General features: G+C 44.9%; 3 protein-coding genes and 1 non-coding gene across 7 annotated transcripts; 2 read left to right on the top strand and 2 right to left on the bottom strand.

Annotated features, from left to right (window-relative positions):
* Window positions 1–11,711: 11,711 nt before the first annotated feature.
* Window positions 11,712–16,592, top strand: LOC131261898 (ubiquitin-protein ligase E3B). The gene is made up of 7 exons (XM_058263749.1): window positions 11,712–12,260; window positions 12,330–13,654; window positions 13,723–13,894; window positions 13,979–14,980; window positions 15,036–15,165; window positions 15,229–15,393; window positions 15,449–16,592. The coding sequence occupies exons 1-7, from the start codon at window positions 12,088–12,090 to the stop codon at window positions 15,731–15,733; spliced, it is 3,252 nt and encodes a 1,083-aa protein (XP_058119732.1). The 5' UTR covers window positions 11,712–12,087; the 3' UTR covers window positions 15,734–16,592.
* Window positions 16,593–17,135: 543 nt separating this feature from the next.
* On the top strand, window positions 17,136–92,020 carry LOC131261932 (serine/threonine-protein kinase NLK). Of its 4 annotated transcripts, none has more exons than XM_058263799.1 (10): window positions 17,136–17,178; window positions 18,956–19,898; window positions 70,139–70,268; window positions 76,002–76,057; window positions 80,126–80,318; window positions 80,418–80,627; window positions 80,728–80,916; window positions 83,337–83,538; window positions 83,620–83,713; window positions 91,836–92,020. In XM_058263799.1, exons 2-10 carry the CDS (start codon window positions 19,699–19,701, stop codon window positions 91,948–91,950), a joined length of 1,389 nt encoding a protein of 462 aa, XP_058119782.1. In that variant the 5' UTR covers window positions 17,136–17,178; window positions 18,956–19,698; the 3' UTR covers window positions 91,951–92,020. The 4 variants fall into 4 exon arrangements, with proteins under 4 accessions (XP_058119782.1, XP_058119784.1, XP_058119786.1 ...); XM_058263801.1 differs by lacking the exon at window positions 91,836–92,020 and adding an exon at window positions 87,652–89,244; XM_058263803.1 differs by lacking the exon at window positions 91,836–92,020 and adding an exon at window positions 84,644–84,710.
* On the bottom strand, window positions 38,560–39,815 carry LOC131261933 (uncharacterized). Its single transcript, XM_058263804.1, has 3 exons — window positions 39,594–39,815; window positions 38,774–39,201; window positions 38,560–38,680 (listed from the first exon to the last, which is right to left on the bottom strand). The coding sequence occupies exons 1-3, from the start codon at window positions 39,813–39,815 to the stop codon at window positions 38,560–38,562; spliced, it is 771 nt and encodes a 256-aa protein (XP_058119787.1).
* A 2,884-nt stretch (window positions 92,021–94,904) lies between the features above and the next one.
* On the bottom strand, window positions 94,905–94,976 carry Trnae-uuc (transfer RNA glutamic acid (anticodon UUC)). The gene has a single exon. It is a non-coding gene; the product is annotated as a tRNA-Glu (tRNA).
* Window positions 94,977–113,025: the final 18,049 nt, after the last annotated feature.

Here is a 113,025-nt window from a genome sequence, read left to right as displayed (position 1 = left end):
CGGAGCCCTGTAGCATCCTTTTGAGGATTTGAAAGTTTTTGAGCTTGTCCAAAGCACCTTGTTTTTTCGGTATCATTAAAAACCTGTTAATGCGGTCGACTTAAGCCCCAGCCCGAGGTGGCTATAAACCCAATTCGGTTGCATCGCCCCGGCCGCCCCTGTAGTCGATCTGAAGTATCACTCGACGACATGCGTCACAACGTGGTGATCCCCAAAAACAAAAACCCTATACACTTCGCGAGAGAACATGGGTCCCCGGGGAAGGAGTGGGGGGGAGAGGGGCTCGATGGCGTGATGGTCATAAAACTTAACGAGCCTCGCTTCGGACATCTCCCAGGCCATCCCTGTTCGATAGGATTGTGAGCCAGCGAGGGCTGAGCGTTCCAAATGATGCGCTACCTTGGTGTCCTCGGACATCAATCGGTTCCCTTTGGCTGGAGTAGGGGACTGGGTGGGGAGGAATAAACGGAAAACCTGAGAACAGAGCTGATAAAGAGGTAAAATCGGTACGGTCGTAAAGTTCCCGAGAGAGTAAGGAAAGGCGAAGCTGAGTGTCGATGAAGAGGCTCCTTCCAAGTTCTCGGTTTCTTCCAAGTCCTCCGAATATCCGAAGCCAGGTCCACCAGAAGCTGCGGCCCGTTCCCGGACCATCGTTTTTTTAATCATTTACCTCGTGCTCCTTCATTCTCCACTCCACACCGTTGATAGCCACCGCCTGAGTTCCGAACGGGTCACCGGCGACAATAATGGAATCCTTATCTAAAGCTTCTTGGCTACTGTTTAAGGTTTTCTCGGCTTCCATTTCACTTTGGAGATAACCGCCTTTGCCGCCGGTTCTGATCCCGCTGGGATACGCTGGGATCTCGCGTTTTAGCCGCGAAACTCCCGCGCTTGCCTTCACAAATGGCGGCATCCTTTTGCTTCCGGAGCAAAACCGACCGAAAACCCTCCGAAGGAGGACACCTTTGAAGAGCAGTCCATACTCCATATGCAACCCCTAATGAACAGGCACTCCTCTCGTCGGCGGCAAACCCGCCTTTGGTCCTGTGGAGCGTAGACCACCAACCATCCGGCACCTTTCGGATCACGACGCAACCACCGACGGGGCGAAGGGATGAGATTCCACGGTGTCTACGCTAGACGCTTCCCGATGGCGCAGATCGTGCACCTTAATTGAAGCCGCTCGCGCGGTTCGCCGGTTGATTTACGTGGAATAAAAATGGAAGGCTTATCTAAGCGGACACCCGCTTGACGGTACCGCGGCTAAAGGCGTTGAAGAGGTCCGTTCCGGGTCAAGTCAACCTAGGACGATCGAGCGAGGGAGGAAGGGAGCAAGAGAGACACTGTTCCCGGGCATTGTCGCCCGCTGACTAATGGTGTCAATCGAGTTTCGTCGTTCACTTCATCATGTGTCGTTCGGTTGCTTTTACTTCTCCTGCACCGCGAGCCTCTCCTTTGTGGATCTCGTTGCGGCATACTAGAGGAGGTGATAATTGACCTAAAATCTTACCGGTTGTTTTTGTTGCCTTCTCCCTCAAATACTTTTCGATATCTAAGGGAAAAAACAGAATGTCTTCCAATTTCGGTTGGTTCCTGGAGTCGAGAGGTGTCTAGAGTACCGGAGATACAATTTCACCTACCGATGGTCAACCCGGTAGTAACCTTTGGGTTCTCCTTATCGTATTGACCCCGAATTAATGCTACTGCTTTCATTTGGATGGAGAAAATGATCCTTTTGCATTAAAAAGGGACGGGTTTTTCCTAGAAATAAGGACCTTTTGTTCATGCAACAAAATGTATTAAGATGCTTCCACTAGCCTGTTCAACTGTAGTGAAACATTACGTTGCCAAAGACGGCCAATTTGAAACATGAAATATCACTTCATGTGGAGTATCTTTCGACTAACCTTTGTAATGAGCTTCCTAGAAGTCTTTAATTTGTACCATTACGTGTAGTTAGACTACTTATATTCCTTGTTAGAAATGTTAACACAGAAACAATTAAAAATATCCAGAAGCAGAAAGTAATCCTTTTAAATGTTGACAGAAAAGACAAATAAATCATCCCATCACACGACGACAGTACTCTTCCCTGCCTACAACACCAAACAAAAACCCGCATCGTGCAAGAAGATGCGATAATTAAAGACTGTTAAATGTAACGTGTAATGTATTCCAATTCACCCCCGACTGGCGCGCATTTCTCATTTCAGGAACCTCCTCGCAGCAAAAGGTTAAGTGACAGTATTTTTCAGCAGGTTGTTGTCGCGTATGTGCCTTCGCACGACGCTGGCTTCCCGAAATTAATCACCAACTGCTGCCGTTTGACATGGCTGGATGAGATTTGGCTGTCGTTTCGTTTCCCGCTGTAGTTTTTGTTGCTTGTTCCCCAAACGACCATAAACAGGGGCTCATATTTTGGTGTTCGCGCAGTCACGCATCGATTGCGCGCCGTGCATTACACGTGTACGCATCGGTTACACGCCTCCATAGTGGGAGTCGGGGTCGGAGTCGTCGCCGTCGTCGTCGATGTCCTGGTTGTCGAGTCGTGACGCCAGTGGGAGACGCGGGAAAAAAACGGCCCAACTCAAAACATCATCCCCGAACACGATCCCGAGACCATGTGGCCAGAATCCTTTAAGACTTGTACGGTTCAGCCCTCAGAATGGAAGGCACAACCAAACCCACGTTCGTTCCCGCCGGTGTCGGTAGCCAGCGAAAAATGGAAACAAAACAAAACCGACCCAAAAACGATTCCCGATGTACGACCGCACGAAAAAAAAACCCTGGCGACGACGACGAGGACGACGTTCTGCGTCACGCCTCGAGCGCCTCCGCTGCAATTTATGCAAAGATGTTTTTACTGCCCTCCCGGGGACTCCCAGGCCATCCCATGTGTCCCTAGGGGTCGGGGATCGGACAGCAACGGGACACCGCGCCACCCAGAGGCCCGGGAGAGAGAGATCGGGTCCGGCTGGCCGGACGATTATTGGCTGGCGTCTGCTGGACCGACAAGTGCGTCTAGCCGGAAAGTGCGTCAAGCACTTGTCGCGCGGCTCGTAACACTTTCATTAGGCAGCGAAGAGGGGGAAGGGAAGGAGAGACGTTGGCCCGAAAGTGGTCCAGAAACGAGGGGTGACAAGGCAAGATGGTTAATGATGGGTCTCTTGTGAATCGGAAATGGATTTATTGCAAGGATCGTCGAGCATCGAGTTCCGAGTTGTAAAGGGGCCGTAAACGTTAGGCTAATGAATTGAGGGCAGTTCTCTTACATCTCCGTTCGCAAACCGTTTGGCATGTTTTCTTGTACGTTTTACATCCCACACCCTGTAAGGGTTCCGGTACGCAGCAACAATAAACATCTTACGTCTTGTTTCCATTTTTAAGCGATGTATATCTTAATGCAGACTACCATAATTCGTTTTAATGATCTTCTCCACTTTGGCGGGCTTAAAACCCCTTTTGCCTCGAAATTGGTACCCGCAATTAATTACCAAATAGATAGATTGGACCACCTCCACGCCGCTCACACCGTTCTTTATTGAGACATTTGTCATGTCCGCCAATCAAAACACACACGCAAGCCAACCATTACGCGAACGGATTCCCATCCCGCCGTCCGAAAATTCCCCAATTGATTTATTTTCCCGATCACCAACCCGAACACACAGCGCGCCCTCAAACGAGCCGCACCAACGGCAAAATCAAACGATTCGATAACGATTCGATTTTTCGTTCTTTTAGAAAAAAATCCCATATTACACCCGATCGTCCCACGGTTTAGTTTTTCCCTCGAGGGAAGGTTACATGCGTGTGTGTGTTTTCGTGAGCCATTCTAGACTCGCGGGACTTTGTCAACAAGCGATGCCGAAAGCGGAAGGAGTGCTTTTCTTCCCAAAGCGAACCAGCCGCCTTTTTGCCTTCGGGGCAATTAGCTAATCTCGTAACATTTCCCATCACGTAACGCAAAGACGCAGAGGGAATCTGCACGAAGACGCGCCCGAGACTCGCCTATTCCCCGCGCGGTCGAAGCGCTCCGAACCCGCGGTGGTTTGTTTTCCCGATGCCGATTTATCGTATGGCCACCCTCGGGCCACCCTCCAAGGTGGTCGTCGGTGGTTGATGGTTGGCGCAAAAAAGAAAAGCAAATAAATAACCATCACTCTTTCACACCGTCAAGGCGGGTACGATCGTATTGCAATAAAGAATGAAGAGAAAACAACAGTTCGTTAAAGAATTAATCCGATAGTGACACACGGGAAGCTTCTTCACCGACGCTCGAGGTCCGAGATTTCATTCCATTCCCTTCTTCGATGGATGATTATTTGTATAAATTGAAAATTAATTCAATTCGTTTATCAACAACTTTTTTACCCCTCAAAGCCCCACCACACCACGCGCAGCATCCTGCAAAGAGCAGCATAACACCCATCCGGTGGCTGTAGCCAGATGGATCTCTACTCGATCGCGACTCTCCCGGGCGCGCGCTATCTCCGGGAGTGAACATTTGCTTCCCGACTCCATAAAACGAAGCGGTCGTGGACGTAAAGTGCCGGGAAGGGGGTATGAGCTCCCCCGCAATAATGTGTGCGCCAGTATCTCGCACCGGGTACCGGCGAATCCAACAGAAGTCGTCGTTTGTCGTCATAAAATAACACTTAAAACGTTCCCTCCGTCCGAAAAGTCGCCTTTGATGCGGTGCCGCCCGGTGTCGGACACTTTTCGGGGGGGAAGTGGAAGCAATAGACACCGGCGAGATTAGGACCGGGTCAGCCGCAGGAGAAGGCTTTATCTAAAAAACTTTTCAAAAATAATATATTTGTTATACGCCGCGCTAGGGGAGGCCGCCGCCAGCGCTCGCCTGGACCAGAAGGAGCTAAAATAATGTATTACTTTGCTGATAAACTTCTGTTTCGGCTTCTCGGGATTCTTGGCTGAGGATCACTCGAAATGCCGGCCATGAGAGTGTTGGATGGATCCTCTGTTCCGGGAGCGATACCGGTGAATATTAGGGTGTTGGGAACCTGATTGGGAAATTAGGAAAAATGCGGAAAAAGTGAAGATCGTTTTGCATGAAGTATAAATAAATTAACAAGAAATTCTTTTTCTAAAACTTAGTGTGGGTTTTACATTTTCTAAGACAAACCCAAATTTAGACGAAAGCTGAAACAGATGATAATTTTTTTTATTAAAATTAACTTTAAATAAACATGAAAACTTTAAAAAAGTACTCAAGATTATTTCAAAAGGAGTTAATAAAAAATGTAATTAAACAAATATATAACCAAGGTATATCAATGTTAAAAAATATAATACCAACAAATTAATTTGAATAATAAGACAAAATAAAACTGCCTAAGTTCCAAATTAAAGAGGAGCTTGCTGTGAAAAGTATAACTTGTGTTAACTGAAAACAACAGATTCTTTTTATTTAAAATGAACATCGCTTTAATCAACAGATATCATTAAAGCTGCAAAGAAGGATACGAAAATACAATTACATTAAAATAAAACAGCGTAATTGTTATTCTTAGACCGTCACTATTGAAAAGTGATAAGGAAGATGTTAATACATATAACCGAAATAGTTAATTTCAGTAACAAAAATTAATAATGTGTCAGTTATTTATGAAGAACAAGTAAACAACCCCCTTCGGAACGTCTATTAGTACATCCCGGTAAAATGCCCCTCGCTGGCGGTTTACGGTAGCGCCGTGTCTTTGGTCACTCCTTTCATCTTTCCCCTTCGCTTCCGTTCGCTAATGACCCTCTCTAAGCGAGAGAGAAAAGGAAGGACTGTGAACGCGGCCGGGAGGGATCCCTCGCACGCAGGGTGGTTTAATTTTCATATTTATTTCCCTCACTTCCGATAGCGCCTAATCTCGAAAGCGTTAAAATACATTCTTTCTCAACGGCGGATTAATTTATCTTGGGCTCTTTGTAGTTGTTCCGCCGTCCGAGTACCCGGATCGACCCGGCAGGACCTCCGTCGAAGACACCCACTTCAAACCCCACTGGCACACCGAATCGGAGAGGGTGGCAGGTTGCAACAACCGGGAGCTGTTGCCCCCGGGGGTGGCACTGGCCAGTTTGGCCTGATTTTCTTTTTTATCCATCTTTCGGACCCCAGTTCGCAGTTCGTGAGGAAGTGGTTGTTTTCTGTTTGGTTCTTTACTTTGGTTGTTTGTTTGTTTTGTCTGTTGCTCTTTTAAGAATTAATGAGGTTAAGAACGTAAATTATAAGTTGAATTTGAATCCAAAAACTCTTTGTCTACTTTGTTGCCTTATGAGGTATAACTTTGTTAAATTTATTCAAATTAATTGCTTTCTCTTTCTTTTCGTTGCCTCCCACTTTTTTATATTCTTTCGTGCAAAAGCGGACCCAATGCTATCGATGTTTATGGCCTGTTAATTTTTCGCTAAATTTTACGCAAATAAAAAAGAAAACCAACTCCCATCTATCTCCTCCAGTACTCTACATCCGATCGGATCCTCGACTGACGCCACCATCCTTAACGCCGAACGGTATCTTCTGCTCCAAAAGGGCGAAAGGCGCATGAATGGAATGGACCCTCCGACTCTTTCCCTACCCTTGCCGTATGCATCGTTATGCATCCACGGTGCACCACAACTTGGTGATACACTTCACTGGCGCGCACACACCACACCACGGACGGTTCGGTTCGCGTTTTCGCGGCCGCTACTATAAACTTTTTTTTCTCTTCCTTTCTCGCGTGGGCCACACATCCTCGGCCAGCGGCATCATAAAATGGGAGACCACACCGAAGCTGAATTATACGAATGTGTTAACAAGACGTTTTGAAGTTTATAAATTGCGAAACCGAGAAGATCGCGGCCGGCCTTTTCCTCCCTCCCGTGGGAGGTGGGTTGAGGAAAGGGCGGACGGAGCAGAATGATTGTTCGATTTTGCAAGATTCTTTTCTTTTTGTGCTCTGCTCAGTTCACGTTTTGTGCCACGGCTTTGTTGGTTGAATGTTGGCACGGAGTTTTTAATACGTTTCCATCGATCTCCTCTCTTGTTTTCGTTCGGGCGGACATTTTCCTTTTTCGCTCTGGTGAAGGTTGGTTGGAAGGTGTAATCATTTTTCCATCAGCGAAATCCATCCTTTTTGATCTATGAATACAAACAGCGTACTTGTGCCAAAAGGAAAATATTTGTATTCTATGTTTTTCATATGGTTTCTTAAGGTTGGCGCCTATGACCTTGGAAACGAATTGTTTTATATTTAACTGATTTATCAGTATATATAAAATTTAGATATTTTTTATTTAAAATTAAATAATGACAACAGCCTTGGGTAAAATTTGGCGGAGTTATGTCATCTCCTACGGGCAGTTTAGACATAAGAGCATTTTATGTTCTCAAAATTTCTTGTCAATTAAATTTTAAATGAAGTCACGCTTATTACGACCGTTATGATTTAACAGATTAAAATTTGCGTTACTAAATTATAAAAAAAAAAAGTTTTTTTCACATCGACTCCCTCCTTCATCTTTAGTTATTATAAAGAAAGAATGCAAAACATTTGTTTGCGCAATTCTGAAATATATCTTTTTAATATTTTACAAAATAATAATATTAAACAATTCAATAATGCTGGAAGCTTGATAGAAGTGTGTAAGTTCATTATTTTTAGAATATATCACATATACCAGACATTTAGAGAACATTTTCACAATTTTCAACACCAAAATTGTAATTTTTTAAAAATAATGTTAGTTGTACAGATTCAAGTCCTTCTATTTGCAAGATGCCATTTTGTTCCCACTCCCGCCTGGGGTAACGTGACATTATTTAGCGTGGGGTAGAAAATGTCCCCATTTCGCATTCGTATGCGGTTTTTGTCAAGTTGCCATCCACCCAGCGCCTTCCAGCACCAGTACCGCTACTCTCTGCGGTCACGGCATCCTGTAGAAGTGGGCTGCCCGTTAGCTCCCGGTTCGTCGATCAGCAAAAATAAAAACAATATCAAAGCGCTCCCTGGAATGTCCGCCGAGTTAGAGAAAAGAAACAAAAAACCAGCGGCGTTAGTCCCGATACGCTTCATTTTCATATCAAACACATTTTTCTGCACGGTCTCTGAGGCCGAATTCCAACCGAAACCCATTCCTTGGCCCAACACGTGGTGGACGTCCTCAAACGGTGGACTACGATCCGGTGGGGTGGGTCATTCCGCCCCGGCAAAAATGGCGCAATCTTGTTTAATTACGCGACTGCTACTGGGTTTGCACAACGCAAGGGTCCTGTGGTCGGAGGATGACGGGGCTGTCACTCTTTATCTGACCTTTCAACGAGACCTAGAAAATAAAAAAGAAATGGTAAACCAAGCGTACGTAAAATATAGTCAAAGCGCTAACCGCTCCTCGGCAATGCGGCCAGAATTGAAACGCCAGCCCAAATCGCCAAACCAATTAGCACAGGTTAACAATAAAGTGTCGTTCTGCGAAAATTGATTCTCTGTGTCACCGCACATTGGGAAAATTAAATGTGAAAAGATTCTTGCAAACACAGAATGCCCGGTACAGATCTTCAAGAGGTTGTATTAAATGATAGTTAATCAGGATTCCTGCTCACTAGTTTGAAGCTATTAAACAAGTATTTAAAGTTATTGTCCATCATCTCACGCAACAAAATGCCACTGTTCTAGGAGCGGTAATTCGACAATTCGATGACGAATGGCGCACCGTCGCGTTCCTTTGCTTTACGCCGACAAGTTGCCACTCAAGCCCCGAACCACAAACACCGTGGAAAAGAAATCTATCCACACGGCAGCCGACAAAAACCTCAATTAAGATATCAGAAACGCTAGCCAATTAGAAAGATTACCGCCGATAGCGATCGGGCGTGCGGCAGTTTGGCTGTTCGAAGCGGCCTCCAGAGAGGCCTCCGAAAAATCTGTCCACCATCTGTCTTCTCGTGGGCCCCGCTCCGGGGGCTTCGTGGCAAACGGGGCCACGCACGGGTGCGATCTTTCTAACCCCTCGCTGGAAGAAAGTAGAATTGTGCTAGGCAATTCTTTTTTCTTTGTATACCGACTCGATTCAGGTCGGTTTCTAGCCTGGGGTCTTCTGGTGCACGAATTTCCCATGCCATCATGTTTGGGTCCCGCTCGAAATTGGTTGGCAAAAAGAATTAAGAATTGATCTATTTCTTTTGGTGATCGGGTTTGTTGCTTTTTTGTCTCATTTTCCAGTTGCTACCCGTCTTTAGGGGCTTAGGAAATCTTTGGCGGTTCTGTTTGCCGTTAGAATTGTCACCAAATTTTGCCAATTTTGCGCTCGAATGCAACCGCCCCGAAGCATTCCTTTCGATTGTATTAGGTAAGGATCGGTGACATATGGAATCTGCAAGCCGAACTGGAATTCTGTTGAAAGCTTCGAGCCAATTCCCCATACCGGAAAACAACCCGGGTGTTGTCGGTGTCCAGGGGGCATTCCGGGACAATACCGGATGCGGTTCATTGCGCGCAACAACAAAGAAAAAGAGGGACATGGAGTAGATCGTTTCGCGCAAGGCCGTCCTGCTACTGTTGGACAAACAGTTGACAAAAAAGGCGTCCTTCGGGAGGACGGTGAGGAAAGACAAGATTAGAGCTATTATTTTAATGCCCTCTGAAGTAGCGGCGCAACCGGTAGAAAGGACCAAATCTACTCAACACTGATACGCATGACCGACCCTTGATGTCCCTTGCACCCATTGGCATATCATTAAAAGTACACGATGGCAACGATCTGCAGCACTGCTTGTGGTGTTCGGAAGCAAACAAGCCCATTCCATGTTCTTATTAATCCCATATTAACGGACCCATCCTCTCGAAATGGGCATGTTTCAAACAGACTGCCAGCTCAGTGCCAGGGATGGTAATGAGCGATGGATTTGGTAATTAGAAAAGAAAACATGTTTCACTTGCTACGACCAGGTACCCGGCGTAGGTCGGTGTCTTCGGCGCGCACAATGACGGATCCATTCGAGCCAAACCGGCAAAAGGATCTCGGAACTCTAACAACGTAATCCTGGCTATACCGGCGTGGGTAAACCTGGCAGAGGTGATGGGCCTGGCAGTGAAAAGGTACGACACGGTACCAAATGTTCTAGAGGGGAAAGAAGAAGCATCGAAAGGTTTGGCCTTTGGGTGAAAAGGATTACACTTGAGTCGAAACAATGTGAACTGGTTCACTTTCGAGTGGGCTCGCTGAACCTTTGCAGAACTGTTGCTGAAGGCTCGATGGCAAATCTCTTTAGATGAAATCCAACAACCCGGAGAAGGCTTTGTTGGAAAGGAATGCATCCAAATAAGCCATACCAACAATGCCGATTCTGGTTGGAAAATGAACGATATAGAATTTAGAAAAAATATTGGTCTCATTTCTGATTGATCAATTCGAAGTTTAGTATGTTTTACTTTAGTTTAATTTAGTTGAAAAGAGCTTATTATAAAAACATACAGTTCTAGTATTGGGATCACGAACAAGTGAATCACGAAACATCCATCGAGTTATGGAATATTTGATGAACAATTTTATGAAAAATTATGTAAATCGCAAGTGTTTTCATTAAAAAAAAATTTATGAATTAGAATGACTTTCTGTTATTCCGGGCGAAAAAACTACAAGCGGTTGATAATAACTGCTTCACATCGGGCGTAAATTTGAATATAACCGATTCGCTTTCTGAAGAATCTTGCAAATACTGCAAGCTTGCACCTTGGAAATTGTGTTTGGACTCTAAATTATTAACCTTTTATCTAGATCATCTATAAATAAGCTATATTCTACAAAAAAACGCAAGAAATCGTTGTCTTGGAATGAGGAAATTTTTAAATATGTTCACAACGAAATCTCTTGCAAACTGGTGGTTGCGAATTCGTATTGCGTTGCTATCCTAAAAAAACTAGAAAAGACGCTCTCTACACTTGCACAAAGTTCTTTACGCAAATAATCCTTTCATGTGAGAGGACTATTGTCCAAATTGGCATAGGGATTAAAAAGACTGTTTATAAATTAGTCGTTCTAGTCGTTATTTCAAATTATATTCAAATTTGTTATAGCCATTATTTCAGATTTCAACCAAGGTTTTTTAAGATTGTTGATCGCAAGCGCAGCTGTCAGTTTCGTTCTGTCAGTGATGGGAAAATCGAAAAGTACGAAAACGACTCAAATCATTGTGAGTCGATTCAAACAGTTTAGGATCAAGTCAGAATCGAATCAAATCGAGTCCCAAACCAATCAAATCTGATTCGAATCCTAATCGAATCAAATCTTTAGAATCCGTCAAATGGGATCCAAATCTTTAAGCAAGCCGTAGACGTTACATATTAATCTGCACAGATGTTTGACGTCTACAGCCTTTCCTTAGCTATTTCCAACATCCCTCGAGATATTCGGGATATCTGGAGGGATGTTTGACAGACGATGGGTACGAGAGAACAAAGGAAATCTGTAGACGTCAAAGATCTGCACAGATTAATATGTGACGTCTACAGCCAGCTTTAGAGTCTGTCAGATGGGATTCGAATCTTTAGAATCCGTCAAATGGGATTTGAATCTTTAGAATTCGTCTAGGGATCGAATCTTCGAATCTTCCGAATCCCGATTCTGCCAACACTAGTACAAAACGAAAAGAAAAACACAACAGCTGAGGACGACAAATTTTCGTGTTTACCGTTCGCGAATTGTTCTGTCGCCATAGCTTGCGTTTGTTTGTTTGCCAACATTCCCGTATCGCCGACCATCTTGCCTCGCTCGAAAGAGTAGAACGAGAATGTGCGTATTGTGATTTCGTGGCTGCTGATAAGAAGCATCCATTCGCCGAGCGAAGACTGACGACATCCATCTCGATAAGGGTGTTGGCAAGAAAGAAATTTTTTCAGTCTTGCACTGAACATGTTTGGTTAGGCAGAACGCAATTTTCTGCATAAGATGGTCACCATAGGTGGAGTAATAGTTATGACGACGATAGCTACCCTGTTTGTAGCCAGTGCTAATTAGGAGTACCAATAGACTATTGCAAGTGTTCGTGTAGACAGGTTCGTCGTGAAGTCGTACACACTTTGATAGCGCTGTAAAATGTTTGGCCGCACCGAAACGAACAAGGACAGTTTTCTCGTCCAAACGAAGGCGGCTCGGGAAGAACGAGCCAACGAGCGGGCACAGGAAGAACGACGGGATCGTTCGATACTGCTGCTCCAGCGCACCATCCGAGGATGGTTAGCGAGAACCAAGTTCCGTCGGATGATTCTGTAAGTATGCCCTCGACAGCTTGTGGTTGGAGTTATCTCACAGCGTATTTTTTATTTGTTTATTTAAAGGAATGAATTTGATGAGTTCTTTCCGCCGACCCCGACCGCTGCGGGGAAACAGATTGATCTAAAGCCTAGTCAGGCGGTCTATCACGTCGCAACACATTTCCTGCTGCAATGGAAGGCGGACACGAGTGCCCCAGAATCGGCCCCTCATCGGGACCGGCTCGAGCGTCTCTGCCGATACCTGGTGGCAAGCCTGGAGTCTGACTCCCCGAAAACCAGCTACATCGGAGTTGCGTTTAACAAGGATTTCAGCCTGGCTTGGATTCGCCACATCAAGAAGCTTCTCTACCGATGCTGCACCGCGGTCGAGCTACTCAAGCCGGAGGTACACAGCGATAGCATATCATTGGCCTTATACTTGCACACCCTAGTGGCGTTCACATCCATCAACAGCTGGGCGCTGTTGCGCACGAAACCACTGACCGGGCTGAAACCCGGCATGACGCAGCTGTGCGCCAACGTAATGGGAGATCTGGTGCAGAAGGGATTCTACATGACGCTCCGTAACGTGCTCGTCAAGGGAACCTGCCGACCGGTGGTTAACCTAAAGCCCATCTCCCTGACGGCTCTCGTGACGCTGGCCCTGCGGCCACTGGTGTCGGCTAACTTTAGCGAAAACCTACTGAGCCAGTTCCTGGTACAGATCCTGTCCGTGCCCGGAATGATCGTGCACCTCGAACAGTTCACGCCGGACTGTCTGGCCAGCATTCAAACGCACGGTACGCTGGAGAAAACGCTCGACCTGCTCAGCGCGGACCAATCGATGAAGTTCGTACTAGCCAGCCTACAGAACAGCAACCTTCTAGCGCTGCTGTCCAACATCGTGCACCTGTACTATCTGGAGCCACCCGAAAACGCGGCCAAACTTGCCTACCCGTCGTTTACCTTCGTTGTGACGCAGCTTTTGAACGGGATCCTCAACAGCCTGAGTCAAGCAGGCGGAGCGTTTACTCAGTGGCACGAGCTGCTTGGATGGTTTTCGCCGGGCAAAGATCGACTGCAGCACGAAAATCTACCCTTGATTAAGAAACAGATCCATCTTCTGTGGAACCATCGGATCGTGAAGCTGCTGCTGGGCGACAATCTGAAGGAACTGGCCGTGGGATACGAAACGATCGACTATCCACTGCCGAGCACAAACAGCACAGGAAATCTTCTGAAGCGAGCTCTAACATTCGAGCGAAGCTCAATCAAAAGTCAACCGAGCAGGGCGAGCAAAATGTATCGGAAGCTCGGTTCGGCCGAGGTTTCCCGTGTTGCGCTGACCTGCTCGATGTATCACGCTGCGATGAGTGCACTCTCGCAGCTACGATTGGATATACTTTCTGGTGAGCACGAGTTGAAAGAATCTCCCAGAGCAGCGAATTTACTTTAAGCGTATTCTCTTTATCCCTAGGCCTTTGCTACAATGATACAGTGTTGCACGATCTGTGGCTTCTGCTAGGGTCGATCGGACCAAACTGTGGCCTGAAAGGGTTCATCGAGCTATTACAAGTCAGCCAGACGAACTATGCCCCTCCGTTGCTTCTTCTGTCGCTGTTTTGTGATTGTATGACACACTACGTAACGTAAGTAATTAGACTCGTCGTGAATACCGGGCGCCCGTGACAAGTTCCTTTTGTCATCTTGAAATGATTTCTTTTTTTTTACAGCATTTTGGACGATTTGGAAATGTACGAACAGCAGACACCGTTCACACTGAACGACTACATCGTCCTGTCGCACTTTCTGAACATTTTCCTGTACCGCACGATTCAGGATCAGATTCTGGACGCCAAAACGGCCACCAGTGCGCCACTGTTCGTTTCGATACATACGCTACTGTTGTGCTTGTATCGGCGCGACTGCCGGCGCCAGTTTGCCCCTCCGAACCACTGGCTTATTCGGGACATTCGACCATCGCACTTTCTGGCCGACCTGGAAAAGGGCAAGAAGCACACGCAGATCCTGCTGCAGAAAATGCCCCACATCATCCCGCACGAGGATCGGGTGCAGCTGTTCCGAAAGTTTGTGCAGAACGAAAAGGCGGTTCTCGGGCTGACCGAGTCGGCGTGTGCGTCCCCAAGTTCCGCCCTGGTGACGATCCACCGGGCCCAGATTGTGGAGGACGGCTATCGGACGCTGGCGACGTTGTCACCGCACGCGCTAAAGGGTGTCATTCGGGTGCGGTTTATCAATCAGCAGGGTTTGGATGAGGCCGGCATCGATCAGGACGGGGTGTTTAAGGAGTTTCTCGAGGAAACTATCAAGCGAGTGTTTGATCCGTCGCTGAACCTGTTTAAAACGACCACCGAGCAGCGGCTGTATCCTTCGCCGACGTCGCACATGCAGGAGAATCATCTGGCACTGTTCGAGTTCGTCGGGCGAATGTTAGGAAAAGCGGTGTACGAGGGTATCGTGGTGGATGTGCCGTTCGCATCGTTCTTCCTTTCGCAGGTGCTCGGACAAACGCAGCAGGCCCTGTACAGCTGCATGGATGAATTGCCTTCGCTCGATAAGGAGCTCTATCGAAGCTTGACGTTCATTAAGCATTACCAGGGCGATGTGGCCGACTTGGATCTAACGTTTAGCGTCGACGAGGATGTAATGGGGAAGATCGTGACCCACGAGCTTCATCCGGGAGGCAAAGCAAGAACCGTAAACAATGATAATAAGTGAGTAACGCAGGAAACTGTTCGAAATGCCTTTCTAATGCAACTTTTTCCTTAGGATTAACTACATCCACTATATGGCATATTTCCGGATGCATACACAAATCCGCGACCAAACTGCAGCATTCATTCGTGGCTTCCGTAGTATCGTCAATCCGGACTGGTTGGCGTTGTTTTCCACACCAGAAGTGAGAAATGAAGTAAAAAAAAACTATTTGTGATTGTGCTCATAAACATGTTTACTTTTTCAGTTGCAAAGACTTATCTCGGGCGATACGTCACCGTTGGATTTGAAAGATCTTCGGAAGCATACACAGTACTACGGCGGTTTCCATGATGGCCACCGGGTGGTTGGTTGGCTGTGGGACATTCTTGCCAAAGATTTCACCGAGGATGAAAAGAAACTGTTCTTAAAGGTACAATGCATAATACGCAATGAGATCAATATTGTTAACGGTTTCTTGTTTTCAGTTTGTAACGAGCTGTTCGAAACCTCCGCTGCTAGGATTCGCCCACCTAGAACCGCCGTTCTCGATCCGCTGCGTCGAGGTAGGAGACGACGAGGACATCGGCGATACGGTTGGTTCAGTCATTCGCGGATTTTTCACCATTCGCAAGAAAGACCCACTGAACCGGCTGCCCACGTCGTCCACCTGCTTCAACCTGCTGAAGCTACCAAACTATCAGAAGAAGAGTATGTTGCGGGACAAACTGCGCTATGCGATCTCCAGCAACACCGGTTTCGAGCTGTCGTAAACGGAACTTTCCGCGAAAGGTATGCCACTGGATTATCTTACGAATCGATGGAAGTATGAAATCTTTTAAAACTGTGATAGTAAGCATAGGATTTTCATTGTGGGGAGATGCAAATACCGTACTATTGCCAACGCATGGGTGTAGCTCCGTTTCGATGAAAATCGTTATGCTTAAATAGGGGAAAACCCAATTGGCAGCATAGAGGCATGCGATGGATGGAAACAATACTATCCCACTGCCCCATTCAATATCTTATCAGTGTGCAAACAGGTGTGCAATCAGATCAGTTACAGGCAGGCACGACGACGGAACCCAGTGTATTTGTGTATTTAAAAAATCGTGTATCACTAGTAGAATATTTATCGCATTATCGTCTACTTTGCAGAGTCAGGGAATGCAAGATGCAATATTTGATGCAATCGGGAGGGAAAGGTAGGATATCTGACACCGAATCGCGAAGCCTTGGGCTGCATATGTTTATTTTTTATGTATGGATCCGTAATTGCGTCGTGAAAGTAGAAATATTAAAAAATTGAGTATCTAATATTTATAAGACATCTATCAGATAACAATATTTTTGGAAAGTGTCTAAACGGATGGGGAAACGCGAATTATATATTATAGACCCAGTGAAAGTCGTTGAAAACGGCCCTACCTAAAGCACATCTCAAATACTCCCAGTAGTAGCGTACTTCTATTGATTTGTTTTGCGAACCAAGCGTGATGATTCGCAATAGTAAATTCCACATTCAACACACCAGAAGCTAATGTGGTACGCTACAACCATAGTAAACCTGTAATCCTTTGTATTTTAAGAACGTATATTGTCACGAATAAAATGAAACCCATGCCCTATCCACACCGTTTCTTTTGGATGATTAAGAACAGAATATATGTTCGAATTCAGTGACTAGATAAATTGATCCTTAATATGTTTAACAATTTAATTATCTAATATTGTAGTTTTAAACAGTTGCTTAATTAGTTGCATTTATGTTTTTCAATTTGTTCGTTGTTTGAAAAGTTAACCTTTCCTTGTTAAAGAACTAGGAAATGACATTCCGACTGAAGCATTCAACCCTGGGTCCTTCAACGTCCTAGTAAATGATGGGCAAAGTCGTCGAATGCGAGTCATCCAATTTAATCAGATTAATTATCTATTTTTTCTATCTACTTTTTAAAAAAATCATATAAGGGGTCTGCATTTCAAATCGGCCAAAAGGCCAAAAAGTTATTTTCAAATTGACATTTCAACAACTATTTCAAATTGTAACCAAGATGGCTAAGACTTGTTCAACTAACCTTGGTCATAAAGCGATGTTTTCCTTACATTGGCAACCCTGCTGTCAGTTTCGTTCTATCGATGTCAAAGGTTCATAATTCTTTGTTCGTCAGTCGTCGAGAAAATTTGTTCGAGTTTAGACGTGCGTCGTTCTGCTCGATCGGTACGGTAGCACGGTTTGAAACAGCGACGAGTGCTTTTAGCATAATACCCGCGCACATACACACAAACACACATGCACAAACCCTCGCGCACATAAACATCGTCCGTGGTGCGGCACGGAACAATAGTTTTGTTAGAAATAAACATAAGAAATCGCTTAAGGCTGACCACTACGGGACGCGTGACCCTCGCTGCAAACGTCAGTGTGTTGGTTGGACCGGCAGGAACGCAGTCCAAAGTGTGAGTTTTCTGTTGTAGCTTTGAGCATTGTGCTATTGTGCATCCTGGAACAGTGCATCTTCTAGCCTTTCGCGAATTTAGTTCGTTTGTGTGTGTGCGCCATTGCGTGTGATAGGTTCAAGAAGAAATATCCAAACTACTGCAACATCTTAGCGGTGTCGAGCCCTATCTTCCACACTGCTTCCCATCACCCCGAGCACATTGGTTGCTACGAAACGCTCGGAAGCAAAAAAGGGAATCGATTACGGACGAGCTCAGTGCGTGTGTGCAGTAGAAGTGGGTAAGAAGGAAAAGGGCCTACTTTGTAGGGGTGTGTTGCTTGGTTACGAAGGTTGGTGCGTGCGAGGCTGCCGCTACCTGCAGTTGGTGTGTTTTATGCTGCCCGTTCTTGGCACCCAGCGCGGACATCTTCGAACGCCGTTGGCATCGTTCGCTCCGCGTTGCTAGTCGCGGATCGTCGGAGCATAGGCGCTCCGAGTGTAAACAATACCGAGGCAGCTGTCAAAGCAACGTTAGTTTATGCATCTAGGTGCGCTGTGACTGTGGGACCAAGAAAAAAAAGAGGGCCTAAACTCGTGTTCTATTTGGAATCTACACTACTCGATCACGATCAGAGCAAGCCATTGATCTTGTTAAAGCTTAACCAACCTACTCGCATACAGAAGTGATTTGTCAGTCCACTCGTAAAGTGAATTTTGCACAACTCGTGTAGTGGTCGCGAAAAACGAATCCACATCGCCATACTGCCAGAAACGGGGTCCGCGACGACGAATACCAGCGCTTTTGGGGGCCAACCTTCATCCAAGGGCATTCCGGGACGCAAGAAAAGTAAAAGAAACTGAACCCGTCAGCCCTCCTCGCGATTAATAGTATGACACGAAAGTGGGGCTTTCCGCCAAACAGCTGACAGCTTGCTCTCTACGAAAAGCGAGGTTGTGTTTTTTGGTGTGTCGTGTATGTGCTCACTATTCCAACCACTTATCGTTTTGTGTTTTTTTTAAAAAAAAGAATTTATCGTTGCCCTTAGGACACGCACTGTTCTTTCGAGACGTAGGTTCTTTTTTTCTCCCACGATCAGACATCATCATATCGAAGCCCCCGAGGGAAAGCTTGAGGCATTACAAGAAGTGTAGTAAGCAGAGAGCACTGGCATCTGTGGCCCATAGAATTTGTCGTAGTGACGTAGAAAGGAAACATCGATAGAAGAACCGCATCCGGCTGCTATCACAAACCGTGTCAAAATCTAACAAAAAAAAAGCCAGTGAAACACGCTTTAATCTGTGACTCAGCTTGTTACGTAGTTAGTCTGGAAGCGTAGCTAAGGAGGAAGCGCTATTTCATCATCGTGTGTTTGGGATTCTTCGCCGTCGACTCCGGCACGGGGAGAGGGGACGTGCGTACGTGCGTGTAACTTTTGTTTTCCTTCAACCGCGGCCTTCCCCCCGAACGACTATTGTTTCACCCGACGACGGTGGTGAATTTTCCATCCATCCGGTATTTGTACTAACGTTTCACTTTCCTTTCATCTCCAAATCCAGCATCACCGCCGAATGGTAGTGTGGTTTTCTTTTGGCGCCTCTTTTCTCGGTGGCTCTTCTTCCGAGCGCTAAGGGCAAGTGCTCCACTGTTCTGTGCGTGCGCATGTGGGTGTGTGAAGTGTAAGTGATTGTGGTGTGCGGTGCGTGTCGTTGGTGGCCCGCGCGGCCGGTAGTTTTTGATTTTCCTTCGAGAGTTTTTATTTTTCTCCCACCACCACGACCGTTGAAGAAGTGTAACGTGCCCAAGTGAAGCAGAAAGAAAGCAAGAAGGTAAAAGAAGGAAAGAAAGAAAGGGCCCCAACTTGCGGAAGTTGGCAGCGAAATTGTTCCATTGTGCGTGCACACGCCGCGCATATACACACGTACACACACACGCACACGTGTACACATACACACATACACATATAGGGTAGTCGCAACCGAAACCATTGTGTTTTGATGTGTGTTTGTGTCGGTGGTGGCGCGAGTTTTCCGTTCCGCATTTTTCCCGCGGCCAGCGAAAAGCCGCAACCGGGCGCGCGCACGCTGGTCGATACATATTTCCGGGGGTTTTCCTCGAGACACGCTCAGCGTTCGCCGTAGTCCGAAGGGAGTCGCCGTCGGAGCCCTGCCAGCTGTCTATCCTGCCATCCAGCCATCCGTCTGAGCACACCGGGGACCGGAAGTGCGTGGGATACCGTGTCCAGCCGCAACAATCAGGCAATCTCATCCGACGTCCTCGCGGGTCGATGCGCAACGTCTGAATGGCGGCTGTTGGTGGCCCTGCCAGGCAATCACGGGGGGTCTCCATGAGTGTCTCGATGTCGCTGGTACAAGGAGGCGCCGCCGGTGCACCGCAAGGAGCCATCCTGGCCGCGGCCGCACCCTACTTCCAGCCACCGGCCGTCCCGCAGGACGTGCAGCCGGACCGCCCGATCGGCTATGGAGCGTTTGGTGTCGTATGGTAAGTTTGGACATTCCTTTCAAATATTTAATTTTATACTTTCAAGGACAAATAGTTTCCAACACTTTGGGCTCAGTTGAAAGGATGCAAAACCATTGACGTAGAGTTTGCGGGTACTTGGAGTTTGGGGGTATTTCTTCCAGTTTCTGAGAAGTCGACAGTATGTTCATGATGGATCTTAGTGAATGATAATTTTAAATGCTTCCATGGGAGCAGGTTTAAACAATTATTTTTTATTTTTGCGGTCACTTTTTGGTTTTTGTCTTATCAACATCTTGTTCAAAAGATATTGGTACTTTATAAAACATTAATCGAACCAACTCCCTAGTGTGTATATTTACTTATATGCTTGCTATGCTAGCTTTTAAATTTTAAATCGAACTCCTGTTTATATTGAAGCCTTCAATAAAAACTTTTCCTCATTCTGTTATTCTTTCGATAACCTCAATCACCCTTTCCAAGCCCCACAGCACGAAGCATCAATTTAATGTTTGTAAACATTTCAAAAACGCTTCAAAGCATTACAGCGCGGCCGTTCTTTCTGATATAAATAAAAAATAAATTGTTGATTAGCTGGAAGGCGAGTGTTGCTGATAAGGATGAACGTGATTCCGATAGATTGTATGTCCCACTGGACCACGTGGTCCAGACATAGTTCGAATGAGGTAAAGAAACTAAGTAAGAATTTCAATTATTTTCAATAGGGCCAAAAATTTATTGGGTCAAAGAATCGCTAAGGGAAATGCTTCCCGATACTCAGCTGACGACAATCGATAACGGAGATCGATCGGCGACACTATCGTGGCGTTCAAAAATGGTGTACGGAGAGAATTTCTTTGTCGCCTTTTGCTCCATCTGCCGCAGCATCGGAACAATCTCCGTGGGGGGAACTGTGTACGTTCGTGGAAGGACGCCTTTTTGTGTCGCTTAAGATTAAACACGATATTTTTTCTTCGTGCAAACCATCGCCCTCTTCCTTTCCTTCTTGTGTGTGTGTTTTTTTTCTTCCCCAACTGCTGGATTGCTTGCGCATTTAACGTCAACCTCGACCTCTCACCGGGCGACGTCATCGACAGCTTCGGATAGTTTGATGGAGAACAATATCGCTATGAAACTGTGCCAAACAGCCCTCGAGAGCCTGCTGGCAAACAGGGGGAAGGATCAGAGCAGGGAAGACGCAAAAGGCGAAAATAGCTGAACCATCGAATCGCATCGGTATGAAATGGAAGGTGAAGGTTGCACTGAAGGTTTGAACTGCCGGGAGACGGAAGCCTCGGGGCAGCTGATAAGGGAAACACTTCATCTTGCGGCCAATAAATGATAGGAACAGAGATGACGGGAGAAGCGGGTACGCTGGGAAGGATGAGGAGTGAGAATCGGCTGATCAGGAATTGGGCCACGGAGCTGTCGGAGAGGAAGATACGCCAGTGACTGGCGTGTCTGGGGCACGACACGGGAAAATCCTGAGAACAAGGGTTCCTCCGAGTCGGTTCTCTTTGTGACGTCCGTCCTGCCTTTCGTACCGTGGAGGTTGCTTCGGTACGGCGCAAGTGGCGCTAATAGGCCTTGGAATACTTCCATTTGAAAACCAGTTCACAAACGTGTGTCTGCTACGCACTTCTTACCGGAGAACCTGTCCTCTAGCGAAGGGTTGGTTCGAGGAGGGAACAAACAGCTGAACTCATGTTTAGTCCCTCAACAAACTGTCTTGAAAGCATGTTAAGACATGGACGCTTCCTATTCACACCTTCCACTTCGCGACACACCTCAGTTTAGTTCAAATATTCGGGGCACCATATTTCAAGCGTGTGTTCCCCAAAATCTGCATCACGGTACCTCATGGAACGTGCAGTACTGTTCCTCAGACCCGGTCAACCGGTTCCCAAAAGAGATAAGATCTTGGCCCGGGGATTTTTAAGGTGCGGTTTGATAACGGAAAAAAGGGGATTGTCGCCCAAACGGGTAGACAAGAGGGAGGAGGTGAGTGTTTAGAAATCGAACGACAAACCCAACCCAGGAGAAGCGATGGGGAGCGATAGATAACACCAAAAATAAACTACATCGGCCCGACTGGGTGACGCATTGGCGTTCCAGTGAAAGTTATCGCCAATCCGGTGCGTTTTTCTTTTCCGTGGTGACCGCGATAATTTTTGGCAATCCCCCTGCCCGCCGCCGCGTGCCATTGCGTCGTCGACGTTGACGTCTTCGGTTCGATTTCGGATTCGATCGAGCAGGGCGTGATAATTGGCTCCAGTCGTTGGGGTAGTATCTAACCCATATAGTTCACAATCGATAGGCGGGCGATGCTATCTTTCGGAGCTGCGATAATGTGATGTGCAATTACGTTTGAATAAAGGGGAATCTATCAGCGACATTCGAAAAGGACAAGGGATTTTTTTTGGTGCGTCTATCAAGGGACGCTTCATATCAAAATCCTGTTGAAGTTTGTACTAGGTCAAAATAATGAATCTAATTGATGTAAATGCTTACCATGGCTATTTCTAAAGAAACTAATTCAGTTACATATGTAAGGTTTGCTATCGGATAATATAAAAATATTGAGAATAAATTGGTCATTTTTTTTTAGCAATCTCATTATCATGATCTTTTCCATTTAAGCTTTATTTCTGGCTCATTTCAAGTTAGGTCTGTTTTCGTCTTTTAAAAACAGCCTTGTTAATTCTTCTTATTTAACGGCCTCACTACTGATTGCTCAACAAATAATTTTTAAAGTTAGTTATTTTCGTTTGGGGACTAACTAACACTTATCTATCTACTACAGTTATGATGGACGAATTTGATGGACTTCAACATCTTCAAGCGTTCTCTAGGTTTACTATGTCACCTTTGATACAAACAGCACACAATACAATACATGATGTATTATGTTTCCAATCAATAAACATACTAATAATCTACTTTGTTACATATGAACAAGGAATTCCATGATTAGAAGAATTTTATAAAGGAGAATATGGTAAGACATTTTGGCAGCATTCAATGAAGAAAATTTTCTTTGGACAGTTAATTATGTACCGCTGGTATATGGTAGTGATGAGAATAAGAACTTTTTTTAAGGCTTTGAATCAGAGTGAACAATCATCACGATGATTCGAATCTTTAAGTCACTCTTTTGTGATTTAAAACGTGTTAAATGATTTATTTGAATTCTTAATAGGGATTCGAATACCAAAAGGGTGAATGAGTGAGTAAAAGAGTTGCGAGTCGTTTTAGAGATTCAAATCCCAAATAAGAATTCGAATCCAAAGAGTGAGTAAAAGAGTTGCTAGCCGCGTAATCCCACCGCGGAATGACTAACAACTCTTTTACTCACTCTTGGGATTCGAATCTCTATGACGACTAGCTACTCTTTTGCTCACTCTTTCACTCTTTTGGAATTCGAATCCCTGTTAAGGATTCAAATAAAAAAAAGTAACAAAAAACTATCCGTTAGGATTTAAATCAATTATTCGTGACTAAGATTCAACTCAATCATTAATTCTTACTCTGTACGCATATCACTAGTATATGGAGATGTTTTCGTACTTGAATAAAAGTATACATTGTCAATCAAACTTTTCGTGGCGAAAGAACTGCAATAAGCAAGTCTTGATAGACTTATTAGGCTGCTTATTTCGAGTTCCGTGACGGTAGTGGAACTTTGATAAAGTCGTGCACTTGTACTATCAATAACCTACATTTTAAAAACCAACCTTACCCCGGCGATATCACCTCGAAACATCTTCACCACCGGTGGGACATTCACTTTTCTTATCGTGCGAAACCGCGCCACGCACCACTTTATCTTGCACGTTCGCTATGTTTTCTTCTTCCCCATTGTCGCCCCCGGTCAAAGCGGGGCAAAAGAAGGAAACACTTTGTTACAGCTGATGCTGATACATGATACAGCCCGCCGTCCCGTCACGACGAGAGTGTTGGGTTACGCGACCGCTCTAGGGCTTCGGCTGTGAGCGCGTTCTGCTCGTGTGCGTCGTGCTGGTGGTTAGTCACAGCATAGTTTGATCAATTATCTAAGCCTTCACTAAACGCGGCGGGCACTAATTGCAGCACGCAACGTGAAGGAGGAGGAAAAAAACCATTTGTTGTTGTGAGTGGAAGAGTGCCGTCTTGATGGGACAAATAATAATTCAACCACGCGCGCGCACACACTACGACAAAATCATCAACGCCGCCAAGCATCTCTTGCGGCGTGAAAATGGTGTCCTCCCTGACGGGGGGGTCTCTAAGCCAGGTCGCCATCCCTCCCGGGCGAGGAGATGGGTGATCGGGGAAGAAGGTGGTTTGTTTGATGGATGTAACGCTTTTGTAACTGTAGTTGGGAGGATATTTTTAGAAGCGAGAGCGCGAACTGCTCACGAACCGTGACGCGACGTGACGCACGCACGCGGTAAGACTGCCCACGAGTGGGATGTAGATGGGTGGGGGAGAAGGTGGTTGAAATGCGGCGCGCCGTGAAGGTTAGCTCCTCTCGGTGCTTAACCGAGAGCACATAAGGAAGTGTGTAGGGAAAGGTAGAAAACGATGATGATGCATTGAACGGTGGAGAACCCAATCGTGTTCGAGGTTGAGGAGGAGAAGAAAAAAAAATCCTCCTCGTCTCGTCGACCGGTTATGGGAAGAACATTTTCTTCGTCCCCATCCCCTGCCTGGCTTGCACTTTAATGTGCGGTTTTATGGGTGCTACATCGATTTACCTTTCGTCGATGCGCTCCTTTCGCCCATTTCGATGATGCTTCAGTTCGAAATTTACCTCCTCTCGAACCGTTCAAACTCCATTTCCTTTCTTTACTCGTTTGAAATTGTGTACCATTTGTCTCGAGAGAGAGACGTATCAATTGAAACTCGGCAGGAAAATAAACAAGCCACCTTGTATAGTGCCGTGTATCGATGCGGATGGAAACCGACACTCACTCCGCAAATGAGGCCACAATGAATGAGAGTGGGCCCGGAATGGACGGCAGACGTCGTCGCCGGTTTGCTGTGGCGTAAAGGTCGCGCAAGAAACGTCGATGTCTAATCAGGCCTTGATGTGTGTGTGTGCGCGTGTGCGCATCCAGTTCCGTCGACGGGTGGCATCGTGTTGTAACATGCGTCTCCATCATCACGACCACCCAGGGTTTCCGTGGGGGGTGGACAAGGGGTGGAAAGACAAGGCGCGTGCAGCATTGCGTGAGCATCGATTCGCCAGCGTCTCGGCGAGGGCGTTATTTTTATCGTAACTCGGCGAAATGCTCGCCAGGCACGCACGCACGAACGCACGCACGAGCGCATACAAATGCATCCGAATGCAGGAGAGGATTTGCAACCACCACCTCGGTGGGGAGGGAAGGTGTTTGTTGTTGACTGGAATGTTGCACTCGACGATTAAATTTCCGACCCGTCCGTTCGATTGCCGGTTTCCCTTATTCTCTTTATCGCCTGTTGGAAATAAAAATAAAAACAAAAACAAAACCGTTTGTTGGCTATGCGGCCGCGCATAACGGGATGAGGACGCGTTCTTTGTCCAGCGACATAAATCACCTGGCGGGGAGGTGACGGTTTAATGGAAAGCTTGGTTTTGCTTACCTATCGCGAAACTTCTCCATCTTTAAGGCGGGTTCGGAGAGGGAGAACGGAGGAAGGTCTGCTCGTGTGTGAAATGATTAATGCTTCCTGTGTTTATTGTTTTGTTGAAACGTCTCAGCTTCACGATGAGTGTGTCGATGTGGGAGTTCCCCAAAAATGTAGGAACACCTAAGCAAACACTCGGTTAACACTAGAATCCAAATAGGGGTCATTTTGACCACAACGCAATTTTCGATTTTAATATCTCGAAAACGGCTGTATATTTTTACAACAAAAAAATCCCTCAAAGTTCGAAAATAACGCCCGCATAACGCTTCGAAATGCTCGCGTACGGAGTTAAGGAACAAAGCACAGGACGGAAACAACTTATGGAGAATTTAAAAATCGACATCTTCAAGGTAATTCGTGGCGTCATTTGTTATCTTAAAAATATGAAATCATTTTTTAAAGGTGGTCTAATATATAAGCATTATAGCGCACCCTTTTTTATGAATTTACATGAAATGTTTTGAAAAAATAAAAGTTTAAATGGATTAAAGTTCGATCCACTTCGATCTTTTTTGCTTTACATCGAGCTAGCGGAATGATGAAGTGGTACATCAATAAATTAAAAACGCCGAAAGATAGTCAACAAATATTTTAGTATATTTGTTGACTATCTTTCGGCGTTTTTAATTTATTAGTAACAGCTTACGGAATTGAAAAATCTTCAAAAATAGTGAAGCTATAGCTATTTTTAAAAATAGGGGTCAAAATGGCACCCCTAAAAAGCATTGGGACAAGATTCCAAAGCAATGTATTCTAGTGTTAAGGTCGGTATGGTTTCAACCAAACATTGGATATTTGCCACCAATCTCCCAAAAATGATCAAAACGAATATATTTATTCAATTTATAAAATTTGTTCTGCAAGGAAAATGATTTAGAGTTAGTGTGATAGCTTCATTTCTTAACATGTTGACTTCTAAGCTTTTTTAGCACTCTTTTTTTAGTACAATTAATTTTAATAAAATTTGTTTATAAAATTTCATAAACCGACGGGTTTTGTAGGATAAGCAAAGGCTAAACTTCCCAAAGAATTGATATCAAATATTACTATAATTTTCATGTTGCATGTTTATTTATTTATGGGACAAACACTTTTTAGACCTAATGACAGCTGGCTATCAAAAAATGATAACCATGGCAGTCAACGTGTTAAACGCACAATTGCACTATGTGTCACAATATTTTTCTCAAGCAGCTTTAGCTCACTTCGAAATCAAGAATTATTTTTCCAAGAGCAGTAAATAGTAGCAGTCCGTAAAATCTTGTGCAAACTATCAGTAGAATGGGTTCCAACTGCAATTTGTTTGCACCAACTTTTCTGTACAAAACTGTGAGCAGCCGGTCGTGGAGCTGACGTACCGAGACATACCCGGTCCAGAACATGGAGCAAACGGGGAGCGGCTCCGAAAAGAAGGGGCCAATGATAAACGAACTGCGAGACTGGCAGAACTGGGAAAGTGTAATTACAAAGTGCGATTTGCAAAATTGCAGCCCGGGCGTAAAGCATCTAATTAATGCAATCGTTAATCATTTACACGAACCGAAGCCAGTAGTCGGTCCGCGAAAAGGGAAGAGGAAGACGAACCGGGCCTGTTCTTCGCCGCGTGCTCCTCCACTCCGGATCGTGTGTTTTGCATCCGTCATCCGTTCCGGAGGGTGGAAGTGCGCGCGGTGCGTGTAGAACTGGTATTGGAAATGAAGTACGTTTTGTCCCCCTTGGGGAAAAACAAACTACCGCTCCCCTCGGTTCGTGTCTCTGTTGGGGTTGAATGAAGATGAGGTAACGTTGTGATGTTAAGGCTGGGAAAGACAAATGTTCCGCGAGCGCTTTAATTTAAACCACTATCAATCACACTTTGATGACACAGCTTGATTGAATTTAAAAAAATATTTAGATCTAGCCCAGATTGAGCTTTGCCCTGAACGTTGTTTACTCTAGAGTGGAAAATTTATTCCGACTGAAAGTATCGGACTTACTTTAATCTTCAAGCTAAGATCTTGTTTAAAGCCTAGCAAGTATCGGTAAACCATTCACTTTAATTATATGACGATAGTGTTGGAAGTGTTCATGCTGTAAATACTACACGGGAGAAAATTCCCCCCGGACGATAATCATAAATCGTCCTTCGATTTTCTTTCCACTAGCTTTTGCCCTCCATCCATTCGCTTGTTAAGGGACAAGCGAAAATTTTACACAACGGCTGATTGTCGGGAATTATGAACCCACGCACTTTTCCGGCAAGCACTCAACACTCGACCGGCTTGTGCGATTTATTGTTCTGTCGAGTGAAAAACTCAGCACCGCTTATCCTTTCAATCGGGCTTATGGCAAGTGATTGGAGCGTTGAGATTTCAAACCGTTCTTTCCAGGGGCAGTGTTATTCCAGCGATGGCATAATTAAAATGGTCTGGTGAAGGATTATGAACAATGTGTTTTCTTAAATGTCGGAATTAAATTTTAAAATAGCTTTGAAAGAAATTGTATTGATTTCATGTGATGTTTGTATCTACAAATTAAAACTAAAAAGTATTAACAGCGATATATTTATTTAAAGAAATCTAAAATAATAACAGTGCTGTTGTAAACTAAATCGATTCATCAATAATAACCTCTTCATAAACCGCTTTGCCTTGTGGTACACTTTTCCAATTCTATTTACCCTTCTACCCAGCGTTGCCATGGTGTTTACGTTGTGTTCTATTAAAAGCTACAACCACCTACATATGATAATACCGGCCCCCACAGCCCAGGTGGCGTCATGTAACGAAGCGTAACGTTTGCCTCCCTGTTTTTTTGCAAGCAACCTCTTATGTCGTGGGCGGGGGATGGATGAGCGTTCTATTTTCTACCCGGGGAGCATCTGCACCTACCTAACGCGTCCGGGTTGCGTGGTCATTTGAAAGAGAAAAAAGGTAGCTCCATGGGTACTATTATTTACTTTTCCTTTGGAGTAAGCTCTTGGAGGGTGTAGTTTGTTTAACGGGGTGCGCCAGATACAACCTCTTCACGTCCTTCGGGTCTTTAAGCATCTGAAGCGAAGGGAGGTTGACTTTGCTTATCAACCTCCTCCGATATGACTGTTATAATTTTAAATTCATCACCCCCTTTTGTTGCCTTTAAGGAGACAGTTCCGCGCATTCCCAATCCAACACCCTCCTTGAACTCACGTTCCAACCGACGGCGAACAGGAAAAGTGCACCAAGTTTCTCGGCCTCCGACGGTGCCTGAAGGAAGGGTCACTTCCGCTTGGAAAGGAAAAAGGGGTTGCCTTGGCAGAGCATCCAAGAAAGAATGGGAGCTATTTTTAGCATCCGCCGATCGTTCCCCTGGCTGCTGCTTTGCAATCCTTGTCCGGAAATGGAGGGGAAAAGAACAGAGGATGGCCACCGTTGAGCCTTCGCTAACGAACGGTTTGCTGCCGGTGGGATTGTGTGGTTCCGTTGTCAACTCAGCTGATCCTTGTCCGTGCCCGCAGTTGGAGAGATGGAGTGTTCTTTCACCGGAATCGATCGAAAGTCATTGAGATTCCCTAATATTGGACGGTATTGAGAAGAGGAGGTGGTTATCGATGGATTGTTTCGGGGTTTATATGGTAATGGAATGGAAAAACGGCTTTCATTGCAGTGAAATGGAATATTTGTTTGAGGTGACGCTTTGTTTTTAAATATAGTTTAGGAGCAATTCCGCAAATGTAGTATTTTTTTGCACATAGAATTTTATTTATTCATCTTCCCATTCGGGTACCATGATCTCGTTGATGAAAAGTTTTCCATAAAATATGCTCCTCAAGCCACCCTTCTTCACGGCTGGTTGACGTGACCGGGTCGTGCCGAAACCGAAACTGCAGCGAAAGATAAATCATCTCCAAGCAAACAACCCAACACCTGAACCGGTAGCAGCATCGGAAGTTCCGCTCGACCGGTTCATACATTCCGGCCGGGGGCGCGCAGCAATACTCGTAAAAGCCGGCCTCCGTCACCTCCCGCCACCGCCCCGGGTTTTGGTCCGGGGTCAACTTTTCCGGGGGGTGTTCGTAAATATTTTCCAATTTTCGGACGCCATTTCCAGCATCTTCTCGGGTGCTTCGAGCTGTGAAGGTAAAAAAGGATCCGAATACTTCGGTTCGTGGGGGAAAAGGACACCGGAGCGGGTGGTGTGCGGACGTTCATTAACAGCGCGCCCAGCCAACCGTTTGCCAGAATTCCGATCCGAAGAGGAGGACGTATAACGAAAATTTATCGCCCGAGCTGAATGTGAAGGCGCCGAATGTGGAGTCAGACATTTCCATGTGCCAATCTTTGCACTGGCCTTGCACCTTCTCGGTTCTTCTTCCCGCGACCGCTCTCGTTCCGATCCGTTCACGTCAGGTTGAATCTTTTACCTGAAGAGGCTGGTGAGGAGAAGGTCCTTTTTGGCTAGAAATGGAAGCAGTTCTCGGGATGCTGGAAGGAAAAAGATGTCACGAGGATTCGCTGGCAAAAAGAGGACGGGTTCGGGTTTATTTTTTTAGGGTTATGGCTGTGTGAGAATTTGTTGGGAATGATGGATGTATTGTCTTTAGCGTTCGGACTTTTACCTTATGTTTGCTTTACACGACGAGTCGATTTTTGGTCCAATGGAACGACCGTTGAGGACTTCCTTCCACACAGATATTTTACAGAGTGACGATTCGTTCTACAGCATTATTATTTGCAACACCAGAACTGATGGCGAATAACAAGGAATAGTATGCTATGCACGCGATGGTGATGGCGGACTTTTCGCGAAACTTATCTCTTTTCGTTAGCGCAGATTGAAAGACTTTTCTCGGAAGGAGTCGATCGACGAATCGATAATCATTTATTTTCGCCAGTTCACCACTGCTTTCGGTGATGCCGGCTACGTTATGGCTTATTATTATGCTGCACGTAGCATCGTCGCAACCGTTTCGTATTTTCTTCCCGCTGGTTGGTTTAGGTATAGCGTGGGATGAACGCCACAAAAAACAAAACAAAAATGTCACCATCTTTCGGCCGCGTTCCGCATGTTTTTCCCCAAGATTCGGTTCGTGGACATCTCTTGGACCCGCACCGAGGACGATGGTGATGACCTCGGGATTTCTTCTTTTTCGCGGTCGCGCAAGAGCTCGCGAACCGTTGGAGCGAAGGCCAATTTGCATAAACGGAAACGGAAAAGCCGTGCGTGCCGCTGTAAAATAGAACCCGCCCCGGGTGTGAGCTCGAATCAATAATGGGCTTTTCGTTTGACGCCAAGTGGCGCCCGGCCGTGGCGACGTTTTTTTTTTTTTCTAAAATAATCGATCCTTTCTCCCAGCTCTTCTTGCGCTTTTCGTTCATGCGAGTTTTGCGACAAAAAGAATAGAAATGTTGTTCCTTCCTTTATGGGAATTCTTTACCTTAATGCCCCCCCTTTCCCACCTCGCAACCTCCGGACAAGGCTTTTTGATGACTTTGTGTACGGTTCAGAGAAGAGAAAAAAACCTACAAGCAAAGAAACACGGAACATAAATCAGTAACGACACCGGCAAAGCGCCATCGGACGGCGCCATCGCCACCAAGGGCTTCCCGTCTCACCAACCGTGGTGGAGGAGCCTCAGCTCTTTCAAACATTTAATGGACGTGGTGCGCTTTCCGGTAAAGTGTCGGCCGCAATTAAACATTTAATTTGTCAACTGTGCCGTGGATAAATGCTGCTTTTGCGCGCACGGCCGAAAAGGAAATATGAGTCACGACTGGCGGGACGGCGGGGTGGCAGGACGGGCTTCTTCCGCAAGTCTAGCAAATCTTCGTCGGAATTGGGTGACTTTTTACATATGCTGATGCTGCAGGGTCAGGTGTAATGAGAGTGGTTCATATTTTGTTCTATTTGTGACACTTTTAATTTCGCGTCGTTGAAGGGAAGAGGTTTGCAGTTGCATTGCGGCCGGTTCAGGGGGTTTTTCATTGTGATTTATGGCGACGAAAAATGTTCGTTGGACCGAAAATGTTCCCTTTGATGCATTCTCCTTTTTCGTAAAGTTAATTACTTTGCATACAAAGTTTTGTAAATAGTTTAATTGCCTTGCCCAACCAACCAAACTCTATCTTCCTCTGAGTTCTAAAGAAGCGTAATAGATTGTATAAGTTCTTCGTCATTATGTGCTAGCCCTTAATTAAGTTGTATTTGCGGAAAACACTGAGAACGATAACCCGTTGGATAATTTGCTGGATTTAATGCAAAATGCTGTTGTATTACATAGAAATATGTTGGGAAAACCGTTGGATAATTTTATAAACTTTGTTTATCTGATTTTTTTTTGGAATGATATCATGTTCCAGGATCATTTTTGACTGACTTTTAAAATTGTACTTAAATGAATACATTCTACAACTTTTCTTAAGTTTATTTACCACATCTCACACAGTATTTACTACAACTCATTAATGTTTCCTTTTTTCTCTGTTTTGTTTTAGGTAAGTGTCAGATGGAATGGGACAAATTCGTAAACTAAACTGTCGGAAACAACTAACTGTAAGGATGGAATCAACCGTAAATGTATCCCTCCGGAGTTAATAATTACAGAACTCTTTCCGGCATTTTTACGCACACAAACTCCGTATTTGTTCAACAATAACAACTCACAGAGAGTTGCGCTTTGGGAAAATATGAACCCAAACTGAAATGGTCAGCCGACGGTCGGTTCTATGAACCGAACCGTTGCTTATTAGGCTTATCAAAACAAAGCCCCTACCGGCCGAAAATCTTCTGCGATACTGCCACCAATAATGAGCCCCGGTCTGGGCGTTGATTAGGATACGGCCGGGAACCGTGCGTTCTCCCCCCACCCGTCGGCGAACGACGCAATGCCATGCCCAACCGCTCCCACAGTGTATGTGGCGCACGCAATCATCGACCCGGCCGGTTTCGGTCGGTATGCTACAAGCATAATAATACGCACCAACACACAATCGCCGCAAACGAACCAGAATATCAAACCAAAGCCAAGCCAACGACGACGACGACGACGGCTGGTCGGTACCGGTCGATCCTTTGGAATAAAGGTGGAACTGGCGATAGAACGAGATCGATTATCGTGCGGCCAGGGGGAAGATGCTTCCGGCAGTGAGGAGGCGAGACAGCACCACAACCAAGGTCTATTGAACCCGCGTCGAGTTTTTATGCTGCTGCTTCGGCCACCCGTTTGGGACCGGGAAAGGTTTTCAAGTGTGCAGTGGTTCACTGCGCATTGCTATGTGTGTGTGCGCATACACACAAACACACACACAGACACATACGTTCCGGCCGTGAACCGGCCGATGCTCGAAACGAAACTCCCGGACCGGATCCGGGCGGCTGTGTGGTGGCTGTTTTTGGCCAGGATGGCGAGAGAGCAGCGAGCATGAGAAAGAGAGCAAGCGATGGATGAAACATTACCAAGTCCATCCGGATGGGAGCTAGGAGCGAGAAGGAAGAGACCGATCCCGGGGACGCTTCTTGGGACGCACAAGGGGGCACACGGCGCTGTGTGCGTGCGTGCGGCGTGATGAGTCTCGGGAACATTATTATTCCCTTCGAACGACTCCAGCCCTCGCAGGGCGCAGGGAAGCCCGTTTTTCCCGATTGTGCGGTGCCCGCGTTGCGCTTGGCACCCTCGAATTTGTTCGTTCTAGCCGTTTTCCCGCAGCGCACGGGGTGTGTGGATTGGATGTTCATTACAACGTATTCCCGGTGTCTGGTGGCGCGACTGGGAGGGAAACGCCGCGGCGGGTTGTTTTGGATGTGGAGCGTGTTCTATTCCCTACGCTGTGTTGATGCTGTTTCGGTTGAATTCTTCCTTGAGTTCTGGTGGTGCGTTCTGGCAGCCGAAAAGGGAGCGCAAGAGAGAACCATGCAAGGCAGTCGTCCTTCGCTGTTATTAGATTTTTCATAGGAGTTTTGAACAGACGAAAAATAATATTAAATTGTCCGTTGTCCTCACGCACCGGAACCAACCATCTGGTCTGTCACTTTGACGCAATAATGGTGGTGGTGGCAGACTTTCCAGGACCTATAGGAAATGCATTATTCCGGGGAGGAGAGAGAAAAACATGATTTGAAGAGCTTTTCCCCGTTTTCCACGATCCATGAGACAATTTGCGACAAACGGGTAAATCTGTTCATTCCCAAGTCAGGCGAGGCACAATAAGCGATAGTTTTTTTTTCTTTCACTGTAATAGAATTTCATATCAAGAAATCGAATTTGATGGACGTTCTTGATGGTTAATAGAAACGGAGGAATTTTTGTATTCTGCTTTGGGACAAAAATGTTCTGACGAAGATGTTCTGTTCAAATTAAGTGTCGTATAGAGCTGGCTCCTCTGACGAAGATATTGATTGATACTTCGTTCTTACTGGCGATTTAAGATTCCCAATCATTCAATCGCTTCCTGAGGTCAACCTCACTGCGAGAACAAATCAACCTTAAACTTCTAAAAACCATTCCATCCGCAGCATCATCATGGTTTGTTTTTGCTGCCGTATTGTAAAACTTCCATCCATCCATCCGTGCCGTTCGAAATCGATCGAAATAATTTAATCTCTCGTTGTTCCGCTCGTTTCTCCCCGGATCGGATGCCATACGTCGCTTGTTGGATTCTAAGTTGTAACGAAAAAGAAAACCATTCCAATGAACTGAAACGTGCATAAAAGGAAACAGATTAAAGGTTCCATCAGGCGAGGGCGAAAGGTCCATCCCGAGGCGAACAGTTTCGAGCGTTGCCTCTACCCGGCAAACCGTAACGCCCCAGGAGGAACGTCCGACGAAACCTTACGATCTAATTATCGTCTACGACGTCGTTACGCCTCGGCGTAGATTAACACGCGAGTGAAATGTGCGTTCCTAAGATCGTTCTTGACTTTTCCACTTTCGGGCCGCTCGGTGGTTTTTCTTTTTTTTTATTAGTTTTCGTTGTTGTTGTTGTTCACGGACCATCAGGAAGCGCAGTTTGTGGTTGCGATCATGTTACGGCCTAGTCTTTTTTTTTTTAAATCCTGCGCGCACCGATTGTTTGCCCGGTGGCATTCACCTTGTCCCATGAAGTGTCTTCTTAAGTTTTCTTCTCCTGGGAACGGAGACGTCGTCGTTCGTCGCTAGCGCGATGTCGATTTTTTCTCACAATAAAATGTTTATGTATTCATCGCTGCCTTGTGCGCCCTCTTGATTTCTGGCGATGAATCGGACAAAAACGGCACCGGGGTGTGGTGCTCTTTCATTCGCGCGATGCGCCCGATCCGATAGGGCGCGCACAATACGCTGTAAGATATTTTTATTTCGGGCCCTTAAAAGAGCGTGTATGCGCCCGTGTCTGTGTGTGTATCGGAGTACCATTGATATGCCCACGGATGCGTTACGATGGAAAATAAGACATTTCCCTATGAGATCTTCCAATCGCATGGTCTATTCTGAGTTTGAAACTGAAACAGGCAAGATTACTTGGAGCATTTATTTCCCTTCGCCCGTCTCCTCTTCATTTGTTCAAAGTTTGAATGCTCGATAGATTGTAAACAACTTGAGCGATTTCTAAAGGCTTCTCCGTCGTAAAAGGCTAATTTTCTTTCGGTTGCGCTTCGCAGCATGGCCTCCCATCGAGTGGTGCGTCTGTATGCAACAACTTTTCCGTGCGGGCGTGTGCGTCAAGGGAGTTATCGAGAAGTTTCGCTTCTTTGCCCACCGTGCTCTGGTTACCGCACCGGTGGGCTTTTTATAGGCTTCGCTGGCTGCTCTCGCTCTCTCTCTCTCTCTAGCCAGCGGTGATGATGAAGATGATGAGAAAACCCGTTCCCGGGCCCGGGATCTTGCCGGCATGCTCGATATTCGCGGTATCAAATCATCCCAGCCTCATCGCGCGGTCCTCCAACCAATCTCTCCAACACCTTGTGCGATGACGTAAGACAATCGAGGGAGCCTTCGTGGAATGTTTGGTTCCCATCGGTGGCTTCTGGCCCTGGCTAACTTCCTCCTGGCGAGTAAGACAAGGTGGTTGCTGTTTGTTTCGGTGGGTTACCAAAACAAATTTACTACTGCTACCGCCCGCTTGCTAGCCCAGGGAACGGTTTCGGGTCTTCCGGTAGGTCGCTTGCCGGAAGGTCGCGATCCCTTGTCGCTTGCCAGCCTTCATCCGTTGGTTCCCGGCAGCACTCCATCTCCGTTCGCGGATAACCGTAGGCCTTAATCCTCGGAAAAACGAAGCACCATCCTCCTGGAATCATGGTCCCGAGCTTGCTCTGGTGAAGCAGCGCTGTGAAAAGCTTGTGCGAAACCTTCACTCTGCCAAGGATGGGTAATCCACTTGACGGAGGGCAGGATTTTCGGTAGAACTGATATAATGCTAATGGAATTCCTTGCAACTTTGGTGGAAGTTTCGTGAACCAGTTCGATGGAAAATATCCAAAATGAGTTAGGAAAAAGGAGTTTCGGGAGAAAATTCCACTATCGCGGTTGTCATTTCAGGCGTAAGCCTGTTGTGTTCATTTCTTCGTTGACGTTTACATAATTTCGAATTTCTAATAGTTGCAATATTTTATTCAACGGTGTAACCCTATCGAATGTTTAGTGGGATTGTAATGGCATTATAGATGGGACTCGTTTTTTTCCAGAGGATGAAACATAAACTGGAACGTACATCCTCGACCGTTTTGAACCACTTAGAAAATCAATTTCGGTATTGTTAAACAGATGATTAAAAACCACGATGAAAAAGAACCGGAAAACTTGAAATGCTTGTCATCGGTACTTCCGCTTGCCGAGGTTCACCCACGGCAGCGAACCAAACCCTGGGAAGTGTCTGTTTAACCGAAGGTTTTACCATATTTTTTCTTTCATTTTAAAGCATAATAAAAAAACGAACACTTACGTGTACAGAGAGAGAGCGCACTTGGAACCCTCGCGTAAACGAGAAGGAAGCCCTCCCCGTGGCAGGAAGTATCAGAAACTTGATCATCCGTCGATGTCTGGTGGCGACGGTGGTCGGGTGGAGTACGCGTTGTAACCACGGGCGCATCAACTGGATGTTATCCTTCGGCGGGTTCGGCGAGTTCGGGGTGGAAGGGCTAGAAAACCGGGTGTGCGAGAGAGGGAGAGAATTAAAATGAATTATGTTGCTCCTTGCAACATGGCCGGGACACAGCTGGCGTGACGCTGGTCGCTCCGGGACCCCGTTCCATTCGCCAACCAAAGCGGCGGGTTCTGAGGCTCTGCTGGGTGGTGGGTTCGAGTTGTTTTCCCGCACCGTTTCGCTCTCTATCTCCATGCGAGACGCATTGTGACGATTGGATTAGCCTCGTGAAAAAAAACTGGCCCGTCCGGGTCTATTGCGTGAACATTACCGGTCGTTCGTATGAGTATGATATTCTATTAATAGTCAACTGCATAAAAGAACTTGCTTGCATTACGAGATCATAGGGGTTTAGTGTTTGTGGATGCTACCAGTATTTGATATTTTCCTTCTTTGGTTATGAACACAATATGTGCAACACAAACTATCAAAATGATCCGTTTTTTTTCGAAGAATGTTTTAAATTATAATTTTGTAGCGCGTTCCCAAGCCTGTGGGAACAAATAAAGTGCGTGCCAGTTGCACCGACAACTGCATCTGTTCCGGCCTTCCAGCAGCGAACCCGCCGTTGCCTTTTGGCTTTGTTTTTACAAAATCCTCATACGCGCGTGTTGATTTTCCTACCACCGAGACACCGAGGTGGATGTGTTTTCACACCAAACACAAATCCGATTGAGAATCGTCGTGTGTCGGCAAACACGTGGTGGTACATCGTGGCCGCCGGTCCGGCAAAGCTGTTTCGACTGCAATGTCACGTTCGAACCTTACCGAACACGTACCGGTCTGCCGCTGGGGAGGTTTTAGTTGACAATAATCATCATCACCATCATCATCATCATCTGCTGCTGTTGTCCGTTGACGCACATGGAAATGAATATTCTTTCGATGCAGTCGCGGTGAATGCTCGTGTCAGTTGAGTTGTGCCGAAGGTCGATCGTGCGCTGCGCCGTCGAAGGGTTGTATGCCATTAAAATGCTTGCTCCATGTTGTTTCTATCAGCTGTGCACTAAGATTAAACTATTTGAGACTTGTTCGTTTTACTAATTGATTTTGGTTTGGAAGTGTCTTTACTTTAATGTAACTGGAAAATGGTTGTTTTTCGCTTACCTTTCTTGGTCGCCACTATGGTACTTTTTCACTGGAGTGGTGTGGTCCAACTGTAAAGATATAAAATAACAAAGTTAGTCAAAAAGATAATCATAAAACCAACGAATAAGATAGCCATCTTACCCAAACACTTTGCATATGCATTCAACTAAACAACATCGTGTTGAAATGAAACACATTTTCATAGTCGTAATTTCTTTTTGCATTGTAAGACTTTTGACATTGTGTTTTATTCAATAGTTTTCTTCGGAGCACCCGTGCGCCTCAGCACTTCACTGTTGGTGTGTATCGGCCATCGAGTGCCTCCCGTCGGTGTCATCCCGACGGTGTGTCCACCAAGTTACCTTAAGCTTGCGTTCGATATCGTATCTCGTATCGGCCTGCTAGCAATAAATTACTTTGCCTTCCCTATTCCGCTTGGCTACTACTGTTGGCTTTGGCTACTTTGCTGTATGTTTGTGCGCCACCTGCGTGGCCATCACACGTTTTAATGTCAATTGAATTTTGGAAGTAGTTTTTTGATTGTTTTTTTTTTAACTCTTCGTATAAATACGCGTTCGCGTTGCAAACGAAACATTCAAAACATCCAAATACGTAACTAAACGAAACAATAACAACAACATGGAAAATCCAGTTGGCGAAACAATAATTTAAGATTAGCAAATAAATTAAAATAAATATTACATTCACAACCGGCCAAAGGACGTCGCCATTTCCTTGCTTTGGGAGGGGGGGGGATGTTTGGAAAAGTGTCGTCGATCCTTTGGCGGGGGTTCCGGTTGGGTTCGATTTCGTTCGTTTCCTGGTGGTTTTGGGAGGGAGTGGGGAGGGAGCGTTGTGGCACCAATTTACATCTGGGGAGCGTACTGTGGCTGCTGCTGCTGCTGCTGCTGCTCGTAGTAGTACCGGTAGGGATCCACGCTGGCCGGAGCGGCGACCTTCGAGGGGCGCATCACGTAGGCAGTTCGTCTTTGGGGGAATCAAAAGAAGAAAAAAAAACAAGGAACAATCATGATGGTGTTGCGTTCTGTTTTGGGGAATGGGTTTGGGAGGTCCTCTTACCGGTTATCGTGTCCGGATGCGTGCACCTGGAAGCTCGTCTCCTCGTGGTGGTCGTGGGCGAAGATTTTCTTCAGCGCCAGAATACCGGCGATGGTGAGGGCCACCTTCGAGATGACGAGCGCCTTACCGGCGATGGCAGCGAGCGCCTTCAGACCGATCGGGCCGGCGATGCCCATGGCGGTCAGGAAGGCGGCGATCAGGTACCGGTGGTGCTTGTTCTGCTTGTTGCCGCGGGCTCCCTCCGTCGGCTGGCGCATGTCGAAGCGCACGACGTGGGTGCGCAGGAACTGCTCCACCTTGTCCAGCAGCGAACGGTCGACGGCGCTCAGGCCGCTCAGGGCGCGGGCGTCGCTCAGCAGCGGCACGGTCACGTTTTCGGCCTTCTCCTGCTTCACCAGGGCGATTCCATCGAGCAGTGGGATGGACTCCTGGCGAACAGGTAAGAGATGTGGTTCCCGATGGGGTTGTGTTAGGTTCATGTTTGCATTTGATTAGAGCTTCAAGGCACAAGGGGATGTAGTTCCAAGCTCTCATTGAGTTGGTTTTGGTTGGTGGCGAAACCCCTTCTCCAATAAAGTATGTCATTTCGAGTACTGCCAAGACTTAAGGAGCAATTCTTGTTAGATATCTCAATCCAAGAGGACTAACATTTTAAGTACTAGTAATAGATATCTATTTCTGTTAAAGCATCCAACGGGATTTTGTGCTAGATTTTTGTAACCTTCTTCTCTTTCGGCGGATAGAACTAAATCCAACAAGTTATTGGTCTACGTTTTCAAATCCGTCACTACTTCTTCTCCGGCCGATTGCTAGTACTTACCATATCAATAGCACGGGACATGGCGGTCAGGGCCTTGCCCTTCAGGCAGCCAGTGAAATCCTGCTTATCCTGGCAATCATCGTAGACCTTCTGCAGCACGCTCAGCTCGCCCCCGCTCGGCTCGGATCTGGCCGCGCCGCGAACTCCGGCACTGGCGCAGAGGGCCGTGGCGATGACTGAGGCAAGCGTCAGATATTTCAGCATCGTGCTATGGCTGTACATCCTGCGGTGTGCTTAACTCTTGGGAACTTCCACACTATATGCACCAATTCACAGTTCACACTGCGTACACTGAACTCGATGGTCGAGGGATGAGCACAGAACGGATCACTACGCGATTTCTTCGAAGGATCGCGTCACTTGCTTCTAATGCTGCTACTACTACTGCTGCTGCTGCTGCTGCTGCTGCTGAGCTTAATGTTTATCGATCGATGCAACTGCTGATACTGACTTGAACAATTGATGCGCACCAGCTTTTAAACAAAACTGAATGCTCTGTTTAATCTGCGAATTAGGGGTGCACCACTGCACACTACTAGAGCGTCCAATCTCCCCTCCCCGGGGTGGTCCGGGTGCAACGCCATCCCTGCAGAAGAGAGCATGTGTCCGTTTTTTTCTTGCCTCTCCATTCGCCTCCTGCCGGGCCCGGCTGGCGGACGTTTTCATTTTCGTCCAAGACACGGAGCTTGTTGGAGCAAGGGAAATGCACCGCTGCGTCGGGGCTGGAAAATGGCAGGAAAAGCCCCGGAAAATCGTTAGCGAAAGCAGGTGGAGCCGGTGCGAGGGGGTGTGCGTATGGTGTGTGGGCACTCTCCTTATTTTCACATTTTTCATTTTCAATTGGGTTCGTATGGAATTTTTCTTTTCGCAACAAATGCGTTTGATTTTTCCTTTTTTTGTTTTTTGCTCTCCGGTGCAGTGTCGTCTTTCTTCTCCACTGCACAATTTCATTTTCCCTTCAAGTTGGCACATTTGTTTTTTTTTTGTTTTCGCCGCACTCGCCCGAAACGCTGCAGGGTTGGGCCGGTGCAGTGGTGCACCGTGAAAATTGGCCCTATCAGTCGGCGCCCGTTTCTAATGGGCTGGAGGAGAGTTTCCGCACCGTTCCCGTTTCGCTCCTTTCCTCCACCGGCGGAGCAGTATGTGTATGTACATCCGTCTCAAATGTTTTACATCGACGGCTAATTTTTGCGTTGCTGATCTTTCGTTCGTTCGGGTGTTCTCGGTGTGTTCGTTAGGCCGGTAAGGGTTTTGGGGCGGTGTGCAGAGTCGGGTTTTTGCATCGATGCAATGGGGTTGCAGTCCGCGGTTTCGGTCGTTACCAACCGGTTTGAAACGACCGGAACGAACCGGGTGCGATAAGAAGGCCTAACGTTTTTCATAGACTAGTGCCGTTTTTTTTAAGAAATACAAATGAGTACAAACTGTATTAGAAAATAATAAAAGAGACATTAAATGTATTGTACTAAAACTATCTCGTGTAGTAAAACTTGTTTCACGATTTTTGACACATTGAATGCCATGTCATCCGTTTCGCGGATGACAGAAGTAATCCTCATCAGGTCAATAAATTAGTCTAGTATCGCACTAATATAGTGGAGGGCTATAGTTATAACAAAAATGAATCCATTGAAAAGCTTAGCCTGTGTTTAATAAATTTTTCTTTTCTTTTTTGTGGGCGATTGAAAGCCTCAAAGATTTTCTTGGGTGAAAACTCAATTTCCTTATCTGTTCTTCGTGCCAGGTTGATGCGCTGTGTGAGGGAGAGTTCAAGGCAAAGTTGTCAGGTGGTAATTCATCATAGGCCAATCCAATGCATCGGTATTGAGTCAAACACAACAAAGTACCAGAAGTCTGCCAGCCTTATGGCGTGGGTGAGCAAAGGCACAGACTGGCCATGTGCGGTGCGTGCCCGCCAAACATGAGTGATTGTGCGCTAATACGACCGTGAAATATGTGCAACATACATCCATCGATAAGTGTGCGCAGCCGGAGGCCCGTCACCTCCGTGTCTGGGCTCGATCTCCACCCGCGGCCGGGAAAGCCACCTTCGCGCCGTGCGGATACCACTGTGTGTCGAGAAACCCTCCCCCTCCCCCCCTCTCTCTCTCTCTCTCTCCCTCTCGAAAGAAGGTGAAAAACAAGAGCATCACACACAGCATGAAACGATCCTCACAAGAGCCGATCATTAAATAAATATATTTGTTTGCATGGCTGATTTTTCGCGAATTTCCCTTTCGTGCCAGTGGGTGCGGACTCCCTTTCCCTCCCCCTAACTTGCGTGCGTGTGTTTGTCTGTGTGGCTAACTGTTTCCTTTATTATATGTTAGCAGTTTAGCCTACAGACGAGTTAATGGTACCCCTTCCGAAAAAGGGCTAGTTGCGCTACTTTTTTTGCCTTTCGCGTTTACGACCGAGACCAACACAGTGGAGTACATAGAGGCAAAGTAAGAAAGCCAAAAACACCGTTGAACAAGTTTCTGCAGAGCCTCCGGTGGTGAGTCATAGCGGTGCGCCAGTTAGTCTCGTTTAAAGTGCCGCAGCGCTGATCTGGTATGAAAACAAAACCAGACCAAAACTTGACAAAACTCACCGTTTGGTGGTTGAGCTCGTTTCGTTTTTTTTGGCTTAGCTTGTTTGTTAAATAAATACACGAAAAGGGAAGAAAATTCATTCAACGCCGTGCGGAGGAGGGCATTTAAAATAAACACGTCCATTCGGCGGGCAGTGGACGCCTTTCCGGGGCGAAGGGGAGTGGCGGGTAAAAAGCTATTACTTGTCGAGGCTCGTTAGAGCGCGCGGTGTGGTTGAAGGAAGCCGTTGCCTGCAGCCGATCGAGTGTCGAACGGTACGGAGACGAATATAGGTTGCGTTGTGTGTGCCAGTGTTCGGTCGTGCGGATTTTACTTTCCGTCTGGAAAATGGCTTCCTTTGACCCAGTTCGAGCTGCTGCATGTGCAACCGCACGACGATCGAACCATGAGCTATTCATCGCCCGGCGCTAAGCTCTTCCGTTTTGGTGGCGAATACTTTGTTGTCACACACAACATCAATAAATGGCCAACAGTGAGGTGTGAGGCCGCTCATTGATGAGTAATTAGTGAAGGAAGATCAATTATTGATCCTTTTAATGACTTTTTGCTTCGGCGAGCCGTTGTTTACCGGTGCTTTCCGGTGGTGTTGGGGTGGAAAGATATAAAATAATGGGCGAACCTTTGCGGGTTGAGTGAAATGGGGTTCGACTTTTCTCGCTACCAAATGCCAGCGCTGTATTCATTCATGGAGTAAGCGTTCGCGGAATCAGTGGTTTTATTACTTTTCTGTTTATATGAACAATTAGATCCTTTAGATTGATTATTGATGCAATTAAACAATGTTTGTTCATTTTGCTGCAATAGCGCAGATGATGTAGAGTGGTTATTCGAAGAAACGAGATTGTTAGAGAATTATTTATCTAGGATTTTTGAATTAAATGTTTCCTTTAACACGTTGACTGCCATGGCTATCATTTTTAATAGCCAGCTGTCATTAGTTCTAAAAAGTTTTTATCCCATAAATAACTGAAAATGTCCGGGGGGTCCGCGACAGCCGAGCGGTAGCGCCGGTTAGAAAATCGGCCCATGAGCGCCGGGGCTCACCACCTCGACGGCGTGGGTTCGAATCCCAACCGAGACCGGACCCTCCCCTGTACGAGAGGACTGACTATCCACGTACACATAGGGTAAAAAGTCTCGTAAGCCCTTTACAGGGCAGGCATGACCAACAAGGTCGTTACGCCAAGAAGAAGAACTGAAAATGTAACTAAAAAATTATAGTAATATTTAATATCAATTCTTTGGGATGCTGGGTTTTTGGTTAGCCTTCAAAACCCGTTGGTATAAACACATGGGTGACAGCAGTTCTAGTTCTAAAAAGTTTTTGGCTCATAAATAAATGAAAATGCAACATAAAAATTATTGTAATATTTTATATACATTTTTTGGGAAGCTAAGTTTTTGCTTGGCCTTCGAAAACAATCGGTTTAACAAATATCATACACAAATTGTAATTTAAAAAATTGTACTAAAAACTGTGCTAAACCGCTTGGTACGCAACGTGTTAAAATTAGTGTTGTGCTTAATGGATCTATTGACGAGATTCATTCAGATGGATTCATGAATCTTTGCGGCTTCGAATCTACAAAGCTTAATGAATCTTTCGAAACCCTAATGAATCTTCATGAATCTTTCATGGATCTGAAACGAATCTCTACGATTCATTCATTGCCGAGGACCATGCGGCAAAAAAAAACAAAAGAGGTGGATCATAGGCTCGTCATCATGTCACTATTTTATTTTAACATATTTTTAAAAATTCACAATCAACTTAACCTTGTTCAGAATCAACTATTATATTATCGTCGAAACCACATATCGCGTGTCAAATTCAAAGTTTTTACGGAAGTATATTAACAAAAATTATTTAGTTTCACAAATCACAAGTTTACTGATCGTTACTTTGTTGAAACTACTGACCAATCGCTAAATGAGTTTTGCAATCTTCCGTTCATGCTTACAGTGATATGTTGATTTGTTCAGTGTTTCATCATGCGAATATTTTCAACGTAACGTTCTCATTTAGAATATCATTGTCCGTCTTAGGCGTCTTCAGTAACAACTTCTGCTAGGCACAACGAATGTGCCAATGTTTACCAATGAGATAATGAAACATTTCCCGTGGCACGATGCTTTGTAAGTTTTCATTCGATGTACATTGAAATGGCAGCGAGTGGCAACATTTGATTCGGATTAGCAAATGTTTATCGATTGAGATAGGACGAGCCGATGGTGTTGATGAACGGCTACCGAATGAAGTCGAACAAGCCGAACAAGGATTCAATGACCAGGCATAAACACATATCGAGCATTCCAACGGCTGGTTCGCGGATGTTCGCGGGCAACCACACATTTCCATCACGCCCCGATCGCCGTTGATGAACCGGTCGAAAGTGGAAGCAGGGCGGACGATCGGCAGAGGCAAAACATACAGGCACCTGAAGACGAATGTTTTCCGTACGTCGTCGACTTGGCCACCGCTCCGCGCTTCCTCCTCTCCACCGGCTCCTGGAGGAGTCATGCGCCCAATCTCAAACGAACAAAACACGCATTTGCGGCGCGAGATTTCGGTTCAACGATCAGGCGCTTTTCGGTCAACGCTCGAGAATGTGCGCGTCGGTTCGGTTGTGTTTTATTTCGTTGGCGCGTTTAACTTCTTCACCGACTCGTTTTCGCGAGGTCTTTGGCTCGCTGTTGTTTGGCACCATCGCGGAATCCTTGTATCCGTGCAAGATGGTACGCAACAGGGTAGGGGATCGTTGGTACGATTGGGAAGATTCCTAAAGCAACGTTTCTTTGTTTCAATAGAAAGACTGGACAAGAATGTTCAAAGATTGTTTTGAAGATTAGTGACGGTCAAAACTCGAGTCGAAGCCGGGGGAGGTCTGGTAGTTCACGACGCGCTGGTAAAATAATTATTCCCTCAGTATCAGTAATACTACATCTGCTTGCAATTAATCAATTAAAACTAGTTCCTTCCAGTGGAGTAACAAACTGGGAAATTAATTTAACCACATTCCGGAACGGAAACTACGTGCCCGTTCATTCATCATTTGTTTTCTCTCGCCACACTCCACGCCTCAGCTCGAAGTGTAAATTGCCGATGGAGTTAAAAATGGGCATGACAAGCAATCCATCGCGCTCGCCATACAAAAAAAAAAACGGAAAGAAACCAACACTAAAAACAAACAACACCGAAATGCGCTTTTAATGCTGAGCGCAACGATGGGTGCATTCGGTTTAAAAATAGCGGGTGCGATGCGAAAAATGCTGAACATTAAAGCGGACGAGAACAGACAGAACCTGGGGAACGAGGTAGGCAACGATGCGCCAAACTGGTCCAGGGCGAGGACAAGACAAATTCCATCTTCTGGGCAGGGGCACAACCCGCGCGCCCTGGCTAGCCTTGAATGAGTTCAATCAAGTTCACTCCGAGTCCGGTGGGAAAAAAGGATGAGGCGCGGCAAGTTTTCTTACGACTCACGTTCCATATCTTGCGTTCGCAAGCGGGATATGGGCTTCTTTTTTTTTTGTTCCACTGTCTTTTTGTTTTTGCTCACGCAAGAGTTCCAAATCAGTACCCGCGGTTTTTTTCGTGCCCAGCTCCGGCACGGGAAGCGGGAAGATTTGCAGAGTTCCAGAGTTCGTAGATGGTAGACGGCAAAAGCGTATCCAACTTTGGTGTTGGATGTTTCGCTCGTTTTGCGGAAATTACGTTGGATGAAATGATCCTCTCTCAAAACTCCTTCCGACGTGCCCTGGTTTGCCGTTTGATGTGGCTGGGAACCATTACACACCGCCCCCGTTGTTCCCAAGACACAGGATCCCATGGAGCAGAACTTTAGATCCAGCGTCCCCGGGATGCTGAAGATAACGGCGTGCAGCAGATGCCTTCCAGAAAAGCCACCACCATCATCGTAATAGTTAACACATTAGCTAGCTGGTGGGCTTGCCTTCCATCTAATCCACCACCCAAGGCTCTCTGCTGAAGGGGGTAGAGGAACCAGAGTGGCCCGAAAGGAGGACGAAAAAGTGTTAAACGTTCCGATGCGGTTCACCGGGCTTTATGAAGGTACAGTGCTCCTCCATCTACGAGCTGTGTGTGTGTGTGTGTTTGTATGTAGGTATGTGATGGACGGCGAGCAACATAGCCACCACATGATTGCGGTGGTCATGTGCACGCCAAAGCTCGGCCACAATACGTTTGTCTTCAATCCGTTGCCAACATTTGAGCCGTCTATGATGCTACAGAAGCTCTGGGTATAGACGATTTCTTCCATCAGGTCCAGGTTCCAGGAACTTCACCTACACACACATACACACCCTCGAAACACATAAACTGACCAACAGCAAGGTCTCGCTTTGCCGGGCCGGTACAGATCAGAAAAGTTCATTATCCGAACGAAGGGTGATAGTATGTAGTATGCCCTATGGCTTGTGTGAGACTCGCCGGATCTTCTCCGGATGGCGGTTCCGTGGGGAAGACTATGGATTTTCATTTCCCTCCGCTTTGATGGATGCCCGTGTTTTCGTGTGCGTCTTTCGAAAGCCGGGCAGCAGCGGCCGGGGTTTTTGACACGGTCGGGTGTCTAAGTGTAATCCATCTTCGTTTCATCCCATATGGTCTAAGTTTTTTAATAAACATAGTTTCCTGGCGACTTTTTGTGATTAATGGTTGGAGAAAAATACCATAAGAGTAAACCCACGTTTTTTTTGTTTTGGTATCAAATGGCTTCGGAATGTTTGTTTACTTTCGAGCGGTTAGTCTGAGTTCGAGTGACTCAACAATGCTAAACTACTGTGTGCAATGGAAGTTTGCTTCACATTCTTCAAAATGTATTCTGATGATCCTTTCAGACCGAAGAGATATTGCCTGGGAGAACTTTAATGTTCACTTACGAGGGTTTCCGTTGCGAACACCGTCGCAACAATGTCTTCAAGATGTAAACAAAACACAGGAAAGGTAATACGACCCTTCCCGCTCAAAGGGATGCTGAAAGCTGACCCGAGATGGAAATTGTCTATGCTCCACTTCTACACTGCGTTTTGTCTAGCTTCCCACTGAAAGTACTTACCATCCAGCACGACCATGAGAGTGGTTCAGAGCGATCCTTCTCGCGTCTGCCTCGCGGTTTTGGTTGCCCGAAGCTCCGAAACCGGTTGGGCAACCTGTGGCCTCCCTGCCGTATTCCTTTTGTTTGTCGGTACGATTGTCTGCGACTGGTTGCTTTCCGGCAGGAGAGAGGGTGTGTGTTTGTGTGCTTGCACCCGCGTGGTATGGCTAGAGCAACCGGTCGTCAGGAACTCCGCCGAGGCATACAGAACTCGTTCTGGTGTAGAAGAAAGTCCGTGGTTTGCTTTACGCCGAGTCGTCTTTTCTTCTCCTTGTGCACGGCTCGAGGATGGTCACCTTTTGGGGCGGCGGTGCATCCAGTGGCCCGCCCAAGACATGTAGAACCCTGTTCCCAAAACACGCTGTGCACGGAGCGTCAAGAGATGTAATGCATGAGGACACAGAAGTAGCTAAGCTTTAGGGTCGCCGATTCGGCGGCGAGATGATTTGAAACAGTGAAGCGAAGGAAGTGTATAAAATGATTCATATTCTTCTCGACCACCTTTTCTCGGCTTGGCCCAGTTTATGGGTTTTTTTTTTGTCTTTACGCGAAACTGAAAGATTCCCCGGGTAATTTATCCCTCTTTCCAAAGAGCCGTGCTTTTGTACCTGGTTTGGCCGAGACTTAGCCAGAAGATACATAGGGATAGCAAAAGAGGTGTTCGCGTACCTGCACACCGTACAAGATGGGCAACAGCAACAGCAGGAAGCTGTTCGAATGCCACGGGTTCGGTTTTGAAGATGCATCTTTTCTAGCGCATCCACCCCGGTGAACGGGTCTAGATCATTCTTCACGTTTCTTGAAAGCTCATGAGTGGATTCCTACGCTGCTCGGGTTTCCAAGAACTAGGGGCGAAAGGAGTTATCATGCGACAGGAGCAGCAGGTACTCGCCCGGGAGTCTGCTAGTTGAAACCAAAACCTACTGGAAACATGAAGAAAATTTACCGAATAGAAGCACTACAGCAAGGTAGAGTTAGCAAGGAGAATGTCGAGGTTGGAAGGTGCACTCGAGAGCGAAGATTAGTAGGGCGCTAAGGCGGGGAACTCAGGAGCATATGCACAGGCAATATTTCTTGAATGTGTGCATTAGCGATCCTTGAAGCTTCATCATCCTCCCGTGGCGTCCTGTAACGAGCGGCGTTTCTTCTCACGAACCTTCCACTCGGTGTTCCATAAATGAAGGCACAACACCCATGTGTGTTTGTGTGCAACAACAACTGATGATATGTTGTCCTGGGGTGTAAGGTTGTTTTCTCGCAAGTTCTGGCCTCTTTTCTGGAAGTCCGAAAGATCCAAACCATTGCCGTTCCCTCCGTCGTTGTTTTCTGCTTTCTAAAGAGGGATTAAAACCCACACCACAATACCCCCGGATTGGTTCGCTCGGTGACGTTCTTGCGGGGCTTCGCCGTAAAATCGCTTACCGAAGGGATGTTTTTTACTGTAAAATAAGCTTTAAACACCCCGGCCCGGAAGTCCCGTTTGTCGTTCGGCTCGAGTGCGCTTTGCTTTATCGAGGTTAGGTTCGCTTTTTTCGTGCAGAAATAATCCGGACCGGAGAGAACGAGGGGACAGTAATAAAAAGCATGATATATTGAGCTTCGTCGGGAGGGGAACGATCGATTTATGTCTTCAGCATATGCCGGTGCGATTCGAGCTACTCTGCACTCGAATCGTTTTTGTTTCAGTTCGTCGAACACCAGGACATTCCTGCAGCTTTTCCCGGCGAAAAAATGAAACGCTAGCAATCCACCCGGAAGATTTCATCAATATTCTTTCCCATCGTCAGAGAATTCCCACTGCAACACTTCCAATCATGGGGAATGCAAATGCCAAATGAATGAATTATGTTTTCCCTGCCTCGGCTGGACCTACCCCCCTCCGAGATATGGTTGGGTGGGAGGGTCGTTGCACTTGCTTGCTGCTCGTCCATGGTGAAGCCACAAGTTTTTACGGTTAAGCATCGCTCGATGGTGGCACGTTAATCCATTACACACCGTCTTGCGCTTTTATGGTCCGACCGGGTTCCCCGGCAGAAAAGGCCGATGTGTCCTCCCCCGACACGGCAAGGCCAGCATACATTTATGCCGGTGTCTAGAAAGAAATCATTAACTTGTTACGTACGCACACCTCGTGCGCCTCTCGGGCACACCGGGTCGCCGAAGCCGTCACGTCTCATGGAGCAAAGAATTACCGCGTCCCTTCGAATGGCGTTGGATGAGTTCTCCGAAGTCCGAAAACCAGAGAGGGAGTCGGGGCGAGAAAAATGATGACTTTACTGGAATGGAACTTCTTGTCGACGAGGAGAACCTCGCCGGTCCTTCGCCTCTTCGGTTCGAGGGGGGGAATCCATCTTGTTCGAGGTGGTGGTTGTTATGGTTTGCCGATTGGCCGACGACCAGCGTCATCACCACACACACCGGGCGTTTAGCACCAGCGTGTTTGGTACTCTCGGGCGTCGTTATGGCGCATTTGTGTCTGCTCTCCGTTCCAGAACTTCCCGAATCCGGCCGCTGTGTGTGTGTGTGTGTGTTTGTATGTGCGATGCTCGCAGAAGACGATGAAGACGATATTTCGTGGCCGTTCCACTCAACTGCGCGTCCGGTAAAGTAATCAAGTAATTGCCCTCTTGGCACATTGGCCCCGGTCAACGTCTGAGCGATGGACCCGGGTCCCAACTGCTTCGCTCTTTTAGAGCCGGGTTGTGGTAGCGGGCGGCGAAGAGGCGAACGGCTGTCGTTGTTCTTGTCGGTGGCCGTTGTGATGGTGGAAATAAAGAAGACGACACCACACGGCAAACACAACAGCATCATCGGGTCGGAAACGGCCCACCGAGACGAAACCCTACAGAAGAACAATCCCATCCCCCCTTTGGCTGGAACAGATGGCAGGAAATCCAATCCGAATGTTTAAAATCCCGCATCGGCCGGCGCTTGCTCCGAGCTCAACTTCGAGTTCCTGAGAGACGACGAGTAGCAGAGGCAGCAAAAGAACGGCAGTTCCGTCGTTGTGATGTTTCGAAACAGTCTCTTCGAAATACCATGGCGGAACCATGTATGGAACGACGCGTCGGATGGGCCGGTTGTGGTTTGAGATTGTCCTAGGTCATCAACCTACGCACGTTTACGAGAGAAAGGGGGGAGGATTGAGTGTCGTTAGGTTCTTCGCTTCATCGTGGAGTATGCTCCTTTTTCTTTTGGGGTGCGGGTTGGGGGCATTCATAAAAACCCTCGTGAAAGTCTTCAAGCGAAATACGTTCGAGCAAGCATCCGGTATCCCTTTGGAAAAGCTGTTCTGGAATCGGATGGAACATCGCAAAACCATATTGTTTCTTTGGATTTGCGGTTAGTGTTTCGATTTGAATGGAAATTGAATTCATTATAGTTTAGTCCGCCTGATTGTATGCTTTTTTTCTTTTATTCCGAGATCAAGCAAACATCACATTTCGTACCGGGACTTTTATTTACCAACTTTACTGCTACTGTTTTATTTAAAACTACACCAACCGAAGATGAAACAGGATAAACTTTCCCATGGTTCTCGTCTAAAAAAAAAAAACATCACTCGCCGGCGTAAAGGGTTTTTGCTTTACTGTTAAGTCCGCACTTTTCCGCCTCAGAAGAAGTTCTTGTTTATTTCTTGACCACCGGCTTCATCATCACCCTCCGGGGGTTTGTATGTCGACATAGCAAACGTAGGGGATGGAAAAATGAAAAACCCCAAACAGGGGGCGCTTGTGCGAAGCGTGCAATTTTTATTATTGCGTAGCCATCACAATGCCACCGGTTGAAGTTTTCAAAGTTGCCGATGGTGGGTGGACTGGTGAGTAATGGGGGAGAGGAGGAGGAGGAGGTCTGCCTCCGGCTTCTCGCTTGTTTCGAACAGCGTACCGAACCCCTGGCGGACGGTGAAGCCGAAGGAAACCATACGGCTTGCTGCGCCCAAGGTTCCGGCCACCGCCACCGGAATGTAAAGCACCAAACACACAGGCGAGCGGCGGAAAAACAACAACCGTCTGGCGTTTGATGCAACCTTATTGCGTCTTCGTGTGCCTTGACATTTTTGTCTTTATTTTCCAGCGCTGTTTTAACGCCCGACCGTTGCGCCAACGTGACGATCGGAACAGTTTAGATAAAGGTTGCAGTTGTTTCCACTGTCCGTGGAACGGTTTTGCAATGGCGCTCCGGGCGAGGAAGTTCTATGCCATCACTCGGACTTATTGCGGAAGCGTCCTCGTCCTAGGAGAGTGTGGTTTATTTTCCAGCATTATTTCTAATCTAGTTTTTCTTTGTCTTGTTTCTTTTCAGGTGAGTTTCCTGGCACTATTTTCCACGGTTATTAGCAGACGTAACGTTTCTGTAGCGACGTTTAAGTTTATTTTAGAGCCAGTTGTCTGGTAAAGTATACGATACAGGGAAGTATTGAATCTTAGAAAAGAAAATCTAAATACGACCTGGTTTTAACCTAAGCAAAAATTTAACTTTCAATACTATCAATCGAGACTTTCGAAAACGAAACCAACAATTTTGAAAAGTTAGATCTCAGATACAAATTGTTATTATTTCACACGTTGACTGCTACGTCACCCATTTTGCGTCAGACAGGATTAATGCTAATCAGCCCTTTACACTAATATTGCTGTGGACTTATATTTTGAAAACTGTTGAACATAAATTTAATCATAAACTCAAATTTTAGTAAAATTATTATACTAAAAACGATACTAAAATATCGTGACAGTCCACGTGTTCATTGCACCAATTTGTTTGACTGCAAAGCGTTTTTAGAACATTTTTTAGTACAATCATTGTTCAAATCAAATTTGGTTATAAAATAAATGCTAAGACTTGTTTTTTGATTCAATTACAAGTAGATTAAACTTCCCCAAGTTTAATTTTTTCTAACTGCTACAGCCTATTACTCTATTCGTGCAATACTTTATGAGTTTCGTGGCCGAATTGCCTGTCTCCCACTATGTGGGTCATTGGCAGTCAACGTGTTAAATGCCATTCAGAATAATAACTAATCTTGTGAAACGTTTTTGTTCGAAGTTAATCGAGTTAAAGACAGTTGATAATCATTCGGAACCGGTTCAACTGTATCGGTTTTTATCTTTTGAAGAATGCTTGCAAAACGTGACATGAAGGACATCACTTTTCCCTTCCCCCCCTCTTGCCCCGAGCAAAGCAAACAGAGTTTTAAGAACCTTAATTATATTGCGACAGAAAAGGGATCGCATTCGACGGAATGACACCTGCGAAATGTTGCGTTAATTAAAAACCCGTCCATATCTACACAAACCCAGCGCCGCTCGCGTGCTCACTGATGGCACTTAAAACTCAACAAAACGAGTGTTGAAATTTTACTTTTATGACCTGTGTATGCTGTTATGAACCCACCACCTACCCTCCGTGATGGGCTCACCCGAACCAACCCCGGGGGTGACAGGAATATATCGATCGAAGAAAGAGCTGCTGAAGAGGATTGGAGCCTTCAGGGGTTTTCACGCCCGGTGCAAACATGGAAGGCAGGTGTGCGCACCAAAAGGATACATTCCTGTCCGCTTCAGCCCATTCAACAAACTACTACTCACCATCATCATCAGCGGCGGAACTGCCCTCGAGTTTGTGTCTGTGTGTGTCAACAAACCGCCGAATTTACAAAACGGCCCCAAATGGACCACGGCGCATGTTTGCAGGACAGGGATTGCTGCACCTGTAAACCAGTTCAAAGCCACGATTTGACTTTACGCCACGAGTGTGTGTGTGTGTGGAAGGAAACGCGCGGCGCCGGGATCGGGGGTTCAGAAGCCGCACTTGTCCCGGCCAATGTATGCGTGACCCGTTTCGTTTCGGGGGACATTTTTCCGGTGAACCATCCGTTTGGCGCGTGCTCTTCCGGCTGTTGGCGAGATTAAAAGCAGACGGTCGAAAACGACTTTCCAGTTCACCCCATAAGAAAGGGAACGGAGCATTATCGAAGGATTTCACGTCGCGTCCGTTGGTCCTTGGCTTGGTTGTTGTTATTTTATTTTTGATTATTTCTACTCTCATTCCCTCTCTCCTTCTCTTTTTTTCTTACTTAATCTTGGCTTAGATTCGCCTCCTCTTGGACGCTTTTTTCTCTTCAGTTATGTTTTTATCGCTCCGCGCGGACGAGTCTTCACCGGCGACATTGTGCAGATGGACCGAAGTCTGCAGGACGAGCACCTGCTCGCGGCTGTTCCTTTTGCTCGACCGTCGACGACCACATGTCCCAAAAGACGACGCAGCCCTACAGCTGTGCCTTGGGTGTGTGTATGTTTGCAGGTTGTTTTCTTTCGACGATATCTTTCCTTACTGTATGTGGACTTGTATTTCTTATTCTGCTTCAATCAACGACGAGCAGATGCAAGGGACCACAAGAGACCCCACGGAATGGTTTGGTTGGCGAAGAGGTTTCTTTTTTGATTCTGTTTTTCGTGTCGAATTTGACGCAACCGCCACTTGCCGGAACATTGGAGACGGTTGAATCTATATTTATACAACACCGCGGACGAACGGGACAGGTTGATTAGTTGGTTGGTTGGTGCCGGTTTGCTAATTCTCTCTCTAATTCACGGGACGTGAATGTCAAACGTTCTACAGTGTTTTGAAATAAACAATGTAATGAGTTTTCAATTTGAGGAAAAGCGATACTCAGTGGAGGCTTTTTTTCAGAATGCATTAAGCTAAATTTGACATCCAAGCGGGTTTATACGAATATTTTCATTTAGATCGAACGTAACGTTAGACGATAAGCTCGGTAAAATGTACGATCTTTTTAGGTACTTACCTCATTCGTTCGCTAAAATTGTTCCAATCAGCCCCGGTCGTTGTTGAGGCAACGGGATTGACGTGGTAAACGAGCTCCTTCACCCCTCGACCGGCCCCCTCCCCAAACCGGGTGCGTGCTCAGCTGGAGTTTTCTGCGATAAGCTTCTGCTGCCAGGACGATGGTGATTACGCCGTCGGGTGCGCTACTTTGCCTACTTTGTGGGCTTTTCCGGGTGCCGGGTTTTCTGGTTTTCCATTTGGCTAAATTTACCGCCACGAGTTCCGCGGCGCTGGCTGGGCTTTGTCGGAGATCCGTATCGGTGGCTGTATGGCGTTGGGTTTTTTCCTCCATTCCGATCGTGCCCAAATTTAGCTCTGCTGCTGGCACGCTCGGTGTTTTGTTATTTTTCACTTGCCGAAATTGGATTCATTGGGTTTAAATTCATTGCCACCCGCGGTGTGCAATGATGATTGAGGCATTGGAAAAGTCTGCCTGCAGCACAGATTTACCTTCACGGCGTTTCATACTTACTTGCAAATGGAAATTAGTCGGACAGCTTGCTCTCCAGATCTTTGGTGACGCATTTTTCTCAGGTTTGTGTAATTTTACATACTTTGTTTTAGTCAGGTTCCCCAACCAGGTTGGTCCCTGTGTATCATGGAAGTTAACGTCAGATTGGGGGAATTAAAATTAATTTAAAATAATCAGCTCCGTTTGCTTTCGAGTAAAATAATTATACGAGAGTAAACGAGGTAAGGAAATGTGTGTTGTTTACCCTTTTAAAAGTGTTTCCAATCAGATGTCACCTGGTTTCATGGTTCCTAAATGAAGCTCGGTAAAGTTTAAACAGCGCCGATATGCGACAGTTCCGAGTAATTTTATCGCCCCACATCGCAGCTCGCGCTCGTAAATTAATCGCTCTCGCGTGCGGCAGCATCATCATCGCTGCTGCACCCCAGCGTGCACGGGAAAATGCATTTGAATGTTTGTGTACGTTTTTTCGCCCCTGCCCTGCCCTGCCTTCCATCTGCATCGAGTTCTATCTTTCCACACGCTCCGTGTGTGTTTGTCCAACTTTATCCTCAATTTCTCGAATTTGATTCGATAACCCCGAGCGTAAAGGAGGAAAGGAGTGTATGTTGTGGGATGATGACGGGGCACCGTCGCTATGTAAGCTAACGAAGAAACGTCGCTCGGCATGCCGGATGGAAAACTGTCGCCACTCGACGTTGCCGGGGAAGTATCCGGATGGTTGGAAAATGTGATTATAAACTTTACTAACTAATTCACAAACAGTCAACACACCGGTTGCAGTGCTGATTAGTTGCCGACACTCGCTTTCCTATTGCCGTGGAAGGCGAGTGTGAGTGTGTGATTATGGCATGTACCGAAGTGTCATCAGTGGCAGGGGAAGAGGAAGTGTATTTGAAAATCCATCCAGACTTTTGCCAGCAAACGCTTGAACCTTCCCGTTGTCGACGTTCAGCAATAGGATGTAGAGTGTAAAACTTCCAGTTCAGAGGTGTGTGTCCGTGCATCCAGCAGGACGCTGCGGGATGGAAACGACGAGCCAAAGGCCCAACTAACGTCGCCGGTCGTTGACCCGATGCCGATGCTGCAACCCGAAGTCTCGGGTCTGGTCAAGTTGATTTTGATTTTGGGGCCAAATACATTTGCTGCAGCAGCAGCAGCAGCAACGGAAACAAAGCAAATGCGGCTAACCCCACAAAAAATGGAGCATAGAAGGCTGCAACACACACAACAGGAGGAAGGCTATAGGATGAAGGACCATTTTTTCACCAACCACCAGCAGAAGAAAAAGGATAAGAACTAGCAAGGAGCAGCTACATCGTGCTGCTTAACGATCGATCGAGCGTCAGAAGGAGTTGAAAGCCCACATAATTTAACCGCAGGCTGTTGCCACAGAACAAAAAAAAAGTGCATCGAAACGACAGCCTGGAACAAAGACAGCCCGGGGACAGCTGTTGCACTTGTAGACCTTGGGCAGACAAAAGAAAGAGAAAATCAAACGCTGCGCAAGAAGTTCGACCCAAGTTTGCGAATCGTTTTGCCAAAAACTTGCCAGGTTCTTCTTTTACCTCGGTGTTATTTTGGAAGTTATTCTTTCCTTATAGGGTTTGCAATGGCTTCAGCAATTTGTTCCTCAACGCTTGTGGTGACTACAAACTGTCCGATGCCGGTGTTGGATTTAAACGCAATGATATTAAACAATTTTTCAAAAACAAAGTTGTATCACACCACTCTTGACTTTTCTAGAAGCTTCGAAGAGAGAAAAAGGAAGGTGATGAATGAAACAAAATAGGTAATAAGTCAGCCACCAAATCCAGCACTATCATCATTATGTTGCGGTAAGCAAAATTATGCGCAAGAGTGCAAACTAAGTGATTCCTTCTCCATTAGCGAATTCCCGCGGAGTTCTCGCAGGCAGATCGCGTGTGTGTATGTGTCTTCGGCGTTAGTTTGCTTCCACCAACTACCGTCAAATCGGGAAACTTATCGGCAGCAAATCTTTTCGTCGACCAACGGACGGACTCTCATAAATATGTATCCGCGGGAACGCGGACGAACGGAGCTGATCGCGAGAACTGACTCGTTTTTCCTCTGCCTGCTTTGAAGCAGACGCTTGAGACTTTAGATTTCTCGAGCTAAAAGTGACGAGGTTATTGACAGTATTGGGGCTCCGGGGGCTGCCTGCCTGGGATTGGGATTTGTGTGCGCATTAGAGCGCAACCGAAGGCGGGGGGAATATATTCTTTTTACAACGTTTTTCTTGTTCCTTCCCCTCTGGGGCCGCATAACACATGACGGGAAGTGGAAAGTATCATTTAGTTATTTATTATCCTTTTGTGCGCTGTGTCCTGTGCATGGCAACTGTTTTGTGGTCGGAGTAGGAAAATTTTGGAAATAATGCTAATGATTACTTTCATGTTCCTTTTTTCTCTTTTAGACCTAATGATTTCATTTTTAACATATTGTATTCCCGTCAGCTGGTCATTGTTAGTAGCAATTTTGAACGCTTCTTGAGGCATTGGAACGTTTTTTAACTTTATTGTGGTTTATGTTCGTTTTTTTTGTCGACTCGAGCTCGTTTTCTACCTCAGTGTGGAAACGATTTCCTTTGCAATCCACCTTTGGAACCGTCGGTAAAACAAATTTCCTTTTCTGTTTTTGTTTGTACACCTGGCGGGTTACATGTTCGGCATGGCATTTTCCCTTTTAAACCCAACACCTGACACAGTCAGCATCATCGGACCGGAGTCCGTACATTGGAAATCGTCAATTTCTCCTTCCAAAATTCCCTCCCACTTGAGCGCTTTGTCACGAACCGGCCAGAACGGCATTTCCCTCGGATGACAAGAACCAGGAAAACCGATTACCGTCAACCGATCCACTTCGAGGGCTACTATGGTACCGCCCTCCGAGACCGTGGAAACCGCGAACGGTGGAAAATCCCCCCCCCCCCACCTCTACTTCGTCCCAACTGAACATTTTCGGTGCCGATACTAACGCGGCCAGCTTTTTTTCTTTTTGCTTCCTTCCCTACATAAATGAGGTACAAGAGGTTGTATTTCTCGTAGAACCACCTCAAGTCCTTCGGAGAGTGTTTAGTGCGAAAAAGGCGGTTCGGACGACAAATCGAATGTTCGTTATCGCGATGTTCCCCGAGAGGATGAAGAGGATCTTCGTTGGAAATGTTTTGCCAAATCTATTCCCCCGCCTGGGATGGGCGTAATTTATGAGGGTTTTCCTAGAACAACCAAGTATGCTGCAAGCTTGTTTTGGAAAAAGATAAAAAGACTGGTTCTGTGTAGAAAGGATTATTTGTTGTAGGGAATTTAAATCTCTATGAATTTCGCAACAAAGTTCCACTATGGGTAGACGAAGAAAACTTCGTTTACTTTTTCCACTGCTCCGTGGAAACGATTACTCAAAAGGTACGGTTTTGTGGTCCCGACACCATCAACATTTCTACGAACACCCACCCATCCTTCAAGCACATGTTAAATCACGAGCTTTGCGAGCCGCATTAAAACCGCGCATTTAAACGAACCGATTGGAGCACGTGGAATTGGCCCACATTTTGCGGCACATCATTCTCTCTAGCGTGTTTACCGTATTGATTTTGTTTATCTTGAAATGGAAACTGCTCGTCGCACGTGAAAACTCTCTTTTGGCGTTGATGATTTAAACCACGCTTCGGTGCGAACTGATCTCCATAGCGTACCTCATCATACTCCAACCGCCCCGGGGGAAGGAGAAGCTGGAGAAAATCGAACACGGGCGCCAGTTGTGCGAAAGCGCGTCGATAGTGAAAATGTTTATGCATGTTCATGGGTTTTGTGCGTTTCTTCATTGTCTTGGCGCGTCGCGATTCCCACCCGCGATGCAAATCAACGCACCGCGGACCAACGAGAGGGGCAGGAGACGAACGAAGGGGAGCAAAAAACGAGCACACACCCGCGCCAACATGTTGCGGATCACGCAGCATCGTCGTCGCGCCGCTGGAAAATGAGAGGTGCGTAATGCCGATGGAATGTGGAACTTTATTCTGCTTTCTCACCCGTCCGGTTGGTTCCGCGTCGGTGGCCGCCTGGGTCTTCCGAAGAAGGTGCGCAGCCTTCGCCTGCCCACAATGGGAAAGGGGAAGGAATGCGTACAATTTTACTTTCATTATGTCTTGGAAGTGTTTTTCACCCGTGGCCAAAATCGCCTTAGCATAGAGTCATAAAAAAGTGTAAAATCGTTTGATATTTCACCAGTCGTTCCAAAAATGTGTAATCGAGCCAGCTAGTAGTTCTATATCATTTTTTGGTTGAAATAATACAGCAATATGTTAAATTGCTCAGCGCTTTTGTTTATAGTTCTCTTTCCATCATCTCCCGCGAGATATTTTCCAATCTGTGCCAGACATTTTTTATAATTGATAGCATATTTGTTAATGTAAACGAAGTTCATCTCTTCTCTGCGGAACTTCCCGGAAGCGTTCTTCTGTTCTTGGTAACAATCTATATATCAACAAACGGGAAAATGCATTAGTTTCCCTGAAAGAACAGGATAAACAAATCATAACAAGATGATCAACTTTAAAATCTAGTCATGTGATACTTTTAATATGTTTCATCAAATTGTTTTTGATTAAAGTGTTGATGAAGGATTCGCTAAGTGTAGATTAATTATTTCTCGTTTAAATGTGTTCACTTTTTGATGGAAAACCCTCCCGACGCATTCGTATCTCCAGTCCGAGCTACTAACGGCTAACGTGTCAAAAGATAATTAACATCGAGCGAAAATTAATTACACGAATCATTTTTCCCTTGCTCTCGCAACTACACGCAAATCCTCCCCATTCCCCCGAACCTTTGCCATTTGGACCGAGAATGTTTTCCGGACGACCAGACGGCTCGAGGGTTGAAGGTGTTACATTAAGTGCTTTTCCTTCCCGGCCGGGGCGCAGTGACGTCTGGGCGAGCGGTTTCCGGAAAATTCCTCCTTGAGCTCTTTGAAATTTACACCGATTTGCAATTCAAATTCGAAGCCATTCTAGAAGCGCAATGGAAACACCCGCATAGTGTACGGTTTTCCGGTGCGAGGTGCGAAGGGAACACGGGAAAATGGTGGAATTGGATGTCGCAAGCGACTGAACGCGCTGATTGAAGATAATTTCCACGAATTCCTCAACTGTCCTGTCGCGGCCGCACGCTTTCTGTTGTGTTTCCGCCTGTCACTCGGTGCGTTTGAAATCCATCCAGCGTTTTCCCGTTGTCGAAATGGATGATCACCGAACTGTCGGTCTTAAAGGAAAAAGCAAAGAAAATGGGTTCAATTATATACAACGAAATCAGAACGCACTAGACAAAAGTATTTGTTTCGAGGTACGGAAAGAAAATGGCCGATCGAATCATGACAATGGTTCTATTCCGGTTTCCTTTGACTTTTCGGCGGACGTAGTTGATCGCGGTCCCATTGTCAATGCCCCGCTTGGAGCACGGATTTTTCCGGACACGTTTTATCATCCGGCTCCAGCTTCTTTTGTTACCCACGAAGCATCTTAATGCAATACCGGCCTTGGTTGACTAATTCAATTTTATCATCCCAAACCCGGGGACGCTTCCATCCGCTCGTGTGTAGCTTTTTGATTAGTTTATCACAAGGAGAAAAATCACACACACACATACACACACTAGCCGGAAACGCTCCCGTCGATTCCCCGGTCGTAATGTAGCCTTGAAGAAGATAAAATTAATACCGACAAACAGAGTCGCACACGGACCGCACTACCTTCTAGCTGACCTTCGGTTGCTTTCTCGTATCATTACGCTCCTTTTCATGCCGCGTCCGAGGAGTCGACGAAAGAAAGCAAAACGACTTCGCCAACAGGGACACACGACAACGAGACGACGCCGTCCTGTCTTTGTGCCAAAGAATGCCATTCCCATTCGGGGCCAGGGAAGAGGGAAAGCGTGGCGGTTTTATGGCGCGGTGACGTGGGGGGGAAAATCCGTGGAAATTACTTCACGGAAATCGTTTTCGCCTTGGACGCAATGGAGGGCACCCTCCTGCTGCTGCTTCGTCGCCGGTGACGCAAGTTCCTTGCCAACAACGCCAATGGAAACCTACGCAACATCGCCAGCTTTCCCCATGGGCAAGGTTTGCCGTTGACAGTTTTGGCCGGGGAAATAGTGGAGCTGGCTTGGAGATAGAGTTTTGTGATAAGGTGGTGGACGTACGGACAATAATTTGCCACATGCTCGCTCTGTGAATGACTAGCTGAATTAATTTGGGAGTGTACTTGCACGATTATTTGCTTAGAACCGAGGTGGAACGTTGTTTCTTTGGGCGTCGGTCTGTTTTTCCTATTTATGGACACCCGTTTTCCGACCTTTGCGGCCATTTTTCCGTCTTGTAAAAAGTCATCTGATTTCTATCAATTAGCACAATGAGCATAAATTGTTCCTGAACTCTTCGCCACGCAGCCTCGTTTGGAAGACTTCTTTGTCCGCGCAAACTGTCCACGTCCGTGACCCTCGCGCAATTACCCCGATGAGGGGTAATAAAGTGTCGCAGGCTATCGAGTCGAATCAGAACGAATCGAGTGCTGACTTCGGGTGTAGCTTGTGCGGCCCGCGCCCTTCAACGTCTTCGTCCCGTTGTTTATGGGCAAATAAGCGGACGAGCGATGTGAAGTGTCTGGGTCGCTTTGTCTGGGCAACATTGTCTCGTAGCTGACTGTGGTAGCCGGAAGACATTGGCACCGACCGGTACCAAGCCCCCACTTTACGTCGATATGTATTCGCGGAGGAGCCGAACCCGGGACGACGAGATGGCGAAACATTCCTTCGCAAGTCAACGATGGCCGGAATCGGAGGGAAAGGGCGGGAAAAGCCCGGAAGCGGGGCGTGCCTTACATGTCCGTCCGCGTTTCCTTGAGCCGGAGCGGAGCTGACGGTGCGACTATTTGTTCTAGTGTCCTTCCGGCTTTCGACGAGGGTTTTCATGATCGGGGACTCTTTCCAGCGGTTTGCTTTTGGTTGTCGGTGATGCTGCATCGATTCCCGGGTGGGAGGGGGGGCAGAGGTGGTGCTCCAGATGGAAATGACTGCCCCTCGAGCCATCCTGAAGGACATTCGACAATGTCGGAAACGGGAGAAATAGTAGTTTGCTTCGGCGTGGTAAAAGTCACGGCGCAAAAGAGACTCGAAAGCGCCCACGTGGAACCGTCCGGGAAACGTGTTTTATCCTTGATTGAAGTAAATGTTGACGACGCTTTAAATACATTTGCCTGTCCACCCACATGTTGCCGCCCCCGGGGTAAGGATTCCTGATGGACATTTAACTTTTCAAAGTTAAAAATCCTTTCCAAACTTCTTCTAACCACCATTCCTGTAATCGAGTACTTAAAGAAACCCTAGTTGACGTAACTTATGTTTTGAAAAACTATAAATTTCCTTTATGCCCTCCCCCTTTTTCCCGAATGACGACGACTTACTTAGCGGCCGACCGGAGCTACCCACGCGCAACGGCTTGCAATAAATTTTCCTATCAACTTTTCGGCCGTTGGAGTGAATTTAAATGAAACGCGCCCTTTCCTCTCCAGAGCTCCGACGTGGTAGGCCCGGGTTTTCCGTTCAGCGTTCGTCGCTGTGCACAGCTGTGCTCAGAGGTCGGGTTTTCTTTGAATACCAGGAGCACCCTCCTCCTGTAACCCAACAACCCCCACCCAACTGCATTAGCGACGCCTTTTAAAAATGGTGTTCGCACTCGCGGACGAAAGCAACCAATTTTCCGATAAAATCCGGTGAAATAACTTTTCCATAGGCTGCTTTACGATCGCTGACCGATGAAGGTGTGGACAGGACACACACACACATACACCAAACAAAGGGCATTCCTATACGCCGCGAACACGCTCGTTTGGTCGAAGGGAATGGTAGTATCCTTTTTTTTGTCGGGGCCGGGGTTGGTCACCGGCGAGCTGTTTATGAACTGTCGAAAGCTTATTTATGACGGCGGCTTCTGTTTGTTCATTCGGAATACTGTTGGATTGTTTTCTTCTGACGTTTCTCTCTGTTCTCGGGTACCGTAGATGTACCATATTTGGCGCAGTTAAGGAAATTCTGCATAAAACTTTGAATAACAAAATCAATGTTCGGTCAAATCATACCATTTTTTGCACAGTGCTAGCCTAACTACCATAGAATATAAGAAAAATAAGCAAGAAACTCTTAAATTGATATTTCTTCAAGTTTCAGAAACTCTTTGTGTGGCACATTATGTTCCTAACTTGACGCACGGTTTTTGCAATGTTCCTTATTTGGCGCGATGTGTTCCTAACTTGGCGCACTTACAACAAAATGAATGTAATTCATTTAATTCAACAGCTTTATTCAAAAGTCGACTTAAAACAATAGAAACACTTTTCAACAGCAATTACAAAAATAATTTAGCTTTTTTTTTGCAGCGGACTTTGGCTTCTCTCGTGAAAATAAAACTATCTATTCGCTAACTTTTAAAATCTCATTCATCAAAGCCTTCTATGATTCAAAAATATCTAGAAGCGCAAACAGTCATATTCTCCACGGTGAATAATTAGGAACACTGTGAGCCAAACTTGGCGCAAAATATATGCGCTTAAAAATTTGCATAAAAATCTTAAAAAACGCCGAATTTAACCACGATTCATTGAAAATACTTACGTTTTAACAGTTTCTGATAAAAAAAAATTCCTAATAATTTTTCCTTTGTGTATAAATTATTGGAAACAGTTGAACCCACTCCTTAGCAGCGTTGCTAACGCGGGTGAAAAATGGCGCACTTGTGAGATAGAATTTTTCATTTAATTATATATACATTCAATAACTAAAAACCAATAACATGTTTTGATGCGGATGTATTGTACAAATATTAACAAATATTTGACTGTATAGTTTAGACTGAAATGTTTTGAAAATAGTATAATATCGAAGAAAATATTAGAAAGTGCGCCAAGTTTGGACCCGCGCCAAGTATGGTGCTTCTACGGTAATTAAGAAACAGACGTCTGGTGAGAGACTGTTATTTTAATCCTATTTTCCAAAGAAATTAATGTTGAGCCTCATGAATCTGATGAGGCGAGATTCATTCCTATGAATCTTTCACCTAAGATTCATTCAGATTGATTCATAAATCTTGTGGGATTCGAATTTTCAAACGTTGATAAATCTTTCGAAATCTCTATGAATCTTTATGAATCTTCCCTGGATCTTTCACGAATCTTCATGATTCTTTCATTGACGTGGATTATGCGTCCAAAAAAGAAAGCAGGTCTCTCTCCCCAGTTGTTTGGTCTTTAGTTTTCTGTTCTTTTAACATTAATCAATCTTTGGGATCAATGTATCTCTCATTAAAAGATTCATGAAGCTCTAAAACAATGAAATGAATCTGATTCTGAATTATAGAACTCTAAAAAAAACGAAAGACAAGGCACTCGTAAAGCTATTAAACAAGCTCGCTATTTGGAAACCCCGTTCTACATTGAAACAGTTACCACAAATTTGCTTTGACTAATATCGATTGTAAAGGTGCAAAAAATCAAACTTCAAAAGTATAACCAAATTACACACGAAAAGAACACAACTAATCTTCGGTTCGACTACCTTGGTTCTATTTTGAGGCTGCGATGCGGTTCAGCTATCCTTTTTGTTGAATTTTATTTTTTACCTTCCATCGGCTAAACCTGATTCTATTTTTGGCTATCAACGTCAAACTTGGCCCACGATTCATCCTTGATGGGAATCAAATTTTTTTCTCTTTCTTGCGACCGCTAACCTCCCGATGAGCCTTCGGGCCGGTAACCGAAGCGGAAACGGGGGAATACCGGACGTAAATGGTGAATTCCTTGTTACATTCCGATCGGTCCAAAAACGACGCACACGTCTCTGGTGAACTTTATTTTAATATCCACACGCACGTGTAAAGCACAACTAGACTAGACGTCTTGATGACGTCAAGAATTGTTATGGTTTTTTGAATCCTTGGAGGTTTTCGTGAAACCACAAATGGTTCATTGGATTATCTTGGATTGTTGCTAACGAAATTCATATATCAGGCGATTTGTTCTTTTCAGTTAATCAAGAAATGTTTTTGAATGATTCTATCTGATGCCAGTAACGTTTGAAAATAAATGATGTTTACTTGCAAACACTAGATTTCACACAAAAGATATGGAGATGGCGATGATGATGATGATGATAATGCAGTCGTAGAAACTCGAAAAAAATGGCAAAAAGCAGTAACCCGCTGCTATCCTACTTTCGTTCGCGTGGGCGAACCTTGCTGCGGTTTTTATGTCAACTTTTTGTCAGTTCCTTTCGGTTGTCGTTTGTCGTTTGCCGTTTTAGGTGTTTGGGTGAATCACATCTCGCTCGGCGCGGTGACTGCATTTCCTTCGCGGTGGACACGCGACATTCGTAGACGGCGACGATCGCGTAAGGTTCAATCACCTTCATCCTTCGCGACTCAGTTCTCCTCCTCCCCCCACCAGGCTTTGTTTTTTCCCCGAGACAACCCCGGGATCAGATTTGGGGTTTGTTTTGCATTCTTTCTTGCGCGTTCAGTCCCCCAAAAAAGCGTCTAGATACTTTTGAAATTGATTTGCCACCACGTAGTTTCGCCCGCGAGATAGAGGGAGAGAGAGAAAGTTGAATTTGTTTTCAACGAAGACAGAACGAAGTCACGGTTCTCGCCTGGTGAAACTGATTCGCCTTTTGATGGCACGATAGAATGGGGAAAAGTGCTTTCGAACGGTCTCGAAATTAGTGCGCTCCACTTTTTAAATCGCACGTACCGCCCGTGAGTGAAGATGGAATTTGCGTTTAATCCTAATTGATTTTCATTCTGCTGCTTTATTGGAAATAGATGGGGTGGATTCACCTTGTAGAAGGAAGATCTTTTTTGTGTCGTAAAAAACCAAATGCGCATAATTCCTCCCTGTTCACAAACATTTGTTTTTCAACAATATTACAAGCATTTCGATTGGCAAACAGTTACTTAATTCAAATAGTAGATGTAAATAAATTTATTGTAACTGTAGTACAGCATATCTTTTCTATTTTATTTGCGTTTTATGTTTCTAAGAATGGAAATTCCAGATTCCAACCTTTCCTTGCTCTACCAGTTGATTTCGTTTTCTAGCATAAACCTTTCCATAAAAGATTTACTTTCGAATGTTAGCCTTTTCGTAGCTTTTGCATCATGCTGTCGCCTCCGCTGCATACAATTTCCATGGAATGCCACAAACTATTGCTTCTCCTATGGTCCCAGTCACAACTGCAGCTCAGCTGCAAAAGGGTGGTCCACGTTCGCCTTTGCCATCCTCCTGTCGATGAAAACATTCTCTTCCCCACTTTGAAGTAGCACTCGAAGAACAACAGTATCACAGTTGCAGTTTTTCTTTGATTCCTCACACCTCCGCTGACCCTCTAACCCTCCTCGGTACCCCATGGGGAAGCATTCCGAGCGAAGCGAACACAGCACACCCGACATCAAAGCCCCAACGGTTGCATCTTCCCGCAGCGCAATTCTTCTGCGGTTGAAGTGGAGTATAAAAACACAGACCTCGATGTCAAAAGGGCCGGAAGCGGTGGGGCGGTGCAGCGGGAAACACATTCCCAAGTGGGAGTAGCAGAACCAGTTGCATGGTTTTCGTTTTATTTGAGAAAGCAAACATTTGTAGTTCTCCGTCTCTCCGTGCCTTTTGTGTCTTGAGGTGTCGTTCCAGACTTCGCACACACAACAAGTTTAAAAACCAGGGAGGTAAATGGGGGTCATAAGCCCGCGTTCCGTGGTGTGACAGGACTTCGCAGTGGAAAGATTCACGACGGGGGACGACGGTGGCGCCAAACGGAAGAGACACAGCAACCGAGCGCATCTCATACCGATTAACGTCCTTTCGTTAACGGATAGGGCGGATGCTAAATGGCTGAGAAAACAACACACTCCAGCGCAAGTCCCACCACGGGTTGGAAATGAATTTTCACTGAACGACTTTTTCTCTCTCCATCTGCGCATACCTCATTCGATTCAGTGGATGTGCTCTGCGTCACTGCTGGCTTTGCGGAAACCATCGTCCATCTAATCGATACTAATTGTCCTACATTATTGATAGGCGCTCCAGGATGACACCCATGTGGTGGACTCTGCCCGGCATAAGGATTATGGTCACGTTCTGCGGTCAGTTACGTAAAAGGCCGGTACAAGATGACGAATCTCTCTCGGTCTCTCGCTGTGCATACTAGTGATGAGAATAACAACTCTTTTTAAAGATTTGAATCAGAGTGAACAATCGTCACGAGGATTCGAATCTTTAAGTCACTCTTTTGCGATTTGAAACGTGTAAAATGAGTCATCAGTCGTCACAGAGATCTAAATCCTTGACAGGGATTCGAATCCCCAAAAGAATGAATGAGTGAGTAAAAGAGTTGCGAGTCGTCATTGAGATTCGAATCCTAAATGAAGATTCGGATCCCAAATAGAGAATCGAATCCCAAGAATGGGTAAACGAGTTACTAGTCACCACAGAGAGTCGAATCTCTAACTGTTTGTGTATTCATATTATGTTCGTATGAAAAGTCCCAGTTTTGGATTCGAATCCCTATTTGTAGACTTTTGGATTTGTTTGACTCTGTGTGGCGACTAATTACTCTTTTACTTACTCTTGGGATTCGAATCCATACATGGGATTCGAATCTTCACTTGAGATTCAAATCTCTATGACGACTACCATCTCTTTTAGTCACTCATTCACTCTTTTGGGATTCAAATCCCTTGAAGGATTCAAATAAAAAAACAAGTAACAAAAACTATCCGTTAGTATTTAAATCAATCATTCAATAGTAAGATTCAACTCAATCACTCATTCTTACTCAGTACGCACAACACTAGTTCATACCTATTCTGAAGGGAATCGGGACGTTCGTTGTGCCTGGACGCTATTAATTAGCTAGCCTCATTAATGTTGGATGCATCATATGCTTGTGTGTTTGATGGCACAATCCGTTTCCACCGAACTGTGATGGATTTGCCCAGTGTTTACCAAATGTGGAAAAAACGTGTTGTATGATGTTAGGAGGAAATCAGTAAGTAGCAATGGTTTTAAACAAAAAAACATGTGCTTTCTCTCTCGGGGATGCATGAACCTTTGGAGATTGGTATGGACTCGTTAGGGAATGTGTGGCCAAGTTTTGCGATTTCGCACGCAAATGGTATGATATTTTTAACGTCCTTAATTCTCATTATCACGCTCCTCCGTGCGACAATCGAATTAGTTATTGCATTGGAGCTAAACATAAACTACGTTGCTCAAGTCCCCGGTGGCATTTACATGTTCGTGTGCCCACCGTAGCTTGGTGACGGCTCGATGTATGGATAAATATAGCTCCTAACCTTTTCGGTTATCGATGGCGATAATCAGTCGCTTAGATAAGAGAGTAGTTAGCACCGGGGCGAGACGGAAAGTAGCACCAGGACTCTCGTTCTAGTGTCTGAGGCTTGTTGCCACCAATGATAGTCGGACGATGACACACTCGACAACCCCGGCTTTCTGCGTCTTTCTTGTTGGTCACCACAGTGACGACAGACATTCGCTTTGGAGATAGTAAATGGCAAAAAAAGAGTACCTTCAAAGGCGGTGAGTGATGGTCCTTCCAGAATATGTTTTTTTGGACGTTGCAAACGACCCAACCGCATACACTTTCTCGTCATCCATCACACGGACATCGCCCAGGAGTTGAGGAGTGCACACGCACGTCAGCTAACGTTGACTCCCGAACGAACGGGTGATTTGTTCCGATTCCCGGCATCGGAACGTTTTGTTTTTACCTTTTCAATGTATGCTTCACTTTCACAGGTGCGTGTGTGGTGCGTTGGAGACAGGGAGGGAGAAAGGGAGAGTAACAAAAAAGAACGCACTGGAAAATACTCGTTGGTAAAGGCTCGAAACACGCAACGGTCCGTGACGGAACGCTTTCACCCATGCCACATGCGCCCGTTCATAGGAAAATTAAAGGTGTAAATGAAATTAGAGACTACATCGTACGCTCTCCTCCACGTTCCAGTGGAAGACGTTGCCCTAACCCCCCCCCGTCGAAACGACATCCCCTTACCGGGAGGTTATTGCAGTCATTACAGTATCCGCCCCACCGGCCGGCCCTTGCCGACAATTTCTCCTCGGTATTCGGGTTTTCCACGAGTTTCCCAGCTCAAAATGTGACCAAACGTTGTCGTCATGATCGCGTGCGTCCCAACACCGGGTCGGTTCCACACCGTCACCGGTGCTCGCCCTGGCGTGAAACGGAGGAAAAGGACCCACCGAGCGGTGCTGAGAACCGCCTCGGTTTGACATCCATCCGGCTGCAATTCACCGACGTCGACGTCGGCGTCCTCCGTGCTCACGACTAGACGGGGCGCGTCGCCATGATCAGCACGAGAGTGACGTGCATCAAGATTGGAATTGAATTAAACTGAGCGCCTCGGTGCTGCAACTCCTTCCTCCGACACTGGAGCTTTTCTCAGCCTCTTGTCAGCCCGAAACGTGCGCCAACTCTAGGCGATGATAATTTGCTTACCGTGAAGCCTGCCTGCAAATTACGTGGAAGAGGTTACATTTTTCTCATATTGATTAACGGCCCAATCAACCTTGAAGATGTTTTATCGAACTGCTGAGGGGACGTCACCTTAAACTAAGAACTTTGGAAGAGGAGAACTCCGTTAAGACCTCTTCCGTTTTTCCCGAACAGCTGGAACACTCCTATCGACGTCGATGACCGACAAACTGTTTCCCACAAACGTTCCGACCAAAAGGTCCCACCACCACCCCGGCACGTGACAAGTTGAAGTCCTTTTTGCCGGCCGTGGTGCGTGTCCTCTCCCGAACACCGTTGACGGATGACGTTTGAATTAATTCCTTTCGGCTGCACGCAAGCACGATTGGAGTTGAATGCTTTCGGTTGCAGATGGGATCGACCTCCTCGATTCGTACGATCGTGAAGGAATTTCGCATCTCTAACTCACCCACCCGCTCCCCGCCCGCCCGCCGGGAAGAGGTGTTGATTGACCATCCATTCATCGTCCCAGTGTGTGACAATTCGAAACGGAATGTTCGCAAGGGGACGATGGTCGCTCACGTCTTGGCTAGTTCGCCGTTCGCGTTGGTTTGTATCAATTAGGAAGTTGAAATGCAATTGCATCACTCGCTGGTCGGTGTCTTCGGAGAATACGTGCTTCACCAGGCGAGGCTGTTATAATAGTGAATGTCCTATGTTTGTTCACGGTTGTTGTTTTAGTTCTATATTTTAGTTCTGTTAATTAACCTTGAGAAGAAAGTATTGAACAATTTTTTTTCAAAATCAATCAACCATATTTCCCATCCCCGGGGTGACCAACTCGAGGAAATCGAGAACTTGTGCGACTAGCTTCAATTAATTACCTGCTCGTAACACTGACTCTAACCGTTCCGTTTTTCCCGTTCTTTCTTCCTCCACTTTCCAGGGCCGTCACCGATCCGCGCGATGGACGCCGGGTCGCGCTCAAGAAGCTGCCCAACGTGTTCCAGTCGCTCGTGTCCTCGAAGCGCGTCTTCCGCGAGCTGAAGATGCTCTGCTTCTTCAAGCATGAAAACGTAAGTAATCACCTACCGTCGCCATTTTCTTTTCCTTTCCCGGACCCGAGAAGCAAAAAGATTCGCGCTTTGCTATTTCCCCCTGCGCTTGTTGTGTTAGAAGTTTTTAATTAGGAAGTGTTCTGTCGCCGTCGCCGTGGCGAGCCCAACTTTGCCAACAGTGTTGGGCAAGGCAACCTTTTCCGCAAAAAAAAAAAAAAAACAGCATGCCGGAGTCTTCTGTGCGACATGGTTACGTGTTGTTCTAGTTCGAGCTACCTGTTTTCTGCTGGAAGCATTTTTATTATTTCGTATGGCTTTTTGAAAACGGTTGAAAGGCAGCAGAAATTCATGGTCAACAGCGAAAAGTATTCCCAACTTTTTCAACCTCTTAACCTTCAAAGTTATCGTGTGACATTTGTTGTGTTTTGAAAAAAAAAGCCCCTGAAATGCTTATTCAAATGTATTTCCTTTTTCTTCTTTTGCTCGTTAACAAGCAGTAACTTTAAGCTTATCACTTTTCTCATACAATTAAAGGTCTCAATTGGCTTTTCGACTGCTGAAGGGTCGATCTATCGGTTGATTGATTAACTTCGAAAAAAAATGCATCGCCCACGGGAGGCAGCTCCCCACCCCCGGCTCATCGTGCTGCGGGGAATTCCGGGTACCCAGCCTCCATGGTGTGTAACGCAATGGAAGGGAACTAAACGGATCAGTTATGAATCACGAACTAGGTTAATGGTTGCCGGGATTGGAACCACCGAGAGAGATGCTGCTCGGATGAATCCGAAAATAGACCGCATTCGATTAGCCTTTGCCGTCGCTTGCCGACCGTTGCCACTGTTGCCGATTCCCATTGCAGGCACCCGGCGTCATTTGGCTCTCCGGTTCGTCGCGATGGATGCGCCGGGAAATCATCGTGCATTCGATTGCTCGAACGCTCGAGAAATTCGATTGTGTAACGAACCTTCGCCGCTTGCAAATCGCTCGGTACAGCTGGATTCTTAATATTTCATCATGGCAGTATGATGAAATGAAGTCAGCTGGAAAGTTCAATTTGTGGCTTCACTAATTGCCCGGAGAAGTACACATCTAGCGATGGTTGTGATTTGGGTCTAGAAAATAGATTTTCCGGGGTCATCGTCAAATGGTCGTCCATGTCATTTTCCAACACAATGTGAATGTGTTATGAGAACGTAAAGTGTGAATCAAATCAACCATATCCTTTGATGAAACCAAGGACGATTCGTTGCGTTATTAAAAGAACTGTAAAAGCATAACAGTTTCATGGTTGGATCTACCAAAAAAAGGGCACACGCTTCCATTATCCTTCGTCCGAGGGTATTTGGTAACACACGAAACACGCATTAATACACGCTTTTCTTCTCACACTCCCTAATGGCCGCAGTAATTACCCGCATGCCATTAGTGTAGCCCATAAGGGCGAAAATGGTTGGTCGAAAGAAACTCTACTGAGGCAATCCGCTGCGCAATCGGGGTGACATCGTAAAGTTATCAAAAATCGATTTCGGTCATCATCGTCCAACGTGTTAATCCACTGGGAAATCGATTCTCCATATATTGTCGGAGCAAAGTGGCGTGAAATTCTACGCTGCTTAGCATTAGCCTGTGGTCACCTCCTATGATTTCCTCCCGATTGCCTTACTCATTCTACCATCTGTGTCAAGGCCGGAAGGACGGGTTTCCGTATCGAGCAAGCAGGAAGAGGGTCCTAAAGTGTGCGCCTTCTGTCCAGAGTCCGTCGCTGTAGGGCCGCTTTGTGCACCGCATCGAATGTAAAACCCATTTCAGCCAACATGGTTTCATGGTTTTTGTGTCTATTTCCGTCGCCAGAAGTCACCAAGACGACAGCCCGCGTGTGCGGGATAAAAGTTGGTCAAACAGTATTTCTGGTGGTCCTACGAGAAGTGCGTTTGACGCCAGCCGGTCCTGTTCCAAGGCAAACTAACCCGAAGCCTTCCAAAGCGGCTATTTATATATGGGTTCCTTTCCCTGGTTAGAACTCGACTCACTTAAAAAAAGATGAGGGTTATCGACGCTAATGAGTACGATTTAAAATAATGTAGCTTCCGTGCGTTACTAATCTCCGACAAAATGAGCCGGTAAGTCGGAAAAGTGTTACAATCAAGTTGATATTACCTGTGTTTTGATAAAGTTTTATCTTTATATGATTGTTATTGAAACACGAAAAGAATGTTGGTTTAATGATGGGAAATTAACAAATACAGTAGGACCCCGCTGTACGCTATACTCGATATACGCGATTTTTTTTACAAATGACATCTCATAGCGTTTACCGTTGTTGATTAGTCAAATTTGCTTTGTTTTTGGTTGAATGAAGTTTTTAATACGCAGTTTAAACAGCTTTTTAAAGGCCATGACTGCAACGACGACACGGCCTGAATTAATGCACGTCGGTTCTTGTTCCAATAAGCTGTGTAATCTTGAAGCGATAACGAAGCGATTAATATGGCATGAAATAATAAAATTAATCAGAAGAAAAGTGCTATAACAATTACAGTAAAGATGTTCGAACAAGGAAAAAGGTTATGCAGAAGTAGCTCGGCAAATAAAACGACCACAATCAACAGTATGGCCACTCGGAAGCGTAATGAGATAATAGAAGAAATGGAACACTATTAATGATTTGGATAGAAGATATGTTAAAAAGCGGTTTCCTCTCAGTGTCAACTCTTCAATATGAAGTATAAACGATATGGCAGAATAATCCGCTAAATTTCGATACCAGCTATAGTGTTCGGTCCCAAACATTAGCATACTACGGGGACCTACTGTAGTCTAAAATCCATTATTTATTTGTTTCATTTCACACTCCTCTCACTTTTTACTGAAAAATTATAAATGGATACTTTTGTAACGATTTAAGCTTCAAGGTGGTAAAAAGAAAACAATCCACAATTATTGCAAGACTAATTTTAATCCCCCGCGATGGTTATGCAAATTCATCCTATTCTTAAATGGCAAGACAAGTGAGCAATATTCAACCAAAATCCGGATGAACAATAGAACGCAAGGTTTCTGTTTTCGGCACAAGACACGTAATGAAACCCGGCGCGCTGTTGAAATCTGGAAAAGTCTTATGCTTCTATGCTAACGCGGTGCTGCAGCCACCGTTTTTCATCCGTCCCTGCCTTATCAACCATCTAGCACAGCGATCCGTGTGCATGCAGCAGCTCGCGGGGTGGCGTAAACAAAACAAAAAAAAGTTGCCTAATAAACCTTCCGACTGCGATATAAATCATAAACCATTTCCGGAGGGCTAGAATGTTTTTAACATTTTCCCGCCCTCCCTCCCCATTCCCACCCCGGAGCTTTCCCGCCCGGACGGCTGGCGTTGCATAAATGCTGCATGCATGCATCCCGTGCCCCGGCGTTCTGTGTGCCCATTTTCACGCCGGTCCGCCATGTCGTTGAAAATGAATAGAACCCCAAACGCTCGCTGGGGAAGGGGGGGGAGGGGAGCCTGTTGCCATTGTTGTGCGGTGTTTCTGGTGGTTTCCAATGGCGGTGGAGGAGTTGGAGTTCCGCCGGGTTGCAGTTCTTGCACCGTTCCGCGAGGGTTGCAACACTCTTGCACATGCACCCGCTCGTAGTTTTGTTTGTTTGTGTTGTGTCGCACGGTGGCGGAACAATTCATTACCGTACATAAAAAAGCTCACAATTCGCGCGGCAAAATGTGCAAAATAAACGTCACGAACGGTCACAAAATGGTTCTGAATGCGAAACACACGCGAGCGAGCGCGCGCGCGTTCGTGTTGTTACGACGGAAAGCGTCGTTTAACCATGTGAAAATATGGAAATTGAACATTGTGCTGGATTTGGGGATGATGGCATGCGAGGCTCGTTAGGGGCTATGGAACTGCGGCCCTCAAACCGGACAGTTGTTATGTTCTGCGCGACAAAAAGGGCGTGCGCGACCGAATTCCGAAATTTGGCAATTGTGTGTCTGTGTGTTATTTTTTGGCCGGTGTAAATGCGTTTTCCAACGACACCGCGAGCAGCTCTAATGCAATTAACGTGGGTCGTAATTTTGAATGCTACATTGCGCCCGGTGCATTGGAATGAGCTTTTCGCGTTGTCCACCACCAATATCTTTTCCATCCAGCATTGGATAAATCACGATATTACTTCGTGCGGGGTGTATCATTAATTCTCGAAACAACACCGGCGGTGCAGCTGGTCGGAGTCGCTAAGCGAATGTCAACATTATGCGATGGCACGTGCAAATAGAAGGCGAACATAACTGTGACTGCAACCAGTGACAACGGAATCTGCATACCTGGGCATAGTTGATACCATTTGCAACTCGTTTATCAAAGCCGCTTAGCGAGTTCGGAAAATCTCGTTAACGAGCTAAGCGGGAGCAAACCTCATGGCTGTCGGTATGACCTGCCGCAAGTGAAGGTATGCGTCATCCGTTTCGTTGCATTTATCGGTACATAACATTCTTGGAACACGAGTGTGAGGAAATTGGTCTGTGCAATATTACTAAAAATATTTCTTATTGCTATAGTCACGTTTAGTTTCATGAGGACGAAAAAGAAGTGATTTTTAATTCAAACGTTCGTTTTTCCTAACAATATTAAAAATATTTAATTAACAAATACTTAGATTGTAATTCAGTAGTTTCGAAGTGGGTGATATTGACAACATAATATTATTTTTGGTGAAAAAGATAAATGATAAAACGATCGTAAAAACACCTTCAAGATTAACCGATTTGCAAACGTGTCGAAATGTGAATCCTCAAGATGTTCTTTTATATAAACCCCCACTGGTTTACCATTTTTCGCGGACGAACCACGCTTTGCCATGCACGAAATGCTGTTATTACACCAAACTTACGGTATTGATATTGACTCTGGAGGAATACAGTGGAACGAATGGCATTCCGAGTGTCGACACGGCACGCAAAGTGACATCAATCGCACGAGCTTCTTTGCATACCGCGATGTCATCGACATAAGGCAACAGTGTTGAACAGCGCAACCTTCCTCAAAATCACATCTCCACGCGTCCTCGGTCATACGGCAAGCACTTTTGGCCTCCGTGCATTGCACTCTGTTCGGAATGGAAGAGAAAAATCCACGCAGTTCGATGTCGTGCCGGGGTTTCTGGAAATCTACTGCAGTTTTCGAAGAAAGCCTCTGTCTTCCAACCCGTAACCAGTGACGGGCGAACCTATCTCCTCTTATGCTAATGTCAAAGTTCCCACGCCAGCGAACGAACTGACACGCCGGGTTGACTCACAACTGTGTTCGATTTGACCGATTGCTTCCTAACGCCACGACGACGGTGTCGCGAATATGAGCCGGGATGCAAGCTTTGGTGCATTCGTTGGTGCATCGTCAGCTGTACTGACTGCCGCCCGTTGCCAGTCATCGTGCGGTTTTTTTTAAATATCTGCTGAGTCAACCTGTTTCCCGCGCGGAACTGCCGACAATTCCGCTGACAGCAGTCAATCTGCGTCGAGTGTGGGCAGGGCAAAAGCAGGGAACTCGACCAAAGAGCACAAGTTAAAAAAAAAAACTGTCAATCGGCCTTCGATCGATAGCCTCCGAAGGGTTTTGGAGGTTGGTCGGGATGGGTTTGGGATTTAAAATTGATAGTTTTCGGATTACAGGAAGAATGCGGACCTATGCCAATCTAAGCTATTGCTGGTGGCTTCATCGAAAGTGTATTAACAACGCTCTGTTCTCGTTCTCGTTTCAGGTACTCTCTGCACTGGACATTCTACAACCGCCACATTTGGATTTCTTCCAGGAAATGTATCCTTTTTCAAACATAAATAATTGCACGATTGATGCTCCAACTGCATTTCCCCACCTCCCGATGTTAAAACATGTTCTACGGGCTGCTTTTAAGCCACTTCCAAAGAAAACCGATCACCACCGCATCGGGATTAGTTAATCATCCTGTTTGCACCTGTGCCAACCGGGTCACCGGACTTCCCGGGCGTCTTATTTCCTCCCGACTGAACTTCGGGCTTTAGTGAAACTGCATTTGATTGTGGTTTAAAACACGACATGCGCAGCATTACCACTTGTCTTTTTTGTTCTCCTCCAATTTTGCCTTTTTTGTTCTCCTCCGCGACTCAAAGTTAACCCTTGCTTGTGAGCAAAACGACACCCAACCTGAAGCTGGGACGGGAAAGAAACTTCATAGACGCCCGACATAATATCGTCTACAAAGGGATAGAGAAAAGGGGGGTCACATATGTGACTCTCTATAAAAGTTTCACCTTTCGCATTTGCAGCATGAAGCGAGGTGGCAAGATTGGATGCGGAAGCGGACGGTATCCTAACACTGCACCATGCTTATTTGTTTGCGGCAGATGGTAACGAGTGGTAGTTTTCATTTTATTGCCTTTTCCCCGGCAACGTTGGTCCTTTTTGTTCCATTCCAGACAATATTGAAGTTGAAACGAACAGAAACTAAAGCAGCATCTGTGGTGGTTTGGTTATTTTTTACTTTAAAGTGCCATCAAAATGGGCATCAAAAGTTGAATCACTCGGCGAAGATTGCCTTAGAGATTAGAAAGCTTGGAATTGGGTAAACCGCATGAGTCATCAGACAACGCGTAAGGACTATGCAGTAGTATGGCTGTGTTTGTAATTCCGTTGCTCGTTGAAAATTTTCCCCGGGATGACGCGGTGTCGCGCAAGTGTGGAGGAAAATTAAAGCAACCATGGAAAGCATCCTGCCAAGTGGAAAACAACCTACACTCATCCATCAAGCGCCAAGGCGCTCTTTCCTTTAACAACTGAAAGGAAGGAGTTGTCCTGTCGTATCTTTACTCCATCGCACCTCCGTCATGACCTGGCCCGGGAATACGTTTGAGCTGATTTGCTCAACCTTGATCGGTGAATTATTCATTTAAAAAATCTCGCCAACGGGAGCACATTCTCTGCTCATGCAAATTTCATGCCAGTAAACGCGCCTCCGTCCCAGCAGTTAATGAGGCGTTTCGGTGCAAACAAACTTTTCCACTTCCCGCTTGGACTTGTCGTTCGCCTTCTTTGTGTCCGCATAAGCTGCAAAAAGAACTTTGTCCTATTAGCTCTCTCTCTCTTTCCGTCTTGCGTTTGGCCCCGGAGTGAAATTATCACGAACATCCAACATTTCAGAAGTGTTTCCAAATTTGCTCACCATGGAAAACTAGGCCGTACCCACGTATACCGCAAGGACCGTGCTGGGAAAACCCCCGACAAACACTCGCCTGCCAAGTGTCATTTTGTCAAATTCTCTGTCCACGCACCACCGCACCGTGCACCGGGACAAAAGAAAAACCGAAATAGACACCCCAGTGTGATTTTTGACCAGCGCGCCATAAAAGCTCGTTTTCTTTTTCATCCCGGGTTGTTTGGTGCCTGTGTGGCATTTCCACCACCACGGACGGCCGGCAGCACGTAGAGAAAAGCCGCACCACGAGATGGGCACCTTCGTTTCCGTTTCCCGATAGCGTACCGTTTTTCTGCATAATATTCCACTCGTTCTTTATTGACAAACTTTCCACCAGTGTGGAGAGGGTTTTTCCGAGAGCGCCACCAGTAGGTAGCACCGGGCCACTAATGCTCCTTCCGGTCCACGCTGTGGACAAGTTCGAGTCCTTTCACGATCGGTTACTGACGGTTTTCGCTAGCGGGGAACCGACGGGAGGAAGCTTGTGAAAATTTGGCACATTTTTTTTAAAAAGCGATTTTATTTTATATCCTTCCCGCCCCGGAAGAACTGTGGGGGGATGTGTGAGGGGACCAGTGCTGCCGGGAAAAACGTTCAAGGCCATCTGTCGCGGCAGCAGGGCGTAGCCGTCGGATCGGCAGGCTGCTGTGCGCGCCAGCTTGGGTTTGCTGTGTTTTTCGTTCGGAGCTTTTCGCTCTGGAAGAGCTCGGGAAAACGTGTGCGGGAAAGCAACGCAACAGCGAGGGAGAGAACGAAGCTTCGTGAGTGGGAAAACCCACCTCGGCCGAGTGGCGGTAATACACTTATCTGCCCCGAGGATACACGTCGTCGTCGTCGTCGTCGTCGTCGTGTGTGGACCGTTGAGAGGATTTTTGGTTTTCCCGGCCAACGGGAAACGGGGCGCAGCAGTAACAAGGAAAGGCATAAGGATGTTGTTGGACCTCGTGTTTTTGTATGCGGTGAGGGTGCGTGTGCGTGGACCTTCGTATCGTTTAAATTATTCCTATCGCTCCCCCGGAGGGTCGACTCTCGTCTCGTAAACTTCGCACAAAAGGAACCTTTTTTCCCATTCGCCCCGGTATCGCATTAAAGTTTCAAAAAGGTCCATGATGGGTGTGTTCTATTCACAGAAATTACTTTTAATAATCTCGAGATTTATTTGTTTATGACAGCTTTTTTTTTCTTCGCCGAACGACCCTCTGGAACAAAAATAATTGGAACATGTTTTGCAATTATTTTTTAGCGCCTCCCATGGAAGGATTCGGCTCCGTTTGCAAAATTTCCACGTGATTAATGGATGCAATTTAGCTTAGCCTGGATGCAACACAAACACACACATACACGTCCACTTAGCACTAGTGTGGATGGGAGAGGTTGGTGTTGTCCCTGCAAACAAACCGCCGGGTGATGATGAATTAAGCAAGTAATACCGAGCGCCAGTTGGAGTTTTCCCATCCCTTCGAGCACAACCGGGATGGACGGAGGAAAAGCCAGCGGACGAAGGAAAAGCTATGGATCAAAATGTCTGGAAAATTTCTTTGTTTCCTCATTCCATTGTTGTCTAGCGGGGTAAAACCGATCGTTCCTGCCCCTGATGATGGTTTGCTGCCAACGTCAGGCACTCACTCCCGGATGCCCTTCTTCCGGAACGGACGAACCGACGGTTGTCCTTGTGCGTTCGGTACGGACCGATGGCCATTTCCCTCCCACCATCGATTGTGGGAGAGCGAAAAGGGTTCGTTTGAAGAAGAGGGTTGGGAGAAAAAAAAATGCGAGACATATCGACGAGACGAGACGTCCTTCTGGCTTGAAGCCACTGCATGTCGTCTCGTTGTCACTTCCGGACGCGGCAGCCCGGGGATGTGCGGTCGGGCACGAACACCGTTAACGAATAACCAAACGGAAGTGTTTGCGGGAGAAAATAAACTAATCGTCAGCAGAAAAGAAACTGTCCTCTCGCGGCTTATCGCAAGGAGGAAGTTGTGTATCGCCGTTCAGCATGATGTTACGATGTGTGATGTGTGTTGTTCGGTGGGCGGAAGCTACCAAAGGGTGTTGGTTGCCACTTTCCCGTCCGTTACGACGCGATTACATGCCAAAATGTCAAAATTCCATCGCAATACCCCCAACTAAAGTACCTTGCGCTGGTTTTACTTTATGTGCCTGGAAAGGACATCGCTTTCCCGTCTCGTCTAGTCGGAGGACGAGCAAAACGTAAATAGAGCAACTTTCAGCATCACTTAACACGTCTCGACCGGGAGCAACCGACGTCGGTGGTTTCTAATAAGCGTGTCGTGGTATTTTATGCGAACTACTGGGAAGAGACAACTGTGATTGCCACCCCCTTCAATGGCGCTGCTTGATGAATGACTAGGGTTTAAATAAACTTTTCGCCAGACTGAAAGTTCCACCAGCTCGGGACGATGGTTGAGGTTGAGATAGGATCGGGTGGTGAAAAGGAGTAAAACTTTACAGACTTGTGGATTAAAAAATCCTTTTTTGCCTCAAATAAACACCGGGTTTCCCCCGGAACACATAGTTTAGTAGAATATGTTCACGTTGGGAAGTAGTTTTCTATTCTGTTGGAGTATGTATTTAAAACCATTGCGCCACTTGATGTTCCTTAACTGAGCGCCAACCCCCCGCACAAACAGCTACGTGATTACGGAACTGCTTCAGTCGGATCTGCACAAAATCATCGTCTCGCCGCAGCACCTCTCCGCTGACCACATCAAAGTGTTCCTGTACCAAATCTTGCGCGGTCTGAAGTACCTCCATTCGGCGCGCATCCTTCATCGGGACATCAAGCCGGGCAACCTGCTGGTGAACAGTAACTGCGTTCTGAAGGTAGGCTACTGCCCGACCATTTGCTGCACGCTCGATGCAGCTCGATATCGAAGCAATGCCTTACACACACACACACACACGTTTTGTTTTCGCTTACAGATTTGTGATTTCGGGCTGGCGCGCGTCGAGGAACCGGACCAGTCGAAGAACATGACGCAGGAGGTCGTTACCCAGTACTACCGTGCGCCGGAGATTCTGATGGGCGCCCGCCACTACTCCGCCGCCGTCGACGTCTGGTCGGTCGGTTGCATCTTCGGCGAGCTGCTCGGCCGGCGCATTCTCTTCCAGGCGCAAAGTCCTGTCCAGCAGGTAGATACACCAGCACCCCTAAACCGTACGAGGTCCACATGTTTTAACTTGCTCCCTCTCTCTCTCTCTCTCTCTTTTCATCTTGTGCCTGCCCTCACAGCTTGAACTGATCACTGAACTGCTCGGTACGCCGTCGCTGGAGGATATGCGACACGCTTGCGAAGGCGCCCGAAGCCACATGCTCCGAAGGGCACCAAAGCCACAGTCAATGTCCGCACTGTACACTCTCAGCACCCATGCCACACACGAAGCCGTACATCTGCTCTGTCAAATGCTTGTCTTCGATCCGGTACGTATGGAATGTAACCGGCGCTAGTGGACGGGACGGATAACGAATGTCAGGCAAAGAAACACTATACAAATTTTCGTTCAAGAGTTCTTCTACGATTAAGTTTAAGTTTATACAATTTTTAAGTGAAAAGGTTTTCGAGAATACTCCCCAGCATAGGGAAGCCATTTTTCACACAGAATGAAGTAGAATATACATGGAGGGACCCAGGTTCATTGTTATTACAGAAGTTAATCCTTGCACACGGAAACTTCCGGGTTTTCCCCATCTTGCTCGGTTCGCGGATTGCTCCAACGTGTTCGTTAGTGCATAAAAATAGACGCGTACAACATACAGCCATGTTTGACGCGTGCAACATACAGCTTTTTCGTCTCCATAGCGACGCCGTTCGCAAGTGCACGTGCTTTGTCACGAAATGACCGATGCGCCTGACAGCAAACAGTAGGCTGGTCGGGCTCCTGCTGCATGTTTCTCTGTACATTAGAAGCGCAATCGATTCTAAAAGGAATAACTCACTTATCACGAGCTCGTTATCAATTCAGCATTATCACGTGCATGGTTCGTAGTGTTTTAAAAGCAAGCAAGATAAAGGTGTTTCACAGTATAATGTTTCTTTTCGAGACTCGTATTTCGATTTCTTACTGTATGGAGGAGTTTCTTGCTGAGATATACAGTCTGTATCCGTATCCGTACAGTCACCAATTTCAACTTCAAGCCTAGTTATCTCAGCGACTACGTGACCTAGGACAATCATTTAAACGACATCTCGTAGATAAACTTCTATTCTATCCAATGAGGTCTTAACATTTCGAAAAAGTTACTTGTAGGTCACTTTGTTCTATAGAAACCCAAAAAAAGGCTCAAAATCGATGACAAAAAAGTATTCGTACACCCGACTTTCTTGACCAAAAACACCGGTTTGGTGAGGTTCTAGTAGTCAAAATATCAGCCTAGTCATTATTTAGAGTTATCAAGTGTCTAAAAGTATGGCGGCAACAATTTTATATCTATTATTTTTATATTTTAACGTGAAATGGCCGGTGAAACTAGACAAACAGCTGCAACCGATAGAGAACTATCTTTTTCTTGTGATGTAAAGGGAACCCAACTTGGCAAGTTTATGAATCCTGTGAAAAATCTCATGCTAAGTCTCAGGAACTTATAATTCGTCGAATTAACCAGGATGCAACTAGACTAAACCCTGCAAACAGACACCTTTCTTGGTTACTCAATCGCTATGGGAGGGTGATTGCTCGAAAAGCTATTAAGTTCTCCATACTTCGAGTCCTCAAACATGACGAACGAAGTGTCTAGTGCATAAATCATATGATTTGGATTTCAACTCTTAAGAAGATTTTTTGTAAATAACAATTACATTGCATTATTGTAAGTTGCAAACTTGTCATTTCCTAGGAAAGAATAAGAAAGACTGGTGATTTGCAAATCGCTGTATTTTGATGCCATTGGCGTGTAGGCTCAGTGTTTTATACACTATATACAAACAAAATTTAGCAATTTTGGCCAAAAAACGAGTAACAATAGACACCAGACGTCGAACTCAACCATCATTACGAGCAACGTTGTTCCAACTATAAAACACAGTAGTTGAGAGTTTGTGTTATGGTGTTCCATTAAGACCATTAATCGAACTGGAAATATTGAATTAAATATGAATCATCCGTGGGACATAGTCTACTTCGCCCATTTTGTCACTTGGACAAGCCATGGCTAGGTTAAACTTTAAATGTTCAATAATATGCTCTCTGAGTAAAATAACGATCCCAAGAATAGACCATGTATTGTCCAAGAATTACCACTTTATGAGACCGTACAAGTGTTGACGATACTCCTAAAGTCTCCGGAATCGATCTCTGTACAACATTTGTCGAAAGACGCCTAGATTTACCATGAACGGGACATTATCTTGATCTTAGTAGACCCCTTTAGAAACATTATAGAAATCGGGTCAAATTTCCAGCATCTTTCGAAAAAAAAACTTGTAGAAATGATGCCTTGGCACTTGCTGGCCATTATTGAGGCAAGTGGCATTGATTGTAACATATTGGCACATCAGGTACCGATGGCACATCATCAATACTCATCATGTACGGATACTTTTTTGTCATCGATTTTGAGCCTTTTTTAGGGTTTCTATAGAACAAAGTGACCTACAAGTAACTTTTTTGAAATGTTAAGACCTCATTGGATAGAATAGAAGTTTATCTACGATATGTCGTTTAAATGGTTGTCCTAGGTCACGTAGTCGCTGAGATAACTAGGCTTGAAGTTGAAATTGATGACTGTACGGATACTTTCTTGTCAGACTGTACAAATCAGATAGTTACTTTGCTAACCAAACAAACGTTGTTTTTTCTCTCCCCCTTTCTTTTTCGGATGTTTTCTTCGTGTGAAAACCCCAGGATAAAAGAATATCCGTTATCGACGCCCTGGCGCATCCATATGTCGACGAGGGTCGGCTGCGTTACCATTCCTGCATGTGCAAGTGCTGCTACACCACGTCCGGCGGTATGCGCCAGTACACGGGCGAGTTCGAACCGTCTGCCACCCAAGCATTCGATGACCTGTGGGAGCGCAAGCTAACCTCGGTGCAGCAGGTGAAAGGTAATTTAAAAATTGCTGCAAAACCCATCGCCCCATTGCGCCCAACGACATCTCTAAACCATTCTTTTCTCCATCCCGCAGAGGAAATGCACAAATTCATCGCCGAGCAGTTGCAAACGGGCCGCGTGCCGCTCTGTATAAATCCCCAAAGCGCCGCATTCAAGTCGTTCGCCAGGTAAGTGAATGGTGCCGTATAGTTTGGTACGATCATATCTCGGTCACATTAGTTTTTTATCCGATTTTGTTTTTGTCCGGTTCACTTGCGCAGCCACTCTTACCACATCTCTATCCTATCTCGGAGGTTAAACCAAAAGATTGACAACCGGTTGGATGCTTGTATTTTGCGTTTCCCTTAATATTTTTCGCGAATTCGTTCCTCTTCTTAGGCGGTAGCTCTCTTTAGCGAAATTAATTGATTCTTAAGCCGAATTGTTGTTGAGAAACATCCTTTGGTACTAATATTTAATTTTATGGCATTGATCTCAGTTTTTGTAAGTAATTTCCCTACCATTTCTCTTGGAAAGGGTTTCCTTTTTTCTCCAAGTCATGCCACAGATAAACCTCAAAATGAAAAATACAGTGACGAACGTGGAATATTACAAATCGAGAAAAAAGAGAAAGTGTGAGATGGTAGACGAGCAAATTGGGAAGACATTTTTGACGCATTAAGTCAAGTTCTTTTTATTCAAATTTTTCTCTAGGTTTGAGTCCTTCTTTTTGTTCGCTTTTTTACCTCCGATTTTCCCCCCTTCTTTGATGGTGTTTTTTTATTTAAGCTTCTTACCTCCTCTGTCATTCAAAACATTCCTTCGATGTTAGTAATTTTCTTGATAACAATCGTGAAATCGAATCGGGCCCCATTCCCCATCCTTCTTTGCCTCTTCGAGTGGTCGCCTGACCCTCGGCAGAGTGATGTTGGTTACCACCCTCCGTTTTTTTTTACTTCGCAAACCATCTCCATTTTCCTTGTCCACTTTCATATTTTCGTTCCCGTTTCTCTTTGTCCCTTTCGCTCTTTCTGTTGACCTCTTTGTTTTTTAATCTTTCTCAACTATCGTCCGTTTATCGAAACTCACTCTTGACATTGTGTTTCGTTTGACAACAGCAATAATCATCACATATCACCATCATCCAATCATCATCAGTAGCAAGCAGGTGGAAAAGAGCGATGCAGCGGGTAATGGGGGAAGGTGGCCATCCGCCACCAAAGAACCCGGTGGAGACTGGTGTGTGTGTGTGTTTATGTGAAAAACAAAACTTCAAATTCGAGAAGAGAATCAACTCAATTTGAACAAGTATAAAAGTACTGGGCATTGGGCGCCTCCATCGACTCTATGAAGAGACAGTGTGTAGACGGAGAATGTGTTAGAAACCATTTGTTTGTAAAAAATGAACAACGGTAGCTTGTAATCGTAGAGAACACGAAACAGCAAACTGCACTGTAGAAAAGCTAAATACTGGTGGAGGAAAATCGAACAAGCAGAAGGTTTAAAGAAAGGCAAGAAGCGAGAAAAGCATATTTGGAAAATCAGGAAGCACAGCTTATGCCGGAAATCCGGTGACAAACAGTTTATGGCTGCATTCCATTGCATTGCAGCCCTCTGGGCACACACCATTGCCATCATTATTTGTCACACGCCATGCACCTCGGAAGCCGCTAGTATCACCACCACAACCACCACCACCACCACCACCACCCTTAGCCCACCAAACGCTCCATTGCCACCGCAGGGGCCACTATCAGCACAACCACCACAACCAGTTCGCTTTCCGCATAAAAGCTGGTTCCGAGCTAGAGGCAAAGTAAAAAGAAATGAACTGAAATGTAACTGCCGGCTGCAAAAAGTGCACAAACTAGCAAGGGCGCGGACATCGGCGTGTGCTACCGCCGTCCTCTTTGCGAGCAGGAACCTTAGAATGTACCGATGCGTCCATCGTCCAGCGTCTCTTTGCCCGACCGAGCTCCATCACGCCATAAGAATTCACTACGGGTGCACGACTATACTCCGGCACCGGCGAGCCGTGTCACTATAATGTCCCATGCCGGTGTGGTATGGCGTGTTGTTTGCGCCTGTCGGTTGTTGTTGTTGATAAAGGTGGATTCTCGCGCTAGTCTGGGCAGACAACGGACGGAGGTGGGCAAAATGATGGAGGGAGTATATGATATACAAACGGGCGTCAGATCCTTCCGCTATTCTTCGACTTTTCGCAAATAGGTGTGTGTGATTACAGATGTTTCTTTTTTTGTTTTTGTTGCTCACTCTTTTTTATTTTCTTTATTTCTCTCGCTGTTCCTCTCTGTCTCTCTGTTCTGTTCCCTCTCCGATCGAACCGTTCATCATCTATTGACTCACATCCGGGCAACCCCGTTGTTATCATCCAATACCCGCCTATAATATTTCCACGATTTCCGCGTCCTCCACTCGTGCCTTAATGCTTATCAATTTCATCTCATTCGCATCCCCCCGTTCTTTGGCCGTTTCATACTTACTTATGCCTTTGCAAACACGTTCATACGACTATTGCAACTAACTCCCAGCCCGGCATTCCTTCATTCACCGTGTTCATCCGAATAACCAGATGTTATCCCTATTGTGTGTGTGTATGTTTTAAATGTTTTTATGGTTACAAGAATGGTACTAGTTCTCTTGTCCGTTTTGCTCGATTTTCAACATAGATACTCCTCTTCGGCACGCATAGATAACACTCCACGGTAAAACTTGGAGCACAACAACAACAAGATGTTGACATTGTTCGTTACATATACAGTTTAGTTTATGTCCATGCTCATGATTTCAGTACAAATTTTGCTATTTGATTCAAATGTTTATATAATAAGGCATACCATTTAGGAAAAAAAACCCAACACAAACACTCCTTGATAGATATTTCAAAATGTAACCGAAATGGAGTTTTAAAACTCCTATAAATGGATAGTAAAATAAAAATACACACATACACACACATACCCTTCAACACAAACATTAAATCACCTGTATAGAAAACGCTTCTCGCTCCATCTCACCATCTTCATAATTGTTTGTTTATGTACTGCACTCGCTACACTTTCACCCTGTATGCAATGTTTTGCTCCATATTCGGTTAAACTAAAGATCTCTTAATTGATGCTCCTTGTTTCTGTTGCTACGTTGCGCAAACCAAAGGCATCACCATAACACCGGAGTATACCAATCATTCGGTCTTTCCCTGACCAATACACAAAACAAACACCAAAATCAACTTCTCTTTCTTTTAGCGCTAACATTCCACATTCGTCACATACATACATTATGTTTTTTTATCAAAATTCTGTAATTTTAAGCGTTTGACAATTTCCCATAAACCAATGTGTTCTTACTTCTACTTACTGACTGGCTTCTAATATGAAACAAAAAACCTTCCCGCTAAACGTCTGTCGCTCGTAGCATATTTATCCATTTTCCGATCCGTAATCCATCTCGCACGGAGAACGGCATTGAGGTTTAAACGCAAAAGAACTTACCGGAGCTTCGTGCAGCTCTCTGCATCCAACTTTCCTGCTTGCGTTTACTAATTGCATTTGTGTTGTTTTGCTATTCTCTCTCCCCTTTTGTCTCTTGCCTATGATGAGCTGAAACAAGAACAACTGGATGCAATTGGAATTATATAAATTGTTTCTTATCAATTCTTTCGTTAACTTGCTTGTTTTAAGTGAATGTCGTCTTGAGTCCTGTTGTAGACATGATACTGATAGCGAATAGTTGATTGAATTGTATTTGTTCGAATATGTTTCACAAACAATACCTAGAAGAAGTTTACCATGTGACATGAAGAACCCACGTTGTAGATATCTTACCGATTAAGCGTTTTCCAAACGATTAATTGTTCAATTGCATTTGTTATTTCTTGTTTTCTGCCTTCAGTGAATCAATGGCATGTTATTTCGCACCTACTAGTATGTTTATTTTCTCATCAAAGTCTTTTCCCCGAAAGTGCATTGAAGCGCATATTCACATCGTGTTCGACAACACGCGTCCCCCTCCCCGATCCGTGCCACACAACATCTGACATAAGTTTTCTTCTTTCTTTCTTTCTTTTTTCCATGTAACTTTTCTCCCTCCCGTGACTGTGTAGCTCAACCGTAGCCCATTCATCAGAACTGCCACCGTCACCGCACCAGTGGGAATGACATAATGAAGCGATGGCCGCATAAAATGGGATGATGTAGGACACACCAAAATTAAGATGAGAGAGAAGACCCCCCTTGCGCACACGAGACCATACCAATCGGACACCACTATTTGGACAAAGCATGTAGAACAGCAGTTCGGAAAGAATCTGCCCCACACCGTTAGAACGAGAGCCATTCGGATATCATCTCCAAATTAATTTCGCGCTAGCCTCGTGTACGCTCTTGTGGTGGAGATATGGTGAAACAATTGTAACGGGAAACGAGGAGCAAAAATTAACGTCCGGCGAATGCATCATCTTCTATTTTACGTCTGCCATAGCGCATCGAAGGGACAGTATTTTTTTTTTTTTTTTTTTTTGTTAAGCCATCAAACCAAGACGGAGCAACAAAAGCGACTCTTATGATAGAATATTCTGCCGCTAACGAAGAAAATGGAAGCGCCGTGATCGCTAGAAGAACTACGAACGCCAGGAACGAATGAGTCTGAAAGACGACGTACGGAGTCGCTTGTTGCAGCTAATGCTTCCGCATTGGTTAATCATTTCCATGGTTCAATTCATGCAATCATCGGCCAACGTTCTTCCCCTTCCATTTTGGTACACTGCATCAAACAATGAATGCACAAGAACTATCGTAAACAGCACTATACTATACAACCGTAGGTTTGTACAGGACAACAATCCTTTGTGATTATATCTTGACGAGCATTCTTGCAGCTGATAACAGAGTAACAGACACAGACACCATTTGCGATAGTTTTCAAACTGCCACTTACAACCGGAAAAGTTGTAAACTCAATCATCCCAGTTCTTGAGCGGTAGCATCTGCCGGATTATACTCTCCGTTGATCGCTTTCTTGTACGGTGTGCTCTTCGAAGTGCCGGCTCCAACCGGTAAACGGACGCAAAAAGTAATGTAAATAGTAACCCCCTCTAGATTTACATGATTGATTTCAGCTAGAAAAAGGCATGATTTTCTTTAATGTAGGTTCTTTTTTTTATAGTAAATTGTCTACGTTTTAGCACTAGGGGTTGTTAGGGATAGGGGAATGGACAGGAAGTGGACTGGAACACAAAGAACTCTATTGAACTATCCTCATCTTACGATACTGCTCGTACTACCCTTTATCATACATGAGTATAACCGCCACTGCATAACGGAGCAGATACGAACTAAACTACATACAGATTGTGTTCAGTCATGTCAGAGTGAAGTACTGATTCGCGTGCCTATCCGCGGTCGGATAGCCGTTTAGTCTAATCGTTCCATTTAAGATACTTGATATCCCCTTATATCGAAATGGAAGGTCGAACCATATTCCTAGTGAAAGGAAACGAATCGAAGGTTTAGTTAAACGCAAGGAAGAATCATAGTTGCAAACACGGAAAGACGATGCAAATGCAACGACCAATCAAATCTTTCAATAAGATCTCATAATTAGTTTTTTTTAAATATTAATCCATTATATACTAGATTACTTTTCCTTGACCTAATAAATCGCGCAGTGGACTAAACGGACTTGGCACTGCCGTTGGGAGAAAAAAAAAGAAAGCCAGAGAACGTTATGACCCACAAGGAGAGAAGTCAATGATGATGCTGTTGCTCGATGGAGAAGTAAAGTTGTGTTAGCAAGCAAGGGGTTTTATGAAGGTGGTCAAAAGGCTTCTATTTGCTTAACAAATTTTCCTAAAATAAGAAAATTATGGTTAAGCAATCGTTAGCTGTATTACCGACGAAGGAAACAAGAGAACGTTAGAAATCGAAGAGGTTATCAAATTGGTTCGTGTCGTATCCTGGTTTGGACTGACTATTTGAATAATTTGTTCTCGTTTGGGAAAGTGATAAAGATAGATAATTGAAAGAGAACAACAGCGATAGTAAACGATTTTGTCAGTCAGGGCAGAAAGGCAGCATAGAACTGAAAATTAACCGTGCGTTGGCGTGGCCAAAATGGCCCAATAGCCATGATTTAAGGACAAAACTAGGAAAAGTCACGTAAAAAGAACAAAAGGGTTCATGCTGGATGTACCCGACGGATGGACGTTTGCTGGCAATCGCACGCCAACAGGATGTTATTTTGCAGAAAATCGTGTTTGCCGTGGCTGCGTACTGTTGGCTGCGTGAGTTTTCATAATTCCCTAGACACCATTAGCGGAGACACCAACCAACAAGCTGCGTTCAAGCTATGCTTGTGCATGTCTCTTATGTAAAACTAGCAGCCATTCTGTTTTAGTAAATTTTTTGTTTGGTCGCAACTCATCAGATAAAGAAGCAGATGAGTAATCTTTTGGTTTTCTTCTCAATTTTACATTTGGAAAAACCCTATGGTAAAACCGTTTTAAAGCTCCCGGTCGAAGTGGCATCTTTCACTCAGCTTGTGTAAGTTTCTTAGCCTTAACACCATTGAACGGATAGCTCACTGGACAGAATCATAGTCCAAAGAGGACGATCGTTGAGCTTAAACAAAGGGTGCACATGTGTCGTAGAGATCAGATAAGCATACGATGTTAATTAAGGCGGCATTGTGTTTGTGGGGTCATTTGAGTAAGTAAGTACCTAAGTACACTCTTTGAAAACGCCACATGGCTATGTTGAGGAACCACTTGCGACTGAGGCATGCAAACAACCATTTGTTTCATTGGAAATGTACCTTTTTATGAAGATGCAAAAATGTACTGTAATTGTTGAGAATGTCCAAATGAATGTCGTTTTTTCGAAAGATCACGTTTGCAGATAGCTGCTTATGGAGGACATGTGTGAAAATAATGCAGTTAATTTGACAAGAAACGAGCACTTTCATCTATGTGTACCGATTAAATGCATGCGTTGCACCGTTATACAAATGCTCGAGCAAATACGGACGTAACGGTTGTGGTCATTTGTTCTGGGAAGAAACCACTTGACTTGCAAATTATCAATGAAATTATCCTGTTTATACCCTTATTAGACGAGGAATGTATCTGTCATATTTTTCCATCCTTTTACTGTCAAAGTAGGCTCTGGCAGGGCGTTTGACATATAAATGATGTTCGCTTGTGTAATAACGCAAAGTTCCACAAAATGGGTTTTGCAGTTATTTGATCATTTTCATGTTTGATTTTAGCGTATTGTTCATCCTAGAGTAACGAACAAAATCCGTTGCAAACAACAAAGCAAAAAGTAAACAAATCGCCACTTTGACGTATAAATTCCAGTCGAAGGAAATCGGAACCGGTCATGCCTGATTCCGATTTTGAGGAAGGAATGTATCTGTCAAGCGCGTTTGGCAGATAACTTCTGGAAAAATATGACAGATACATTCCTCGTCTAATAAGGGTATTATGCGTCCGGTAACGTCACGAGAAGAGTCGAACACTTATACACGCCGATTGAAAGAGGCAATCGGTGGCTCTCTTGAATCCTTCCGATGTGCAACGAAAGCATGCTAAAATACCACTATCCAAACCACACAAACACTCCACCCTTTGCTCCCCGGCGCGAGTGGCGATTCACTGTTGTTTCGGGGGACAATGTCGTAAGCACTGATTTAGATGTAAAGGACAAGGCTAAGGATGTATGTAGACAAACAAAGGCAGACAGAAGGCAAAACTGCGCGGCAGAATGTGTAGCCCCGATAGGATTTAAGAACGTGTATATTTGATAAGCGAGCGAACGTAGTTGAAGCAATTTTTGCGTGCCCAAATTAATGCAAAAAAAAAACATAAAAACTAAAGGCATTCGCAAATAGGATAGGAATGGAAAACAAGAGAAGATACACTGAAGAACGAGATCAAGAGAGAGAAAGAGACAGAAAAAAAGAGAAGACATGAACATAAATAGAAAAACGAAACAAACATTTGAGTTTATTTCTTTATTTGTAAACATTTTATTTTGGATTTCTAAGTTCATTCCTTTCGTGAACTTCACTTTACTTTTATGTTACATGATGACGGTATGGTTTTGTCCAACAATTTCATTTTAAGCTTGTTTTATTTTGGTGTAGTTTGTTTTTTTTTCTGTTTTTCCTCACACTTCTCCCACATACACACATACATACATACATATATACATACATGCGGGCTGTTCACTTTTTCATACGCTTCAGAGATAGAAAAAATGTTTACGATCCTTTTTCCAACACGTACAGAAAACTTCAACACGGCAGAAGCCATCAAACTGCGACCAATGGCACCGAACCGGAATCCCCGTGGATGAACCTTGGATGGAAAATTAAAATGTTTTTGGGATGGGGAAAACGATGAATTGATTCGGAAGCAACACACCATTCGTAGACACACACTCACATAAACACACGGTAATTAGAAATTATTAAAGTACTTTGATACAAAACGTACAATTGTTACTCAATGTTAACGATACCAATATTCAATTAGGAGGAACAAACAAACGAAAACTATAGTAACATAATTCTATGTGTGTTATGCGTGCGTGTTGTAAATTGCCTTACATACAGAGCAACCACTATAACCGCAAGGACATAAGGAGAGAACAGTTTAAAATGAAAAACAGTTCAGAAATTGCATTCGCCATTGCTCGAGTGTACGAGAAATAGAACACTTTTGAAACTGTCTCGGGATCACGTTTGTTTGGTCAAAAGGCCGAACAAAACGAACATTTAAATGCTGGCCATTTAAAAGTGAAGAACAGAAACTCTCATTTGAACAATAACACTGCATCCTACGGAGCAACATTTTGTTCGTCTTCGACGATACATCGAAAAAATGGAGGATGGAATCGGACCGTCGGAGAACTATTTGATCGCGGTGATACGAAGTGTTGCGACGAATTGTGCCAGATGGGATGCATTTAGAACGCGCAAGCCGTATAAATCACCTTCCACAAGTATGGAGAGGCAGGCAGTCACAATAATTAACATATAAGCGTGGAGTGAACAAGCAAAAACTAACCCCTTTCCGATGTGAGACAAAAAAACAAGGAAAAAACTGTTAAATTGAAGACAAAACAAAATCTATGATGATGAAAATTAGAAGCTAACGTTATTCGAAATTTGAAGTGTGCAAAAAATTCCAAAACAAATTATCATTCCGCTTGTGTGATATTGGCGTTTTTTCTGAGTGTTGATGTTTGAATTTGTGCTATATATCTATTTCATGATACGCATGTGGATGCCGTCGCGCCAAACACACTTATAATGCAACCCCGCAGCATACGTGTTACCACACTGAGGAAAATACAATAAACCTTCCCATCAGTACTCTGTATAATGTTGTAGGGTTAACGTCATCGGGCAAGGTATATAAACCATATAAAATTGTACTTGCCTAGTAAAAGCGTAGCTAACCTGTGTGGCAATTATGAAAAAGAAACCCCCATGGGCCCTCATATTGGAACCACTTGGGAAAAAGGCAAACTATATCACCATGCCGAGATGCATAAAAAACATAGTTTAGTACTTACACAACCTACATGGGGCATAAAAATCACACACCATACTACCCCATGGCACAAACATTGCCCATACCGCGCGCTTAGTACGACGTACATAACGAAACGTGTTTTGGGAAACAGTGAAACACTAAGCAAAAGCACTTCAGTTCCAATTTTCTGGTGAGAATGTGGAAGGAAACATCTAAACTTAATCCAATTAGTGCTGCATATAAAAGACTTCAAATTATCACGTTTATTTTCGATAGAACCAACATAGTTTTCATCCGAAGTATGCTTTCGAAATTAAATTTTCCACCATCGAAATAGTACATCAAAAAACCAACCAAGTACGATGACAGTAATATACAATATGAATAAAGTAGTAGAAAGATAAATTTTTCGTTTAAAACGAAAAATGACAGAAAAAAGCAGCATAAATAACCATAGAGCATCAAAAAGGAACACTTTCGGTTTCAGAAACAACCAAAGCAAGAGTGACAACAACAACAGACATAAAATTAAAACTGAAAAGTAACGTAGTATTGTAGTTCGTATGGAGCGATAAATGAAAAATAACTCACTACAGATCCGGATGGATTCGCTTCGGAGGGATGTGGAAAAGTATGACACTATCGAATATCAATTACACACCTGATACGAGATTATGTTCGAGAAAGTATGGAGAAGGAGAAATCTTAACAGAATTACGTGATAGCTTTGGGGATTCTTCCAACATTCTTTATATTCATGCGGATTTTCTTTTCAACACGATTTACAGTGATAAAACGATCTTCAACGATCGATCGAAGCTCTCCATAATCGCCATACTTTTGTCATACTTTTAACCTGTAAATACTGCAAACGGAATGAAAAACCGAACGAACGAAGCTCAACCAATTTAACCGCATCCATAACTTCTCTCAGTGATTCGACAATTAAATTCACAAATGTAGACTGCCACATTTACCACACACAGAGGTATCATTTGCGGAAAAGGTGTGACAAAAAAAAAGGATGTGATTGGAGGGACCGTTTTGGAAGCAAATTGAAATTGTGTACAGTCGTAATCTAATCTGATTAAACAATTTGAGGCAAAACTAAAGGAAAGAAGGGCGATCCTGTCATGGAACGGTCGTTGCATGGAAGCTGGAAGGGTAAATGTTATTTGAGGATCGTAAAGTGTGCGTAAAGTAATACATTTTTGAAACAAAGAAAAACTACAGAAACTGACACAAACTGCACACGACAGAGGCCAACGAATTCGAGGAAACAATTTGATGATATAAACAAACGACAATTGTAATTTGGAACGGCAATCGTAACCGTGTATATATTTGTATAGAGCAACAACAACAAAAAACACACATAGTGATATAGCTGTGGACCCCTGATAACAGAGACAGAACACACAGATCGGAATGGCGCAAGGAACCATGCCCTCGAGCGCGGAACTCAAAGATCACTAGACACCCGTACACTGCATCACAGAACAAACAGGCCGAATAAGTAGCCACTCAAACACATGCATATGTATTGAGAATATACACACAAGAAAATATATACTGGACAGTGATTGTACAAAATGTAGAAAAAAACCGTATTCGCTTAACGTTACTTAAATATGATGACACAATATTGTTACAGGAAAATACCAAACAGATGAGAATGGTTGACGTTGACTAAATTGAGGTTAACTACATTTTTTTGTAAGTGCACAAGTAAGTGGAAGGACAAAGCATTCGATTGTTGAATAGTGAAGGTTCGTTTTTTTTATTGAGAATATGAGAGAACAAAAAGGCAAATTTGCTTCCCATACCGGGAATCGAACCCGGGCCTTCTGGGTGAAAGCCAGATATCCTAGCCACTAGACCATATGGGAGATACTAACAAGTTACTAATATAGTAAATAAGAAACGAGTTCATCAGGATACTGCGTGTCCTTGCCGAATGTCCTTACGGTAGATAAAGATTGCGGTTTCCGATCCTTAAACGAAAATTCAGTTCCAAGCAAAATATTGCTTTACGACACTTGCTGAAACAAAGGGTATATTTTACGCAGGGTATCGGCTTTCCGCAGCATAAAAAATAACAATTCAGAACCTCGTCACCGTAAACGTGGGCAAATATCGTAAACACAATGGGACAGGCCCTTTGAACACACCTGTTTTCCCCTCGACGATCGAAAATAAACATTTTCCACCGCGCGATAGTAAACACAACCCGTTGGACAAGTTCGTACCGCGGTCGAACCGGAAAAAATTGGCGACACATCAGAAATGTGTCGAAAAATGTCCGCATGGAATTTTGCGGAAAAATTTTGGTGCCTCTCAGTTTTGGTTCCTTTTGTTTTTTTGTGTCTCCGTCCGCTGTGTTTTGGTGCTGGCTTAACTTTGACCTAGATTTAGTAGAAGGGGGTTGTTGCAACTCTACCTCAATAGCCTCATTTGGAAGTAATGAAATGAGGTGACTGTCACCGGTTTAAGTCGAACGATAACAACGATGCAGTGAGTTTTCGAGAAGTCGCCCAAATAGGCAATTAATTTTGGCAAGGTTGAGACTATCTTTTTTTGCTTTCTAACATTTGTAGTAGGCGGGAAAATTTATGAAAATTCACATCAACTAATAATAGTGGAATAAAATTTACACCTTAAGTTATTAATTTTAGTTTTGAAAAATTGATTTCAAAATAATAATACACGAATTTACCTCTTGTAATAGGAATGAGAGATTGACCCATTGCATTGCAATTTACTTTGGTCTATTTTTAATCTCTTCGCCGGGGCAAGACCGCGTCAGCGGTTGTTGCACGCCACAAAAGTAGCAGCAAGCAAGTATTTTTACTCGATGTCATTATTAAAATTACCCCTCACAGCGAAAACGGACACGTTTGCTCGGACATCATTATCGTCCGTTTTCTCACGGCCAAGGTGACGACGGCTTCTACCGGGTAGCGACAATCAAATTGTCAAACCCATAAGTCATTGGTTTCTGCTCCTTCCGCCCCAATCGCGCCAAAGGGTTTGAACTGGTACTTGTCAATCGATCAATTTCACTTCTATCACCTTCGTCACATATTAGCCACTGGACGGAGTGTCCCGTTGACAGACGGCCTCCACGAGGGTGCAAAAACCTCGCCATTTTCCCACCGTTTCGCGGCCAGAGGTGGGGGTAGCTCCGGGTGTCCGGTGGTGTCCTTTAAAATTGAAAAAAAACACCACCACAATTGATTAAGTGAAGGCGGGGCGACGTCACACCATGGGCTTCGAATTGGATTAATAAATCGCTCCGGATCGCTGCAATTAAAATGTAAATGCGTAAATCATCGAAAAGCTACGACCGAGAAGACTCACGCACGGATCGTGATGGTTTCGGGGTGAAGTACGTCTTTTTTTTTGTTTTGCTGTGTCCGATCCCTTGCCATGCGAAAAGTCGCCACGACCACGGCAGCATAATAATTAGCAATTCGTCTTGGATCTCGCGATCTCTTGCGATCGAGTGCTGGAGCGGCTATAATTGGGCGCAGAGCTGTCTAATGCATATTTATGGCCTCCCCCGTTGCAGCCCGAGCCTCGGGCCGCCGGGTGGCTTTCGGAACTTTTGAACTACGGCCTCCTTGGTTCGGCCAAACCGTTTGCCTTCGCCGGCGCGGGGTTGATGTGTAATTTAAACAAATGGCCCCCGCATGGGACAGTATTGTGGCCCGTTTTGCTAGTGTTTCGATGTTGTGCGATACGAGCGGACCAGTTTGCTGCTAGGAAAAATGGAACAAATAGTTGAAACCATCTCTGGAGCCAACTAGGGTTTTTGCTAGCGAGAAAAATTGGACTTTTATTGCTATCAATTGAAAGCGAAACGTTTGAAACGATTCTCTGGTGCAATTGTTTGAGCGGTCGTTTGGAATAGTTTAAGCACTTTTTTATGTTACTCGCACTTCATTATTAAGTGATGATACGCCAGAACATGCAAAAGAACATTGTAACAAATTAATAGGCAAATTAAATTCGATCAAGGGAAACAATCGGGTCGCAATTTATCATCGCTATCAGCGAAGATCAACTGCATGCCATGACAAATTGAATATTAATTTGTCTTTCGATAACTAGCAAAGGGAAACGGTAGTCGGAGGTGCCGATAGAATGGCCCATATAGAAAAGAAATTTATCGACATGTAGAAGAAATTCTGAAATAACAAAACGCCATACGTGTTTAGTAAATAAAGTTTTCCAATTGTGGAAAAAACAATTTTACGCTTCACATAAATGTATCGTAAATGTTGAACTAATGGTAATATTTGAGGTACTTTTATTACATAGCAAGAAACATATCGTCACGATGATCTACAACTTTCATTTTCCATAAAATCAATGTTATTTCCATATATTATTATGCAATCATATGAAACACAGAATTTTGGTTAGTTTTCAAAGAAAACTGTCTTTCAAAATAAATTAAATTTATTATTTGTTTTAATACATTGATTAGTCAAACGAGGTTTTAGGTAATCACTAAGTTACTAACTGATATAAATTTAAAACTTTCAGCTGTTAGTTAGTTAAATTAAGATATTCTAAGACCTTATTGCCTGACCTTAGTTTATACTCTTCTATAAAAATATCCAAGAAACTTAGACAAATGCCTGACCTTATAACAAAATTGTCGTTCCCACCCTGTCTTAGTAAATTAGAAGGAAATCGCTTTTCCTACCAGTGTTTCCTAAAACAGTTAGTTAAGTATTCCCTACTACTATATTGTTACATCTATGCAGTATGATAATTCGTGTGTTGTTCTTTACCAACGTGCTTGCAAACATATTTCGCTATACGCATGGAAGCAATAAGCTCTTATGAAAAATTACTAAAAAACTCTTTCTCCTTCTTCGTACCACCAACATTAATTCGATGTTTGGCGGACAGTAATGCACACCACGTGTGTGCTCCCTCGCAATGCTTCCCATACGGCCTACAGTTCGTAGGAAACCGGGTCGTAAATGGGGTTGGGAAAATGGAAAACCAAATAGGAAACCTCCTTCAACCCTCAGCCCCATCAACACGTCAACCCTGATCGCCTCCATGCGCCTTTGCTGCTCGTCGTTTTTGATCGATTGTCGATCAGCAGCGCTGTGTCGTCGACGATGGTGGTGGTGGTAGTGTGCGATCTCGCGATCGCGAAACCGCGTTGTCGTCGTCGCCATCGGATCGAGCCGCCTCAGAACGGTTTCGTCGGCGCTCGGAGGAACGCACGCGCGCGCCCGCTTGAAAATCCGTGCAGTTTTTAAAACGATTTCATTTTCTATCCTGTCGGTGGTCCGCGAATTCGCGGGTTTCGTGTATGGTTGGTGTTGTGTTTGCCACACATTTTCATCCGTTGGTGAAGTTTATCTTTCTAGTGCCAACTATTTCGAAGTGGGAACCCTACCATGTGTCGTGATATTGTTTTTCCAGGTCAATTTCGTACCTTTCGCTTCACGTGAACGAAATCTCACAATGTGCGAATCGGTTGTGCTTGTTTGTGTTCTATGAATCGGAAACCAATGATCCAAGATCGCGATCCCACAAAACCCCAAAGTGACAACGTGCCGCTCGAAAGGGCTCCGTATGCTCGATGACGTACAGTGTGTTTCTTAGGTCACAGTTTCAGGTGCAGCTTTACCCACTGACATATATCTCACATTTAGTGGAAGACCTTCACCGCGTCGCAGGTGCCGCGTTTCTTTGTACGTGCGTGCGTGAGTACTTTTTACACACACACACACTCCTTTCGGTTGTGTAAAGCCCTCGTGTCCCTACACGCACGGTATGCACGCAGGGCTTGGTCTGTGAAGGTTTTCTTGCATCCACAAACCTCCCCGTACCGCCTTCCCTCCATCGCATGTCGATTTCACGTGCTTCGGCCGGATGTGCAGCTCGAAGAAGCACGCAGCAGCCGAATCTTTTGAAAAAAAAAAATAAAACACGGCGTACCAACAAACGGATCCAAATGTCAACCCCCTTTTCGATCGCCCCCCGCCTTTCCCACGCGCTTCCGGTGTGCTTTAATGCTGTTCAAAGACAACCGGCATCAACGGAAGGGAACGGACCGCGTATCGGCCAGCGTGTGGACTCGCATGTGTGGGGCTTTTTTCTATTACTTCTGCTTGTTCTTCAAGGTAAAAACAGACGCCCACGCGGCCCCCCTATGGGGCCACATGGGCTGACATGGTTTGTTACAAGCTTCATCGCACCGCCCTTACAGGCGAGCTGCTTTCAAAGCTGCTTTGTGTGGACCAAAAAGTGCTCCGAACGACGCCATACGGATTTGATTTTGTTTTCTGACCTGAAACGGATTTGTGAAGATTTTTTTCTACATAATCTCATGTAATTGTTAGGTTTTATTTCGGTTATGAAATGTTTGCTTTTATTGTAGTCTGTTTCTAGAATTTTGGGAGTTTTTAATGTTGCAAATCTAATTTTGAATACAAAAATTCCCATAAGCTTTTCCAGTTCATAAGAAATTAACTGTTGTGGGCTTACTCTCTGGTTTAGTACTTGGTTTATATCATGTTTGAACTTAAACTACAATATAAGTTATACAGATAGTCTATGTATTTTTCTTCAATTGTAAAATTGGTTTCCCCCAATCCTTCTTTAAAAAACTGTAATGAAATTTAAAATACGGCTACATTTCGGTAAAAATGAATTCATGGTAGATTTCTGAAACACTCTTAAACAAAGTGCATAAATGTCTCTGCTTGTTGTCGCGCCAGTTAATTTAATTTATTGACAAATTAACATTAACCAGGCATTAAGAAGAGGAAAACAAACTAGCCTAGTTCGATGTATTTACAATTTTTCTTGTCATAATAAAATTGAAATACCGCCACCAAAGGCGAAACAGAATGGAACCGGGATAATGGCGCATTTGAGAGATAATAAATTTCCGAGTCGATATTCAATTAGCACTTGTAGAGCCTTGTCTGTCCGGTAGTGGGTTTATTTAAAATTTACTATCCCCTTACTTTTTTTTATAGACCTATAAAAATAGGTCCCTATTGCTGCATGCTGTAGCTCGCAGCACGTTTTATAGGCTCGTGGAGTGCCTCGACGACCACACGAGGCCCCATTCTGTGATGGATACCATCCGCCCGTGGTACACGTTTCCTTTCTTCTCAATAATCGCGATGTACTGCGCGCCAATACACGAGACTTCTGGCCACGATAACATATTTCCTTGGCTCGCGTGTTTTTTTTTCTTTCTCTACGATGGAACTAGTTCCACCCGTTCTATCTACCAAGGAAGGAGGAAATCTATCTGGCCAGAGAATTTCAATTTCAGATGCTTGCAGAAACAACAAAAATCACTCGCATTACTTTCGCTAAGGGACGGTTGCGCTCGCCCGGGACGCAAAACTAGGGCGCAAAATTGTGCTGGGCCGCAATTTTCCAGGCTATTTTTAGCCGAAAAAGGCAGGAAAAATGCTTTGGTACGTACGCACTCGGTACCGCTGTTTGCCACCGCGAAACTGGCTGCGTACACGTTTGCCTCGATTTTTCTTTTAATTTCCTCGCTCGCGGTTTATTTGACCCGAAAATAAACAACGCATGGCACGAAATGGGAGGGGGAAGGGACGGGGGTTCATTTTTTCCGACTACGCAAAGGTCGTGCACTCGAGTTTCCTTCGGGAAAACCTTGTCCTTCCCGGTCGGTGTTTCAGGAGGGAACCAAACATGCGTAACAGTTGATTACGCCAAGGGACAAGGCAGATTTCAAACAAATCGAGAAGAAAAAACCTCTGGCTGAAATGGAAATCTGACGGATTAGAATATTTAGATTCGTCTGATCGTAAATATATTGCCACGCTAATGGGTGGGTCTTTTTTCGTATTTGTTTCTCGCGAGTTTGTGCCGTGCCGGAAAGGTCGTATCGGAGATGAAAAACATCGCCGGCGTATTTCATGGCAAAGATGTATTTCTTGTTTCGAACAACAAAAAGCAACGATGTAAATAAAACATTATGGAATTTAAGAAGGCTTTGGTTTTTCCCCGGCGACGTCAATCATTTTCGCGGGGAGAAATTTTTCCCACACTGACCCGAGTTGACATACGGTGCCAAATTCGTGCCAAAAACTCTGTTGAACTGTCTTGTTCAATGTGATTTTTGATAGACAGTAAAATATATGCAGTCTGCGTTTTAACCTTGTAAGTTTAGGTTTTTTTTTTTTGCAGTAATAATATAAGATTTGCCTTCATTTTTAACATGTTCATTTGCCCTCACTAAGCCAATTTAAATGTAGAATATTTGGCGCAACCGTGGACACATGGTTGGGCAACAGATTTTGTCTATTTTTTGCTGATTTTTATTTTATTTTATAAGCATCGCAAATCTCGACGAAACCAAACCCGAGATCGTTCGCCTTCATCGTGTAAACAACGTCGTTTCGTTTATTTTCACCGGAAAAAGTCCATTCTTTCCTAAGACATTGGGCGGAAAGCAAAAACCATCCACGCGAAATGAAAAACACAGGAATCCATTCATATCGTAGTGGTCGAATTTCTGTTTATGTGCAGAACCGTCTTCTTCGGGATCGGTGAGGCAAAGTTTAAACAAACAGCGTCAATCTGGTGAACGAAGCGCCCGAGTTTTGAGACCGACAACTGTTAGAAAATTGTGATCCGAATCCGTTCCTATCCGCCGTCTTTGCCAGTGAAACGTTCCGCTGAAGGCAGTTAAGGTGGATTTGTGGAACGCAGACAGTGTTTTTACAACTAAAAGAAGGTCTAAAAAGTGATCGCGAATCGGGTTTCGGTCGACGATCCCAGCCGTGGGTGTGATCGTAATTCGCAGTGAAAGCATGGCGAGTCCGTTCTCGAACCTTCGCCTACCACCGGCCTTTCCGCCCGGGGTCGGAATGCCGGAGCCCTGCGGCGAAATGCCACCCGGAATGGAGGACCAAAGCTTGCACCAGCTGCCCCGGCGTAACTCGGAGCTACCGCCGGCCAAACGGTTGTCGCCGCTGAAGCTGTCCATTCCGACACCGCGGGCCTCCTTCTCCAGCAGCTCGTCGTCGGAGGGTCCACGGCAGGCGGCAACGGCACCGGTGTTCGGTGGACAGATGCCAAACTTTGCGCCAGCCTCCAGCAGCCCGCGAATGGACGACTTCCATCAGGCGACTTTCTCCGATTTCGACTCGCTCGAGTCTCCGATGCTGCAGCTTAGCCCTGGTAAGTGTGCGGTCTCTGTTACTTAAAATTAAATGGCAAAACTTATTTGTTTGTTCACATCAGTGAAAGACAACGGCACTTATTGCAAAATAAATCTTAAACTGTCCTTTTAAGACAGTGAACTAAGAATACTTCAAACGAACTAACCCAATGTTGCTAAATACATTTATAAAACGTTGCTATATGAATTATAGTGCAAGGATCGGTAAACATTAATCCGAGATGGAAAAAACTATGACAATTTATTAAAATTTAATGTATTTACATATTTTAACTGGTATTGCACTGTACTTAACATAGCGAACGACTTTTTAATGCTTGGGTTGATTTACTTTGAAGTTCCGAGTTCTTACAAATTGTTCGGGAGAAATTATCTTCTGTGACATGATTGATTAAACTTAAACTTAAGAAACTAAAAAGAAATTAATTGTCCAATTAAAAATAAAAACATTTCGTTATTCATCTGCATCATATGTGATAGTCTGACAGGTCTATTTAGTCACAACTTGGTAATTTGGTCTGTAAGATAATTCTTTCATCATCTTTTACTTAAAACGTTGACTGCCATGGCTATCACTTTTGATAGCCAGCTGTCGTTAGTTCTAAAAAGTTTTTGTCTAATAAGTTAAAACTTTGCTTAACCTTTGAAAAACGCCGGTTTAATAAATGTTATAAACACATTTTATCAAAAAAATATTGTATTAAAAGAGTGTGCTACAATCGCTTAGCAGTTAACGTGTTAATACGTCCAATATCAAAGACAATTAACAGACAGGTCGGGTCAAAGCTGTTTTTTGCTCCGCCATTGTTGTGACAGTTGGTTAAAAAAGTGTTTACAAAAATTTCCAGCATACTTATGGGAGATCTCCGGTAAAATCTTCGCGAAATAGGTAGTTGGTAATTCTAGATCACAGTATCCATGGTCCTGCGGATAGAAACTGCTCTTCTGTGTGAAATCATGTGATATAGATCCTTTTGCTCGCTGTGATTGCCGAAATGAAGTGTGTTGGTCTGCCTTATACCCAGTCTTCCTCCAGAACATATTTCGAACGCCTCAACTCTTTGTTCTGTTGATGGAACATACCAAATTTGCAGTTTTACCCCACTTTCTTCGCTGTTCGTGAGAAGTAAACAAAATTTTAACCAACTGTTAACAATTTTCCCACGATTTTCGGCTCGTTACATGGTATGCTGCGACCTGTCTGTTAATTGTCTTTGGTCCAATATATTACAACGATTGCAAGAGTTTTAAGCATAGCGATCCCGTCCCATAATAATTCAATCCAAGGAAACTGGGAGCAACAAACGCCCCGGTAAAAGGTGATGACGGCATGCTTACTGTGATGGGGGCAAGTAATACCGCGATGGCCACAACTTTGTACAACAATCATTTTTTGCGTTATTTCTGAGGCATTTTCAATGGTGTGGGACTCTTGTTGAACGGATTGAGGAAAATTAGATCTTATCGCGCAAAAATATCGCGATAGGAGTATGTAATAAATGGAAATCTAATATTAGTTTAGAATCAATTAACATTGTGTCCCTTACATTGTAAATGTTACATCGGAAAATAAGACCCAAATTATGAGTTTCGATTCAACTGGTTTCCATCTTCCAGAACACTCCCCCATCATGGCCCAGCTGATGACGGAGGTGGCCAGCCCCGGAACGGCCTCCAGCCAGGGCAGCTCCAGCAATGGGTCGTCAATATCGCGCCTCATGCGCTTCAGTCCGGCTCTGCACCATCACGCGGGCAACATCATGACATCCTTCCCTTCGGAGGTAGGTGACCGTTCGATTTCTTCATCCCCCAGCAGCCGACGCAGCTTCCGTCTTCCTAGAGGTCCGACTGGGCCGCACCATACCGTCACCCTATGCGCGGAGTGCTGGCATTAATTAGAATTTAATTACTATTTACATAATTTCTCAATTACACCAAGCGCACCGGAGGGCGGCCCCTAATGTGCAAATAATTGCACGCACACCGGCCGGGGGACCCTGTGACCTTCCAGTGTGGTCGGACCCCGGGTGCCGGCCTGCCCAGTCCGTACGTCACTTTCATTTCGACTCGATCGAGTTGACAACTGAGGTTGCAACTTCTTGGCACGCTTGTGCAAAAAAACCGAACGAGAACACCAGGACGCCTTGGGGCAAGGCCACCCAAGCCCTACCACACGAATCATTATCTGTTCTCACGATCAACCGGTATGATTTGGTACTAATTGCCGGAACTGCGAGGGCCCCTCATTTCGTTGGGAAATGTCATATCATTTTCTCCCACGATTGCAGGCCTTTAACATTTATCTGGTCCATTTTTTGCCCGCCTTGTAAGGGCAATGTTTACCCTACCGCTTGGGCCAAATGGCCGCTTGGCGAAACTCTATGCATTAGCTAATTGTCCTCGAGAAAAATGGCCAAATAAAAGTTAAGTGATCGGGTGCAGGCGAATGCGAGCCAATCAATCTGTTTGCTGCTTTACGAGCGATAGAAGTTGATTAGTATCAGAGCAAATAGTTTACCTATAATCACCGTTTGGGATTAATCTTTAGCCCTCGAGGGGAGACCGCTTTTAAAACCAAGTGTGTCTGCTCACGTGATCCAACGGCATAAGTTTTCCGCATAAAAATAAAATGTAAAATTTACTACCGCAAGAAATGATATTAACTGTTGCACGCAACCAAGGGGATGAAACACTGATTTGAAGGGTTTCTGGATAACTGAAAATTGCATTGAACAAATGTTCTTGACCCGTAAGATAATTTTATTCCGATAAAAAACGCTTGACACTGAACAAACACCTCCATCTGTCACCGTTGGAATACGTTCTGACCCTCACAACCGCACGTGATCGAACCGCATCCAACCTACCGGGGAGCCTCCGAAAAGGGCGTCAGTAAAAGGGATAAAAAAAAGAACTGGCACAAAACAGCACAAATCAACGGTCACACAAAAGCGCACACAGCGAAGCAAAACAATATAAAATGTGATCATTAACCACATCGCGAGCTGGGCGCTTTTTCGCGTCGCGACGATCGCACGGAGGATCAACGCCGTAAATGTCGCTCCGAAACGCAACCGCGACACGAACGCGAAAAAAAAACAAACGAGCTAAACAAAAATATGCATTAATAAAAATGACCCCGCGAGGCTGACAAAAGCGAACTCCAACCACTTTCAGCCATTCGTCCCACGCGGTTTCGATCGATTGATGACACCAGGCGACGCGAAAATGCACTTCATTTCCGTTTTGCAATTTGCGAGCGTTGGAGATCGCACGGTGCAACGTTTTGTTGCGCCGGTCGGAAACGTGACTGACTATTTTTAGCGCACTTTGGTTGTTGTTTTTTTAAAACTTATTTATTTATTCATTTGTTTGTGGTGGCTCCTCTCCGCTGCGTTCGATCACACAAACGCGTTGTCTGTGTTGCGTTTGCCAACTATTTGAACGCTGCGCGTTGTCGGGGGAATTTCCAAACGTTCGAGTCCGGCCACAAGCTGGTTACAAGCGGTTGAAGTGGGTGGCATTGCGCGTACATCATTATTGTTGCGCCACCGAGTGCGCCACGAGTGATTGACGGCTTTTATCGAGGTAAGGGGTGGTGGTGTCCACCCTTTCGCCGGATTGGGGATCGCATTTACATTATGCAAGCAAAGAGTTATTAGTATGTTTTGAGTGGATGATGATTGTACTGAACTCACCGTAGACTGGTACGCTGCTTAGTAACTTTGGCTTATGTTTATTTTTTGTGCGACACATATTTAAAAGCTTGATTACCTGTTAATTCCATTTTGTAAGACTTCCCTACAAATTTTTTTTTTTAACAAAAGCTAACTCGTACAATACGGCCCGCACCGTGAAAATAGAAATAAAAAAACAAAAGCTAACTGTTGATCCCAAATGGAACATATCCATTAGTGTTTAATAAAGTCAAAATGACGGATGTTTTGCATATTTTCCATACCTTACCATTGATCGAAACATGCCCCAGAACTACACTAATCCGCGACTGCGGCTCATTTGACGCTTGCGAGCAAATGTTCACGCTCGCCATTAAACCATACCGGGACGGGAGGCGAACGTAAATGGCTGCATCAGTCTAGCACCAACGGCCTGGCTAGCTCGTGGCGCCTTACTCCGCAATGGACGACCGTAAACACACCACTTCAAATGCCATCCAACCGATGGATCTGGCAGCGGCGTCGAGCTTGCAAGACGTTGTAATTGCCTCCGAGCCACCCACGCATCCCGCGACGAGTTGGAGTTCTTGAAGTGCAGTCGAAGCGTCGGATGGGTAGATGGGTCGGGCCGAAGGCAACTAGTGGGAAGGGGTTGCGGGAAAAATACACACCCCTCGAGCCGATGGCCGCGACAAGAAATGCTTATTTGCGCTGGCTGGCTGGAAAACTGCTACTCACGATAGGAGTAGGTCACAAGCGGTCCGTCACTGCATTATTCAAATAAACATAAAACATCAGTAGATGCATTGCATTTATTAAAAAGAACTAAGATTTTTCTGCAGATTAGAAACATAAGGATGTATATTTCAAACCCATAAAAGAACTTATGAGGTTATCTTTTTATTTATTTATTTATTTTCGATTTGTTCAAGGACACTTCAGACACTTAATAATCTTCATAATAAACGAAAACAACAACAAAAATCACAAACTGAACCAATGTTCCCTTAGTTGGTTCTAGATGTCCACATTAACGGTATGGCATTTTTAAAACTTGTCGTAGTAACATTAAAATAATGGGGTACGCTAAATACATTAAACATTTTGGACATTGAGATAATCGGTGCATTACTCGCGTAGCTTTGAGGAATAATTGGATAGTATTGAATTTCAGTAGGATATTTTAAAATTGTTGAAGACTTCTCTCAACTTTATCTACATCTACATACCTGCATTTTATAGTGGATGCTAATTTAAATGTTGGTACTACGAAAAAAGCTTTAATGGCGACCAGTAGCTAAAGCTGAGCAATGATGTTTCTTTTTCATGTTATTGTGTTTCTATTTTATTTTATTGTAAAAATTAATAACAAATACCTTTTCGCAAAATTATATTTCAAATAGTATAATTTAAATAGCCTGACATTCAAAGTACTAAAGCACATGCTTATGTCCTATCGCTATTAGTTCGTCGTTAAATACCCAGATTGTCGATAAAGGTCTCCTCCAAGTCTCACTCCTCCTCTCACTATTGTCTCCTCCGGTCTTCTCCACTCACTAGTGTTGTCTTGGAAAGCAAAAGAAATCAATTTGATCAATTTGTTGACAAAATTCATTTTCGAAATTTCATCCAACTTTATATGTAACCCAAAATACGCTTCAACCATTCGACGCCGCGCTACAAAGTGTTCTTTGCAACTTCCTTTTCGAGGTAACTCAAAAAAAGATTCTCCATTTATTGCCGGCAGCCCTTTTACGGTGGTCGGTGTGAAAGTTCCATCGTTTTTACGTGGCCCACGGATAAAACGCAACGTAAAACGACACACCATCCAACCGCGATACTGTGTTATTCTCTTCTCGTGTCGAGATTCCAAACACCGGATCCTCGTTGGCGTGTTGTAAAAGTAAAATGAAATGAAAAAAAGCACGCGTAATGTTCCTACCGTTACGGTTGCGAACTTTTCAGTTCACGTTTGTAGGCAAAAACGAGGAGGAATACCGAAAACGCCTCGCCGTTCGCATGACTTCTTCTTTATTTATGTTAAAGTAGCAACTTGTCCGTTTTTTGGCCACTTTTCTCACCTTACTCTCGGACTCGCTCCCCGCTCCTTGCCGATTGGTTTCTCGTAAGACAATTTTTATTCCCGCTGCCTTTGTTTACTTCGAAACCGGGCGGGCAAAGGTGGCCATGAAATGGTCCAAAACGGGCCATTCGAAAACAGACGGCGGAACCGGACCGAACCCACTCCATTCTCGGTTGGGGAGGGAGGGGTAAACACAGGAGAATTGCGCCGGTCACGCCGGGGATCGCTGTCTGTGGCGGTCCGAAGTCCGAAGAGAGCGTTTTCCGTACACGAGTCCTCAGGCCTGAAGCTGTCGACGTGGTTTTGACCGGGAGTCTGAGACGCGCCCGGGCCAGTAACACTTCAGCGTCGATCCGGGTCGGGTCGGTTTCGCAAAACAAACAGGAACCAACGCTATTCCAATTATCGGTCACTGCTCGGTGCGAGCGTGTTTGTGTGTTTTGTTTTCGTATCGCTAACCAACTGTCAACGGCTGAAGGCTGCTTGGATGATGGATGCGCGAATCGACGGGTCATTCCATTGATTCGATATCCCTGCAAGCGGCTAGTTCACCGCGTGTGTGCATCCGTTTATACTGTTTGTCCCGGGGTTTCGAGTACTTTCGCGTCCCTTGTGCTCTCGATTGTGTCGGCAAAATCCGATCGGCAAGTGTTTAGACGTGATTTAGACCGCCCCTACTTGACAGGCTTCATCAAATACGATCGTGTTCCAGAACGATCACTGTTCCGTCTCGCGAGAAAAGTTTCCCTACAATCCGCGTCTCGTCGGGTCGTCGTTCTTCGCAAACAACCCTTCCCTGTGGGGAAGCTGCCGTCGTTAAGTCGGATGAAATATTACACAAGGCAGTGAATGTGCAACGGTGAATGTGCGGCGTAACCTTCCTTTTCTGGCTTCTCTGCGGAGTTCTCGACCATCTCTCGACCAGAAGAAGTGTAGCAAACGTGAAAAAATACTACTCCAGGAAGGAATAAATCACGGATTAATATTTGGACTGGAGCGAGTAAACCAACAGGGTGCTGGCCCTTAAGCCGTACCGGAACGGCTATCGACTTGTTGTTCGCAAAGGCGTGTTTCAGAAATCGAGCAGTCAAGGTTCCGATCGCACGCCCAGACGACAAACGCAACCTTGAACAGCTGGGAGCCTGTCCTTTCCTCTCCGTACCGTCCAGTGTTCGATTTTTCTCAATCGGTTTTTCCTCCGCCAAGTGCCTGCGTCGAGGTCGAGTTTAGCGTGTGTTCTATGCTCCAACATGGAAACGGCAGCTGCTCGCTTCAAGTTGCGGCGATCCTCCGAGGGCACGTTTCGCGACGTCCCGCGGATGACGTTGCCGAGAAAGGTAGGTTGTTGATCTACGGCTGGGGTTTGAGGTTTGCCAACGACCCGACTGGTTCCAGTCGGATAGTTTATTGTATCTTTAGCGTCTGGTGCAAACAAGTTGGTTGTTGTTCCAGTTCCAGATGTCGGCGCATTGCAGAAAATTGAAGAATTTATTCAATATCATTGGTTTTTTTTTCCAATTGCCAAATATGTTGAAACTGAGTGCAATTAATGTTATAAACATTGATAAGCCATATCTTACTCTTCTTCTATTTAATGCTCTTCCGGCGACGAGAAAAGGAAAAACAATCAATGTGCCACCAATCGATCCGACGCGTGGAATGTGAAATGCATTTATCATAATCAATCACCCCTCAGGTCGATGGTTCGGATACGATTGTTTCTGGGGTGCAACTTTATCAGCTTCCACACTGCTGCAAACACTCACCTCGCGGTTGCCCAACAATTTGATCTCATTGTCAATCGAGCCGAGCCAACATGTCTCTTGCCGCCGCCCACAGTTCTATCTTTGCCCATCATCACGTCTTTGGTTGTCGGGAATTTGGGCTGCGGTTATTCACCGAGCGGGAAATACCCCTATCTGTTTCGTTTTTCTATTTTGAAATTAACCACCCATGACGCCATGCTTCGCTATCTTGCCTATTATCGTTTATCGAGATGAGCTGGAATCTCGAGTAGACAGACCGTCTTACGGCGACGCTCTCGCGCTCGCCTCCTGAGTTGTCTGTTTGGAAAGTGAGCAAGAAAGATCTTGACTTAGTATGCGGCGCAAGTAGCACCTCCTGTCTCTGACACTCGGCTACAAACGTGACAAACTTCTACGACAAACATAATCATGCCAACCGGAACACCCGGCGTTATGAGCACGTCTGGGGAATACCCAGCCGGCGCACAAGGAGTGCATTGAACTGGAGCTCGGGACGACAAGCTGTGGGATGGTCTACGTCGTGGATGGTTGAACCAACAAGAAGGGCGTGCGTAAGACCTTGTTTTTTTGCAATCCGTTTTGGTCTTTCACTGAGGAAATCTTGTGGACATGGAGTGGAAGTTTGCAATAGAATTCAAAATTATTAAGCTCTCAGAATCTATTTAATCATCCATGAAACCCTATTCTTAAATGTTAGAGAATGTAATTTTCAATATCAAAATTAATTCTATTCTATTAAAAATGCGGGTTCACTTAGCTGAAAATGAAATTGAAATTCTAGATTAGATTTTTACATTTATTAGATTTTTATTTTAAAATAATTTTTCAATAACTTGAATCTTTTGAAATTGACAATATTTTAACTCATCTTACTTATTTTATGTAATTCTAACTAGATTTTTATTTTGAAACGATTTTTCAATTACTTCCATCTCTTTTAAATTGACAATATTGCGACTCATCTGACATCTTTTATGTGATTAAACGTGCTTGGAACATTCAGAAATTGGAAATATCTACATAATTTTTTTCTTTTTTGCAATGTTTTAGTCAAACATATTATAATTATAAGTATTAATCGTTAATTTTGTACATTTTGATCAGGCAAGTGTTCTTATTTTAATAACTAATAATCAAAGACTATCTTTTCGAATGATTTATGTTTCTGTATCTAGGTCATTTGAAAAAAGACCATTAGTGTGCATAAATAAAGACGTTATTCGTCTGACACGCGCTTTGGCTATTAGGCCACTTTTCTATTTGGCGATTGAATATTTTACCATCTTTTATCACCTATCCGCGACAAAGGACTGCGATTAATCCACGCTGATCACTGAATTTACGATTTCGATTGATTTCCGTGCTACGACAGTTCGCGCATCTTATTTGTACCTTGTCAACCCAAACTGCGGGGCCATCGTAGGGACACCCCTTTCCGGCAAATTGTAAGTTGATGGACGACCGGACTTTCCATACTCGTCCGTGCCGAAGTCAGGTGGCCCCTCCGGATAACACGTCACGATCAGCGACTCTCCTTTTTCGGAGAAGCCATAGCTGTTCTACTTTTTGCTTCTTTCGCTCCCTCTTCACGACTCCTGAGGCTAAACCGTTTTTTCGGTGACCACGGTCCGGTGTGTGACAGATTAATTGTGCACCCAAAAATGGCAGCCCAACACGGCTTCTTGTTCTTCCGCTGGCAGGCGAAGAAACACGATCAAGCCTTAAGCGATCGGCAAGTGATGATGGTAGCAAGCGGTGCCATTTCATCCAGCTTTCCTTCCTTTCCATTTCAATTTCGGCTGTCCGGCATCCGGTATCCATTTCCATTCGTCGTGCAGTTGGTCACGTACAACGCGTGGAAAAGTTAAAAAAAAACCGTCATTGGTTTTTCAGTGCAATTAATCAAACCAGTGGACGATATTCATTGACTTCGTTTTTGTACTCTTTCGTATAAGGGAAGCAAGTGTTCATAAAACCTGAAATTTGGCTGAGAAACCGACGGTTCGCAGAAGGAAAATGATTCATGGTCCGTGTTATCGCTAGGCTAGTTTGAAATGAAATGAAACGATTTGGATAAAAAAAACAGAGGCCACGGTGTTTCCTTTCAATTTTATGAATGAACCCTCCTACAACTTGTTCTTGTGTGTTTGTGTCTGTCTTAGGTGAGTGGGTGAGGATGATTGTACCGTCACGCCGGAAGTGGTCGTAAAAAGAAGATTTTTATAACTCTATATATTAAACCAGAGAGATAATTCAGCCACAGGGGGCCCACTTCATCGTGTTTGCATTGTTGATCAATAAAAGGCAAGCATATATGGGAATCTAAAGAAAAAAGCAAATCAAATGCGCACTTCAAAGAAACAAGCTACAGATCACTTTATAGAGCAAACTTAATGCAATATAATTTTGGCTTTAGTTTCGCTACATTTGGTTTTGAATACAGAAGGGATAAAAACATTTTCAAAAATTTTCCAGTTGCCTGATGTAGTATAAATTAGCAAGAGAAATGATATAAATTTTTTAATAGTGCAAATTTGACCTGAAAATCAACCTACCTCAACAGCTGGCCTAATGAATCTTTTGAATATTTCTTCTCTACACAGAGGAATAAGCGTTTTAGGGACCCGAGGCAGCTATGAGCTGAAGACCGCAAAAAAAAATACACTGAACTAAATTTAATTTTGTGTTTAAAAATTTATGAAATTTCAGTTAAGATTGAATCACACATTTTTAATAAAGAATCAAATTTAGATGGAACTGGAAATTTTCCTGAAAAGACTAACAATATTTTCTGAAAAGTAATAAAAACTGTTACAGCATTAACATTTGAAAATTTATTAATAAAAAGCACGGGGCTCCAAGCCACTGCTTAGGTTGCTTACCCCATCTCCGCCTCTGCCTCTACATGATGAAAAGTATGACTTTGGTTTCTTATGTTTAACAAATTTCTTATTACATGTCGTCACTAACATATTATAGAGTTTTTACGATTTTCATGTGTTGCGTCTATATGAATCAAAAGAACGGGGCCCCAAGCAGCTGCTTAGTTTGCTTACCCTATGATACGCCAATATGGTACGCCACAGAAGTATGACTTCGATTTCTTCAGTTTAACAAATTCTTCATTACATGTCGTCACTAACATATTATAGAGTTTTTACGATTTTCATGTGTTGCGTCTATATGAATCAAAATAACGGTTCC

Source organism: Anopheles coustani, chromosome 2, assembly GCF_943734705.1.
Source record: "Anopheles coustani chromosome 2, idAnoCousDA_361_x.2, whole genome shotgun sequence".
Lineage (NCBI taxonomy): Eukaryota > Metazoa > Arthropoda > Insecta > Diptera > Culicidae > Anopheles > Anopheles coustani.
The sequence above is the reverse complement of the archived record's forward strand: the minus strand, read 5'-3'. Positions and strand labels throughout refer to the sequence as shown.

Bases quoted from the DNA above. Each gene is read 5' to 3' on its own strand.
- LOC131261898 (XM_058263749.1), top strand. From the start codon at position 12,088: ATGTTTGGCCGCACCGAAACGAACAAGGACAGTTTTCTCGTCCAAACG. The intron at 13,895-13,978 runs GTAAGTAATTAG...TTTTTTTTACAG, and splicing joins TGTATGACACACTACGTAAC to CATTTTGGACGATTTGGAAA. The intron at 15,166-15,228 runs GTGAGAAATGAA...TTACTTTTTCAG, and splicing joins CGTTGTTTTCCACACCAGAA to TTGCAAAGACTTATCTCGGG.
- LOC131261932 (XM_058263799.1), top strand. From the start codon at position 19,699: ATGGCGGCTGTTGGTGGCCCTGCCAGGCAATCACGGGGGGTCTCCATG. The intron at 83,539-83,619 runs GTAATTTAAAAA...TCCATCCCGCAG, and splicing joins CTCGGTGCAGCAGGTGAAAG to AGGAAATGCACAAATTCATC. The intron at 83,714-91,835 runs GTAAGTGAATGG...CAACACGTACAG, and splicing joins GCATTCAAGTCGTTCGCCAG to AAAACTTCAACACGGCAGAA.
- LOC131261933 (XM_058263804.1), bottom strand. From the start codon at position 39,815: ATGTACAGCCATAGCACGATGCTGAAATATCTGACGCTTGCCTCAGTC. The intron at 39,202-39,593 runs GTAAGTACTAGC...CCTGTTCGCCAG, and splicing joins TGTCCCGTGCTATTGATATG to GAGTCCATCCCACTGCTCGA. The intron at 38,681-38,773 runs GTAAGAGGACCT...ATTCCCCCAAAG, and splicing joins GCATCCGGACACGATAACCG to ACGAACTGCCTACGTGATGC.